Source organism: Chrysemys picta, chromosome 8 (genome assembly GCF_011386835.1).
Source record: "Chrysemys picta bellii isolate R12L10 chromosome 8, ASM1138683v2, whole genome shotgun sequence".
NCBI lineage: Eukaryota > Metazoa > Chordata > Testudines > Emydidae > Chrysemys > Chrysemys picta.
The window spans coordinates 6,566,884-6,711,062 of NC_088798.1; the positions used below are offsets into that span (position 1 = coordinate 6,566,884).

The 144,179-nt window shown below is 45.9% G+C and overlaps 1 long non-coding RNA gene across 1 annotated transcript; it reads left to right on the forward strand.

Annotated features, from left to right (window-relative positions):
• Positions 1 to 32,688: 32,688 nt before the first annotated feature.
• LOC103306077 (uncharacterized) lies at positions 32,689 to 94,398 on the forward strand. Its single transcript, XR_508751.4, has 3 exons — positions 32,689 to 32,786; positions 33,745 to 33,826; positions 92,841 to 94,398. It is a non-coding gene; the product is annotated as an uncharacterized LOC103306077 (long non-coding RNA).
• Positions 94,399 to 144,179: the final 49,781 nt, after the last annotated feature.

The following is a 144,179-nucleotide window of genomic DNA, read 5'->3' on the forward strand; positions in this document are numbered from 1 at the left end:
AACGTTGCAATCGATCATGCAGTTTTTGCTGTACCGTGTGCGTGGGCAGATGCGGTTCGTCCAGATTGATTTAATCCGATTTGAAAAGCTAGAGCGGCGTAGCGTGGAAACAGTTCCCTTCAGTTGCGGTGCACCATGAACCGCCCCCCTCCAGGCCCCCAAAATAACGGAAAGCACCGAAGTGTGTGTGTGTATGTGTGTGTGTGACATATAAACCAAGAGGAGGCTCCCTCTATTCCCCCCCTCCCTCCAAAAAGAAAAAAAAAAGTTCGAGGTCTTAAAATATGGTTCAGAGAATTACAAGTAATCAGATCTGCGGGGGGTCAATAGTGCAAACTTTTTAAGACTAATGTTTATTTAGAAAAGTGAGTGGTGTTTGTGTTGCTTTTCTTGTGCCCCGGTGCCAAAATCCTAATGGCTTTAACAGACTTCCCATCACAAACTCCTGCTCCCAGCATACGGACCACCGGAGGGAAAAAAAAAAAACCGAGACCTTACTCAGAAACGATCCGTTTTACGGGAGGGTCGGGTCTGAGAGAGGGGGGCTACATGTAGTTATCAAACCCTCCCCCTCATAAATCAGTCCCAAGGTTTGCCTGGTTTTGCGTTTGTTTAGGAGCAAGTATCATGTAACCCGACCCCATAAATAATAATAAAGAAATGACTCTCGTCTTGTGTAGGCGAAATAACCTGGGGGGAGGGGGAGAAGCGGGAATCGGGTGTTGGAATTAAAGGAGATTCCGGATCTTTCCATTTTCCAATGAAATCTTGAAGCAAAGCCGTCTCCTAAACTCTTCCTTGCACCGACACACGAGTGGGCAGCAGTCTGTGAGCCCCATTGACTTTACCCCATGAAAACAATCGCAGGGCAGCAAAGCTGGCTTTCCCCAAGCTCGCTTTTCTCGTTTTAATTTTTGCTATAACAGTCTTCTGTACAAAATATATATATATATAGCAATTAGACTGCTGGTAACTAAGCACCCGTTTGACTGTGTGTATCCTCAATGAGGACTTTTCTGTGTGTTTTTCTAACTGGAAACCTCATCAGAACTGGGGCGGGGCGGGGAGAGGGGGCTTAAAGGGGTTTTTGGTCAGTATCTTCCAAGGAAGATCCAACTGGCAAATCAATTTCCAATCCTTGCTTCTGAAGGGATCTCTCCCTCCCCTCTTGCTTCATTGAGCCGTGAATGAGAGGTGACACACATTGCAGGGGTGACTTCGCGATCCCGGCGTGAGATGCAGCGGTGGGACTAGAGGAAGGGGAGGAAAAAGCCCGGAGTTGTGTTTGAAACACACGCTTCAAGGGGAAGTGTCACAGACCTGCGTGTCACTAGCAGCGGGTTGGGCTGGGCGAGCACGTGGAAGCTGCCCCAGGCGCGGCGTGTTTTCCAACACGCCGAGCTGCTCCCACGTGTCAGTCCACGGCGGGCGATGGCTTTGAAGAACTCCCACCGATTTGCCTTACGGGGAGATGGTTGCTGTCCCCTGTTTCTTTGATCACCCGCCTCCCACAAACGCGGCGCGGGCCAGTAACCAATGCCCGGTTTGGTTGCCCAAAGCCAGACCTGCGGGGTGGCCGCTGCTCTGTCCTCTCTTTCCTGCGGAGACTTTCCTGCTAGGAGGGCTCATTCTTCGCAACAACCCGCGTTCCTGATGTGCCAGACACATGCATCCTTCCCAAGGATGTGGGACGTCGTTTTATCAGGGGCGCGCGGAGCTATGGTCTCCACCAGCAATTGCTTGCTGCATTAAAGACAGTGACACTCCTTTAACAAACGGGGCCGAAGAGAGCTTTATTTACCTGTCTCTCCTTTGTAACCTCGGTGCACTCCCCGAGTACGGGGGAATGAATCGCTCCTCTACAGAGCCGGTAGGACCCCAGTCCTATCCCCTGCTCCTATTGACGCTCATGCGATTTTGCAATTGATTCCAATGAGAGCCAGATGGTGACATGGCTTCACTCCCAGGACAGTGAAACTGAGTTCTCAGCTCCCACTAAGGGGCCTGATCCTGCCAGCGCTCACCCGGATGAGTCATTCTTGCCAGTCAAGGCTTTCAGGATGGGGCCCAGTTTGTGAAGTCAGTGGGGAGAGGAGGTACTGTACTTTTGGCCTGGTCTCTTCATACGTCTTCTTGCACGGCCTCATGGACAACCAGCTAATGTCTGGGGACCTGTGTTTATGGGACATCTTCTTCCAAGACACCCCGATCACCTGACAGGCACTTCAGGGAACAAATTTGTGTGTTAAAAAACGAGGAGTCCTTGTGGCACCTTAGAGACTAACACATTTATTTGGGCATACGTTTTCGTGGGCTAGAACCCACTTCATCCACATAAATGTGTTAGTCTCTAAGGTGCCACAAGGGCTCCTCGTTTTTGTGTGTAACAGGGCTACCACTGAAACCTGAAATGTGTGAGTGTGTTTGTGTGTGTGTGTGTGTGTGTGTGGGGGGGAACCTAACTGTTAAATAATTGCCTGATGCTTTCTCCCCACTATAAGGCAGATATTTGGAGTATGGATAACACTGACATCAACCGCTATAAAACTATCCCAAACAAATCACTCCAGTCCAACGGTGGCACAATGACTGTCGCGGGGAGATGGAGTCAGAGAGCAGTTCGACTAAAATCATCCTTTCTGTGCCTGTCTCTGCCATCAGCCTGTCTCCAGTGCAAAGGTAGTTTGCTCGCTGCATAGACAGGCTCGTGTTTTGCTCCAGCCCAAGGCGTGTACCAGTATATATATATACACATCTTATAATATACAACGTGTGCGTTGGAGGGGGTGAGGAGCCTGGGGTGGGGGAGGGCAGGAAAGGGGAGAAAAGGAAAGATCTGACCTCTGGAACAGGAGCAGTGTGGGACCTGGATTAACACCGTGCTTGGCTGAAGTACTGGCAGAAGAAGAGTTCTTAGTTCCGTTTTATCCAGGGCAGGTTTGAAGAGGGTGCAGTGAGAGATCCCATGCTCTTTCAATAAGGGTTTTTTGCTTCGCTGATGACCCAGACTCTTGAAGTTCACTACATGTGCGCCTTCCATCACTCTCTTGAAATTCAAGTGCCTTTTTTTTTTTGGTAACGAGGGTGAGCTAACTGAAAACAAAGGAAGGGATAGGCCGTGATAGGCATTTTGTAGGTTTGCTTCAGGCCCTGCAGAGTCGCAATAAAGACGCACAAAACTACACATCACACACATTTTTTAAAGTGCATGAAACTGACTCAGGAAAAGCTTGCGTTAAATCTTTGCCCTGCAGATTCGCCGTGTGATGTTTCAAAGTAGGGTCTAAAAAGGCGTGAGAAGTCTGACTCATTTTCACGTGAGGGGAAATATTTACACGGAGCTATGTTAGGGGAAATGTCTAAACTCCCGCCTTAGAAATAGTTAAAAACAAACAAACAAACAAACAAACAAACAAACAAAAAACAACCTTCAGTGCTGTGACAGTGAGACTTTCAGCTAATATGGACCTGATTGGACACAAAATGCAAGTGCCCAGTAATGGAAGGTACATATCAAATCAAATGCATCCGAAGAAGTGAGGTTTTTACTCACGAAAGCTTATGCCCAAATAAATCTGTTAGTCTTTAAGGTGCCACCAGACTCCTTGTTGTTTTTGATCAAATTCTTTGTTTATTACAATGTAGTTTTACCTTTTTGGGGGTGGGAGGTGGGGGGGTTATTCAGCGATTTTTACCCTGCTCACGTTTAACGTGTCAACTATAACCTCCCCACATATATTCAGGTATTATCAATTTTTCCAGTATTATAGCATAAAACCCCCTTAAACGCCTATTTATATAAATCCTATTTATTGTTTTAAATAACATTTTAATTTTATCTGTTCCAAATTTAAACAATCGAAATGTTATTACTATAAAACGTTGATGATTATGCATATATATAGGATATAGCAAAATACACATATGCACAATCATCAGTGTTTTATAGGGTGTGTATATCTATCTATCTATCTATCTATCTATCTATCTATCTATCTATCTATCTATCTATCTATCTATCCCCATACACCCCCTCTATCTATCTATCTATCTATCTATCTATCTATCTATCTATCTATCTATCTATCTATCCCCATACACCCCCTCTATCTATCTATCTATCTATCTATCTATCTATCTATCTATCTATCTATCTATCTACAGACACATATTCCCCAAACCAAATACAATTTAAAAAATGCAATTTAAAAAAAATACAGAATGCTAATTGATTGTAACTGCATTTTGATCCGTATGTCAAACTATTTAGAGGTTTAATTTCTTTCCCAAGCCAAAAAACCCCAAACCAAACCAAAAGACATATTGACAGTGAATATTTGTGGCTGTAGAAATGCCTAAAAGACACTTTCTGAACAGGAAAATTTGATGCTAATATATTCGCTCTTTCAAGGTAAATGAGAGCAATGCATAATTAAGATTGATTTAAACTAGCAGTACCCATTATTGTTAGAGGCATACAAGATACATTTGGAAATGTAAAGCCCTGGCGTATTGAAAACAACCTCACATTTCAGTTGTAAATCTTTCATTACAAAAATTCTGCTAAATTCGGACAGCTCTTCATAGTGTTTCGTTTGGAAACACTAAACTCCAGACTTAGTCCCAGGGAAGTGTAACCCAGCCAAGGCGGCTTGATATTCCCTGGCTTATTCCCTCGGTTGGAATTGTCCATCATTTTGCAACTGGCCTTTAGCCACTGGGGGATGTGGTCGCAAGCCCAGTTCACCTGCACCTCGCCCCACTAGCTCATTTATGAAGCTGCATCTTTTGGTTTTTTTTTTTTAAACGGTACTTTTAAAGCGTGGTGCCTCCTGCCCCAAGAAACATGTGTGCAAATAACCCTGAAGAGGTTTATATTTACTCCGTCTATAAACACATGCCATTTTACTAGACTCCCACACAGCAGGGGCAAGGTGGTGTCATGGCAAATCCTGCTGTTTCCTTATAATAATTATAACTACTCCGGCCTCCCCTTTCACCCAGTATATTATCTTCCACCCGCTCGTAACCCTTTTATGACTGTTGGACACGTTACCTATTTATATACACATCCAACGGCCCTCTTTGTCTCTCTGCCCCATACACTCACATACATCCAGGGCCTCTTAACGATTTACAAATGCATGCTATCTGATCACCCCCCACAACCCCCGAAGTGAAAATGTCCAGGGTCAAAAGAATCTCTGGCCCCCCTGTGCTTTATTATATAAAGTCTTCTGTCCTTAGCTGTGTAGCATGCATGACTCTACTGTCATGCGTTGCATCTGCTGGGATCCAAACAGTGGTGGGCTAAATCCTAGAGCACCTCCGTTAGACCTGAAAATAAATAGATAGTTGCTGAATTAAATGCACATTTTCCTCTGTGTTCGCCTGTGTTCTTTGGAGACCGACTTCTGGTCTCTTCTGGCCACCTCCCTCTGTAGACCTGCACCCTTCTTTCCCCACCAGAGCATAGCTGAGGTTAGGGGAAGTATGTACAGTGGATATAGGCTCTGGAAAACCCTGGATACAGAGATCTTGGCATTAATATATTCGTGGTGTGAAGAGGTCACAATCTTTTCTGTGATTCAGGGGTTCTAGGAGGGTAAAGTCTCAGGACTTTCAATCAAAATGCTGTATAGTGAACGAAATAAAAATACCATTGATTTGGAAGGTGTCACAAACAAAAGCTACAAACCTTAACCCAGCCCTTCAGGGAGTTCATTTTCCTGATAACATTTGCCCTGATATTTATATGCAGATAGCCAATCTTCAACCCCCAGCCTCCAAAGATTAGTCAATATGAAGCATTCTGCACTAAGCGGTGATGAATTTTATGTACACAGTAATACAGCTCTTGGATAAAAAAAAAATTCTGTAATTAGGGCTTGCAATTAGACCAATGCAACTCATCAGTCAACAAATCTTGAATGCAGCATCTGAAGTATGTACTCCTGTTAGGAGCCTTTAAAATATCCAGAATTATAGAGGTGAGATGCTGGGTTAAGGAGGTTATTGAAACACAAATACTCCAAAATCAAATGAAAATCACCATTACACGTTGCCCACAAGTGAGCCAGAATAATTAGTCCTTGTTTTGCATTTGTGTATGTTAAGGATTTTTTGGGGGGCGGGGGGAGGTGGGCATAAGGCTTTGGAAATCCTCATAACTTTTTACAAACCGCACAGCAATTTAGAACTGAATTCTGCCAGACAATGGGAGAGTTGTTTGGGTCAGAGCAGCGGACTGGGGCCCAGAGTAAGAACGGCAAGTTATAAGTCTTAATGAAGGAGATTCAATATTTTCCTTTCCCTAGAATTTCCGCCGACAACCCTCAAATAAGTGATATGAATAAGGAGGGGAGGGGAATTGGATTCTGCTCCTGTTGAAGTCAAATGGGCCTTTTCCTATCGATGCCAATGGGAAAGCAGGATAAACCCACCCCAGGGTGTGTAAATCAGGGCAAAACTTGACCTCAGCTATATCCAGATCTAAAGGGAGAGGACAGAATCAACTATAAAAAGCCACAATACAAAGCAGGCTTTGAAAGCAAGCACACTCTGTTTAAAGGCCTGATTGTGTGACTTCCAAGGGCAAGTCAATTGGAAGTGCTCGGCATTGGGCAGGTTTGGCCACTCCCTCCCCCCTGGTTTGGCAATAAATGGGATTGATGTTTCAAAAGGCAAGATACCGTTAAGGAAATTCACTTCTATTATTTAGGCCGGGCTGTGAATGTGCATGGGACTTCCCGGAGAGTAAAGATGCTCTCCTTGGGATGGGAAGGCACCCGGCAAAGACATGGTATCACCTCTCGGGATTTGGCCTTGTGTTTAACAGGTGATAGACCATAACCACCATGTGGGGTGGTGGCTGGGTAAATGGAGAATTGGAAGGGAAATGTTTACAAAAATGATGACCCAAGAGTGATTATATGGAAGATTCTGTAAAATATAGGTAGGAGATGTATAGACACAACTCAGGCAGCACAAAGGGGCCAGATTCTGACCCAAAATAGCCAGTGGTAAATTCCACTTGTGAAGGGGAACTGTCCATGTTGTGACTCTATCAGAAGTGGTTCCTGCAGGAGCCAGCCCCAACCCCAGTGCAAGGGGTCTGTTGGAGGGGCGAGGAGGCGAGGGGAAGGTGGGCTAGAAACAGGGATGTGGTGGAATAAAACTCCTAATAAATTGCCCAGGGAGGTTGTGGAATCTGTCACCGGAGCTTTTTAAGAGCAGGTTGGACAGACACCTGTCAGGAGTGGTCTAGCGATAATGCTTGGCCCTGCCTGGGGTGCAGGAGACTGGACTTAGAAGACCCATTAAGGTCCCTTCCAGTCCTATGATTCTATCCTCTGAGCCGGCCAGCCTAATGTTGGAGCAGGGATCTGTAACCAGGATGCCAGCAGAGCTCAGATGCAGGGAGGAGTGGTCCATTACGTTCCTAAACATGTTATGCATGACCAAGATTTTTTTGTTGGTGTGCTGAGGAGGAGGCCGGTGGGTGGAGATATGGTTTTTGGGTGACGGATTTGGCATAGGCCTTTCTTTTGATAATTGTCTTCTCCAGCTCTTCTTCTAAGTGTTTTGTCTGTCTATTCTATTGTCCTTGTAAGGAGCAAAACTTAGCTCCTCTGATTGTGAGGTGCTTTTTTTGTATTACATCATGTAAACATTAATAAAGAAGTAACATTAAAGGAAAAACGAACCCCTCGAGATCCCCCCGCTTTGGGTCTGATTGTTACACTTGGACCGGCTGTTCACATTCTGATCTCAGATTGGCCGGTTTGTAGCAACAGTTTTCTAGATTCCACAGCTCTCTCCAGCTGAGGGAAAACATTACATTTATTGAAACATTCAGATTACTGGGGAAATACATATTTCTGCCTCCTTTCAAAACCCCAGCAACATACTCTCTAAACTATCCACATATGGCAGCATCAGGTTATGCATGTGGGCATGAGCCTGCATTCCTTCCATACCCAATAGCCGCACTCCGCTCTGTGCGAATGTTGAGTGTGCAAGCTAGGGGTGTTCCGTAAACCAGGGGTTCTCAAACTGGGGATCGGGACCCCTCAGGGGGTCACAAGGTTATTACATGGGGGGTCGCGAGCTGTCAGCCCCCACCCCAAACCTTGCTTTGCCTCCAGCATTTATAATGGTGTTAGAAATGAAAAACACTTTTTAATATATTTAAGGGGGGGGGTTGCACTCAGAGGTTTCCTGTATGAAAGGGGTCACCAGTACAAAAGTTTGAGAACCACTGCCGTAAACAAAGATGTACCTCACAGATAACCAGCTACCATAAATATATTTATAGACGTGATTAAGGCATGTTTACATTAGTCTTTCAAATAAACATGTAATATAGTAGGGTTGTGGATCTCTGTATAGTGTATTGACTTTGCAGTGAATCCAGACTTGCCAGATGCGGCACATTCTTAATTTCCAATTGATTTAGCTGGGAGTTGAGGGTACTCAGCATCTCACAGGATCGGGCCCAGTGCACAGACGGGTACTGACGGACACCGTGTGCTGATTTTTAAAGGACAGGAGTTTGATTATTTTAACTGTTTATGCTAACGGGCCTGAGTCTCTGCTGTGTAGTCACTTACACCTGTTCAATGGAAGAACAAAGGGGGTATAAAATGCTACCCTTTTGATTGCATAAGGCCCCTCAAAGTCTAGCACACCCATCAAAGGCCTACATCACTTCCCCTGGTAAGTCAGAGTCATAAGGGTGGGAAAGGGCATCAATGCTTTTTTGATGCTTTTTCTTTGGTCGGAAAATGTTGATTTGTCACAGCAACTGAAGCTGTTTGCCGAAACGTGTTGGTTCTGGCAACCCTCTCTTGGACCTAACACTTTTAGTATCAACCTGGCCTAAGGCTCAGATTCGCAAAGGCCCTGAAGCGTCTAACCCACCCTGATTTCAGTGGGAGCTAGGTGCCTAAATACCTTTGAGGACGTGATCTTAACTGATTTGCCCAAGGCCATATAGCAAGTTAGTGGCAGAGCAGGGAATTGAACACAGTTCTTCCACATCCCCAGCTAGCACCCTAACCACTGGGCAATCTTTCCCCCGGGAACAAAAGGGAGCAGCATATCCCCAGCAAGACTGACACAGAGCCATGAGACCAGTGGGCCAGATCCTCATCTTGAGTAACTGAGCATAGTTCTGCTGACTTCAATGGAGATATGCTAATTTACACAGCTGAAACTCTGGCCCCTCACATATCTAAACAGAGATATTATTCTCCAGGACTTGCTCTCTGAAACCGCAGCTAACTTTCAGTGGTGGATGTGGTTCAGTGGCCTAGCGCGATTATTAAGCACTGCCAAGAAGAAGACCCGGATTTAAGCCTCTATCCCATTCTTTCTCCTGGAGAAATAGCTATTAGTAATGTGGAGGCAGGTGGGATTTCCAAACACCAGCCAGGAGCAGTGTTCTGCAAGGACCTGCTAGCTGGATGATACATGCAGTGACAGAAGGCTTAGAAACATATGATCTTGCTATACCAGATTAGGTCCATCAGATCCAGCCCCCTGTCTCTGGCCATGCAGTTCCTTATAGATCTGGCCACTCACTGCTCTGTAATAATGAGAGAAACTACGGATTCATTAAACTGCTGCAGATTCATCTCAGATTCATGGTTCTCTGGGACCCAGATCTCAGAATCAAACAGTTTCCTTCAGCGTTGGGGGGAATTTGCTACATTTGGGAAGGGTCAGGTGGCTTCCGTGTAGGGCTTTGGTGGACAAATATTGAGTTCTAAGGGGCCTGGGAAACTTACAGCCATAAGGGGAATGAGGGAAAAGAGAGGAGTGGGGCACATATAACGAATTACAGCATTAATGCACTCTTAAAGTTGTGTGCCTGATTCTGGTCCTGTACCAGGCACCTCTCAAATTGCAATTGTCCTTGCAGGCAAGGAGCTGTCATGTGGCTTCACTGAGAAGAGGAATATTCCCTAAGGACACGTGTGTTGCATTTCTGTGGCACTTTCCATCTCAGGATCACACGGTGCGTTACCAACAGGGATCAACTGCATCCAGATGGGGAAACTGAGGCACAGGAAAAGCGAGGACTTGGCCAAGGTCACACACAGTCAGTCATCAATCCAGGACGGCTCCATTTCACCTCGGTCTCACCAGCATGCAGCACTGCCTCCCTAACCAGTGAAAGCAGCAAAGATGGGGGGATGAAAGTGGGTGCGTAGCTCCAGCCGTTTTCTTTTTGTGACAGGACAGCCCATGTATTCCAGTGCAGTTCAGCCGCCGTGAATTGTCTAAGATGGAGCTGTGAGCTGATTAGCTGGTCTTAAAAAAAAAATCAAAGTGGTTATTGCGGTGCATCCTCTCATGCCGTTAGAAAACGACGCTCTGGATAGGTTTGAGTAACTGCAGCAATAACTGGGAAAGCAGAAGTAATAAAACCAGGCTCTGTTCGGACCAAAATTCGACGTGCATGCTTAAAACTCGTTGATGCTCCACTAGGCTTTCTTTGCTTGGGTGGTGTGGAGCTTAAGCCTGATTCAACAGCCAAGATGTTTTTTCAGACCGCTCGGCAGAAATCAGGCCCCCCGACTGGTATGGCGCAAGAAGTCACACCTGCTCTCCTGCTTGGGGGAGTGGGAAAACCCTGTCCTCTGACATAGACTATGTGTGTATCCAAACGGCTTTGCCTCATAGCTTCGCTTTCCAAGAATGTTATAAGCAATGAGCTCCAAGATGGGACGCCTGGAGGAGCAGAGAGACAAGAATGGGTTTCCATTGCCATGGTACAACTCCTGTGATTGCTGGGGATTTATAGAGGGCAACACCGTGGGCCAGAGCCAGAGTGGTGCAAATCAGTGCAGCTCCATCGGTTTCAAGGTACTGATTTACATCAAGTGAGGATCTGGCACAATCCTCTAAACTACAGTTCCAATATCTAGCTGTAACCAGGGGGAGGTACTATTAACGGACTCCCTTTGAACTCTCAAGGCTGGATTCTGTCCTCAGTTACCTTTGACTCCAGTGGAGTTACTGTGTCATGGGGCAGGCCTGGAGCGCCCTCTGGCAGCAGACCACACCATGACAGGCACTCCTGCCTGAGTTCTCCCTTTCAGGTAACCCAATAATGCCAGGCGAGGTTTATCCTCTAGCCCAGCAATATGGGTTAGTACCGGAACGGAGTTCAAGACAATCCGGAATAAAAGTCCCAACTATATAACCCATTCCTCACTCCAGTCCTGAAAATTCAAAGCATCTTGCCTCTCTGTGCCCTACAACCCACACACCGGTACCTTCAGCCACATCCCGACACTCGGTCAGCCCTCTCCCGTCTCTGTACCAGGACAGCCACCCCAGTCCTTCCAGCTGGAGTGCAATACCTCTCTTCCCAGCAGGAACACCCATCACATCTCTGCTGGGGAGCTGCTCGCTCTCCAGCCCGCCCCTCTCACAGTTCCTCTGGGTCTGGGGAGCTCAGCAGGTAAACCCCTTCGCTGGTCCCCTGCCTTTGGCCTTCTCTGGCTCTTCACTCCAGCTCTCTGGGTTAGATCTAGCAGGCAACTCCTTTTACTGCTCTTCCGGCCTTCAGCCCTCTGCAGGTGCTGCCCCACCCTCTTACCTGGCCCAAATGGGAACACTTGCTCTAGACTTGCGTCATTGACAGGGGCCAGCCAGAATCTGGTTGCTTTAGGCCACTGCTTCCCAAGCAATACACGTATTTTAGCCGTTTATAACTGGTACTCTGCATTTCTCTTGAGGATAAGCCTCTGGGCTGAGTTCTGGGTGAGAGCTCTTCCCAATTCAGTTATAGGGGCCCTACACCTCAGCTTGTGCTTCTCTAAACTCCAGCCTCGCTACAGGGCTAGAGCACTGAATGTTAGAGTATCAGCCCTTTGCCCGTCGGAACTGAGATCTGGCTAACTGGGCTCTGGTGTCCCCTAAAAGTTGGGCGCCGTTGCTTAGAATATGGACAGCAGCAGTATCCAAAGGGTTAAAACCAGGCTGGAGACATTCCCTCGCATTTTACTAAGATCTATATAGTGCATTAAAGTTATGAGTCTTATTATTGGCCATATAAAAAGTAAAAAGGAAATTAGAACCTTATGAGAGGTTCTTTTGTGTACACATGGCAAGGGCATCTGAGTCCAAGAAGGCCTGCCAAATGTGCCTATATTTTTTCCAGACAAAGCCTCCTGCTTTCTCCGAGGTTCGGTTTGTTTCTTTTCTGTTTGTAAAAATATAGATTTATCTTTTCCCCACTACATTGCTGCTTTTCAGCACAAATGCAGCTTTCTCGGGTCAGCGAGAGCACACTCTGGCTTGTCTGTCCCTACAGGATGACTTGTTGGTGACTGGTTAATGATGGGCTGATCTGGGCAGTGTTCGATGCACAAAGGCAGTGCTGTGGTCTCAGAGCTAAGGCACTGGGCTGGGAGTCAGGGGGCTTCGGTTCAATGCCTAATTCTGTCACTTAGCTGCTTGGGCAAGTCACTTCTTAATTTTGCCACCCATAAAATGGTGCTAGGAGTGTTTTCACCAAGTGCTCCGAGGTCCATAGATGAAAACATTGTATGGGAGCTACACGTAATGAGACACCCATTGGATAGCTCATGGAGCGCGAGAAGGAAATGAATGCAGGACCTCTGGATTTAAGATTGTGAGCTTCACACTGCCAGAGCGAAACGATTCAGGTGTGGTAGCTCAAAGACTATAGGGACTCAGGAGCCTCTATGTAGTCCAGCCACTAGAGGGAGACAGAGTGCCACACTGAGGAAGCGTGGGTTATATGAGCACTAACATGAGCTTTGAAGCCTCATTCTGCAAGGTGTGGAATGCGTGCAACTCCCATTGACGTCAGTGGGATGAGGCCCAGGACAGGTACAGCCAGGGCAGCAGAAAAATTGCTGGTAGCAGAGTTGGATAGAGCACTGGACTGTGAGTCAGGAGACCTGGGTTGGCTACCGCCTTGTTGAGAGACCTTTCATGTCGCTTCCCTCCCCGTGCCTCAGTTTCCACATATATAAAATGGGAAAAATGATACTGATCTCCTTTGTAAAGTGCTTTGAGATCTACGGCTAAAGCCCCTCTATGCCAGCTAGGGTTGTTTTTATTGTATACACTGTTCCTGCCTTTGAACAGTAACACTCCACCCACCAAAATCAGTAATATAATCAAATATTCATAGATTTCGAGGCCAGAAGGGGCCATTCTGATCATCTAGTCTGACCTCCTGCATAGCACAAGCCATAAAACTACCCTAAAATATTCCTAGAGCAGATCTTTTAGAAAAACATCGGGTCTTGATTTAAAAATGGTCAGGAATGGAGAATCCGCCCCAATCCCTGGCAATTTGTTTCATGACTCTCACTCTTCTGTTATACACTTTCATCACATCTCTCATTCTCAGAGCTGTTTCAGAACCATTGATTAAGACTCAGCAACATCAGCACGAGACAGATATCATTATTCTGTATTCTACCAATAGGTAAACTGCTACTCGCATGGTTGAAATGACTTGCCCCGCAAGTTAGTGGCAGCTTTAGACACAGATCTTGGGAATACTGAGCTTATGATTTATATTACAGTAGTTTTTGAAGGCTCTACCTGAGCTCTAGGCCGCATTGTGCTAGGCCCTGTACACATAGTAAGAGACAGTCCCTGCCCCAAAGAGTTTGCAATCGAAATAGGACAAGACAAGCAAAGGGCTGGAGGGGAAGCAGGCACCGGATGGGGAAGTGAGTTGCCCCAGGTCACCCAGCAGGGCTGAGAACAGAACCCAGCTGTCCTGACTCCCGGTCCAGTGCTCTGTCCACTAGTCTACACTCTCCCCAAACCCAAAGGCGCTGCTGTGAACAGTGAAGTAACCCGAAGCTGCTCTGATACTACTCGGGCATAAAAAGGCATGATTCGATTTTCAGGGGCATATGCCATCACTCATACTTTTACAATGGAAGGCTTTCTGCAGATTCGATGGCACAGGGAGCTTTGAAGCGTATGTTTGTCTAGTGGTTAGGCCCTAAGGAAGGCTTCCAGCAATCTGCAAGTGAGTGCCTTGCCATCCGAACACAAACAGTTGAGAGTAAACATGATTTCTCTGCACACCCAATTCAAAGTCCATGCCCACACATCTTCATGTTCAGTCATGCATTTATTGCAAGCGTGAGACGGCCACTATTTTCCTTTGCTCCATGGCACCTTTATCACGTGATCCAAAATGCTTTATAATTAATTAATTAGGCTTTATACCACTCCTGGGAGGTAGGTAAATAATTTTAGCCCCATTTTACAGAGGAAACGCAGGTCTAGAAAGGCTCCCGGGAATTGCCTGAAGCAGGCACTGAATCGTTAGCAGAGCCAGGCAGAAAACCCTCGATTCCTGCACCCCACTAGCTTGCCCTAACCACTAGGCAACTCTTCCTCTAGTGGGGATTTCCCAAATTATTACCAGACAGCGTTACTGACACTGAAATTGTATAAGAGCCTCCTCGTTAGAGGCACCAGTTGTGACACCCAGCTGCTCTGACATTTAATTTTTTATCTTCCTGAAGGATACAAACCAATAATAGTGAGACCCAGAGAACAGCAGAACCGTAAAATGCAGGAATCCAGTTGGAATCATCTAAGGAAGGGGTTCTCAAACTGGGGGTCGGGACCCCTCAGGGGGTCACAAGGTTATTACATGGGGGGTCACAAGCTGTCAGCTTCCACCGCAAACCCCGCTTTGCAGCCAGCATTTATAATGGTGTTAAATATATAAAAGTGTTTTTAATTTATAAGGGGGGTTGCACTCAGAGGCTTGCTATATGAAAGGAGTCACCAGTACAAAAGTTTGAGAACCACTGATCTAGGGCCAGATCTTACTTCCCGGAGGGCTGGGCCGAGCTGTGTTGAGCTAAGTACAGCTCAAAGGATTGGGCCAAGGGCAGGGCTGGCTCTAGGTTTTTGCTGCCCCAAGCAAAAATATTTTTGGCTGCCCCCCACCCCAGCCCTGGGCTCTCAACTCCCTCCCCCCACCAGTGCCCTCCTCCACCCGCACCCCCTGCTGCCCCAGCCCTGGGCTCTCTCTCTGCCCCCCACCTGACCCCCTGCCGCCCCAATGCTGGGCTCTCCCTCCTCCACCCGCACCCCCTGCTGCCCCAGCCCTGGGCTCCCCCCCACCAGTGCTGACTCCGCCCTCTCCCCCCCTCGCCTCCAGCCTGTCCGGCACTGGCAGGCTCAGGTAAGCCCCAGGGAGCCCCCCGCGCACGACACGCTGCTGCTGCCAGGGTCGGCTCCAGACTTTTGCCGCTGGAAGCAAAAAAAAAAAAGATGGCCGGAATGCCGCCCCTGAAAATGTGCCGCCCCAAGCACATGCTTGGTTTGCTGGTGCCTAAAGCCAGCCCTGGCCAAGGGGTTGCATTCTAAACCCGTGAGAACAGGGGATTTGCAGGCTGTGTCATAGTAGGGCTTGTCCTCTTCTTTCCCCCACCCCCTTGGGCTGATTTGTACCTTGCTGGGTGTACAGAGGAAGGCAAGAGACTGTAATTGTTTCTGGCCCTCACAGGGGGTGGAAGCACAGGTGCTGGAACGAGGGGTGCTGGGGGTGCTGCCGCACCCCCTGGCTTGAAGTGGTTTCCATTATATGCAGGGTTTACAGTTTGATTCAATGACTCTCAACACCCCCACTATAAAAATTGTTCCAGCACCGCTGGGTGGAAGGCACATTGCACCAGTCAAGGGTCTACATCCTCAGCTGGTGCATTGTGGTGTAGCATCATCTGTGGTACCTATATGGCCATCATTGAAGTAGCTGAACACTTCACAGTGTCTATCCTTACACACCCCTGGGCAGTAGAGAAGTACAATGATCCCCATTTTACAGATTTACAGAAGTTATTTAACTGTGACACAAAGAAGTTAAATAACTTGACTGAGGTTGCCTAGGAAGTCTGTGGCGGAGAAGTGAGTTGAACCTGGGGTCTGCTGAGTTCCACATGTGTGCCGTCAGCTGTCCTTCCTTATCAGAGCTATACTGCTACATGCTCGCTAATGATCCGGCCCAGGCTCTCTCTGAGACTTGCTTATACAGCCTGTTCCCTTACTTTATTTTTCAGCCTCTTTAAAGAAAACTTGTAAAGCTTCTAGCTAATAATCTCAGGCTTAATTTTCACTAATAAATCCCCATTTTCACATTCAGCTGCAGTGCCTTTTAAACCGTTAGCTCGGGCTCAGATTACACTCCTGATAAAAGCATACACAGCAATATTAGTTTTCATGGAAAAAGTAATGCCTTGCAGCCTGTATTATCCATTTAGAAGTTGATGCAAAGGAAGTTTAAAAGGAAGAAAAAAAACAAACAAACCCCAAGCCAACCCCAAACCCTAGGTGAAGTGGGGCTTTGTATTTCCACTTACTTAAAACTGTGTATTGTACAATCTGCACATCTACAAAAACATTTTTGAATGTATTAACTTTTGCTGGTTAATGATATTAGGGAATTTAACTCCTGCTTTGGAAGCCCAGTATTGCTATCAAAATGACGTAAGACCCAGTTTAGTGTGTCTGGTAACAAATAAGGAAGGCCACGTCTACACTACCCGCCGGCTTGGCGGGTAGTAAATCGGGGATCGATTTATCGCGTCTCGTCTAGATGCGATAAATCGATCCCCGAATCGACGCCCGTACTCCACCTCGGCAGGAGGAGTAAGCGGAGTTGACGGGGGAGCCGCTGTGAGGACTGCCAGGTAAGTCGAACTAAGATACTTCGACTTCAGCTACGCGAATAGGTGCGTATCTTACATTGATCCCCCCAAGTGTACCAAGGACAGCTTGGTCATTCCAGTGAAGCTGGGCTAGTGAATAGTCAATAAACTCCCTTCTAAAGACACTACAGTATTCCGTATTCAGAACAGAAGTAAAAAAACCTTTGAAGCAAATTCCATGAGGATTTCAAACTGCACAAGCACTGATCTTTGCAAGACCTACCTCTCTGCAGCAGAGCAAATAGCATGGATTAAATTCAGAGCTGGTGAAAGCTGAGGAAACATTTGACTAAATGTCCCTGTCCCTATTGTACAGATGGTTAAACTGAGGCATGGATGGGTTAATGTGATTTGCCCAAGGTTCCACAGTGTGTCTGTGGGGCCCTTTTCAAAACCCATTTATGTCCATGGTAGACTTTCCATTGACGTTTTTTGGAAGAGGACAGTATAGAACTCAGGAGTTCTAACCTCTAGACAATGCTCCAACGGCTCCCAGAAGTAGAGTTGGGTGACATTTTCTGTGCAAATTACTATTATTATGATTTGTTTTGGCTGAAAAATTCAGATTTGGGGTAACTGAAAAAAACGCCAAGTTGGGCCAATTTTGGTGAATTGTTTTTGTTGAATAAAACCCAACTTTTGGAAGTGCTGATGTGATTCATTTTGGCGTTCTTGAAACAATATTTTGACTTTTCACTTTGGAGAGAATTTTATTTAAAAAAAGGGGGGGGGGTTAAAAACCCCCATGTCAATGAAAGGAAATGTTTAGTTTGGGGTTGAACAAAACATTTCATTCAACCCCCCAATTTCTTTTTCATATTGCTGGAAACACTGACAAATGTTTGTTTTCAGGTTGACCCAAAGGGATTTTTTGTTCTTGGTTCAGCCACTGAATTAAACAATTGGGGATTTGCACAGTTCTATAACTTAGCTTCTTGGAGACGCAGAGAGACCAGAGCATAAGCATGTATTAGAATTCTAAGCTTGGGGAATATTAGGGGTACGGTGAGCACGCTGAAAAGTCCCATGTAAAATGGTCTATATATTAAAAAAATCCAATGCTACAAAATGACCATTGTTTTCAGGCTGTGGGACAAAGAAAGCAACATGGCCATTCTGTTGCTCTTCAGTTCTACTACACAGTGTTGGTATTAATACCAGCATGTGTGTCAAAATAAATTTCCTCCCCTGAAAAAATGCTGACTACTCTGTCACTCCCAATAAAAACACAAACAGCTGTTGGAGAGATTCATGACTAGCCAACGCAGGCGAGCTGCTCCATAACTCTATGAAACAACACGGGAGGCTATTGCCGCTGACTGCAACGCAGCAGTGGAAGAGTGGCAGGTGATAGAAACACAGTCATTAGTGCAACAGATGGGCTAGGCATGACATTACATGTTAGAGCTATTATTTACTAAGCTCTCATGTTTGTCATGCCTGAAGATGATATCTTATTAAAAAGTCGTGACACTGCTGGATTTTGTTTAAGTCCGAGGGCCAAGAAGGCTAATGAATAATGATAGCTCTGGGAATAGAAGGAGGGGTTCTTTTTCCGTTCACAAATAGAGCTGACTAACGTTTCAGAAACTGAATTAAATAATAACTTACAAGAAAGAAACTGCTAAAGCCAAAAGAGTTCAGAGTGACGGCGAGAACTCATACCATACCTCATTCTCTCTCTCATGCCTACTAGCGGTGGGGTGCTGTAGCATGTATTATCTGATAATCACCTGTCCCTCTGATAGTACAGTAGAACCTCAGAGTTACGAGCACCTCGGGAATAGACAGTCTTCACAACTCTTAAATATTTGTAACTCTGAACAAACCGTTATGGTTGTTCTTTCAAAAGTTTATAACTGAACAACGACTTTGCAACTCGATTATGCAAAAGAAAAATGCTGTGTTTAACCATCTTACTTTAAAGGAAACAAGCACAGAAACAGTTCCCTGACCTTGTCAAATCTTTTTTTAAACTTTCCCTTTATGTTTTTAGTAGTTTGATGTTTAATACAGTACTGTGCTTTTTTTTTTTTTTTTGGTCTCTGCTGCTGTCTGATTGTGTATTTCCAGTTCCAAATGAGGCGTGCGGTTGACCGGTCAGTTTGTAACTCTGCGGTTCTACTGTACTATTGCTGTGATATTTGGATGTAATTTTTCCCACTTCTTTTTCTTTAGGATTGGGGGGAAAACAACAACTAAATGCTAAAAAACACAGGAAGGAACAGCCACCCGCCACGCGTGTTGCAACACATGAACGTACACATGACCGTGCATGCACAGACATGATGGAACCAGGTTCTCTGGGTGGATTTTTTGGGGGCCCAAAGGACTGAATTGGCTCTGGAATGCTCTCCTACAAGAATCCCATCTGAACCCCGCACCTTACAGCTGTTAGAGGCTAATCCTGCCCCTATCTCTCTGGAGGGCCCTTGAGCAGTGGCACCGATGTACATAAGGGGAAACGTGGCAGATCCTGCAATGAATGTGTACTCCTTGCATGGCATGGAGGGCCAGGGGGTTGCAGTAGAGATAGGTCAGAGGAGGAAGAGGGGAGGACAAGAAGTTCTACCACTCTATGGCACCTTCAGTCCTCCCAGGCACACCACAGAAGGGATCGAGGAAGCACATGGAGCAGCTCCCCTACTACTCCGAAGGGCAGGTTGGGGGCTTCCTTTTTCCCTTTCCCCCATGGTGTTCCTCAGTACCTACTTGATCTCCTCAGGATGGGCAGGAGGGGGTGTATTCCCAGATTCTTCTCTTAATATGAACCTCCTCTTAACAGAGCTGTGGATTTACCTCCCCCTGAATGTTGTGGAAGCAGAGATCCCTGGGAAGCTTCGGGTCACCAGGTTGCCTAAGGAGGGGTGAACCGGCCCAGGTTGGAAACGGAGCAGGTCAAAATTCCTGTGCCGATCAGTAGTGGGATCGCGCCTGTGAATAGACACTGCAGCGTAGCCTGGGCAAGACAGTGAGAACTCTGTTATTCTCTGACAATGTAAACAAGCCCTTTTCAGGCCTGAGGGCGAGAGGCGCTGAGCCCTCGCAGAGGCCGTTGGGCTGATTTCTGGCCTCCTCCCTTTGTTTTCAGCCAGCAGGGCCGGCTCCAGGCACCAGCTTACCAAGCAGGTGCTTGGGGCGGCCACTTCGGAGAGGGGCGGCACGTCCAGCTGTTCGGAGGCAATTTGGCGGACGTCCCTCACTCCTGCTCGGAGCGAAGGACCTCCCGTCGAATTGCCGCCGCAGATCGCGGCTTTTTGTTTGTTTGTTTGGTTGTTTTTTTTGTTTTGTTTGGCTGCTTGGGGCAGCCAAAACCCTGGAGCCGGCCCTGTCAGCCAGGGCTCCAGCAAAGCCAACTCTCCCCCCCCAGGACTATTCCTTAGGCTTCTCCGGAGCAGGCCCAGCGCCCGTGACCTGCGATCGGCGCAAGTTCTTGAATAACATCTCCCCTGTTAAAGAAAAGCACGAGGCACATTCCAGCCACTGACCTCTGACTCGCTTCAATATTGGGACGAGGTTGGCTTGAAACCTGCATCTGACAAAGCACCAAGCCAGCCTTGATGCCACAGTCATCCCCTGTGATGCCACAGTCATCCCCTGCCCCACCGCCCGACCCGTGTCTGTTTAGGACTGAGCTCCCAACCCTGCCCTGCCCTGTGCATCTGCCCCGGTTCTCTCCCCATGCCATCCGCAATATGTGTGGCCCATGGACAGAGGACGGGGCAATCTAGTATCTTGGAATAGCTGGCAGATGAAATAATTATTATCCCAGCACTGTGCCTGCCTCCCTCACATTCCTCCGTGCTAGCGGCTCGGCTTATTTGGTTTTCATGCACAAATATTGACTCACTTGATTCTTTTCCTCTCGTGCCTGTTAAAAAGACATCACTCCCATTGTTATTATTGTCTTTGTTCTGCAGCTTCAAGAAGCGTGGAACAGGGGGCCTGCTTCAATGCACTCCAGTGCCCTGATGAGCCAGCCAAATAGGTTTGCTCTGAGTGAGGAGGTTTGCCTAGATCAGCACATTGTTCCTCGAATGCGCTCTCCTCTGATTCGCCCATTGGCTTGTCTGTCTTCTGCTTGATGTACTCGTAGGGTATGTCCGGCTCAGCGGCAAGTATGTTGTCGAGGCTTAATAACAATGACAAGGCAGTATGGCCCAGTAGGTAGGGCGTTGGCCTGGCGTGATGGGTTCTATTCATCTCTCTGCTACTGATGTGGCCGGTGACCTTGGGCAACTCACCTCACCTCTCCGTGCCTCAGTTTCCACACATGTAGCATGACACCAACCTTCTTTCGTAAAGTGTTCTGCATTCTAAGGATGAAATGCGCTATTTAAACATTCCATATTATTTATGAATGCCCCACAATATGAGCAGTTATTCCACTGGTACAGTCCAGTCCAGTTTCAAAATCAGGAAAAAGTAGGATTTTTAAGGATAATATGAGTCGCATCCTGCAGGCCAGGTTGCCTGATTCCTGACCAGGACTTTAGGACAGCAAAAGCAAATCCATCCCTGCTTTGTAATGAGCTCAGTTTGTGCGGAGGCAGAATAGTGAGAGGGTATCAAGCGCTGTGTGAATACTCATAAAGGACCCAATCCTGAGCACCTTGGACTCTCATCGCAGTCAGTGAGAGATGCAGTGCACAGGGGACTGGGTCACCCTCCCTTCTATAGCAAAATCCGGGGCCAGGAGGAGGAAATCTCTCTGGGATCTCCCTGCAGAGATTTCTCCATGTAATTCCACTGGAGGGGCTGGGTAACTCCCCACCTCCACCCAGGGAACAGGCCAGGAGACTCTATGACCAAACGCCACTGCTCCATTCACATGGAGGCCCAGTGCCCCCAACAAATCCAATGGAATCTCTTTATCGGGGTCTCTACCCGGGGGACACCCTCAAAGGCAGATCCCCGCTCTGGACTGGCTCCCTGTGACATCTCAGACAGCCCCCTTGTAAACTATACTGGGCCAGAGGGATGGGGAACAATGGGCATCCCCCCAAGACCTACCCTCCACCAATGTGCTGCAGCTCCCTAGCCTGACCACTTCCCACATCCTCTCCCTTTGTAGGTCCTGGGAGGCCTCCAGCAGGTCCTGGTGATGGTGCCATGCAGGTAACTGAACCCCACTTCTGTGGTGGAGATGGGACCTCCACACGGAGAGGGCTCCAGTGCACAGGTGTCAGGGGAGAGGCACAATCCCTCACCCAGGAGCTGAGACGTTCCCTTTTCTTCTCTTCCTATGGGACTCCAAGGTTTGACCACTTCCCAATTCCTGGAAACTGAACACCCCTGCTCCATCACCTCCCCGGGAGGCCCCGCCCCCTGCTCCACCACTCCCCCAAGGTTTTGCCTTCCCTAAGGTTCCTCTCCTCCTCCCCTCCCTGTGCCCAGCCTGGGGACCGCCACACTCTCCCCACCCCACCAGTTACCTGCAGTGTGTGGGGGGGTGTCTCCTCCTGCTGGACCTGCCCTCTGGCACATTCGGCCCCCCGTCTCCAGCAGCCAGGCCTGGGCGGGGGGGCGGCCTGCTACCACCGCATACCACAGCCAGGCTCTCTCTCCGGCAGCCCAGCTGCCATGCTCGGGGGCTGGTCTCTGACGCCAACCCAAGGCGGAGTGGACGGTGGGAGAAGTGGATGGTCCCACCCCTTCCACTCCCTGGCACGTTTCCGGTTCACTCAGCCTCTGATCCTGGCAGCCAGGCCCAGGTGGGGAGTGGACAGGGCAGGACCACCTACTTCTCCTGCAAGCTGCTCTGCTCTGGGTTGGCGTGAGAGAGCCTGGCTCCTCTCCCCACCCCGGCAGACCAATCTGGGGGTTACTTGCCCCCGCATGTCCCCTCTACGCGTCACCCTGCTCCTGCAGGCGGCCACTGGATTTTTGGCATTCAGTCAGTTTCTGACCAGACACTGTCAGGTGCCGTTTTCGACCGCACTTTCTGGTCAAAAACCGGACACCTGGCAACCCCAGAGACTCCCTGTTTGTCAGCGGTTTGGGGCAGGGACCGGCTTTTTGATCTGTGTTAGTGCAGCGCCTAGCATGGCAGGGTCCTGGCCCATGACTAGGGCTCCTCAGTGCTACCGCAGTGGGAATAATACATCATCATAGTAACGGGTATCTGGACTCCCATGGACGTTAGTGCCTGAGTAAAGTCTGAGTGAAAACGTAGCAGCAGACTTCAGGATTTGGCCCCCAGTACAGACATATCCTCGGTACTCAGGGGTAGTGTGTTCCCTGCCACCTGGGACGATACAATAAAGCCGAGAGCTGCATTGTACAAATGGCTGGCTCCTTGCTATAGAAATCCTACACAATTGGTTGCCCCAGTCTCGCGCTGAGAGTGGGAGGTCTGTAAACACAACCTGTCAGTGACTCGCTGTCGGTTTGGATCCGCATGCGCCGGGGGAGGAGGGGAGAGACTAGGGTGACCAGATGTCCCGATTTTATAGGGATAGTCCTGATATTTGGGGCTTTGTCTTATATAGGTGCTTATTACCCCCCACCCCCTGTCCCGATTTTTCACACTTGCTGTCTGGTCACTCTAGGAGACCCTCAGCTGCTGTATGTTGGCATCGCTCTGTTGAAGCCACCGGAGCTGCACCCCTTTAGGCCAGCTGAGGATCTGGGCCCTGGATATGCTCGTGACGACTTTCAGTGAGACAAAAAGGAAAGCGCCGCTGACGTGATGAGCGCACTTCTGTACAGGGAAGCCCTCTGAGCAGCTCAAGTGGCAAAAATGACATTACAGAGGGAAGTTTATGGAATTTTGTACGGTATCGAACGTGACCAGCGCACATGCCACACGGGGCTTTGTTTAAGCAGGTGGGCCTAGAGCATTCCACCAAGGAAGCTGGGATCCTTTTGACTTCCAGGCCACTACCAGCAAGAAAGAAGTGGGGCAAAATCCCATGCGGATTTCTGCCTTGTGCAAACCTCTGGAAGCCCTTGGGCCAAATTCTGTTCCCTTTCACCGGTGCAACCTCAGCGTTGCCTGATGTTAATGAGAGCGGAATTAGGCCCAGTGGGTTTGCATGAGAGGTAAGTAAAGGCAAAACCTGGCCCTCTGCAGTCATGACTGAAGTGAGAATATATGAGTCAGGACAGACTGCAGCTCCCTCTCCCATAGCTGTAGGGCCTGGGCAGGGTTAACAGAAGCAAACACTTGCTTTGGTCAGTAAAGGGAGCATGTATATGACTGGAAAATACACTGGCTAAAGATGGAGCCTTGGTGGGTGGTGAGCAGATGCCCCCGGAAGAAGAATCCTTCACAAGAACATAAGAGCGGCCATAGTGGGTCAGGCCAAAGGTCCATCTTCTGACAGTGACCAATGCTGGGTGTCCCAGAGGGAATGAACAGAACAGGTCATCATCAAGTGATCCATCCCCTGTCACCCATTCCCAGCTTTTGGCAAACAGAGCCTAGGGACACCATCCCTGCCCATCCTGGCTAATAGCCATTGATGGACAACTGCATAGCTGCTCTGGGGCTGGATTTTAGCCTCAGGGAACAGGTATTTTGAGTAAGTAGGGGCCATTTTTACACTACTATTTCTGTGATGGTATCTGCCCATTACGCAGGAATGTTTCAACAAGCCCCAGCTCTCTGTATGAGACTGGGACGAGCCCGTGAGCAGCAAGGACTCTGAGTAACAACAGCAGACCCCCATCATGGCTTCTTGGAAGGTCACAGAAGCAGCGGGGAGTAGAACCCAGAGCCTCCGGCTTCGAAACAGCACCAGCCCGGCTCGTTCCCCCGCGTTGTCATCGCTTTGGGAATAAGGATGCAAATGACTTTTTCTGCAGCGGACATCTGTGGATAGCAAATGTCAAAGTCACAGGCATGAGCATCGACTTTGGCAACCGTTACAAGCCTAGCCAATCAGAGAACAGAAACAACACTAGGTGAATTATCTGACCAATCAAACTCTGTCAGGCAGCTCACACTGGGTCTGATTCAGAGTCCACTGATGTCAGTGGGAATCGTTGATTTCCGTGGCTTTTGGGTCAGGCCCAGAATAAATATTAAATATCTGAAGAAAACTCCATAGTGCTAAACTGGGGGAAACCTTAATTGACTAACTCTGAGGAAAGTGTGATCACCCTCAGTTATCATGTGAACAGAGGCTAAATTTGCTGGATAAACTTAGTTGCTGTTAATTATTCATGTAGGCCAAGATGCCAAAATTTATTCCACACGTGGCGGCGAATCATTTCTGCAAGAGAGGTGAGGGTGATGCAGCCTGAGAGCAGAGGCCTGTACTCCTGACCTCTGCTCTCAAGGTATTTAGGATCACACAGCGTGCGGTAATAGACCTTGGCCAGTTTCACTGGGATGCCATTTGCCTCTCATCTCAGCTGTCACTAGTAATTCATCTCCGGCTTACCGAGTCTCAGACTGAGAGCATGCTCCCACGCCATGGCGCAGATCCAGAAAGCAGACAGTCGTGAGATCCTGTCATGTCCCATCTGTTAAGATTTCTTATTGATTTGCATCCTGGTTTTCATTTCATTTATGTGTCGCTTCAATGAATGTAACACATAAGATGCTTTAAGTTAGGATAAGTGCTCATCGACAGGGCTTTATGTGCAAAGAAAGAGGTACTGCGGCTCAAAATGGCATCCTCCGCATCGTGTGTCCTGGCATGCATGGTACATGTGCGGTCATGCTGCACAGAGGGCTCTATTTTGTAGAACACAATGGGGTCTTCTGCACGGCATGACCTGCGTGCACCATACATCCCAGGTCACACCTTGAGGCGCTGACAGACGAGGAGTCAGGGCTGTGCCCTGGCATGAAAAGAGGGGCTGCGGCTTAGCCCCGGCACAAATGAAGCTCTGTTCATCGCTAAAAAGTTGAAAGGTGAATGTGTAAGGAAGGAGAGTCCCTGGCTGGCAAGCACTTGTGTCCACATCAGAAGGGCTTTATTTAACCTGGGAGCGGGGCTCCCAACCTAACAGCACCTTAAAAAATACAGTCGCGCTGCTCGTCCGAGCGCGTTCGTTGGGGCAGATTCTATGAGGCAGTTTGTACCTGTGCCTAGCTGGGAGAGGCCACTGGGTTGAGCAGGAGGAGAAAAGTGGGGTGGAATCCCAATTTTGATTCCATTGCAAACCAGGCATAGTGACAACACTCTGGAGGCTTCCCCTAACCAGGGCCGGCTCTAGGCACCAGCGTTCCAAGCATGTGCTTGGGGCGGCCCTTCTCAAGGGGCGGCATTCCGGCTCTTTGGAGGCGGCACTTCTCAAAGGGCGACACTCCAATGTTTTTTTTTTTTTGCTTTGGTGGTGGGACTTGCTTTTTTTCCCCTGCTTGGGGCAGCAAAAAACCTGGAGCCGGCCCTGCCCCTAACTGAAGCTGTAGCCTGCTGTTCCATGGTTGGTGTCCATGTGACTCTGTGTTTGATCCAAGCCATTCATATGACACAATCCCCAGCCCATGAAACTAGCCCCTGCTTCTGGTGACACTAATCTCTGTGGACCTCAGCTCAGTTACACTGGTAGAAATGAGGTGTAACACCAGGATCTACAATGAATTAGCTACAGGTATAACATTCATCTCCAAGACACATGGGCACCATGATGCCTATAAGAGATCAGCCAACCAACAATGGCTAAGCTGAGGCACTTACTTGACTTGTTTATGGTAAGAAAAAAATAGCAAATATAAACACACCTGCAAAACTAATATCTACTTGATTGTTTTTATCACTCGCTACCTTTCAAATGACACTTGTCTTCTTAGATTGTAAACTGTCAGGAACTATGTCTGCTTATGTGTTCGTATAACCCTTGGCACAATGAGGCCCTGATCCTGACGGGGACCTCCGGGCACTACTTTATTACAATTATTAAATAAAATAATAATGACTCATCAGAATCAGGACCTGAACCTGGGAGCTGTGATCACTAGGCGACAAGTGTCTATTGTTGCTGGAGCTGCACCGTTCTTCTCTAGGAGATATTCAATATAGGGCCAGAATTTGGCCAAGTGTCAGCAAGAGCAAAATGGTGGCCCATCATCCTCAACTCAGGACCAGCTAAAAGACGGGTAAATGAACTGGACCATTTAGAGCTAGGCTCCCCTCAGTTTTCCCTGTATAGCACATCACACCTTGGAATACATCAGGTACAAACAGCTGCCCACACGTACCATCCCAACCAGGGAGGTAACAGCTGGATTGGAATTTCCCACTTCTCTCTGCTCCAACAATTTAAGGCCACTAATGACTTTGCAAGGCTGCATAGGGGGTGACGGGGTACTGGATACCTCTGACACCTGCTCCGTGGATACCGAGGGTGATAGCATGCTGGGAACCTTTTGAGGAGACCACACAAGTAGCGTGGGCAATGAGGATTCTGGTCTGGGTAAGATCATGCCTCTCATTCAAGGAAAGAAACTGTCCAGGAGGGAGCTTTTTGAAGTGAGCGGCACTTGCAGCTGTAGTTCACTTAGCAGAGAGAATGTGCAGTGGACGAGAGTCTTGTGCAAAGTATATTAAGAAGGTGGAGTGACATTTTGCAAGAGCCATTGTCAAAACTCCTGGGCTGATTATCCTCTCACTCTGGCTTTACTCTGGTGTACGCCCAGGGACTTCAACCTCGTCACTCCTGATTTACGTTTGAGTAAGTGAAAAGAGAATCAGACTCTTGTTTATTATAAAATTTGCTCCAGCCTGTGTTACTGATCATTCTAAGTGGGTTGGATTCAGAGTTTGCAATTCACAGGGGATTGGGCCAAAATGTGTCAATAGAGCTGGTTGATAGGTTTTACATGTAAAGTTAATTCCTCCTTTCTTCCCCCAAAATGAAACATTAAAAAAACCCCTAGATTTTTCAATTTTTCCCCAAATTTTCCATGATTTTTTCCTGTCATTTTTGAAATCCTTCTACAAAGCTTTCATCAAGGAAAAAACACATTTTCTTACCAAAACCACGTAGCCAGTAAATGATAAGTTTAAAAAAAAAATCCAGAAAATAATTTTGATGAAAACGTTGGTAACAAAAAAAACCACAGAACATTTTTCAGAAAATGGGGCCATGTGACAGCCTGTGAAATGGAAACAACCTTGACATTTCAATCTATTCATTTATTTATTGCCAAATCATTTTTACCATTTTCCAATCAGCTCGACTTGTAAAAGAATGAATCCTTTTTTGGGGGGAAAAACAACAGTACGGTGCAATGGGGGCTAGCTCCTCAGCTGATGTAAACCAGCACAGCTCCATTGACTTCACTGGAGTGACACCAATTCAGGTGCAGCAGAAGCTCCATAAAAGTGTGTGTGTGGGGCCACCAGAGCCAGAACCGGAGCCGCCCCCACACTGCTCCTTCCCTCTGAGTGCCTGCCCTCGGAATGCCTCTTTGTCCGAGGCCCCGCCCCCTGCTGGCTTCTCTCCGCCCCCTTACCCCCCAATGCTCGCCTAGACTAGCAAAACTTTAAAGTGTAGACCAGACCTTAAGTTGTATTAAAGGAGGGACAAACACAGGTCCTAAACCACTAAAACGTATAGGAATTAGATAATATCCCTTTAAGCAGTTTGGCTGTCTCCCTGTCTTCTATTGCAGAAGCTACCAGACTCTTAGCGAGCGGCAGTATACATGGAGCTAGGCCTTGCATGTTTGTAAATAGTTGGTAAACATGGCTCTTTGGAACCCAACTATATCTGTGAGGCTTCCCCATATTTTTAATATTGTGCAGAGAGTAAAGATACCACAATCACCTTTGTTCTCTCTGGATTCCTGAGGCTGCAAGTAGTCTGTTTGGTCCCCATCGCTAATTAGAACAGCCTCGGGGCTGCTCTAAATTGCATTGGTGGGAAACATTATATCTTCCAGGGATTACTCATGGCCCCTACTATACCAGGGGTCATGAGAGTAACAGGATTACAAAGAGCTGGCTGTGATGGTTCGGCTAGCCTACACCACATGGCTATTCCTCCAGGCAAATTATAGTTATATAATCTATATATACTCTTTTGTGGCACCTCTACTGTGAGGCAGGATCCAGCCTTAGTTGTGTAATAGCAACTCAGCCATAGAACCGGATGGTATCTTTTCCTTGAAATTAAGTGTAGTTGTTTTGTCGCCACATTTCTGAGGCTCAAACACATCCTTTGTCTTTTTGTTTAAAAATAATAATCGATGCCATTAATAGCCCATTATTGACAGACTATTTCGGGACCTATGGCAGGATGGATTTTCTAGGATGTACGCTAAGGCTTCAGCAGTTACTGTGATACCCTCTAGCTGCCTAGACACAACTGGTTGGGGTACCTATGAGAAGAGCAAGTTTGCTCAGGCTGGAAAGTTAAACATGGGGGAATTTATAGACATTAGAGACCTTGGTCACCTCCAAGTCTGAGATTGTACTTGTAGCATCTCTCAGGACAGAGATGGGACACGGGTGTAATGAACACTAAGGGGATTCATCATTTGGGATATTGGGTATGCCCTGACACTAAGTCCTTGTCACTCGAGAGTCTGACGTACACTTAAAAATGAGATCGACCTTGCTAATTTGCCCAGGGCTGTGAAAAATGTCATGCCCTGAGAGCCATAGTTAAGTTGACTCTAACCCCAAGTGTAGACACAGCTACAGAGGTGCTGACTTCCTAATGAGTTGGGGGCCTGCAGGCCCCACCCCCACTCCATCCCTTCCCCCAAGGCCCCACCCCTGCCCTGCCTCTTCCTTCCTCCGTCCTGCTCCCAGCCCCGCTCCACCCCTGCCCCGCCTCTTCCTGTCCTCTGCTGCCCCCTCCCCTGAGCGCGCTCTGCCCTCATTCCTCCCGGTCCAGTGCCTCCTGCACACCGCAGAACAGCTGATCTGCAATGGGCGGGAGGCACTGGGGGGAGGGGAAGGAGCTGATGGGGGGCTGCCGGTGGGTGCTCAGCAACCACCATTTCCCACCCGTGGGTGCTCCAGCCCCAGAGCACCCATGGAGTTGGCGCCTCTGTACAGCTAGATCAATGGAAGACCTCTTCTGTTGACTTAGCTACAGCCTCTCAAAGAGGTGAAGTAACTACATCAGTGGCACAACCCCTTCACTTCCCTGATACAGGGGAGAGAGAAAGAGAAAGAGAGAGAGAGGAGAAAAGAAAACAAAAAAATAAAACACAAAGGTTGGGTTGGTTGGCGGAGCTCAAATAAAGAAAAACACACGTACTATGGAAACGTTAGGTGAGGGTTTGTCTTCACTGCAGTGTTAACTCAAGGTGTAATTTGAGCCTTGCCTCTAACCAGACTCCCATCCATACACACAAAAATGACTACCAGAAGGAGGCTGCCAGACAACTCTCCAATACCCAATTCTACAGGCCGCTTTCCTCAGATCCCACTGAGGAATACACTAAGAAACTACACCATCTACTCAGGACACTCCCTACACTAACACAGGAACAAATCAACATACCCTTAGAGCCCCGACCGGGGTTATTCTATCTACTACCTAAGATCCACAAACCTGGAAATCCTGGACGCCCCATCATCTCGGGCATTGGCACTCTCACTGAAGGACTGTCTGGATATGTGGACTCCCTACTCAGACCCTACGCCACCAGCACTCCCAGCTATCTCCGTGACACCACAGATTTCCTGAGGAAACTACAATGCATTGGTGACCTCCCAGAAAACACCATCCTAGCCACCATGGATGTAGAGGCTCTCTACACTAACATCCCACATACAGATGGAATACAAGCTGTCAGGAACAGTATCCCTGATGATGACACAGCACAACTTATTGCTGAGCTCTGTGACTTTATCCTCACGCACAATTATTTCAAATTTGGTGACAATATATACCTCCAGACCAGTGGCACCGCTATGGGCACCCGCATGGCCCCACAATATGCCAACATTTTTATGGCTGACCTGGAACAACGCTTCCTCAGCTCCCGTCCACTCATACCCCTTCTCTACCTACGCTATATTGATGACATCTTCATCATCTGGACCCATGGGAAGGAGGCCCTGGAAGAATTCCACCATGCTTTCAACAGCTTCCACCCCACCATCAACCTCAGCCTGGACCAATCTACACGGGAGGTCCACTTCCTGGACACCACCGTACAAATAAGCGATGGCCACATTAACACCACCCTATACCGAAAACCCACTGACCGCTACGCCTACCTTCATGCCTCCAGCTTCCACCCCGGTCACACCACACGATCCATCGTCTACAGCCAAGCACTGAGGTACAATCGCATCTGCTCCAACCCCTCAGACAGAGACCAACACCTACAAGATCTTCACCAAGCATTCTCAAAACTACGATACCCACACAAGGAAATAAAGAAACAAATCAACAGAGCCAGACGTGTACCCAGAAGCCTCCTGCTACAAGACAGGCCCAGAAGAAAAACCAACAGAACTCCACTGGCCATCACCTACAGTCCTCAGCTTAAACCTCTCCAACGCATCATCAGTGATCTACAACCCATCCTGGACAATGATCCCTCACTTTCACAGACCTTGGGAGGCAGGCCAGTCCTCGCCCACAGACAACCTGCCAACCTTAAGCATATTCTCACCAGCAACCACGCACCGCACCATAACAACTCTAACTCAGGAACCAACCCATGCAACAAACCTCGATGCCAACTCTGCCCACATATCTACACCAGCAACACCATCACTGGACCTAACCAGATCAGCTACAACATCACCGGCTCATTCACCTGCACGTCCACTAATGTTATATATGCCATCATATGCCAGCAATGCCCCTCTGCTATGTACATTGGCCAAACTGGACAGTCACTACGCAAGAGGATAAATGGACACAAGTCAGATATCAGGAATGGCAATATACAAAAACCTGTAGGAGAACACTTCAACCTCCCTGGCCACACAATAGCAGATGTAAAGGTTGCCATCTTACAGCAAAAAAACTTCAGGACCAGACTCCAAAGAGAAACTGCTGAGCTCCAGTTCATTTGCAAATTTGACACCATCAGATCAGGATTAAACAAAGACTGTGAATGGCTATCCAACTACAGAAACAGTTTCTCCTCTCTTGGTGTTCACACCTCAACTGCTAGCAGAGCATCTCACCCTCCCTGATTGAACTAACCTCGTTATCTCCACACTGATATATACCTGCCTCTAGAGATTTCCATTACTTGCATCTGAAGAAGTGAGGTTCTTACCCACGAAAGCTTATGCTCCCAATACTTCTGTTAGTCTCAAAGGTGCCACAGGACCCTCTGTTGCTTTTTACAAAAATTTCTAGCGCTGGTGGGGACGGGGCAATAGGGGATGGATCACTCAATAATTGCCTGCTCTGTTCATTCCTTCTGAAGCATCTGGCACCAGCCACTGTTGGAAGACAGAATAGTGGGCTAAATAGACCATTGGATTGACCCAGTATGGCTATTCTCATGTTCTTAAGTTAACCAGTGCTTCAAATTCAAGCTAGCTGGCATGGGTGGGTTGAAGTTTGAGTGTTGCTGAAGTTCGAGCCATCAATACAAGGGGGGAATGTCGCTACAGGCTACTGCTCAAGTTAGCACAACTCATCAGTTGCTAATCCAATCATTCTGCGTAGCCTAAGTGGCGTTTTATAGTGTGGCCGTTCTCACTTGAGCTAGGCTAACTCAAGTGATGTAACTTGAGTGTACCCACTTGAGCTAACGGTTGCAGTGAAGACAAGTGCTAAGCTGCTGAATGAACATGCCAGCGTGCATTTTTTGTTTTTAATAGAGCAGAGAGCACAGGTGATTAATGTATACAACATGCTTACAGAGCACATGGAAAAATGATACAGAGCAGGTGGAAGACAGTAATATACAAAAAAAATGTGTAATAATATTTCCCTAAAGAAAACTTAGCAGCTTAGAGCTATCTTGTTGCTCCTTCTTCTCTAGAATTCACCTAAACTAGGTGCTATTATGCCCAGGGCTCTACTTATATAGCGACAAGCTCCACCCACTAACTGACATAATTCTCCTGTGGGAGGGGCTTATTCTATAAATGGATTGTTCTCCATTTTGATTCTCTCTTCTCCTCCTCCTCACATAGTTCGTGGTAGGGCATGCAGAAGCAGGTAAGTTTTTTAAAAAAGTGAAGTAAAAGTGCACAAGACAGGATTAACAAGAGGGGATTGGGAGGTGGCAAATGCTGGGAGAGTATCTGACCTGCTCTCTCTCAAGTGAGACAGAAGGAGAAGCAAGATACAACCTTTACTTCTTGGAGCTCTCTGAGGGAGGGACCATTCCACCCCATGCCCTATTACAAAGCAGGTCATGTGTTGTTAAAAGAAATCAGAAGCTGGATGGATTCATAGCTTTTAAGGCCAGAAAGAAGCACTAGATCATGTATTCTAATTTCAGGTAAGCTGTGTATTGATTGGGAATCAAACCCAGCTCTCTCACATGGGAAGCAAGAATTCTGCTTCTTACCCTTCAGTGTTCTTAATGTTGGTTTGGGCTGCACTTCTGGAGAAGTTCTGAATCTGGATCGCAATGTTAGGGAAATCCAGATAACAAAGAGGTACCTAGCTCTGGTCGACGTTTCCAAATGCTACATTTTTTCATTGAAAAATGGCCTTTTTTTCAAAACTGGAAATTTTTGCAAAAAAAGGGTGGGTTTTATTTCAATTTGTTGTTTTTTAATAGAACGATAAAAGAAAAAAAATGCTTTTTTCATTCATGTTTTTCCCATTTTTGTCTTCCCCCCATTTTTCAGTGGCAAAATGGCAAAGAAAAAAAGAAAAGGGTTGGGAGGGTAAAGAAAAAAAGGAGGAAAAGGGCACAATGGGAAAGCAAAAAAGCCCCCCAATTCAATACTGAACCAAAGTCGTCATTTCTCTAAACCTGCAGAACAAAAACAACTGACATTTTTTGGGGGTGGGGAGGGGGCGAGTGGGGGGGGGGATGCTTTCCATTTTCCAACCAGCTTTAGTTGGAATGTTTAGTAAAACATCTAGAGTTGGAGGAAAGCTTCTGAAATCTCAGAAGTATCTTAACATCTTTCTAAAACTATGCCATCTATTTTGTATGCAGAGTGGCAAATAATCACGTTTAAACTTTGATGGAGAGACGAAACCAGTTACACTTCAGATGAGTTCTCAAGCTCTGCTGGACTGTAAGTAATATATAGAAATAACTATAGTTTGGGTAAAGGCTTTAGTACTGAACCCGTAAGAATGACGTGATGGAAATGGGGCTGTAATCAGGGGCACCACATGGAGTCTCAAGACGGGAGTGGGTGAAGTCTAAAAAATGTATGGAACATTGTCTGAATTTTTACCAAACAATATTAGCGGCGAAGGGAGGAGATTGTAGTAGACACTCTGGGGTGCTGTGGGGGATTAGGGGCTGGAGTCTGAGGATGGAGACTAGGGTGACCAGACAACAAGTGTGAAAAATCAGGACAGAGGGTGGGAGGTAATACGAACCTATATAAGAGAAAGACCCAAAAATCAGGACTGTCCCTATAAAGTCGGGACATCTGGTCACCCTAATGGAGACTCAGATTTGATCCTGAGTCCACAAAGTTGAATTGCTAGGCGGGCTTGATGCTTTTCTGTGCCCACGAGCGGCCCCGGGTGTGCGGGCTGGGCCCTTTGCTCCAGCCAGTTGCCTGGGACTTGGAATGCCACTTCAGGTGTTAGGAGATTATGATGGAGTTCGGGCACCTGGGTGGGGCCAGCCCAGCTGTGAAGGAAAAAGTAGGGCTGGTGGCAGCAATCCCATTCCCCAGGCCTCTATCGCCCCCTCCCTGGAAGCAGCACTCCCAAAAACAGCTTGGTTCCTCTCCGCCCCCCTCTTGTGGTGCCCCTGGCTGCAAGTCCTTCCTTGGCTCAGAGAAGAAGATAATTTCATGGCATAGTTGTCATATACGGTGAGTCAGACTGGTCCCCAAATGAATGGCTTCTTATTTCAGCCTACATGTATTGGCTAAGACTTGAGTTCATCCAGTAATTTTCTCTCTTAGAGTTTGTCTGTTTTATTGCTCAGGGCCCTGGTTAGGTGCAAGCGATATCTGACAGCACAGGGCGAGCAGCGCCAGCAAATCCATTTTGGGCTTAAGTTATGGTATCCCAGGTGAAAAGCGTTAGCTAACAAAGTCTGCCCCAGCTGTTAACCCAGATCTGCGGTAGGCGTCTCCATCTGGCAAGTCACTTGAGATAAGGAGGAAAACCTGGCCTGCGTTCCTTTGCCCATTGGAAATGGGGGTTTGGCTGCACCTTTAAAGCCTCGACCACAAGGGAAATGTGTCGTGCATGCCCCCACCGGGCCGTGGTTTTGAAATGGGAAAGGTGGCTACCATGAGGGTCACATGACCAAAGAAGGGTGCCGCACAGGGATTTTATAAGCCAATGTGCTACCCTCTCCTGTTCCCCAGACCCGGCTGTGGGGGATCAGCAGCAAGGATGGCTGCGGTGCAGCAGTCCGATTGCAAGACAGTGTGAAGAGTGAGTAAGTGCAATGGGGGGGATAGCTCAGTGGTTTGAACATTGGCTTGCTAAACCCAGGGTTGTGAGTTCAATCCTTGAGGGGACCACTTAGGGAGCTGGGGCAAAAATCAGTACTTGGTCCTGCTAGTGAAGGCAGGGGGCTGGACTCAATGACCTTTCAGGGTCCCTTCCAGTTCTAGGAGATGGGTATATCTCCATATATTATTATTTATAATGCCAAGGCCATTATTTTTAATAGGAAAAGGGAAAAACATCCCCAATTTGAAGGGGGACAGATCACCCTCATTTCCTCCAGTGACTGCGTCGGTGATGGACGGCACCACCGGTAGCGCTCATGAATTCTGGGCAGCCAGTTGCAGAGTAAAACGGAGCCAGTCCTGACAACGCTGATGCATTGCAGCTGCGGAGGACCTGGGGGTCATGTAGCCCCTTAGCACCAGGGCTAGGATGAAATGCTAGCGTGATGTTCACGGCTCACACGCCCCATGTGTGGGGGATTATGAGCAACTTTGTACTAAGCGAGAGCTCTAGGGGTGACGATAATGTGAACTCAGTGTGGAATTAGGGAAGGTTCCCCCTAGATCAGAACCCTGTTGGGTCTCCTCATCACCTCTCCTGTTTTTAGCAGGAAAGCACCATCCCCAGTTCCCCAACTTCCTTCCACAAATGCGCATACTCATTCCTCTCCCATGATGACCTTGTCTGGCACTGAATTCCCTCCCAGCTGGTCTGGGGCCCCGGGGGTGGAGAAGATCACTCATTGTATCTTGGGCCTTCTAGTCGACATCTCCAACTGAACATCTGTCTGGGAAGCCGAGCTTTGCTTGAACCAACCCTGGGTGGGAGTAAGGGAGAAGCGTGATTTAGACTGTTTATGAGACAGAGGCTGTTTTGTCTCCTCTCTTGTGTTTTATCCAGTACCGCTTTCATAATACTGAGGTGGGACTTATTGGGAGTGAACCTCAAAAGCCTGGAGCTGAGGAGGGGATCTGGTGCGCTCTGGGGTAGTTTGCATAAGCAACCAAAATTACCGAAACTTTGGTAAACTATCCCAAGCCTTTTGGGTCTCCAAAACTGGGATCAAAGTGCCCACCTTCCTCCTAGAAAAGATTGTATTCAGAGGATCAGTAGCTTGCTTCCTCATGAGATTTCTGGTAATTACATTTGCTGGTTGGGTTAGATTAACAGATTTTAAATCCAAGATGAGTCCTTTTGATCATCTAATCTGCCTCCTGCACAATACAGGCCATAGATTTCACCCAGCGATCCAGAATTTGTGGCTAAATAAGATCGTATTGTTTAGAAAGGGGCCTAGTCTTGATTTAAAGACTTCAAGTCATGGAGAACATGTGGCACTTTAGAGACTAACAAATTTATTTGAGCATAAGCTTTCGTGGGCTACAGCCCACTTCTTCAGACGCATAGAATGGAACATATATTGGGGAGATATATATACACATACAGAGAGCATGTTGTCTTACCAACTCTGAGAGGCCAATTAAGTAAGAGGAAAAAAACTTTGGAAGTGATAATCAAGATAGCCCAGTACAGACAGTTTGATAAAAAGTGTGAGAGTACTTACATGGGGAGATAGATTCAATGTTTGTAATGGCTCAGCCATTCCCAGTCTCTATTCAAGCCTAAATTGATTGTATCTAATTTGCATATCAATTCCAGCTCAGCAGTTTCTCGTTGGAGTCTGTTTTTGAAGCTTTTCTGTTGCAAAATTGCCACCCGCAGGTCTGTCATTGAATGACCAGACAGGTTGAAGTGTTCTCCTACTGGTTTTTGAGTATTATGATTCCTGATGTCAGATTTGTGTCCATTAATTCTTTTGCGTAGAGACTGTCCGGTTTGGCCAATGTACATGGCAGAGGGGCATTGCTGGCACATGATGGCATATATCACATTGGTAGATGTGCAGGTGAACGAGCCCCTGATGGCGTGGCTGATGTGATTAGGTCCTATGATGATGTCACTTGAATAGATTTGTGGACAGAATTGGCATCGGGCTTTGTTGCAAGGATAGGTTCCTGGGTCAGTGTTTTTGTTCAGTGGTGTGTGGTTGCTGGTGAGTATTTGCTTCAGGTTGGGGGGTTGTCTGTAAGCGAGGACAGGTCTGTCTCCCAAGATCAGATTCTACCATATCCTCTGGTAATTTGGTTACCCTCACCGTTAAAAACTGCCCAGTATTGCTGTATTCTGGTATGTTCTTTGTCCAGCTGAGGCCCAGAAATATAAAGGATATCTGGGTGATGGGTGCAGGATACTTACTTAATTTGGAAAGGAATGGAAAAATGATCACTCACCTAGCGCAGACTTGACAGATATTTTGGGTTTGAGTTTTGGATGAAAGGTTTTCATCCTCTACAGATTGGTTTGTCTGTTCTTAGAATTATGCTTGAGCCCCAAAAATCTGGATCCAAATCCAGATCTGAGTTTTCCCACAATTTAAAGGAATTTGAATTCAGGGTTTTGGTTTGGTCCATTATAGGATGGAGGGGACAGCTCTCCCCTGCATCCCACCTCCACTTGGTACGGGGTGAGGGGGGAATCAAGGAGCTGGTTGTAACTTCCTAGTTTTGTATCGACCATGCCCTACCATCAGATAAAGCAGCCTTGGGGCTATTCTAACTTTTGCCACTGGCATAAGGTCCCACATCACTGGACGATTGGCGTAGTAAAGATCTGCTCTGACCCTTCCCCTCCCTCTCCCCAACATGCCCCCTGTGCCGGGTGGGGGAGGAGGGTGGGCAGCTGGGATTGAGTCACCAGAGCATTCTTCTCTGCCGGGGAAATTCTCTCCCACCCATTTATGCCCAGAATCTGACCCACTTCTACTGCCTGAGTGTCCCAAAGGGGCCAGAACATCCCAGAGAGTCTGGCCCAAAGTTCAGCTCTAGATCCAAACTTCCCCAAGTTCTAAATTGCCTGGATTAGGGCAATTTAATTTGGGCCCATCTCTAATTTTTTGTCCTCTTTTTGCATGCAAGCTTGTATAGTAACACTGGGAAAAAACAACAGAGCCCCTCCAATCCTTGCAGGTTATCCCTGTTGAAATGTGGATGAAAAATCCAAGCAGACGTACATGAAAGATTTTCCACAGATTTCCCTTGACTGTGCTCCTTGCCCGGGTATCTGTTACATGTCTCTGGCACGCGTCGAAGTGAGGTAGACCAGCATTGGAACGAGATGCTTTATAAAATGTACGATTGGTATGTGTGACCTGGTGTTAATTATACATGTCAGTGATATTGAAGTGGCATACAGTAGATTGCTGTGTCAGAGTTTTAATGAGCCAGGGTTTTCTAGCAAAACTGGACACAGGTGTCACAAAAATAGAACAGTTCTTTGGCAATTTTGGCTTTGCCGCCTAATACCAGAGTCCACAAAAATGGGCAGACACTACTGAAAATCCATGTATGTGTCATCAAGAGAAAGAATCTGCTCATTATTGTTGTGTAGCACTTAAGAGCAATTAAAGTGATGGTAGATGGCGGAGACTGGAGAGGTAGCAGCTAATCTCCGAGACATCAATTTCAGAATGGGTGTGTGAAATGCTTCATGTCATAGGGTCAGAATTTCGCTTCAGAAGAAAACCAGAAAAAGAAGCACCGACAACACTGAAAAACCCCTTTAGGGCATGTTCAGAATGAAAAATGTTGATTTTTTGTTCTGAAAGTTTTATACTATATTATAAGTTAAAGTCAAAAGAGAAATGAAGCCTTTTAATTGACCCCAAACAAAACTGTATTCAGATTTTTCCTTCATGGAGAACTTTGTAATTTTCATTGTTCTGATTCGGAATGAGGCCAAATTTTGAAATCTTAAAATCCTTCACCATATGCAGTGTCTGTTTTCTGCACAGCTCTAATCGGGGATCTGTTGTGCTGGGTGTTGTACAAATGCAGATTCATTCATAGCTCCCTAGATTCTAAGGCCAGAAGGGACTGTTGGGATCACCTTGCTTTACACCACAGGCCAGAGAACTTCTCTACAATGCGTCCTAGAGCAAGTACCTTGTCCTGAGGAGTTTACAGTCTAAACAGACGAGACCGAAGGTGGGAGAAGGACAGTTTTATTAACCTCCTTCTACCCCTAAGATTAAGTAACTGACCCAAGATCACTCAGGGACACCGGTAGCAGAGAATTGAACCCAGATTTCATGAGTTAAGGTCCACTGCCATAATCTTAAAACCATCCTTCCTCTTTTGGCTAGGCTTATATCTGCTGCATCTTTCCTCTCGCTCATGAAAGAGGTTTTAGGCTCTGTGATTTGCCTGGCTAGTCCTAGCCTGTGTGGACGGTCTCGCAAAATTTTAAAAACAGTTTGTTTGAGAACTGTTCTCAAGTCATTTTAGAGAAGCTGAACCCACGCTGGATAAAGGTATTAGCCAGTTGTTAAATGCTGATGATTTGGCTTAAAGATCAAAGCTGCAGTCAACCAAAAATGGAGGGGGAAGAGAAGTTTGCACTTTTCTCGGGGCTTTTGTTTGGACCTGATTGTTTGCAGAATCAATGAACATAGTGCCTTGCTTTGAAGATAACCAGAAGAGTTAGACACTTGATTGGACTTTTCAAATCAAAGCACTGATGTTGGAGAATACTCAAGTCTTTGGAATGTATTCAGGAAGTCTCCAAATTCTGGATTTCTGGTATCCTAGGCTATAGCACGTGGGACGTTATTACCTGCTATTCACATCAATGAGGCACAAGGCTTTGAGTGGGGAACTTGGGCGGTAGTATCAGGAGCAGAAACAATTTGCTGCACCAATGCAATGTAACGTAGTAGAGAATTAACCTCCTGACAGTGAGATGATCAAGGAGGCAACGGAATTTGTCTCCGTACTAAAACAAGCCCGGACAAAACACTGCCATATTAATACCCTGGAGAAGTCATTGGAGCTGAATTTGGCTGTGCGTGCATGTATAGGTGTAATACGTTGTATGCACATTATATATGACTCCTGCTTAATTGATACAAAAATACACACATTTCTGCCTTGAGCTTGCAAAGTAATTAATTGGAGATATTCCATCCCATCTCCTAGAACTGGAAGGGACCCTGAAAGGTCATTGAGTCCAGCCCCCTACCTTCACTAGGCAGGACCAAGTACTGATTTTGCCCCAGCTCCCTAAGTGGCCCCCTCAAGGATTGAACTCACAACCCTGAGTTTAGTAGGCCAATGCTCAAACCACTGAGCTATCCCTCCCCCCCTAATGATTCCTTTGTGCTAGCACTTGCCCATATAGAGTCATAGGGCCTGATTCGCCTTTGGCTTTACCCCGAGCACTGCGCTTCAGTCAAGCAGTTCCTGGTTATGCTGAGAAGAAAATCGGGCCCATATAGTTTTAGGCCTGGGTCCTGCAGCAGCCCGGGCAGATCCCCTTGGAAGTGACTGGGGCTCCGCATAGAGGCAGGTGTCCGTCTGCATGGCTACGATTCCGGGATCGGAGCCTTCGAGTGCCCTCCGTCAGCAGTGATGTATTTGGAAGGGGCCAGGTCGAACCTTAAACCTACTGTCTCACCAGGTCTTTTGCTATCACAGTGCTGTGCTGAGTCCACATTGTGGTTTATTTTTTCGCGTCAGTGCTGGCAAACTCACCTGGATCCCAGTTCTTCTAGGTCATTTTTTTGTCTCTCTGGAAGCCTCTATAGCAGAGGTGGGCAAAGCTTTTGGCCTGAGGGCTGCATCTGGGTATGGAAATTGTATGGCGGGCCATGAATGCTCGGTGGGGGCCGGGGGACTCTATGGGGTGTAGCATGGGGGGGCTCTATAAGGGATGTTACCAAGGTGGGGGGAGGGGGGACTTATGGGGCTGTGTGTATGTGGGGGCTCTACGGGGGCGGTACCGGGGACTCCTAGGGGCCCTGCCGGCAGTGATACCAGGGCGGCCATACCAGGCACTGCCACAGGCAGAGGTACCCTAGCTGGGACGGGTGCAACCCCTGGGCGGTTTCGAGGCTCTCGAAGGTGAGGTCAGAGGAGACCGGGAGGGGATTGGGCGCTCTGCTGTGTGTGGGGCTGCCGTGTAGGGGCAGGGTTTGGATCCCGGACAGAGTATGGTGAAGTCACGCCTGCACAGCGTGGCTCTGCGTGCTGGAAGATGGTGCTCATCAAGGAAATTGTGAGTCGGGGGCTGGGGAGCGCCGGGCGGGTGAAGTGGGGCAAGCCCCCGACCCCACTCTCCAGTGGGATCTTGAGGGCCGGATAAAAATGTCTGATGGGCCGGAAGCAACCCGCGGGCTGTAGTTTGCCCACCCCTGCTCTATAGCATTGAGAAGCAGAGGGCTTACTACTAACTAGAAAGAAATAAAAGAAGATTCTTTGATTTAGCTGAGATCATTACAGTAGCTGATGAGAGAGGATGATTGATTATCTGGCAGTATTTTAAACACAAAAGCAACCCCCTTACTCTCAGGGACAAAGAAGAGACCAATCACTAATGGACCCACTAATTCAAAAAGCAAGCTAAGAGCAAGATAAAGTTGCATTGAAATCATAAATAACCACCTACTGGTCTAGTGGACAGATCACTGGAGTAGGACTCAAGACAGCTGGGGACTATTGCTGGCTCTGCCACTGACCTGCTGTATGGCCTTGAGCAAGTCACTTCACCTCTCTCCTTTCCTGCCATTTGTCTGCTTAGATTGCCATCTTTTCAGGGACTGTGTCTGTACAGTGCTTAGCACACCAGGGCCTCCATCTCCCTATGTGCTGCATCAATACAAATACTTAATAATAATACTGTGGATACATTGGTTCTTCCTATTTACCCTCCACAAACTCAAGAGGAAAACAAGCATATCCAGCCACCCACCAGCACAAGTATCCAGCGTTTGCAGCTGGAACTAATCATCACATTAGACAAACAACAAGGGTTCATTAAGACCAAAGGTGACTTTAATTTAATTGAAATATATTTGGCAACAAGAGAGGAGATCCAGTTTACAACACCTAATGGGAGGTCTGGGGTGTGTGTGTGTGTATATACATATATATATATGGAAAAGTTAATGGCTGTAAAAATATCCAAACAACATATTTGTGCACGTGTCACAGTAAGAAACGGTGCCAACTAGTTTTAATTTTAATTTAACACTTTGGTTGTCAGCTATATATGTATATATTAATGTTCTTAAAACAAGAATATATATGAACTCATAAACCTATAGATGACATTGCCCTCCTCCCTGGGAGGTGGCTGAGGGCATGGGGTGAGGGGAATGTCATCTAGTGGTTAGAGCACCAAGCAGTTGTCGGGATGTGAGTCATGTTCCTGCTTTAAGCCACTGATTCACTTTGTGATTTCAGGCAAGTCATGTACGCTCCGTGCCTCAGTTTACCCATCTGGCTAATGGATTTTTACAATAAATATTTACCTCTCCTCGTGAGAGTGGGAGGATTAATTTCTGTTTGTTTCTGAAATATATTGATGCTTGTATGAGGTGCAAGGTGCTATATACATGCAGAGCGGGGGCGTTTATTTTATATGTTTAGATTTAATTAGCAATGAAAAATGCCCATGAAATAAGCTCTAATCAGAGCACCCACCATTAATTTGATGTACAATCACAAATGAGGACCAGCCACCACCAAAAAGTACTCCTCTTTAAATAGTGAATTAACTCAGTCAGCTAATAAATCAAGGCAACAAAACAGCACCTTTAACCTCTCCTCTCCCCTGCAAAACATACCCTCAAACTTCCCTCAAAATGCCATCCAGTAAATGGCTTCTATATAAACTAGTATTTATATTTAAGTAGTATGTAAACACATGACAGTATGCCCTAATGAGTGGGCAGTGACATCATGGTACCAGTGAAGTATGAAGTGTGTGTATATTTATACCCATTTTTCTCTGGGTTGTGTTTCATACAGAGAAGGACCCAAGCTACATTTGGGGAGGAGAGGGGTGGATCTGTTCTTTGGAAATTAATCTAAAAACTTATCCCACTCCGTGATTCTTCCCAAAGGGTTTTTGAAGCATGCTAAGGCTGGGTCTATAACTTTATTATTGAATTCCATAGGATGGCCCATAAAACCTTATTTTCGGATGAATTGTTGAGGAAGGGCCAGCGGGGATGTTGACAGCTGAATGTCAGGAGAGTTCAGAGGTGTCTGGATGTGGGGGACTAAATCTGAGGGGAGAGGATGAGGAGGAAAAAAACAAACTGCATGTGACAGACGTTAGTCACTTCACTTAATGCATCACTGGCAAACACTCTGATACAGATGGATGAGCGTGGCACAAGAACTGGACTGGAATGGGGGAGGGAGGATGGGACTCAGAAGACCATGGCTTGATTCCTCGCTTTGCTCCAGGTTTCCTGTGTGACCTTAGACGCGTCATTTGAAATCAATGGGAGGTAGGCACCTAAATACCTTTGAGAATCTGGGTCTTAAGGCTTGCTACAAAGGGAAGTCAGTGGACATGCTATTCCTTGACTTTAGCAAAGCTTTTGATGCGATCTCTCACAGTATTCTTGCCAGCAAGTTTAAGAAGTATAGCTGGATGAATGGACTATAAGGTGGATAGAAAGCTGGCTAGATCGTCGGGCTTACGGGTAGTGATCAATGGCTCCATGTCTAGTTGGCAGCCGGTATCAAGCGGAGTGCCCCAAGAGTCGGTCCTGGGGCCAGTTTTGTTCAATATTTTCATTAATGATCTGGAGGATGGCGTGGACTGCACCCTCAGCAAGTTTGCAGATGACACTAAACTGGGAGGAGTGGTAGATACGCTGGAGGGTAGGGATAGGATACAGAGGACTGAGACAAGTTAGAGGATTTGGCCAAAAGAAATCTGATGAGGTTCAACAAGGACAAGGGCAGAGTCCTGCACTTAGGACGGAAGAATCCTGCACTGCTACAGACTAGGGACCGAATGTCTAGGCAGCAGTTTCTGCAGAAAAGGACCTAGGGGTTACAGTGGACGAGAAGCTGGATATGAGTTGACAGTGTGTCCTTGTTGCCAAGAAGGCTAACAGCATTTTGGGCTGTATAAGTAGGGGCATTGCCAGCAGATTGGGGACGTGATCATTCCCCTCTATTCAACACTGGTGAGGCCTCATCTGGAGTACTGTGTCCAGTTTTGGGCCCCACACTACAAGAAGGATGTGGAAAAATTGGAAAGAGTCCAGGGAGGGCAACAAAAATGATTAGGGGGCTGGAGCACATGACTTATGAGGAGAGGCTGAGGGAACTGGGATTGTTTAGTCTGCAGAAGAGAAGAATGAGGGGGGATTTAGACTGAAAGGGGGGATTTACCTGAAAGGGGGTTCCAAAGAGGGTGGATCTAGACTGTTCTCAGTGGTAGCAGATGACAGAACAAGGAGTAATGGTCTCAAGTTGCAGTTGGGGAGGTTTAGGTTGGATATTAGGAAAAACTTTTTCATTAGGAGGGTGGTGAAGCACTGGAATGGGTTACCTAGGGAGCTGGTGGAATCTCCTTCCTTAGAGGTTTTTAAGGTCAGGCTTGACAAAGCCCTGGCTGGGATGATTTAGTTGGGGATTGGTCCTGCTTTGAGCAGGGGATTGGACTAAATGACCTCCTGAGGTCCAGGGGTGAAAGTAACTTACAGGACTTACCGGTACTGCTGGAGTCCTGAGGGGGCGGGGCCTCAACCGGAAGAGGCAGGGTCTCTCAAGATTTAAAGGCCCTGGGGCACTGGCTGTGGCTGGGAGCCCCAGGGCCTTTAAATCAACCTGGGGATCCCAGCTGCAGAGGTGGCTGGGAGCCCCCGGGGCTCAGGGGCAAATTAAAGGGCCCGGGGCTCCGGCTGCTGCAGAGCTCCGGGCCCCGGGCAGGATTCCAAGGGCTCTGGGCTCCCCGCAGCGGCAGGGAGCTCTGAGCCTTTTAAATCCCAGCCCCAGCCCGGCCGCCGGAGCTGTGGGCAGGATGGGCTCCCCGCTGCGGCAGGGAGCCCAGAGCCCTTTAAATCCCCACCGCGGAAGCTGGTGCAGTCCGGCATGGCGTACTGGTTCTTGCTGGTACGCCGTACCGTACCGTACCGGCTTACTTTCACCTCTGCTGAGGTCCCTTCCAACCCTGAGATTCTATGATTCTATGATGATTCTATAAGCGAGGGGGTGGATTTAAAGTGCACTAGGGACTCTGTCATGTGGACACCCCGACTGCACGCGAAGGCAATGTCTGCACTTATGGCAGTGTGTAGAACACAGACGCTACACGCTGCAGTGAAAGGCTCCGGCAGTGAGAGGCAGGGGGACACTACAGAAAAAGAGCAGTGTGGACGCGTGAGGCACCGCTTGAGCGTGTAGGGCAGGGGTAGGGTGACCAGACGTCCCGATTTTGTCGGGACTGTCCCGATATTTGCTCGTTTGTCCCGCGTCCCGACCAATGTTTGGTCGGGACGCGGGACAAACAAGCAATTTTTGCCCTCCGCTCTGGCTCGCGCCCCCTCCCTCGCCCCAACTCCGCCCCCTCCTTCCCCCATTGGATAGCTCCCCAAATCCTCGGCCTGGCCCCACCCCCTCAACTGCCCCATTGGATCCCTCCCCAAATCCCCGCCCCCTACCGAAGCACGCCGCATTCCTCCTCCCTCCCAGGCAAGCGCTGGAGGGAGGAGGCCCGGGGACAGCGGGATGAGTCCGGCCTGGCCCAATCGCAGGCAGGAGGGTGGGGGGTACCTGCAGGGGGGCAGCCCCGGGTCCAGCCTGGGGAACCGGCTCCCTACGCGCCCATGGGTGGGGGGGCAGCAGCTGTCCGCGTGGGGACTCTGGTTCCTCGGGGCTTCACCTCCGCCACGTGCGCTCCGGCCCCGGAGGGGTGTAGTTGGCGCTGGGTGCCAGGCAGATGCCTCTGCCTGACACGCGGCGAGGGAGAGGCGGAGTAGCAGCTGGAAGGGCCGGTCGGGCTGCACTCCCGGGCCCGCGGGGAGCTGAAGCCTGCCAGGGAAGGGGCTGCCACACGCTGGCGCGCCCGCGGCCAGCCCAGGACGGTCTCCGCGCAGGGACTTGGCGGGGGTGCTCCCCCTGTCCGTGCCCATCTCCGCGGCATCGGGCTCCGGGCAGGGGTTGTTGCATCCCGGGACCCGGGGGCCGCTGTTTACCGGCACCAGCCTAGGCGCTTTCCGCTTGTTCGTGCTTTTTTTTTTTTTTTTTTCTCCCTACCGGCTTTTTATTTTTTGGCTCCGCCCCCTTCCCCCCCCGCCCCCCCCCCCCGCGCGTCCCGATATTTCGCCTCTCTGATCTGGTCACCCTAGGCAGGGGTGGCCAACCTGAGCCTGAGAAGGAGCCAGAATTGACCAATGTACATTGCCAAAGAGCCACAGTAATACATCAGCTCCGCCCCCTCCCTCCCCACGCCTCCTGATCAGCTGTTTCATGGCATGCAGGAGGTTGGGGGGGGGGGAGGAGGAGGAGTGAGGGCACAGCAGGCTCAGGGGAGGGGGCGGGAAGGGGTGGAGTGGGGGCAGGGCCTGTGGCAGAGCCAGGGGTTGAGCAGTGAGCACCCCCTGGCACATTGGAAAGTTGGCGCCTGTAGCTCCAGTCCCGGAGTCGGTGCCTAGACAAGGAGCCAAATATTAACTTCTGAAGAGCCGCATGCTGGCCACCCCTGGTGTAGGGGATAGCACAGTAATGGGGCCAAATAGAACAGACTCTCATCTCTTGATGGATCACCCAAGATTTTACGGAGCCCCTCTGTTTCAGTGCCCTCCTCCTATTCAGTTTTTCTTCTTTCCTGTTCCAGCAGCTACTCTGAGGGCTCCAGCTTCCCCTGCCCCTTCCCAAAAACCAGCCCCCCAGGGACACTAACTTTCCACCAGCTGACGGCTGCCTTCCGCAGCGCTTACCTGGTGGCCATGCGGGCTTGAATCAGTCCCTCTTTGGGAAAGAAGCCAAGTCAGGACCTTTTCACAACCCACAATTTACCTGTTGAAAAGAAATAAAATCCAATAACTGTATGCTGGTGCGCCGGGCAGAAGGCAGTGAACTTTGGAGCCCCAGGGGAAAGTGAGAGTGGGTAGTGTGATTGCCTGCTAATAGTGAAAGCCTTTCATTAGCTCCACAGCCCAGATGGGAGATAAGGGCAGAAATGACTGCTAATCTCTGTTTCAACATGGAAATGTGCCTTCCTGCCCGAGATTTCTCCAGTCTGAGCACCACACTGGCGCTGTCTCCAGTGGACCCCCCCCAAAAGGGGGAGCCTTTTGACCACTGCACCACTAAGTACAGGCCCTGGTGAAACAGAGACCATGCTGGGCAGAAAATACATTCCACCTTTGGTCTGCAGACATCAAGCTGGTGATCACGTGTCCTGGCTTGGTTGGGCCAGTCATGGTTTTTCATAGTGTAATTATTATTGGCTCTTATTTAGGCAAGAGCTCTTTTCACCCATATAGGGTGAGCAGATAGCATGTATGAAAAATCGGGATGGGGGATGCGGGGGGGTGGGGGGTAATAGGAGCCTATATAAGAAAAAGCCCCAAATATTGGGACTGTCCCTATAAAATTGGGACATCTGGTCACCCTACACTCATAGATCTCAAAGCACTTTACAAAGGAGGTCACTGTTACGAATGGGGAAACTGAGGCACGGGGCAGAGACGTGACTTCCCAAGGTCACCCAGCAGCAGAGCTGGGACTAGATCCCAGGTCTGCTGGCTCCTAGGGTTGTGCACTATCCACTAGACCAGCAGTTCTCAACCAGGGGCCTCCTGGGGGGCCACAAGCAGGTTTCGGGGGGGCCGCCAAGCAGGGCCGGCGTTAGAATCGCTGGGACTCAGGGCAGAAAGCCAAAGCCCCACTGTGCAGACTGAAGCCCAGGGCTCCAACCCAGCACCTGAAGCTGATTCCACAACTTAGCTTCACAGGGCCCCCTGTGGTGTGGGGCCCCAGGCAATTGCTCTCCTTTCTACCCCCCTAATGCTGGCCCTGGCTGTTATATGCAGAAAGACAGTTGTGGCACAGGTGGGCCAGGAAGTTTTTATAGCATGTTGTGGGGGCCTCAGAAAGAAAAAGGTTGAGAACCCCTGCACTGCCCGTGTTTTACTCTCCCTGTTCTCTCCAGCAATGGAGTGCCCCCCTTATTCTTCTAAACAGGACCGAAGGTAAAAATGTTTTTTAATCACTAATGATGCCATGCACTCACCTAGCTCGGCCCAGCCACGAGTCTGAATGCAGGGTTAGAACACGGTATAGACATTCAAGCCCAGGGTTCCCTAACACGTCTTGAGTCCCACTAACCCTGGGCTCGCACTGCAGTGTAAACATCCCCACACAAAGCCACAGGTCTTCTGATTCCCAGACCTGTGCCTGAAACCCCTGTCCTCCCAGGCAATGGGATCACCCCTGGACAAGATCGTCACAATCGCTTTGCCTCACAAGGGAGGTGAGGAGAAACCAACCCCTTTCTGCTCCGGATTTTGTGTCCAGCTACAGACAATGAGGGGTGGGCAATAGGAGGAGTGGGACTAGACAGGGGTGAAGTAATTTACTCCAGCTATGCCCAGAGCAGGGGCAAAATCTAGGCTGTCTCAATCCCAGTTTATTCTCTGCTCTGCTCCTGGGGCAGCGTGGATTGGAAAGTTACAACCAAGCCCCAATGAATGATCTCGAATTGGGATTTATTGTCTCTTCGTTACTTGCACACACGCAGTCTTGGTAATAACAAGCCACACTTCCCTTTCACTTACTAAAAGGCCATAAAAGCCATTTGTTATACAGTATTTTACTGGATCTGATTGGGGTGGGGGAGGTGGGGAGAACAAATCCAGGCAGAAACGTTCATGGAAAATTGATAGCTTTATGCCAGAAAGAGACAGTTCCATCAGAGTCACTTCTTGGGCTGTCTGAAAATATTTGAAACCTTGCGATATTTAATGTTTTTCAGATGGCGATAAATCTGCAATAGCTCGGGCTCGCTCGGGCTTAGTGAGAGATGAAGTGAGATAGGAGAAAACACATGGGTCTATATGGGAGACGTTTGTAGGTCACACGTCCACGAGTATCAGGACAGGCCGTCTGAGCGCTGCTTCTCTCCTCCACTTCGCTGGGCCAGAAGGAAATATGCAATTTCTGAATTGGGGAGGTGGTTTTTTTTTTTATTTTTTTTTGCTACTTGACATCATACAAAATATGAATGTGCAGCTAGGGAAGGGGAAATGTCCCTGGCTGAGAGCTTGGTGCATCTGGCAAGCCCAATGCATCACTTGGGATTTGTTTATTTAACCTTTTGTTTGCTGGGAGGTTGCGGTACGGGCTCCAGCTACAGGTAAACTGGAAAACATATGCTTCTCTCATGGCCTGATTGTGACTCACTCTGTTAAGCCGCTGCACATCTTGTCCCTGATATCCTGCTGCACCTGATCTGCCCTGGAGCTAACCCTGAAAGCAGGTGTATGGACCAGGAAGGAAGTCTCACTTAGAACATATGTATTACCCAGATGGAGACGAGTGCTGACTGCCGAGCAAGCACAAACACCGTGCAAGGGGCGGGAGGGGTTTCGGGATGGATTTCAAAACACAAGGGCCGTGGAGGATTGTGCAAGTCTAGTGAACAGACAGAGCAAGAAAGAAGCAACCTGGAAAAACAAGGCAAAGTTAGGGTGAAGTAGGAATCTGTGGCCAGATCCTTAGCTGGTGTCTGTCGGCATAGCCCTCTGGAAGCCTGGCTAGCTCGGAACACAGGGGTGTACGGGCTGGCGGCTAGCAGGGAAGTTGCATACATGGGCTGGCTCACCTATTTCTGAGTTAGAGAGGGCCTGGCTGCATCAGAGGATCTCTCCTCGAAACAGTCTTTGGCACGACAGCCTCGTAAAGTAAAAGCTGCATGAGCCTCCCGCCGGCCTGCGCCTTGTGTAAAGATTTTCGCTGGTGCAAAGTGGCTGTAAAACGTGCCTACTCTGATTCGGCAGTGTTTGGTACTGGTGTGAATGGCTGGGGAAGGAGTGCCGGGGGCAGTGGGGAAAGAGAGTCGGGGCCTTAGTCCGTATCTAAGCTGGGGTTTTCCGCTTGCAGCCTGCCAGAGCTAACATGAATCCCCCAGATGCAGCTGTGATTAGCTGATGGGTTGTTTTTTCCCCCCCCGTCCAACTGTCTGTTTATGGAATTTGAAAGAGAGACAGAAACACCTCAGCAATTTGATTTTGGCAAACAGCTGTGAGCCAAGTGTGGAACTAAACAATCCCTGTAAAAATCAGGGAAAATGCCTGCAAATTTCCACACATTTCACAGAGGCAGTGTGGTCTCTGAGCTAGCCGGGTGGTCTGGATGACAGCAGGAACTCCTGAGTTCTATCCCACCTCCGCCACTGATTTGCTATGTGGCCGTGGGTAAGTCACTTGACCTTTCTCTGTCTCAGTTCCCACCCCGCCTCCCAACCCCCCTGGTCTAAAATGAGACTAGAGGCCTCAGTTCTGGGCTTCTAGCCAAACTGAGTTTCGCAGAACCCGGGAAGGTGGGGCAAAGGTTGGCTGTGCTCCCAGATTCTGGAAGCTGCCAGGGACTGGAGAAATTCCAGGAGTAAAGAGACTCTTTTAACTGTCTGACCCCAGTCCTACATCAGGATCAGCTGGTGCTGCCCCCCTTAAAGTCAATGGACTTTAGCAGGTGCAGTATAGTGTTGGCCAAACATACTCAGTGGCAACCCCTTACTTTCACATGGACATGCGTTTTCAAAACACCGCTCTTCTGGGTGGGACTTTCTTTTGCTTGGTTTCTGATCCGGGGTAAATACTTGAGCAAAATCCCCTTTCTGAGACGGTGAATTGAAGACGAGATTGAAAGTATTCTAACTGCATGTTGGACAGGGCTGCAGCGGTGATGTGGCTGAAACTGACATTGGGTGAAAGGGGAAATAATCACAGAGAAGTGAAGTGAATTGCCTAAGGTCATGCAACAGCTCAGGGGCAGAAGTCTCCTAACTCAATGCTGTATCCACTAGGCAATATGACCTCCTGCTTAAGGATAGCGAAACTGAATATACCTGATTCAACCCTTATTGGAATGAATAGACAGACTCCAATGGGAGTTGGTTCTGGCCCTACATTTAAGTCTTCCAAGTACATCCAAGTTCTGCGGGCAAGGACAGTAGAGCTTCTAAACTGTGCAGATCAATCACCTTCAGATTTTATTTTCGTTTGTTTCCTTTGATCTTCTTTTCTGGTCTTAGGAAAAAGAGGAGGCGGCACGTAAGTGAAACAATCCATGAACCCTCCCCCTCCTAGAGTAATAGATTCTAGGACTGGAAGGGACCTCGAGAGATCATAGAGTCCAGTCCCCTGCCCTCATGGCAGGACCAAATACTGTCTAGACCATCCTGGATAGACACTTATCTAACCTACTCTTAAATATCTCCAGAGATGGAGATTCCACAACCTCCCTAGGCAGTTTATTCCAGTGTTTAACCACCCTGACAGTTAGGAACTTTTTCCTAATGTCCAACCTAAACCTCCCTTGCTGCAGTTTAAGCCCATTGCTTCTTGTTCTATCCTTAGAGGCTAAGGTGAACAAGTTTTCTCCCTCCTCCTTATGACACCCTTTTAGATACCTGAAAACTGCTATCATGTCCCCTCTCAGTCGTCTCTTTTCCAAACTAAACAAACCCAATTCTTTCCGCCTTCCTTCATAGGTCATGTTCTCTAGACCGTTAATCATTCTTGTTGCTCTTCTCTGGACCCTCTCCAATTTCTTCAGTTATTGCAAGCTCAAGTGCCCAAAAGTCAGAAAATTCCCAAATTTTAATGTGCTCCAGTGACTTTATTTGCTCTTCCTCTTTCCCTTCTTCACTGAGAACCTTAACACAATGCTTTTTGTGGCCTTCCACATAGGGGCCATGCAGGATCCACCAGGTACTAGGGGAGAGCTCCCTTGATATAGGCGCTGCCTAGCACCAACCCTGGTCCCGAGGCCCGCCGGGGATATCAGTTGGCGGCTCCTTCATGGAGCAGTGAGCACGGGTGTGGTACTTGGCGCGGTTCACTCCCGTCCTGGACACCTGCCCCTTCTGCGGCGTGAGGGAGACCCTGGCGCACGTTTACCTGGAGTGCGCCAGGTTGCAGCCCTTCTTCTGGCTCCTCTTAGACATCGTTATGTTTTTGGTTGCACTTTTTCCCCTCACCTTCTTATTTATGCACTCCCTGTCTGTGGCCCCACAAAGTCACGGGACCTCCTAGTCAATGTCCTCCGGGCCCTGGCTAAAATGGAAATCTATAAAACCAGGGAGAGGAGGTTGGCCGATGGGGTCTCCTGGGACTGTGGGGCCTACTTCCGCTCCTCTGTCCGTTCACGCATCCGGGCAGAGTTCCTCTGGGCGGCGTCCACTGGCTCCCTTGACGCCTTCGAGGAGCAGTGGGCGCTGTCCGGGGTTCTCTGCTCAATGTCCCCGTCAGGTTCCCTTCATTTGATCCTTTGACCGCACTCCTGTCCCTGTTATTTCATTAGTTGTCTCCCGGAATCATTTGGCTTCCAGGCCCTGTGGATCCTTCCCTTCGGCTGGGGGGAGGGTCCCTTTAGCAGTGGGCGGCTCCGACGCCCACTTCCTGGATCCCAATAGGACCAACTTCAGTGACCACAGGTTGCTCCTTCCCCTTGGCACGTTTCAGTGGAGGAGGGGGACAATGGCGCTGAGCACTGCGAGGGATTCTGGCCCGCTGTGATCCAGAGGCAGCCCTGCCTGCTGAGATGGCTGGAACGGAAGTTAGAGCAGCCCCAGGGCCATTTCAGCTCCTGCGGCAGCCCAGAGGGCACGAAGGAGGCCTAAAGTCACCTTTGCCCCTCCTCCTCGTGCGCTTGCCCCTATTAATGATGATCCTAAAATACTCAGGATTCATGCTGTGTTTGGGTTTTATTCTAATGCAGTTAAGCCTATTTCTGAGCCAAATTTCCCCCCTCCCTCCACTAAAGTTGGGGTAAGGGGGGACAACTCACACATCAACCAGTGCTTGCCTCAGTGCAGACTCATGCCAACTTTGTATCATAAACTAAATAACATGATCTTCGCCTAACAGGATGCCCCGTTATTATTGTGTATAGCTCTTTTGAAAGCAAACCCTCTGTACCTATTGACTCCATACAAACGGCTGTGCTGCGTAATTGATTTAAAATTAATTACTCAAAGCGTTTTCCTAAATATCGTGGACAGTTTCTCACCCTCACCATAGACATCTCATGCCTTTTTTATGCATTCATATCAGGACCCGCATTTCCTGAGTCTAAGTAATCATCCTCGCAATGTGAAAAAGGCACGTTCCTTTCTGACTTTTGACTAGCCTATAACTGTTTGTATCCAATTTAATGCACTTAAAATGTGACGAGTAATTCACAGCTTCTTGTAACTAGCTACGATAATACAGTCGAGCCTGGCCCTGTAGTTTTCGCACAGCAATGGCTGCGTCTTGCAGTTTGTTAGTAAAGATTTAAGGTCAGAGAGCTGGAGTGAAGTCTCATTAGTAAGACTATATTATTCTTACAAAATAGACTCCGGCGCATTTACTGGTTTGGTATGAAATATGATCGTAAACCATTAGAACTACAATACCTTTGCCAAATAACCAAATTGAACAGTGCGTTGCCCTTGCTTTTCCCTTTGCGTTAATTCATTTACATCTGGATCCAGCAGCACACTTAAGTAAATGCTTACCTGAAGGACACGAATAGTTGCATTGAAGTAAGGCTCGATCCAGCGAAGCACTTAAGCACATGCTTAACTTTAAGCAGTCAGTAGGACTGCTCATGTGGTTAAAACTGAGCATCTTCTTCAGTCCAGATCAGGGCCAGACTCCCTAATCGGCAAAATTCCCAAGATCTGTTGTAGCCGGGTCCAGCGACATGATAGCTGTTGATAATATAGATCTGGACGTGGGGCCAGATTTGTAAAGGCATTTAGGCACTTAACTCCCATTGGTTTCAATGGGTGCTAGGCAGCTACATTCCTTTAAACATCTGTCCCTCAGGACTTGTCCTCAGTGCTGTTGAAAGTGTGCTGGCAGTGACTGTGTTTATGCTGTTCATATATCCTGTATCTACGTGACCCGCTGGTACCACCTAAGAGAGGTTCTGCTGTTCCTAGCCTTTCCGTTAGCCAGAAAACCTTCATGAAGCAACCTCGGGGAAACAAGGCCTGGATTTAATTTCATGAACTCAGACTGGTTTTGTGATTATGATGAGGCATATGGTAGCGCCGTGGAGCCCCAATTAAGAATCCAGACCCTGTTCTGCTAGGTGCTGAGGACGCAAAAATAGAAAGAAGACAGTCTCTGCCCCAGGTTCCTCATATCTCTATGATGCTCCCTCCCTCTCTGCAGATATTCCCAGGGGTTGCAAAACTTCAGCGAGCTTCCCCTTCCCCTTGTTCTAAATTAATCTGCTAAGGTGGCTCAATTGAAAAGGCCAAACATATGTTTTGACAGTTTGTAATGATTATACTGTAATTTCTTAGTGCTATGACAAGGTACTGAAGTCATTCATTTTGGAGGAGCTGTTTCTTCCCCTCTTAATGCTTACTCTGATCCCTGGTCTAAATCCCATATAGGCCAGCCGGAGTCACCCCAAAGATGGATTTGACCCAACACGTTCAGAGCTGCGATAGGCTGTTCATAAGAGAGTCTGACAACCGGGTTCGTCCAGGCTGGCTTGTGAAATGAGCTCACAGTCTCGGCCTGTTCGGCCTGGGATAAAAGACGAGCCTCAAAGGTGTCAGGGGTTCAGATTGGATATGTGGAGATCCACTTGTAGTATTTAAGATGGAGGTGAGTTGGGGAGAGAGAGGGGGACGACGTTTGTGAGTCAGAACAAAAATAGCTCTTCCCTCTAGCTCAGGCAGGACGATTTGTTGGTGTTGGCTTTAATGATGATCTTGCAAGGGTAGAATTGTAAAATGTACCATTAATGGGTGTATTCAACTGACCTCTTAGTAATTCTTTTGACAGCGCTAATTTTTTAGCAGATTTTTGGGTTATATTCCCCCCGCTCTATATTTATTACCCTGATCCTTCTGCTTGGGAGACACCCCCCATTTTTGCCCCAAGAACACATTTATTGCATGTGGTAGCCCACATACGTGTCACACACACATCAGATTACTGCCAGGTGCGCTACATGGGGCTTCAAACCACTCAGAAGTTGTATCTTGTGCTGAAGGAGGCCGCTCACCTTTAATGTAGGTTATCACAGAGCTGTGCTCCACCAGCTACGCTGACTACTGGCAGGAGCTGAGAGGAGATAACCTTCCCTTTCATGGTGGTTGGAAGTGGGTTGAGATCAGGTAGGCATCCGGGGCAGAGACCTGAGGCAGGAGCTAGCACCATGGCAGTGGCAAGAAGGAGCAGTGCTGGCAACCCCACTACTCACTCAGGTTTGGCCCTCTGGCCCCTCCGTCATGGGCAAACCTGAGTGGTGCTGAGCTACCCATGCTCCCTGTGGCCCCTCCATCATGAAGGAGCTGTGGTGAGTGCCCGCATAAGGGAGCTGGCTGGGGGAGGTGTGGCCAGGTGCCCTGAGGGGAGAAGGAGGCAGATATGAGGGGTTTAGTTGTGTGTGTACCATGTGAAAAATTTCTGGGGCGGCCAGGATTTCGTCCAAAGCCCATTGAGGTCAATAGGAGTCTTTCTATTGACTTAAATGGATTTTAGATCAGACCATATTTGAGAAGTTACCTCCTGATATAAACAGAAGCAGGCTGGCTGTAACATGTTTCCTTTTGATAGGAGAGCACTTCCTTTCTCCGTCTGCATGAGCCTGAAGGTAGTGGTCTCCAGGACAAGCTAGCCACCCCACCTCTTTTCCTGGGAAGATGCAGAGATTAGGGCTTTGGTCTGGCATGGGAAGATGGGGTTGAGGTCGATGGCCAAGATCTTTAATAGCGACTGGTGATTGTGGCTGCCCAACATGGGAGACCTAAAAGGGGGCTGATGTTCTGAAACTGCTGGGCATCTGACCTCTGGAAATCAGACCTCTCTAAGGTGTATCCTGTTGGCAGTGAGTTTGAATGCCCAGTTTTGATGTTTTATTGGGTCTCCATTGCCTTAGCATTGCAGTGGAATTTACGCTTGTGCAAAGTAGATGTAAAATTATTATTTATTTGTTATTTGTACTGTCGTAGCACCTAGGAGCCCTAGTCATGGACCATGACCCCATTGTGCTAGGTGCTGTACAACCAACTAAAAGATAGTCCCTGTCCCAAAGAGTTTTGTATAAGCCTAACTAACTACACAGGTAGTCAAGGCAATAGTGAATCAGGCCTATGGATTACGTAGATTTGTACAATGTGCCTAGAGTTTGTTACAGATGCATATAACAAATTTAAAATCCCCCATTAAAAATCTTATTCTATTTCTGATGTATTGTTTCTGCAATTTTTCTGTCTTTGTTGTTTTTTTCAATAAAAGAAACGTATATAGTGAAGATACTAGTGAACAATACCCACATTCACTCACAAAGACTCTTAGCATAACAGGAAAACCCTCTGCCAGGCCTGGTTTACAACATGACTGCATTTTAGGGCTGGTTAAAATATTTCTGTTAAAGAAAGTTTCAGCAGCAAATGAAGTTTTCCACAAAATCAATGTTTTCATGGAAAGGGTCACATTTTGGTTGAAAATTTGAAAACCGAAAATTTTGAATTCAGAAATGCCACCGTAGTATCTCCTGGGAGTTGGAGTTGTAATCTGGAGTGTCTCATGCCCCAGTTCTCCTCTATGGGCAGGGCTCCCCAGCTGGACTACTTCTCCAACCAGCAGCCCTGTGACCCCCATCAGGCACAGCGGTGTCTCAACAAAAGGGGAACTGGTGGTGCTGCCTCCGCCTTTGGTTAAGATATTATGATCTCATGCTATGTCTACACTGTGATAAAAAGTCTGCAGCACCGAGTCCCAGAGCCTGGTTCAGCTGACTTGGGCTCCAGGGCGGTGTAGCGGGGTGGTCACCCGCTCCTGTCATAAAGCTCAGGAGAGGGCTGTGGATGGAGGCAAGCAGCCCAGGCTGTGGCCACACCCCAATCAGGGCCCAGCTGGCCCTTATAAAGAGGGCAGTGGGCTAGGAGCAGACAGACACCAGTGCTTCTATCTGGGAATTTTGGAGTAAAATGTTTTGAACGAAAATTCCCAATTTCCCAAGTTGAAACATTTTACTGACAAATTCCCAGGTTTGGGGGAATTTCCCAGGATATAGAAGCACGGTAAAAAAACTTTATCTGGGAATTTTTCACCAGATTTGGGAAATTTTTAGCGCTAGGTTGGGAAAAGTTGGCATCACAATATAGAAGCACTGACAGACACTCTCTCTCTAGTCTTTCAGAGGGAGGGGCCTTGCTGCTGGGGAGCGTACCTGAGTAGGAACAGGGCTGGGGGAAGGCCAAGGGAGCTGGGGAGCTCCGGCCTGGAAAGCCTCCAGGCTGCGGCCTAGCATAAGGCCAAATAGGTACTGGGGTTGCAGGGGACAGCCCAAGGGTAGGCAGAGGCAGCAGGTCCAACCCCCCTGCCGGTGATGAGTGTCTTTTACACTGCAGTCTGCCCCAGGGAGCGGGGGCTTGATGGGGACAGGGCAGTAGCCATATACTGAGGCGAGGTGGGGATAAGGGGTGGGGGTTCCCCTGGAAGGGGGAGACCCAGAGACTGTGGGGTTACTGCCAGGGGGCAGCACCCCAGTGGACAGGGGCACCGGGGTCCAGGAGGGACACGGGGGCCCAATGGTAGCAAGATACCGGCCGACAGAGGAATTAGCTTCCGGTCTCCTGCTCTGTCTCTCTGACCATCTATGGGTTTTATAATGCATCCACGCACCATAGCATCTGAGCTCCTGGGGTCAGATATGATGTCCCGCCCCGGCACAGGCTCATTTCTATGCTAAGTACCCATTATTGTTCGGAAGTGGTGAGTAATAATATTTATTCTACGCTATGGGCTCACAAAAGAGGCAACATCAGGGGGTTGGGGTGAAGAACCAGCCAGATTACTAGACATGTCCAACAATCCTAATCTTGCAGCTATGCCCATAAATCTTGTCTCCTGCTTTTTTCATTGTTCCAATGTGACTTTCAAACTGCCCCAGTTTAAGGCTAAAGTGAGGGAGATAAAATGTTATTAATTTTAATTAGAACAAACTTTACGGTGTTATTTCATTAGCTCGTTTGTTATTTCAGGGCTTAACAGTAAAGTTATATGGTACCCTGTGGGTACCTCTACTTGTGTTGTGGGGTTTCTTACTCACAGTTTGTCATGGACACTTGCACTTGACTGGACGTCGCAGTTTGGTAGCCCGGAACCAGAATAGTAAATGAAAAATGCTATAATTGGGAAAAGGTACTAGTAGTGTTACTGCTAGGCAAATATATTGCAGCTTTAAGAGCCTAGTACCAAAGGTACTGATAGGCAGAGACTAATAATTGGGCAGGTAAGTTAAGAAGATAAAACATAACTGGAAATACTCTCCATCAGAAAATGTAAGTGTATAGGAATCGCCAGAGTGGATCAGACCCACTGTCTCTAGCCTAGGATCCTGTCTCTGACAGTGGGCAGCACCAGATGCTTCAGAGGGAGGTGTAAGATCCCCAAAGTAGGCAGTTATGGGATAAGCTGCTCCCCATGCCACATCTCATCCTGACCTCTAAGAGTTAGGTATTGACTTAAACCCTGGTGCATGTGCTGTCCTGGGCAAAGTGAGTACAGAGGGCATGTAAACTGCTATCCCTGGGGTAAGTGAATAGAGAATGATTCTGATTTAGAAGGATTTTATACAGGTTACTGTCTTTATACCAGCGTCACCATATTCAGCCTGGGTGTAACTCCACTGATTTCAGTCAGATTACCTCTGGGAAAGCTGTGGTACAAGGAGCCGATCTGCCAGTGGGGCACTCTCCCAATTCTTTAGCCTCAAATCCATGTTGTCACTGAACGTTCAGAACCAAAAGTTTCAAACTTGGGGGCCTAACTCCGTATTAAAGAATGTAAAGACTAGAAAGATGATCTGGTGGTTAGGGTGGTAGTCGGGGCTCTGTAAAGCTCTGCTCTGCCAGAGACTTCCTGTGTGACTATAGGCGAATCGCATTGATTTCAATGCAAGTGAGGTGCCTAAATACCTTTGAGCATCTGTGCCTCAGTTCTATCTCTGTAAAACAGGGATAAGAACGCTTCCCTGTCTCAAGTGTAGCTAAATGCATTAAAGATTATGAGATGATCTGGTGAGAGGGACTGTGTAGTACTCGTGATATCTAGACCGAGTGAAATATCAGGCCATTTATTTGGAGGTGCTGATCACTCGTTGCCCCCTTGGAAGATGCAAGTGCTCATTTGGTGATTAAATTTAGGCACCCGAGTCTGAAAATTTTGGCCTAGGATTCTTACCTGACTTTTGAGAATAAGGATCTTAGAAATGGCAAGATTGGATCTCTATACCGCAGGACAAAAAAAGTAACCTTTTCATCTTGGCCTTTTTTTAATGTAGTCTAGCTAATGTTCTTCTCAGATTCTGTTGCTAGGTTAAATTATTGTTCACATCACTTCATAGGTATGTACAAATCTGAACTTCTTTTATGTTATTTTATCCAGTGCTTGGATTTCCACCAGGACTGCACTGTACTTAACCTTCAATATGTTATTGTTTGAGTTTTGTCCGGTTTGAATAACACCTTACAACATAACATTCCTAGTCTGTATACAAAGATCTTCCAGAATGAATTTAAAAGGGCTCCAGGAAAGTCTAGCTATATGGCTTGTTTCATTTTCTGCTTAACCTATCAAAGTAGCAAAAGGGAAGGAGCGGAATAAAAACATTACAAATGATATATTGCTGGATAAAAGATATTCCATTACAAAACCTGTCCATGTTCATAACTCATATCTATTATACAACTCACTGAGTTGTCAATAAGAAACAGGAATGAACCAAGATAAAAACAATCTGTCAGAAAGCAGATTGTACTAGGAAGATAAGAGTCAAATTAATTTATGGTGCGGAGCTTTCAGAACAGACAACAAAGCAGCACTGAAAACCACAGTCCGATGTAATCCCTTTCAAAAAACGTTGTACTTATTACAGCTGTGGTGGTTACAAATGTTTGGTTTAAAAGGCTGTTTTGCAGCTTGGAAAATAATAGTCTATGGTCTCCAGATTTTGAAGGTGGGAGTTTAAAAAAAAGTCTGTAGACATATAACGCAAGACTTCATATTTCCATTGTCCACTGAAGTAGAGCTGCTTACAAAATGGAATTTTCATCCTGCAGGAAATGCCGATGTGTCATCATTTGGTTTTGTCCCAGATCAGGATGAAAAATTCAAACAATTGTACATTTTTGTGAAAAGTTCCCAAGAAGTTTGATTTGGAAATGTCGTATTTTAGTTTTGATGTCTTCTAAATGTTCTGACTGGTTCTAAAGGAAAATTTTCATTTTTGAAGTTGACTTAAAATGACATGCAGATGAGTCATTTTAAATCAAAATGTCAGTCTGAGACGAAACCTTTCATTTCAATTTGACGTTTGAAACAAAAAAAAGGACTTGTTTCATATTGAGATGTTTTGAAGTTCCCAGTAGAAAATCAAAATATTTAATCAAAATTGACATTTTCCCCTTGAAAATGTTGATTGTGATTAAACCTCATTTTTTGTGAGAAAAGGTTTGTGCAAAAACTATTTGCCAGCTCTACAATAAAGTTTGTATGAACTGACTACACTGACCTAGTAGCTCATGCACTGTGGATGGGTGAAATATCTGAGATATGATACACGATCTGAACTCCTGTGCCATACTTGAAATGAACCTGAACTCAACCTCTTGCAGGTTGGAAATATTTGGACAACTCTTTCATTCCTCAATGTCTCTCCTCTTTTGTGCGTGTTTGGTGCTGCTTTGTTCTGGCAAAGACCAGGAGTGAAAGTGCAACACACTGTTCTGTGCCTGATCCACAGAGGATAGTAGTCTTCTATAGCTACCAGCTAGAAGACTTAAGTGCCAGATTTTTAAAGGCAGATAGGTGCCTAATGAGATTTCCAAAAGGGCTAGGTGTCTACTCGCAATAGGAGAGGAGTTAGGTCTGTTTGAAAATCTCACAAAGCATCTATCTGCATCGGTAGGGAATTAATGTAGGCTTTTGTGGCTCGTGGTGGATAATTAGCTGAACATAAGCTCCCAGTGTGATGCTGTGGCCAAAAGAGCTAATTCAATCCTGGGATGCATAAACAAGGGCATCTTGAATAGGAGTAGAGAAATTATTTTACCTTTCTATTATTTGGCAATGGTGCGACTGCGGCTGGAATACTGTGTCCAGTTCTAGTGCCCACTATTCAAGAAGGATGGTGAGAGGGTTCAGAGAAGAGCCAAGAGAATGAATAAGGATTAGAAAACCTGCCTCATAGTGATAGACTCAGAGTGCTCAATCTATTTATCTTAAGAGGTTAATGATTGACTTGTTTACAGTCTATAACTGTCTAGATGGGGAACAAATATTTAATAATGGGCTCTTCGCTCTAGCAGCGAAAGATATAACAGGATATAATGGCTGGAACTGAAGCAAGACAAATTCAGACTGGAAATAATGTGTACATTTTTAACGGGGAGTGGAAATCAAGATTGGGTGTTTTTCTCAAAGATCTGCTCTAGGAATTACTTTGGGGATGTTCTCTGGCCTGGATTCAGGAGCTCAGACTAGATGATCACGATGGCCATCATCATAGTCATTGTGAAAATACTGGGCGTTTGGCGTAGAAGATTGTTCCTACAAGATTTCTAGCCCAGCTTTATGGACACACGGAGATTTACCTAATCATCAGAAATGCTTCTCCCCCTTTTTGTGTAGAAACCTGAGATGCTCCCAGCTTTGAGCGTGAGCTCTCATTTCCCCATTATGTAAAGAGCTGGCCGCACTGAATGGAGTCATCCATTTTGTCAGCCATGATTCTGCCGTCTGTGCCACCACTCTGTTCTGTTTTAAATGATCAGTCCTCTGAGCTTTGTCAGCTGTTGCTTTCACTTGTAGCCTTCTCCATTAGGGAGGGATAGCTCAGTGGTTTGAGCATTGGCCTGCTAAACCCAGGGTTGTGAGTTCAATCCTTAAGGGGGCCATTTGGGGATCTGGGGCAAAATAAGTACTTGGTCCTGCTAGTGAAGGCAGGGGGCTGGACTCGATGACCTTTCAAGGTCCCTTCCAGTTCTAGGAGATGGGATATCTCCATTTATTATTATTATTGCAATGATAAGATTATTACAGGGGTGCAATATGCACTTGTCAGAGCCAACAGGTTGTTTTGCAGGAGGCTACTTAGAGTCAATTAAGAAGATAAACATGGAACACAGAAATGTATGGGCTTTAGTTAATACAGACAAATATAATTGAAATCTGAGAAAAATTCATATGCATAAGTATAAGAATTAGATAGGTAAAGTGGTTTCCGGCATTTTTTATACTTACAGTCTTACATTGCGCAGACCACTAGAAACATAGATGGACGGAAAAGTAAGTGGAGCAAATCAGAGAGCTGGTCCTGATTCACTTTACACTATCTTGGGAACTCGAGGAACCCAAAACGTAGGGAACTACACTGGCTCTGTTATACCTCTTCTCTAAGTAACTATTTAAATATACAACCATATCTGATCTTCTTCCATGACCATAATAAGATTAGTACCTACCCATTATCCATATCTGGCATTCCTGATATCCCTGATTAAGCTTCTAATCATTTATATTAATAACTTGGGTCAATTATTTCTTGACTCCCATACATCACTGTGGTCTGACTGCCTAGTTACAATATTGCAAAAAGTCTCCAAGCCCTCTCTAGTTGGTGTCGCTTTTAGTCGCTTGCTTGCTTGCAGTCACTTGCTTACTTGCACGGGCATAGGATCAGTTCTGGGTCAAGTTCTGTTCAATATCTTCATTAATGATTTAGATAATGGCATACAGAGTACACTTACAAAGTTTGTGGACGATACCAAGCTGGGAGGGGTTGCAAGTGCTTTGGAGAATAGGATTAGAATTCAAAATGATCTGGACGAACTGGAGAAATGGTCTGAAGTAAATAGGATGAAATTCAATAAGGAGAAATGCAAAGTACTCCATTTAGGAAGGACCAATCAGTTGCACAGATACAAAATGGGAAATGACTGCCTAGGAAGGAGTACTGGGGAAAGGGGTCTGGGGGTCATAGTGGATCACAAGCTAAATATGAGTCAACAGTGTAACGCTGTTGCAAAAAAAGTGAACATCATTCTAGGATGTATTAGCAGGAGTATTATAAGCAAGACACGAGAAGTAATTCTTCTGCTTTACTCTGCTCTGATTAGTATTGTGTCCTGTTCTGGGTGCCACATTTCAGGAAAGATGGGGACAACTGGAGAAAGTCCAGAGAAGAGCAACAAAAATGATTAAAGGTCTAGAAAACATGACTCATGAAGGAAGATTGAAAAAACTGGGTTTTTTTAGTCTGGAAAAGAGAAGACTGAGAGGGGACATAATGGTTTTCAGGTACATAAAAGGTTGTTACAAGCAGGAGAACTGTGAACTGTGGCCTGTGGGAGCTGCGGGGGGCCGTGCCTGCAGATGGTGAACGTCAGCAAAATGTCTTGTGGCCCACAACCAGATTACCCTGATGAGCCGCAGGCAGCCCACCACAGCTCTAATCTTAACTGACCAAGATTGCAATGCACAATGCAGGGTGGTGTATAGTCACATTGCCCATCTGAGAACTCTGGCTTTGAGCTTCAGGGAAAGACAATGCCTCTGAGAGCTTCCCAATGCAAACAGTCCCTGCCTTCTCCCTACCCCCTTCAGAATGGCCACCATCATTAGTGCCACTTGCCTCATGAATCTTGGGTAAGCGTACAGCCTGTGACTGGCACCAGTCCTGAGTGGATGAGACAAGTGGGTGGAGTCTGGAGAAGTATCTTGATGGGCATTTTCCCATCTTTGTGCTCCTGAGAAATGTTCCGATGCAATCTGGCTCCAAGTATTGCTTAGGGCTGTGTTTCCCAGGCTTTTGAAAGCTGGGCCCCATAGCCTTCCCCTTGGATGATAGTGTTAAATCAAAATTAACCTGAAGCCTGTCGCTGGACCAGAATGGTACAACCCCATTGAATCCAGTTCTGACTCATGGTTTTTGCTACACCTAAAAAGGTCATTTCCATTGGAGAAAATCCACTCCTTAAGCAGTAAAGGTGAACCCCCCCTTCAATTTGGACATCTGTTCAGGCTACAATATATAATAGCCCTGATTCCCATTTGCACTTTGCTCTAGCAATGTAAAGAGGCCTTAAAATGAGGGTAAATTGTGAGAATCAGTCCCTATAGTTTATCATCACTTTCACTGCTATGGCACTCATCCCTGTAGTATCTGACCCTTTAAGTGGACTGGAAATCTATCCGGGTCCCACCAAGAGAACAACCTCTTCTCCTTGCTAGGTCACAGACACAGGGCAAAGCCCTGCCCAGGTTTGCATAGATGCTGGTGGAGCTTCGCCCATGCTGGAAAAGCCTTTGGGGGAATAAGTTGCGTTGGCAGAAAGTACGTTAGAGCTCCCCACTACCTCATTTGAGGATGAGGTTGGAGGGGACCCGCACCAACCAAAAAGTGGGTAGTGCTGACCGGGTAGACAACATGACCCAGGTGGTCAGGCTTTGTGTGTGCCATCTGTCTTAGATACTTCTATGACCTCCACTACCAAAGTCACTGAGCGCCGCAGAATCTTGAACGTATTTATCCTCACAACTCTTCTATGAGTTAGGGAAGACCGATTGTCCCCATTTTACAGATGGAGACTGAGGTATAAGAGAAACTGATTGACTTGTCCAAGGTCACAGCAGGAAGTTAGCCGCACCCCTGGACCACGTTGCCACTTCTAACTGTTGCTTGCCACAATGTTACCGCAAAATATTGTATCTAACTTCTGCTTATGCACAGGGCATCATGGAAAGTGCCACTACAAGCAAAATCCACAGCAGTATCTCCGTTAATCACAAGTTTCCACTTCATTTTTGTGTTGTTTTCTTCTGGCCTAACTGATATTTAATTCTGCCTCGTCCAGTTAAATATAATCCCTGAACCTGAGGGAGAGAAAATGCAGCTCTGTGTCAGTTGGCTTTATTGTGTGCCATTCAAGTAAGGTGTTGACTGTCATTCTGTGGAGATAACAGGCCAGAAAATCATCCCATGATTTAATAAAAAGAAGGAAAAAACCCCCTGTGGAGGTTTTCAATTCCTGTAAGGTTTGCCAGTGGCTGTAGTTAATTTGCTTCATGCAACAGGGGGTTGCCTAACCCAGTAATCACCGCCGCTGAGAAATGGGGGTCAGGGTCCTTCCCAGCCATTTCTGCCTGCCTCTCCCCTGTACTTCAGGGACTCTGCTTTTATCCACCCTAAAATTCTTTGGTCCAGTTTCCAGCCTGGATTTCCCCCTTCCACATGTGCCAGGCCAGGGTGTTGAACTCAGCAGGGTCAGAGGTAAACTTCAAGAGCAAATGACACCCACCCTGCTGTCCATTAAGTATCTGTGAATGGGGTCACCTGAGATTATTGCCTGCCTTCCAGCCTATGTGCCGTGAGCTCCTGTGGGAATTACAACAACAATCAAGCAAACGGATGATATTATAGGCAACTCCCAATTCCTTCCCAGTTGGAATTTTGGATTATCCATATGCCAGTCTCTCAGATTAAGGATGGTGAATTCTATAACTTCTTGTGATCTGCCATTTATTATTTATTTGTGTTACCGTAGTGTCTAGGAGGCCCTGTCATGGACCAGGACCCTGTTACGCCAGGTACTGTACAAACAGTGCATGGGACCACATATTCCTTTATAACACCTGCTATCTTCATGTATTCCCTTTAATCTCTTGTGCTCATCACAGTGGTGCAACATACAAGGAAGTCAATCGATAGATACCGGTGGAGACAATGCTGTGGGGGGCCCTAAGAATTACAGAAAGGCATGCTGTGTGGTGCCCACAGGTGAATAGGGGTATGGGTAGTAAAAAACTGCTTTCATACGGTATGTCTACACTGCAGTAAAACAGCTGTGGCTGGCCTGTGTCAGCTGACTAGGGCGTGGGCTGCGGGGCTACAAAATTGCTCATCATAGATCTCTGCCCTCCTGCCCGAGCCCAGGTGTCTACACTACAATTTTATAGCCCCGCAGACCAAGCCCGAGTCAGCTGCCATGGGCCAGCCACAGGTGTTTTATTGCAGTGTGGCCATACCCTTAGGGCAGTGGTTCTCAAAGTCGGGCCGCCGCTTGTTCAGGGAAAGCCCCTGGCGGGCCGGGCTGGTTTGTTTACCTGCCACGTCTGCAGGTTTGCCCGATCGCGGCTCCCACTGGCCTCGGTTCGCTGCTCCAGGCCAATGGGGGCTGCAGAAAGGGCGGTCAGCACATCCCGCGAACCGCGGCCAGTGGGAGCCACGATCGGCCGAACCTGCAGACGCAGCAGGTAAACAAACCGGCCCGGCCCACTGAACAAGCGGCGGACTGGCTTTGAGAACCACTGCCCTAAAGGCTGTGCATCAGGCCAGATCCTGTCCTCATTTTTATCCATGCAACCCTTTAATGGCACACAGCTTTGAGCTCATTGATTTAAGACCCAACAAATTCTGCCTCTTGGCAGGGAGTTAGACTAGATGACCCTTTGGGTCCCTTAATTCTGTGATTAAATACACAATGAGACGTCAGGAGAGGTGGTTTCTAACTAGATCGGGTCAGAATGTTTCCCCATCAGCCAATGCTGATTTGGACACACACAAAGGCGTGGCGGAAATGTTTTCTGTTTCGCAATGGAAGAAAAATGTCAACGTCGACGCCTTGCCTGCAAAAATGGAAAACGCGGTACCTGCCTGGCTCCAGTTCCAACTCTGATGCTTTTGTTAACTTGCTGCTTGGCTTTGGGCAAGTCATCTAATCTCTTTGGACCTGATTTTCGACGGGTGTAGACATTTACCTCAGTCCAAAGGACAGGCCAAGTGCCATCACTTATGTGAGTGGAGGATCCGGATTGGGTAGCATTTTACAGCCACCTTGCATGGGTGGGAGTGGTGACACCAGGTGCACGGCCACAGAGAATGACAGCTGCTGTCTGTGCCTGCAGGGGGATGTTCTTGCTTGCTAAGCTTGGTAAAGCACTGGAATTCACATGCTCTCCTACTGCAAAGTATTATTATGTTAGTGAGGTTGCCAGATTACAGCTGAGAACTGAAATTGGCCCATCGTGTGTCCCCTGTAGCGTTCTCATGCTCGTATATATTTGATATCTGGACATTTCATGCTCTTTTCAAAATATTTCTAACCATGATTTACATACAAAAAGTTCCCCAAACTCTTTTCCCTATTAGTATTGAGAGATGCTCCTTTCCCGGTGCCCCATGGATTGTAGCTGCTCCTAAAGCACTGCACATTTCCCCCATGTGTGTCAGGCTGGATGATGTCCATATCACATCGATACTGAATTTCATTATATACAAACATCAACCTGGCTCCGTGCTGCCTTTTCAAACAGTCATTCAGTCGCGGCGGTGTTCAGTTTCTGTTTAGCTCTGACCGTGAAAAAGCATCGGTTCAAAGCTTGTTCCCCATAAAATTCAGATCAAAACAGTTCCTCTCTGTGTTTATAATAAAAATATATTTTCATCAGCTCTTGGGAGCATTCATGTTTACATCAAGGCAATTTTCTATGGCCCCAATCAATCTCAACATCTAAACACGTGAGTAGTCCCATTGACTCCAGAGTTAAGCATGTGTTAAAGTCCTGTGCTGTATTGGGGCCTGGAAATGGGTGTGGGATTGCTGATGAAAAGGTACATTAGTTCCTGCTTTGGGGTTTGATGGTGAAGCAGGGACGTTAGGAGGCTTCAAAGATTAAAATATGTACATTTGGAGAAAATATGTTTGTACTTTTTTTTTCTTATAAAGAGGCCCTACCGTAAACAAAGTCCATGCAAACATGTGCCATGGGGTCACTTAAGACCAAATTCTGCCCATTAATGGGGGTTGCACTGAGTGTAAACTGGAGGTAGACTGTCTCCAAGTGATCTAAATAGCTATTTTCATGCTTATGAACTTAACATGCTTTCAACTCTATCTTAATGAAAGACACGCTCAGTTCGCAGTTAAAAGAGGGACTTAAAAGGTATTAGAGGCATAAGTCCAGCTGTTACAAACTCCAATAAATTTGGATTAGGTCTCCACTGTTTGAATTGTGTGTGTGGGTACCTGACCTCAAAGAAAGTTGTTGGTTTTTTTAACTTATTGATATATTACATTACATCAGGTTAATTACACGTTGCTGTATTTCATGTCGTCTAGGCATAAGCCTGCATGCATCACTGAACAGGATTCGATATAACAAGAACGTTGAAAGTTTCAGAAGTTTTGAGTTTGGCTGACCTCCCACCACCAGGCCCTCCCCAGAGATAAATGTTACAAGTAATTATGGGTTATTGCTTAGTTTTGTATCGTATACTGAATAGGCTCCTCTCCACCCACCTTCCATATTTCCCAGTCTAACTTCCTGTCTCTCACCCCCATCCCCACCCCGGTAGCTTTCCAATAATAGTTGGGTTTTTTTGTGCTTTTTTGTGGACTGGAGAAAACCTACAAACCCATTTTACCGGGGGCAGAATCAAAACCCAACCAGAGCTGAGTTCAGTGCAAACTTTGTCCCACAAACTCAGGTGGTGTTCGGATGTGAATTCCTGACCATCTGAGAGACAAACACATAAAGGTTGGGCAAATTTTAATCTCTCAAGGCCTGAGTGCGTGTATGTGTGGATCAGATAGTGAAAAAATCTTTGCTCCAAAAAGGCCCGTTAAGATATTTCAGCTGCAACCCACAGAAATCACCGAAAATCACGTTTCCATTTGAAGCAACACCAAATGTTTCTTAACCTCCGGCCATGTGAAGTATAGATAAGCCTCTCAGAGAGCAAAGGAGGGCAGGGGAAAAAAAAGTCTGGGTAGCAAGTAACTTAAAATAGATGAAGTGGAACAGTTTGGAATATCAGCTTGAGTGACAAGGGAGAAAGGAGAGATCCAAAGTCCAGGAGCAGATGACTTCAGTCTCACATCCCATCTTCTCCCTGGCTCCATTTCCAAACCGCTCCCTCCCCCAGGCTGCTTTCCCAGCTAAAGGAAAGAAAAAAACAGAACGTCTTTTCCAGATTGGGGGCTGGTGGCCTCACATGTTGACACAGCAATAATTTTTAATGAGAAATTTTTAGTATTTGTGGGGGAGGCGTGAGCATTGTGTACACAGATGCTTCACCGGCCACCATGCTGAGGGCTGGGGGCCCACCCTCACCTCCCTCCAGCTTGGTGCACTGGGTCCCAAGACAGATTCCTTTCAGGCTAAGGGAAACATTTAGGCTCGCTCACCTTTGAACTGAATGCGATGATGTTTACCTTGGCAAGGCAAAGTGGCAGTTTTACAGATATTAAATACAGTCCTAAGGGGAATCTGGAGGCCTTCCTATATTTTAATCACCCAATTTAGCCAGCCTGAGGAGTCAGCTAAAGGGAAAACCTGTGGCGGGGTGGGAGGGAGGAGAAATTATCAGAAAATAAACCAGAGCTGAAACAAGGGCTGAGGAAAAAATGGAAAAAGCTATTTTTGATTTTCTATGTTAAAAAAAAAAAAAACCCTAAGAAGTGAAATTTCACAAATTAATCTCTAGCACCTCCATGCCACGTATGGTTTCTTGTCAGGTATTTCCTGCTTCTCTATATTCCACCTCAGCTCCCCTTCTCTCTCTCTCTGCAGGCTCCAGTCATCTTCTAATTTGGTTTTACCTGTCAAGGAATATTGTTGCAAACAAGTTTTGCACATCTTGCATCAAGATTCCACCTCCCCCCAGTGCGTGTGTATGTATATTTAAAAAGAAAAGAGAGAGATACAAAGAGGTTGTGAATGATGCCTGAAGTTATGCCAGGGTCAAGGCCTTGTTTATTGATTTTCTAACATAGCAGAACAGCGTACAAAAGGAAAAGAGACCAAAAAAAAATACTTCTGCAGCCTGGTAAATCTGGTTGTAAGCAGTTAGGCTTCAAGTAGGCTGTCAGAAGATTCCCTGCAGGAACACAATCCATGTTGATTTTACAGAGAAGGTTGTTATCCACGTTTCACTGCTGATTTATTGTTTTTTAACCAGCTCCTTATGCTAGACTTAAAAAAAGAGTCATCTTGCGCTTTGCAAGGAGGAGACTTGCTGACTGCTGGTAAAATGACAATGCTGATTACCACCGCAGGAAAGAAAGGGACCCACAATGGAGTTCCAAGAGCCGTGCAGGGTTATGAGCTGCCATCTGCCGGGGCCCAGTTGTTGACCACCTGCAATGTTAGTTTAGGATTTGTCAGAATGTATGAAGGCCGCAGCTAATGTGGAAGAACATCATTGGGTATGTGTCCCTCATGAGGGCTGAGTAAATCTGAGCAGCTACACGTTCACTGACGATCTGGGGGAAACCAGACTCAAAGAGTAAGATGGGTACACTGAAGACAAGTTTGAGAAAGCCCAGCAGAATTGAAAGAGCCGAATGAGGCCCGTAGCCTACATCTGCAGAATTCATTAGCCTGGCTTGATTGGCCTCTGTTAAACAAATATGGGATAAGGTTTCATACTTTTTCTGGGGGAGTGGAGCTAAAGTTTCAGGCTGATGATTTAGTCAGGTGTAAGCATGAAGTTTCCAATTTAGAGAAATAAATCTAAAGTGATTTTATTATCCTCTGTTTTACCCTGACACCCTGCTTCACCCCAACTCCTTGTCAGAATTCACATGATGTGTTTATATAGGCCGCACTGTAATTGATTGGCATGCAATATAACATGACACATAAAATGCATCTTCCCCAGACTACAGAGTTCAGTAGCTTCCATATTTCATCATGCGCTCCTTCCATTCCTCAGCAGTCAACTTTTCCTCTCTCTAAATTCTTTGAATTCTGTGTTGTAAAGACCATGTGTTCTAAATACAGCTGGTGAGGCAGGCAGACTGCAGAGGACGCCTCTACGATGAAATGGAACATTTTGATTTGCTATTTAATGTGTGACTTAATTTTGTTTTAATCCAGTCATTTACCAAGAAGATCCTTGCCAGCGGTTAGAGAAAGACACTTTGTCACCTTCATATTAGATCTGGTTGAATTTTTTGGAAGAAAAACTGTTTTAATTGACACATCCTTTTTTCCCCATTGATTTTTTTTCATAAAAAATATTGTTTTTTAAAAAAAGTGGATAAAGTTTTTATCAATATTTTTAAACAGAAAAAAAATCAGTGTCTTTATTGTTTAGTCTTTCTGTCTTCGGGATAAAAATTCTTTGAGAAATGTATGTTTTAAATTTTAAAATAAATTATTTTTTGGGGGAAAAAATCCCTTTATTTGACTAAACTGACCAAAAAATAATTTTAAAGGGTTTTATTTTTGCATACAGAAAACAATAACAAAGTAATTAAAAAATAATTACAAAAAATATTAAAAAGAATTTCAACATTTTTTGGATTTTTTTTGCTCACCGGCTCTGAAGACTAAATGTTGTTTGTTTTTAATTAAAGCAGCTATCAATAAGAACACAGAGACACACAATCCATTAAGCCAAATTCATCTCTTTCTTCCCTAGCATAACCCCATTCATCCATTAGTGACACATGTGTCCTGCTGACTCAAAGATAAAAAAGAGAAATTATTTTTGTTTAATATTTCAACAAGGCAAAGAAGTTAGCAAGGGGATTAAGGTTGCACAAGTTGTGTTCTTCCCTGACGTTTACCAAGCGTAGCCACCACATTCCCAGCTACATTGTATGTTTGTCGTTTCTAAGGCTGAGTGCTTTCTGTACAGACTCTCCCAAACTGTTGCAAGCCACTTTTAGATGGATGCAACCCAGAAAGTGGAGTTGATGTGATGATTGTTCATGCACTTGAGAGCAGCAATTGAAGGAGCGATTCAGTTCCTACATCTGTCAGTTCCTAATAGTAGAAGTCCAGGGAAGAGATGGGCAACAAAATGGCAAATGAAATTTAATGTGGATAAATGTAAAGTAATGCACATTGGAAAAAATAACCCCAACTATACATACAATATGATGGGGGCTAATTTAGCTACAACAAGTCAGGAACAAGATCTTGGAGTCATCGTGGATAGTTCTCTGAAAATGTCCATGCAGTGTGCAGAGGCGGTCAAAAAAGCAAACAGGATGTTAGGAATCATTAAAAAGGGGATAGAGAATAAGACTGAGAATATATTATTGCCCTTATATAAACCGATGGTATGCCCTCTTCTCGAATATAGCGTACAGATGTGGTCTCCTCATCTCAAAAAAGATATACTGGCACTAGAAAAGGTTCAGAAAAGGGCAACTAAAATGATTAAGGGTTTGGAACGGGTCCCATATGAGGAGAGATTAAATAGGCTAGGACTCTTCAGCTTGGAAAAGAGGAGACTAAGGGGGGATGTGATAGAGGTCTATAAAATCATGAGTGATGTGGAGAAAGTGGATAAGGAAAAGTTATTTACTTATTCCCATAATACAAGAACTAGGGGTCATCAAATGAAATTAATAGGCAACAGGTTTAAAACAAATAAAAGGAAGTTCTTCTTCACGCAGCGCACAGTCAACTTGTGGAACTCCTTACCTGAGGAGGTTGTGAAGGCTAGGACTATAACAGAGTTTAAAAGAGAACTGGATAAATTCATGGTGGTTAAGTCGATTAATGGCTATTAGCCAGGACGGGTAAGGAATGGTGTCCCTAGCCTCTGTCTGTCAGAGGATGGAGATGGATGGCAGGAGAGAGATCACTTGATCATTGCCTGTTAGGTTCACTCCCTCTGGGGCACCTGGCATTGGCCACTGTCGGTAGACAGGATACTGGGCTAGATGGACCTTTGGTCTGACCCGGTACGGCCGTTCTTATGTTCTTATCCTTTTCTAGTCTATGTAGGCTCTTATACTGACGTGGTGAGGGGCGATAGCTGAGTGCTCTCCAATAATGAATTAAGTAGGGTTGCCGACGATGCATTTAAAAAATAAGGGACTTTTTTCTTAGCGCCCCTGCCTCACCCCTCCTCCCATAATAATAATAATTAATAATAAATTAACAATACATAATTAAGAAGCAGCACTCACCTACATTCACCAGGGGTATTTCTTGCTCCTTTTTGCAGCACTCAGAAATTCCTGATCTTGTTGTACAGAGATGAAAAAATAAGGGATGTCCCTTGTAATAAGGGATTGTTGGCAACCCTAAAAATGACATAAATAATATCTGACAGATGTTGTTTATCTTCTTCCATTGGGGGTGGGGGAGATTTGTTCACAGGGTGGTGTTTTGGTAGGGTTTATATATATATATATATACACACACACTGCTCTGTATCCGTTTGAGAAGGTAGGTCAGAGAAGTGCTTCATGCAGTTAGAGCACAAGTTGCGGAGGTCTGGGATGGTCCTTAGCTCCTGGTGGAATTCATTCCACAGTTTCAAACCTGCTCCTGAGAAAGCTCCCTCTCCTGGTTCGACTAAGATGTAGGGTGCTCCATTGTGTCGGGGGAGCAGAGTTGTTGACTAGGTCTTCGTCCCGGCGCTGCAGGCAGTCTTAGACATGTAAATCTTTCACAGACTGTTACTATTGCTTCTTAAGCTCAAAAACCAGAATATCTATTTCAAGAGTGAGGAAAAATAACCCCTTTCTACTCCTTCTGTTATTATCTAATATGACAATGTCTTAAAGTGTGCTGTGTATGATTCTTCAGTTACTCAGAGGAGTAGTAATAGCTAGCCCTTATCATCCGTTTATCTCAGAGTGCTTTACAGAGAAAATTCGCAGTTTTACAGATGGGGAAACTGAGGCACAGATGGGGAAACTGAGGCACAGATAAATGTAGTGACAAACTCGGGAATAAAATCCAGTTCTCTCAAAGGAAGCAGATGCTTAAAAGCCAATACAGTTTCAGTATGGATTTCTCCCCTTAATTAAAGGATACCCTTGAGAAAATATTTTATTCACTATTACAGCTGTTTTCATTCCCCTTTTTCACTACCTTATATGCCAGGCTGTGAAAAGGGTCACTGAATCCAGGTCAAGGTGTCAACATGGGCGGCGAGTGTGTGATCACTGTACAACACCAGTGCTGTTAGTGTGCAAACTGGTGCTTACGGGGCTATACGAGGGAACGCAAGGGAGGCAGCGTGAGAGGAAATTGAAATTGGAAATCAGATGGAACAATACAGTTCATAGATTCAAAGGCAGAAAGGACCACTGTGGTTGTCTAGCATCAGATCTCCTGCATAACGCAGGCCACAGAACTTCTCTGAATTAATTCCTGTTTGAACCAGAGCATGACTCTCAGGAAATCATCCAATCTTGATTGAAAAATTGCCAGTGCTGGAGACTCCAGCCCAGCCCTTGCTAAACTGTTCTAATGGTTAATGATCTTTCACTGTTAAAAATGTGCGCCTTATTTCCAGTCTGAGTTTTTCTAGTTTCAACTTCCGGCCATAATTCAGCGCAGTGGGCAAACAAGCCAGTGATACATACAGTAGAAGCTCTGTCTGGTGTCCATTTTGCTTCGTGTCTCCGTTACGTTTTTCTAAGGACCCACCAAGCGTGTGGGCTCTTTTGCAAAGACATGCATATACACAAAGGCGTTGGGGCCCAGATTCAGCAAGACACGTCGGCACATGCCTAACTTTAAGCATGTGAGTAGTCCCATTGAAATCAATGGCACTATTCATATGCTTGAAGTTAGCCACGTGCTTTGGAACGTTGCTGAATTTGGACCTGGGTGAGGTTGTGATGGGCAGACTGCAGAAAAGCGTGGCTGTTTAGTTCAGATGAGCACCCACAATTTGCATGCACACCCAGATGTCTTAGTCAGCAAAACTGAGACATCAGTCTTACTAAAACATGCTTTCTCACCTGCAACTTCTAGGGTAACCAGACAGCAAATGTGAAAAATCGGGACAGGGGGTGGGGGGGTAATAGGAGCCTATATAAGAAAAAGACCCCAAAATTGGGACTGTCCCTATAAAATTGGGACATCTGGTCACCCTAGCAACTTCCAGCTAGGCCGGGAATCTCCCCACAACAGCCTTTCGTGCTATGTTGTTGACGCGTCTCCTTCTGACGCATCCAGAAGCAGGAAGTGCGAGGGACCCCAAGATGGAAAAGAAGAAAATAATTAACCCCACTTTTTTTCAACTTTCAAAAGATTCCATTTGTATGGGGGATGAAGGTTCATGTTATTATACTGACCTCCTTTGCTTTGTAATCTATTGGCAGAAAGTGCCATATGAGAGCTACGGGTTATGATTATTAGGAGGAGTGATATTCATGTTTTATTTATTTGTTTATTATAATGCAGTAGCACCAAGAAGTCCAGGCATGGTAGCAGAGGCAACATCGGAGGTGGGGGGAGGGGGTGGGACCATGTGCCCCCCACATTTTTGCCAGTTTGCTGGCCCTGCTCGGTCACATGGTGCAGCCAGGCACTCTCCCTGGATGGCAGCTGCTGGAGCCAGCAAGCTGGGAGCTGCAGGCGTGGGGAGAGGCAGTAGCAAACAGCTGGGAGCTGCAGGGAGGTGCCACTGAGGTAAGGGGGGGGTGACTCAAGCAATTTGGAGGGGAGGTGACCCTATAAATTGTACCCCCCCCCCCCACACACACTATCAGCAGGCACCCGTTGTCTCTGCATGGTAGAGGTCCCATTGGTCAAGGTGCTGTACAAACATAAAGGTGGACATGATCCTTAGAGTTTGCAATATTCGTCTATAGTCCTGCATCCCTGTGCTTCCCTTTGATTTCAGTGGGACTGCGTATGTGTGCAGCATTCTCAACAACTTGCAACGGGAGAACATCCAAACAATATGAGGGCAGAAGTGGGCAATAAAAAATACGTCCATGTATCTATTTACAGCCAAGCAATAATGTTTCCTTCTAAAGCAGAAATCTAACCACTTTTTGTTATCGATTAATGTACTTCTGTGACCTCTAAAACGTGTGGTGCATTTTTAATATACATTGGGAACCTTTTCTGCTTCTTCTATCTTGTCCTTTTCCTTTTTCCCAAGACCATGTAGATCAAACAAGCGCCTTTGTGCTTCCTATCAAGCTGCATCTGACGCTGGGGAGGAGCTCCCTGTGAACATCCACAAAAGGAATGCCTTATCCTTCCTCAAATCCCTCCTCAAAACTCTCCTTTGCCCTGATGCCCAAAAAAAAAAAAAAAAAAGATCTGGAGAAAGGGGTAAACAGTGAGGTGACAAAGTTTGCAGATGATACTAAACTGTTCAAGATAGTTAGGACCAAAGTAGACTGTGAAGAACTTCAAAAAGATCTCACAAAACTAAGTGATTGGGCAACAAAATGGCAAATGAAATTGAATGTGGATAAATGTAAAGTAATGCACATTGGGAAAAATAGCCCCAACTATACATACAATATGATGGGGGCTAATTTAGCTACAACAAGTCAGGAAAAAGATCTTGGAGTCATCGTGGATAATTCTCTGAAGACGTCCACGCAGTGTGCATCGGCGGTCAAAAAAGAAAACCGGATGTTAGGAATCATTAAAAAGGGGATAGAGAATAAGACTGAGAATATATTATTGCCCTTATATAAATCGATGGTACGCCCACATCTTGAATACTGCGTACAGATTGGTCTCCTCATCTCAAAAAAGATATACTGGCACTAGAAAAGGTTCAGAGAAGGGCAACTAAAATGATTAGGGGTTTGGAACGGGTCCCATATGAGGAGAGATTAAATAGGCTAGGACTCTTCAGCTTGGAAAAGAGGAGACTAAGTGGGGATATGATAAAGGTCTATAAAATCATGAGTGATGTGGAGAAAGTAGATAAGGAAAAGTTATTTACTTATTCCCATAATACAAGAACTAGGGGCCACCAAATGAAATTAATAGGCAGCAGGTTTAAAACAAATACAAGGAAGTTCTTCTTCACACAGCGCACAGTCAACTTGTGGAGCTCCTTACCTGAGGAGGTTGTGAAGGCTAGGACTATAACAGAGTTTAAAAGAGAACTGGATAAATTCATGGTGGTTAAGTCCATTAATGGCTATTAGCCAGGATGGGTAAGGAATGGTGTCCCTAGCCGCTGTTTGTCAGAGGATGGAGATGGATGGCAGGAGAGAGATCACTTGATCATTGCCTGTTGGTCCACTCCCTCTGGGGCACCTGGCATTGGCCACTGTCGGTAGACAGGATACTGGGCTGGATGGACCTTTAGTCTGACCCAGTACGGCCGTTCTTATGTTCTTATAAACCTGACAACGGTTAGGCTGCTGGTGTGATGAGACCACAACCTATCATGCTGACCAAGTGTCTTGGTGGATATAATGGGATTTGTATTAGACCCGTTAGGTTTATATGCCAATCCTTTTTCTCCATGATGTCCCCGTTCTCTTAGGGATTATAAACAAAGCAGCCGGGTGCATCGCAAGAAACAGAAAATCATCTTTAGCCGCATGAAAAGAAAATGAAGGCATTTGGGATATTGCAAAAGGATCTTTCCAAGCATCCTTTTGTTGTGGGTTCTCCCCGTTTTTATAAAATACACTGACTAGGACAGCTGATGATGCTATCCTACAAAATGCAATTATTAAAAGTTAAATGTTTGAAGGGCAATTATGTGGTTAGGTCATTTCCTGGACATCTGAAACTGTTTTAATTATTATAAACTATACATAGCCATGTAGAAGACCCACTAAAACAATAATCTCCCATACTTTTGTTGCTCAAGGTAAGTATGACATGCCATTTTCACAAATGCTTGGCTTCATTTAAAAATGTTATAATTTGATGGAATGCCTCACTCATTCTTAACATCTAGGAGCACAGGGTGGGGTTTTGAAAGCCCTCTATGCCACATGGATGGCAGCATCCAAATCTTTTAGGTAGCTTTGAAAATCTCTGTGCCAGTATAAAAGGTTTACATGCAAAAGTGTGCACGCTCTTTTGCATGGGCATGAATTGCACACACAAAACATTGACTTCAGTAAGGCCAGGATTTCACCCTCAATGTGCGTGTGCAAGAAATCAGTTCGCTGGCAAAGGTGCCTTTGCATCCATGCAGCCCCCATTTGTACCCGTGATTCTTGTGTTTTTTGTATGCCACTTGTGTACATGCAAAAGTACATATGCTTTTTTTGTACATGGACTTTTAAAAATATGGGCTTTGCTTCTTAAGGCCATCACTCGGTAGCAAAAGAATTTTAAAAATCTATAAAAAGCAACAGAGAGTCCTGTGGCACCTTATAGACTAACAGACGTATTGGAGCGTAAGCTTTCGTGGGTGAATACCCACTTCGTCAGGCGTCAGTTTAGGTTCTGACCCTGAATGCTTTGCAGATGGAAGAAGATCAAAATAAGTTGGACAAGACAATTGAGGCCAGAATCACTGCTGGTATAACTACATTGAATTTAGTGGAATTATGGTAGCAGATACATTTAAGAATAGTGCTTACGTAGAGTTTAAACTCATTTGTGGTCAAATGACTCTCTAGTATGGTTTGGTCAACTAGGACGCATGGGGTTAACCTCTCTTAGAACACTAGTGTAATGTAGGAACCGAAGATACAGTACTGGGTTTGAATACCATCCTAACACGCTGTGGGCCATCCGTGCCGATTGGCCAACCCATGTTAGACCCCTGTTTAATCACAACCGACTTTCAACTGTTCTCAAGCAAAGTTCTTAAATGTAGTTGTTCCAGCGCTTGGGGACAGAGCATCAAGCCAAATCTAGCATGCCAGGGGATAATGTTATAACATAGCAGTGTCCCAAGCATCTTATACACCCTGATCCAGTGGTTCCCAAACTTGTTCCACCGCTTGTGCAGGGAAAGCCCCTGGCGGGCCGGGCCGGTTTGTTTACCTGCCGCGTCCGCAGGTTCGGCCGATCGCGACTCCCAGTGGCCGCGGTTCGCTGCTCCAGGCCAATGGGAGCTGCTGGAAGTGGTGTGGGCCAAGGGACGTACTGGCCGCCGCTTCCAGCAGCTCTCATTGGCCAGGAGCAGTGAACCGCAGCCACTGGGAACCGCGATCGGCCAAACCTGCGGACGCGGCAGGTACACAAACCGGCCCGGCCCGCCAGGGGCTTTCCCTGCACAAGCGGCGGAACAAGTTTGGGAACCACTGCCCTGGTCAGAACTGAACTGTGATCCTGTCAACACTATAAATGTCATGTCGCAGAATCTGGTTACAACACGATTGTTCACTAACCTGGTTACAGACCTGAAGAAGAGCTCTGTGTGATTCTAAAGCTTGTCTCTCTCACCAACAGAAGTTGGTCCAACAGAAGATATTGTCTCCCCCACCTTGTCTCTTTAAATGGCATTGTAATTTCGGATGATTACTTACAAAACATGGCCAAGGTCTAGTCTACCCTACAGTTGGAACTCTGCTTGTAACCAGAGTCGGGGAAAGCCAAGTTACAGCCAGTCTCCGGTGATATGTTTGTATCTATAGGGACAGACCTCATCTTTTGTAAACGGTTGTTTGACTCCAATTGAAGACCTAGCCATAGTGTAGACATGCCCTGTGTTTCAATATAGTCCTTGGCCATCATCAGTCTACCTGTGCAGATGGGTCCCTGGGGGGAAATTAAAAATAAAAGGGAAAATGTACTTGTAAGGGACTCTAAATCTTTATGCAACCTTCGTTAGCTTATACATAAGCTATATACATAAGCTTTGCTCTTACCTTTAATAATCCAGCTAACTGCAACAGCAAAAGCTTTCAACTTTCAACCCTTTTCAGGGGGAAAGTCTTTACAATATTTATTATTACAGTAAATTGCACCATTTAAGGTCAAAACAGAAGCATATTTTTGGACTCAAGGTTGTTTTGTTACCTGCCGAGGCTGAGTCCTGTTGGAAAGGTCTGTGTTTCTAATTTCCCCATGCTATTTTGTTACTATGAGATGATGGGAACACCACTATGCTGTTATAGTTTCTATTTTTTTCTTAGTTGGTTGTTCATACACATGCCTGGCTGGAATTGAAAATCTCAGCAAAAAGCCACTAACACCTGCATGTTTGACCTGCAGTTTATAAATCAGAACATATGTTTTCATATTTCAAATTAAACAAATGAACGTTACCAGCACTTGACGGCAAAGTATTGTCTTTTCACAATCAAGGGGCCAGATTCTCCACTGGGGTAAATCTGCATTGCTACATACACTTCCCCTGACTTCTAATCCCGAACGTGTCATCCTTTATTTTCTGAAGCAATTTTTATACAAGGAATTATTGGGGTGAAGATAGCACGTATACAAGTTTCCATCTGTTCGCTTGAGAGTGGAAGCTGCCTTCTTTCTGTAAAGTGGAATCAGAGTTCCACAATGGATTTCTCCCTATCATGTATGTATAATTAGATTTATGCATATAAGCTTTGATTCAGCAAAGCACTTACGCTTGACATCAATTGGACTTTAGCACATGCTTGCAATTAAATACAATTTAACTGAATAGAGCCATTAAGAAAGTGTGTGGGAGGCAGCTCATATTGGTACATCTGTGCATAAATAGAGAGGGAAATGGTGCCAAATCTTTCACCGACCCCAAACCCAAAACTATCTATCTATCCAATGATCCATCCATCCACTGATCCTCCCACTAGTTATTTATGCTGTATTTATCACCCTAGCATCTGGGCATCAAACCTCTGACTGGCAGAAGTTGGGACTGGATGTCAGAGGATGGATCACTCGATAAATTGCCCTGTTCTATTCATTCCTTCTGAACCAACTGATACTGGCCACTGTCGGAAGACAGGATACTGGGCTAGATTGACCATTGATCTGACCCAGTATAGCTGTTCTGATGTTTTTATATTTCTTCCAATTTTTTTTCAGATACAAAGATTCTATTATTTTTATTCATATTGCAGTAGTGCCGAAAATGTGCAAGGTGCTGTACAGATGGGGTGACCAGATGTCCCATTTCTTCTTATATAGGCGTCTATTGTCCCCCTGTCCCATTTTTTCACAGTTGCTATCTGGTAACCCTATGTGCAGACGTATTCATTAAGAAGACTCCTTCCTCATTCTATATCCCCTGATCCTTCAAACATTCTGACATTTACATGCTTTTAACTCTATGCACTTGCCAAAAGTTAAGAACATGAGTAAGTGTCTGCAGTTATCAGTGGCCTAAAACGCCAGTGGAGTTATTCTAGATTTGTACCATTGCAACTGAAGTCAGAATCTGGTCAAATGCGTTGAATCAGACCTGTACTAAAATCAGTGCCAAAGCTCTCATTGACTTTGACCAGCGCAGGACTGAGCCCAAGTGTCCACTCCTCTCTCGCAAACTTTTGGTTGAAAGAAAACAATAATCAGTATTGTGCAAAACTGTGCAGACTTTTATTTGTATTTAAGCCACATATCTAAAAAACAGCTGGATTAACTCAGCTGTGTAAAGCTGATGAGCATGGAAAAATGTATACGAAGGAAAAAACAATCAGCGTCTCCCATTTGGAGTGTTCATGATTTAAAAATCTCCTCTCCCCAAATGTGTATCTCCTTTAGGTGAGGAAGATGTATTTGCTTTTTGGGTCACAACAGAGAAGAAAAGAAAAAGGAGACCTTTTTTTTCTTTCTTTCGTAGAGTAACACAATTTAATTAGAAACCGTTTTAATGGTTACCTTACCCTCTAAGGCTGAAAGATCTAACTCGCCTCAATGTACTTAGCTCAAAATCCCTGTAGAGGTTCAGATTTCTAGCTGCAGTTGCCAGGAGCGGTGAATTCAGGCCTTTATAGCGTCCGTGTGATTGTCAGCTAGGAGAGCATTAACAGCGTATTACAAAAATGAAGAGTTCCCTCACCTCCTTTTGGCCGGTTGTTTCTACATGGTGGGAAGGAAAACATTTTCCCAGTCAGCCCTTTACTGTGCAACTGGGAGAAACTGTCACTTCGTTATGAGCAAGCCCTGCAAGATAAGTCAAAATGATTTACCCTGTAAATAAAGCGGGCTGTTTTCTTTAACTGGAAGAATTGCCCATGTGGTGAGACTTCCTATGGGAGGGGATGTGGCTGGCCCTCTACATTTATCGGCTGTGTTTGTCTTTTTTTGAAAAAGCAACATTGGAAAGATTAACAAGTCTGTCACTGAAGGAACTGATCTATCAAAGCTGCGGATACAAAGCAGACCATTCATTCCTTGCGTTTCTGAAATCTCACTTCCAGTGCAACCTGGGTCTTCCCATTTAGGTTCTGATTAAAGGAGGGTTTTCCCGCCCTCCCCTCTGGGCATATAATCCCTTTTCAGATGCAGGATTTCTATATATATTCTGACCATTGTAATTTGACCCCATCCAACACAGGCTGGCTGGTTTGCCTATAGCAGGGGTGTCAAACTCAATTGCACAGGGGGCCAAAACTCAAAACTCGCGGGCCGAACAGTATAACCATTTATTTAACAGACTAAATATTTATGTTTTTTAACCATTAATATGAACCAAAATACAGGATATCATTCCAAAATAAATACATTTCAACTTAAAATATTTTGCTCTTCATAAAAAAATATCCTGTCAATACAATACATTCAAAATCTGTACATGCTGGAATATTAAAAAATCTGAAAATATAAATAAAAAATTGAATTTAAAGCAAAAGTATAATCATAACAAATCATAACATTCCATTTTCTTGTCCTATTTAGTCAGAGCCTGATACTTGGAGTCTTTTCTTTGCAACAAGTTCGTTTATGTTTGGGGTTAGGTTCTGTGTTGTGAAGATTCTCAGGATCGATTGCAGGTGTTCATCAGTGAGGCGACTCCTGTGTGACGTTTTGTTAATTTTCATCACAGAGAACAGCTGCTCGCACAGATATGTGCTGCCAAACATGGACAGGATTCGAACCGCATGTTGGCGGAGCTGCGGCATCGCTTCAGGAATGAAGCGAGTGAACTGTGCTGGCCCCGCAGTGTCGTACTTTGCCTTCAGTGTCCTGTTACATTGCAGTTCTATCAGCTCCATCTGCATTTCTACAGGTGCGGTTTCCACATCGACTGCAAATGGGTTGCGAAGCAGCTTGAAGTTACTTTTCTGTGCCTCAAAGTCACTGAAGCGCCGTGCGAACTCAGTGCGCAGCGCGCTGAGTTTTTCAGCAAAGGTGGCATTTGGGAAAACTGTGGCACTTTCTTGGTTCCGTATTACTTGGCAACAGGGAAAGTGAGACAAGTTGCATTGGTGCATTTGTGTCTCCCATAAGCGCAGCTTCACTTGAAATGCCTTCACTGCATCATGCATATCGGTTATTATGTGCTCCCGTCCCTGGAGTTGAAGGTTTAAAGCGCTAAGATGCGACGTTATGTCAGCCAGGAACGCCAACTCACATTTCCACTTTTCATCCCGCAGAACTGTGCAGTCTTTCCCCTTACTGTCCATGAACTGGCAGATTTCCTCTCGCAGCTCAAAGTGTCTTTTGAGAACTTTTCCCCGACTTAGCCACCGGACCTCCGTATGATATGGCATATCGCCAAACTCGCTATCTATTTCCCGCAGAAAAGACTGGAATTGGCGGTGATTTAAACCGTGGGCTCTGATAAAGTTGACGGTTTGTGTTACAGTGTTCATCACATGATCCATTTTTAGGACTTTAGCACTCAGCGATTCCTGGTGTATGATGCAGTGATACACTGTCAACTCACCGGCACAGTTCTCCTCCCGCATCTTTGAGCGCATCCTTCCCACCAGTCCATTTTTTTCACCACACATAGCAGGTGCGCCATCTGTTGTAAGTCCAACGAGTTTTTCCCACGGCAGTTTCATGTCGGTTACACTTTGAAATACATTTCCAAAGATGTCTTCTCCTTTCGTTGTCCCGTGCATCGATTTAATGTCCAGTATTTCCTCTGTTACGCACAAATTGGAATCCACACCACGGATAAATATCGCCAGCTGTGCAGTGTCAGTCGCGTCAGTAGTTTCATCCACGGCAAGGGAGTATGCAACAAAATCTTTTGCTCTTTCAGTCAACTGTGTTTTCAAATCAGTCGCCATCTCACAAACCCGATTAGCAACAGTGTTTCTGCTGAGGCTTACATTTGCAAACGCTCGCGTTTTATCTGGACAAAGGACGTCGCACACTTTCATCATACAATTCTTTACGAATTCCCCCTCGGTAAACGGCCGTCCTGATTTGGCGATCTCTTCGGCCACAATGAAACTTGCTTTCACAGCAGCTTCACTTTGTGATTTTGCTTTGGTGAAAAACGTCTGCTGGGATGTCAAATTCTTCTTCAACTCCTCTACCTTTTGTAGCTTCTGTCCTGCGCTCAGGTTTTTGAATTTGTTCTCATGTTTCGTCTCGTAGTGCCGTCTTAGGTTATACTCCTTCATTACAGCGATATTACTCCCGCAAAGGAGACACACTGGTTTACCTGCAATTTCAGTAAACATATACTCATTCTCCCACCGGCTTTGAAAGCCTCGGTTTTCAGAATCAATTTTTCTCTTGGCCATTGTTGGGGTCTAGCTTTGATTTGATATTAGCGTTGTATACATCAACAGACCGCGAACTTGAACCGCGGCTTGCCGTTGGCAGCAATTGCACTGCATCATGGGATTTGTAGTGTGTGTTATTGGGGCGTCATATCACAGGGCCATTAAAAACAGATATATAAAACGATTTCGCGGGCCGGATATAATTGTATGGCGGGCCGGATGTGGCCCGCGGGCCTTGAGTTTGACACATGTGGCCTATAGGAATGTGGAGAGGAGTTTTGTTTGTGTGTATAATAGGGAAGGGATGCTGCAGATAAGACAAGTGTGAGCTAATGACCCGAGCACAGAACTGGGCGCCAGGAATTCCTGAGCTCTAATACCTACTCTGACATTGGTTCCTTCTGAGGTTTTGGACAAATCACTTACTCTCCCCCTGTTGCAGATGGAAAAACGGAGGCAGAGAGGGTAATACTGTTCTACCTCACAGTGGTATTAGGAAGATTATTTCATGGTTCTAAACTGTTTTGCAAATAATGTAATTAAATAACATTATTTTTAAAAGTCTCTCTCTCGCGCTAGCTACTTGGATGGCTCCCATCCCCATAGTATCCCATCCACCTGTATACTCGTAGGATTTTTTTCTGTGGTAAAGAAAGACCTAGCAGTTTGCTGCTCGCAGTCCACCATGCTTTGCTTTAAATTCTCCTGGACAGACACAGCCAGTTCCCAATTAAGGATCCTGGGTAATGTAGCCCAATGGCAACAGAGGGTCCTGTGGCACCTTTAAGACTAACAGAAGTATTGGAGCATAAGCTTTCGTGGGTGAATGCCCACTTCATCAGATGCAAGTAGCCCAATGGATATTTCTAAGGAAGGACTCTTATCAGAGCCACCACTAGAGGGCATTCCAGCGGACATCCCTCCTCTGAAGTAAGGAGAATGGCACCCAAGGATGTATTTGGACCTATAGGCATATATTGCGACGATGGTATGCAAATTTTGCAGCCCTCCTTTCCCTCAAGGCTCCTCCCACCCTAACTAGTAAATGACAGGCATCACCATGCACTGCTCCCAGAGCCGTCTGCTTTACTGAATGTTAAGCAATGGCCATTTTGGGGGGTTCTGAAGGCTGCTCAGTCAGTTACCACCTCTCTGTGGAGACTGTTAGTGGTGCAGTGGCTTTTCCTCGACCCAGTCAGGTTGTATCCTTGTGTTTCTCGTGGAAGGAGGTCAGCGGCAGCATATGCCAAAGTGAACCAGCTGCCTTGGGACCTGGTGCAATTTAAGAACAACCTGCCTCCTGCAAAGCTTGTGCTTTGATCTCGCCTGCCCAAAAGCAATCTCTCACCTTGGTGTCTCAGGCAGGGGCTTTGCACAAGCTCCTAGCTGGAGCTTGCCTCTGTCAAAAGAGAGCCTGGCTCCTAGAAGCCTGAGAGCTAGGATAAAGCCAATCTGTCCCCTCAGACCCAAACAAACCAAAGGGAAATCTGTCCCTTTGCCTAGGAAACCCATTTGATTCCCAGGTGGAGGCAAAATGTTCCTCTGAGTTGAAACATATAAGGATGGCGGTCACTTGTGCCACTATCATCTTGCTATATTTAAGACCCCTACCTCTTCAATCCATAAAATATTTCCTCTTAATCTACTTCTCAGTGAGTTGCAGTAGAAAATGAAATAGCTATGGAATGTGGTCTGCAAGTATTGGGGTGGGTCTAACCTGCTGGCCATCCCGGGGGTATCTACACTGCAGCTAATGGAGTTCTCCCCAGGAGTAATGAATTTGGCTCTTATGTTCACTGATTTCTGGGATGCCACACACTTTAAAATGATGCTTGTTAAGGGCCTGATCCCTGAAGATGCTAAAAACCCTCCACTCCCATGAACTGGCCCAGTGGCGAAAGGAGATCAATGCCTCCAAGCCCCATGGGCTTCACCCAGAGTTGAAAGTGTTTAACAGCTCCCAGGATCAGGACCTATTTTACTCCATTTTCAAATTGGTCTGCAGAGATTTAGCAGCTCAACTCCCATTAATCTCAATGGAAGAGGGCCAGCTCATTCATCACTATTCATCATACATAATGATTCAAATAGCCTAAGGCCATGAGATTTGTGCTGCTTTATTGTAGACGCCCCACATCTGAGAGTAAATAAAGGCACCTGTAAACCTTATTAGCAGCTAAGAAATTAATTATGACATTGACATATGACACATTTGGAAATAATTGACCCATGTGTAAATCATCCTTGTAATTTAAAAGCATCAGACAAAAGCTTTCAAAATACTTTCCCAACACTCTTCTGGCACGGCTGGCTGGTATGTACTCCTGGGGAAACTGAGGCAGGAAGCCAACTTGACCAAGGCTTCATGGTGAGTCAATGTCAGAGCTCAGATTAGAACTCAAGAGTTTCTGGCTCTCCTGTTTTAGGCTCAGATCAATTTTAATCCCTATATCTTTGGGCTGGTCCACACTAACCCCCCACTTCAAACTAAGATATGCAACTTCAGCTACGTTATTCACGTAGCTGAAGTCGAACTATCTTAGTTCGAACTTACCGCGGGTCCACACGCGGCAGGCAGGCTCCCCCGTTGACTCCGCGTATTCCTCTCGCCGAGCAGGAGTACCGACGTTGAGCACTTCCAGGATTGATCCCAGAAGATCGATTGCTTACTGCCGGACCGGGAGGTAAGTATAGACGTACCCTTTGTCTTGCTTTAAAGGGATGGTGAGATTATTTGGCACTAATAGCTTTTTCCTCTTGCATCTTCTCACCCCCCCCCCAAACTTTTTAATCTTTAAAAGAAAATGAGGGTTGACTCAGCGATTAACCAGGATTAATCTCTGCAGGATATTTCCATTTTGCTAACCACTGATTCTATTGAGAAGAGAAGGCTGCGGCCATGGATTGCCTTCACTTCAGGTCTCTGCCAACCTGGGATGCTATTCCAAGCCAGAACTGATGTGATTTATGCCAATTATTTACTTCCAGCCCTGGTAGGAATCTATCTAATGTACTTACCTGGCTCCATCACCACAGTATCTAAGCCTGACAGTCTTAAATGTATCCAACACCCCCGTGAATAGGGAAGTGCAATTTATTCCCATTTTACAGGAGGGGACCATGTCTACATTGCAGTCACAGGGTGTGAGTACAGACTGGATAGACATACCCGAGCGAGCTTTAATTTAGTCAGCTTGGGTACTGCTAGCAGTGAAGCCATGGCAGAGAGCCTTGGTTCCCAGCCTGCCAGGAACCCTGGTTAATTACTTGCAAAGGCCGCGCTGCTGCAGCTTCATTCGTCCTGCACCTGAGCTGGCTAAATTGACTTGGGTATGTCCACACCAGCTGCAGTTCCACCCTGTTACCTACCCTAAGGCCTGGTCTACACTGGGAGAGGGGGGGATCGATCTAAGATATGCAACTTCAGCTATGAGAATAGTGTAGCTGAAGTTGATGTATCTTAGATCGACTTAGAATCACTTACTTCGCGTCCTCGCGGCGCGGGATCGACGGTCGCCGCTCCCCCGTCGACTTTGCTTCCACCTCTCGCTGAGCTGGAGTTCATCACTCGATGGGAGAGCGAGCGGGGATTGATTTATCACGTCTACACTACACGCGATAAATCGATCCCCGATAGATCAATCGCTACCCGCCGATCCGGCGGGTAGTGTAGATGTACCCTAAGTGACTCCCCGCCGAGGTTGCCCTGGGAGTTTGTGGCAGAACAGGGGACTGAGTCCAGGTCTTTCAAGTCCAAAGTAAGTGCTCTAACCACTAGACCAGCCATCTTTGAGGATGACATTTCCAAACACACTAGTTCTAGTCAACAGCCTATCGCTGCTCAGATTCCTGAACTGGGGCCAAGCATTTCTGTCCCAGCGACACTCCCGCCGATCAGATAACCTCTCCAGTGGGAGTTGAGACAGTTCAGCACCTTGCGAGAAAAAGTCCATTTTCAGAATCAGGGCCCAAATGACGCCACTAAAGCCAAATTCACCCCCTGCTGCAGGTGGGAGTCAAAGGCACTCAGTCGCTCATCAGCCTGGCCTTTGGAGTTTATTGAGCCGCTGTGCAAACTTCAAAGATATTATTTTATATGACCTTGGATCTATTCAACGCTGAATAAAGTGTTTTTCTTCTGAAGACCCAGGCTGCATTTTGTGTAAGATATGTACGTTCCGGAGGAAACAGCAAACATGGCCGTGACCTGCTGAGCTCAGATTTCTTCATCAAATATCCACCATTCCCCAAGGTAAAATTCCCCGAAAGTGTTGTAGCTTCATTGCACCAATGACAATAAAATACGTTTGCTAGCCACCATTCTGTCAGGTTTTACAACAATTGCTTTTGAGCTGTTAAGTATGCGGTTCTTTAGTCAAGGATCACTGCTTTTGTGCACACACTTCCTGTTGGGTGACATTGAACCATTACATGCAGATACTGATTATTCAGAAAACACACAAAACCATATAGATAGGTCCGCCCCATAAAGCCATTTTACATTTATACGGTGGAATGTTCCCTTTTAATCTGTTGTCAAAACTAAGTCTCTCTCTGCTTTTGCTGCAACCCTCCTCTGGGGAGGGAGGGGGGTTAGTAGCAAAGGCCTGATGATAAGGCCTTTTGGAGTAATGTTGGCCACTGGGTAGCAAAAATGGGAGCTGTTTGAGGTGCTGGCAAAGAAATGGAAGACTCCAGCAGGGGAAAGAATGAGGAGTACTTGTGGCACCTTAGAGACTAATAAGAGCTGGTCTACACTTGGGGGAGGGGTGATCAATCTAAGATATGCAACTTCAGCTACGTGAATAGCGTAGCTGAAGTCGAAGTATCTTAGATCGACTTACCTGGGGTCCACATGGCGCGGGATCGACGGCCGCAGCTCTCCCGTCGACTCCGCTACCGCCGTTCGCTCCGGTGGAGTTCCGGAGTCGACGGGGAGCGCGTTCGGGGATCGATATATTGCGTCTTAACGAGACGCGATATATCGATCCCCGATAAATCGATCACTACCCGCCGATACGGCGGGTAGTGAAGACATACCCTAACAAATGTATTTGGGCAGCCGGGGGAGAGATTGGTCCTTCTATTGGAGAGCGATAAGAAGCATTGCTAGCTGAATGGCGTTACAATCCCGTTAGCTCAAGTGCAATCACTTCAGCTCAATAGACTCACTGAGGCCCCGATCCTGCATGGTTGTAAGGTTACCCAGATGAGTAGTTCCACTAAAGTTAAAGTCCCTAGTTTAATCAATTTCATTTTCCAGCAGTAACAAAACACTGGGAACTATATTGATACATGCCAATGTCTCACATTCTCCGTAGCAATCTCGAAATGCCACAGCTTTTGCTTGCAAGCATCTTTTTTTTTTTTAATCTTGGATTTCTTCCCTTAGGATCTTTTCTCTTCTGTCTGGATTTGGCATTTTGGCCTCCCATACTTGACAGCCGCTTTCTAAGTCCAGGAATAGAGTTGTCCAGTTGTGACAGCCGCTGTCTTCACCAACATACCTTCCTACACAGTCTCATCAATCAAAAGGGAGGAAATGTGTGTTATTTTTGATAAATGGGCTCCAAGATTTGCTGATCGTGTTACAGGGAGGACCAGATTAACTTGGGTCTGAATGAAGTGACAAGGCATTGCAGTCCATTGTTTTTAAAGGGCAGAGCTGTGCCGGAGAGCAAGGGGGTGTGTGAGGCTGCTTTTTACACCCAGACGCAGATTAGCCACGTCCCAGGGTGAAGTGTAGGAAGGAGGGCAGTCTCTCCCATGCAAGGGGATGGAGAGCGGGCAGAGTCTTGACTCCAGCCTCCAACACACTGGTCAGTGCAGCTGAGCGGGTGTGGGTGGGCAAGTCATCGGTACCAGATATAGGGCTGGCCAAGATCACGTCCCCTCTAGAGCAAATGGGGTGCAAATTACTGCCCTGCAGTACGGCCAACGCCGTGTATTCAACCCCTGCAAAAACACACCACCACAAACACCATGTCAGCTCCCCCCCTCTGCAAAAAAACCATGAGATTGGCTCAAAGATCATGACATTTAAATGAAAAGAACCCCCCAATTTTTTGTCCTGGTTTCCAAGCCTTCAAGGTGCACTCGGGTCCCATTTTCAAGTTTTTCTTTGCAACCCGAAGGGCTAGAAACTTACTTTAAAAAAGTGGGGGGCGGGGAGGGAGGGGAGTTGAGATACTCATGCAATCAGCTGGCCCCAGGAGCCAGGGCTGTGGTCCCCAACCTTTTTCATCTGGCGGGCGCCAGACGATGAGCCACGGAGGACCGTGGCGGCGGACGAGCATCCGCCGAAATGCTGCCGACAAGCGGCAATGTCGATAGGCGGCGCCGCCGAAATGCCGCCGAAAATCCGCGGCGACGCCTCTGGATGACGCTGCTTGTCGGCGGCATTTCGGCGGATGCTCGTCTGCCGGCCAGTACCCGGGCACACTTAGATGCCACGGTGCCTGCGGGCACCGCATTGGGGACCCCTGAGCTAGGACTTTAAAGGAAACCCTCCGCTTTCACCAGGCTTGTGATAAAATGGTGAGAGCGTGCCCCACTGATACTGTGGCTCGCTGAGACCCGGTTCTGTCCTTGATCCCCTCTGGGCAGCACGCCTGCTTGCTGCTCCATGTTCAGGCTTTGTGGCAAAGCTGCAAGCTAGCCCAAAACGTTCCAAAAAAGAGCATTTTAATGAGCATGATTAAATGAACTACTTAGCAAAGAATTAGCAGACATGAGAAACTGATTTTTTAAAAAAAATTTCTTTGTCCTTAAGCTTTTAAAGGTCACTTTTTCTCTGATGTGGGCTTCATAGCTTATATTTGCCATTATTTAAATTCCACGGTGCACTAGTCTAAATTACACAAAAGCGGCTGGCTGCTTCAAATAACTCAGTCCCCCATCGCTTCCCAGTGAAGAGGGTTGCGTGATACAATGGAGGCTGTCAGTGATTACAAAGAGAATAGCAATTTGATGTAGAAAAAAAAATAGACAACCAAGGTTTGATATGTTCTTCTTTCTCTCAAATTTTAAGGAAGAATTAAAATATCAACATCAGCTTATAGGATAAACTCATGAGAAGGTTCCAGGGAGTAATGAAGCTTTGGAAACAGATGAATTATTGCAGAATAAAAATTCACTTTTATTCTTGTAATAGTGTTTTCATGCTGGGGATTTATACTGGAATAGCTAAATTATACCAGGATAATAGTAAATGGAGATATACCTCTCTCCTAGAGCTGGAAGGGACCTTGAAAGGTCATTGAGTTGAGTCCAGCCCCCTGCCTTCACTAGCAGGACCAAGTACTGATTTTACCCTAGATCCCTAAGTGGCCCCCTCAAGGATTGAACTCACAACCCTGGGTTTAGCAGGCCAATGCTCAAAATCACTGAGCTATCCCTCCCCCCACTGTAGTTGAGTAGTTATTCTTCTCTGACATGTCTCCCCATATAGAAAAGGTGGAACTCATGACCTATGCCCAAGTCCTGCAAAGACATGCTCATCTTTGGAGAAGTCCTTTAGATGTCAGTGGGACTATTCATCGAATGTAAAGTTAACCACATGCTTATGCCTTTGGAGGATCAAGGCCTGGCTGAAAGATTTCCTGGTGGAATTTCTGTCCTTCCTGCTCAGAAAGGACACTTTGTAAGAACAGTCTCATGGCATTGAGGGATTTCCACTTCTGATCCCAGCTAGTACCCAGACGCATGACAGAAGGGGAAAAAGAGCAATTAAAGGCAATGTTAAGCTAATGTTCCCAAATCTAGAAATGATTGGGTTTGGTTCTGGTTCTGGGCACATGTTTGGATCAGTTCTTCTTGTATCTGGATACATTTGTTTACCCCTAAAAGATGTGCTTAAAACCTAATTAAAAAAGCATTTCCAATCTTCCTCTTCCATAACCCCTATAATTAATATACACACATGTATACACACACACACACACACACACACACACACACACACACACACACATCAGGGCAAATTTTTAGCTGATCCAGCGTGGCTCATTGAAATCAATCGAGCTACGCCAATTTACAGCAGTTAAGAATCTGGCCCATTTTATCTAATATTGATGAATTCTATTCTGAAGTATGTCTTTGCTGTTACCTTGTCATCCACTCCTGTTTATCAGTTTTTGCCATTTATCCTTTCATTCTCTGGGGCAGGGACTGTCTTTGCATGATTTGTCTATACAACAACTAGCATATTGGGACCTGGATTCCTGGCTGGGGCCTTAGGAGCTACTCAAAGGTAAATAAAATATTTCTATCTATTAACAGATAGGCCTGAGCATGAAGTTTGAATCCAGGCGAATTGGTTTGGCCCACTGCAAAGCTAGGAAGAAGCTGCAACGTTCAAATCCAGCTCTCCATGTCGTTGACGAACGGTGCAGCTCTCCTCGTTTATGCAGAGTGGTGTACTGCAAGAAAGGGTTAAAATAATCTTGGCAAAAATCAGCTGTCTTTTAACCTTGTTGCAAAATCTAGACAACCCAAGGATGTTTGCTTTTCTCCCTGAAGGTTAAGTTGTCCTAACAGGTGCTAATTTTGTGTTTTCTTATGGAGATCTGTCCATATTAGAAGCAACTGTGTGCAAACAAAAAAGCCAATTAGAGTGCAAGGGTATTTTTCATCCTTCCTATTTCCATGTAGTCCCCAGCTATCTCTATCAGTCATGTTAAGCCATAGACTTATCCTTTCTTGAGAATTGGTAGACTTGTGCCCTCTTTGGGGAAAATTGCTATTCTAATGTCATGGGAAAAATATTGTCCTGGGGAAGTGGATGATCCATGCTAACTGGGATTTGTCATCAGCTTTGGCAACCTACGTAGCAAGGGTTGAGATTAATGGAGCCAAAGACTTTAAGCAAATATTGTTGGCGTGCTGTTAAACTGTCAAGAGAGCAAGAAGAAAAGCTCACTCTGCAACCCCCAAATAAAGATTTGTATTCACTGAGCACTGCCAACCTTATATTAGGAATTATTTGCAGCGAACTACTTTCCAAAAAGGAAACAACCAGGTGTCACTTATCGTCCAAGGTTTATCTGCTGTGTTTTTGTTAGATTTACATTTAGATGCTTGAATCTGAGCAGAGAATAGATCTGCCAAATCCACTTTTAAATACACTATGCCGAAACCCCAATTGATGTAAATCAGCATTGATCATGGACTACGATGGCTCTACACGGCTTGACACCTGTTGAGAATCTGGCCCAGGATTTCTACATTTTTGTATAGACCATAAATAAAAAAATAGTGAAATTCCTGAAATCCAAATAGTTGGTATTAGTTATTGCAACAATGTTGACATAAGACCCAACATTTTCTCTATCCATGTATTCAGCTATCTAGCTTGCAAGCTGTAATAAACCAAAGTCGTACATCAATTACAATATTTTATGATTATTTTATACTCTTGGCAAAATACTCAGTGTTATCTTGAACCCTATTAAGGCTCAGCTGATTAAAGGTTGAAGTTTTTCATAAGTTATTGATGTTATTTCTTTTATTCAAACATTTTCATAACAAACTAGCTATGATAATATTTTTCTTGGCCAGAGACTTAAGACCAAAGACTTATGTTGTAGGTAACAATATACAACTGTTTATTTGGTTTAAGGACACTGAATAAATATGTTGATCCTGTATGTGCATTTTTGAAATAATTCTACAATGAGTCACATTTTGATTTGCCACTGTTTAACGTTAAAGTGGAACTGATTTTCATTTGCAATATGGTTATGCTTAGAAAATGGGCTATGTAAAAATAACCCATATCTATGCCCTGTGACTGATTTTGTCATCTGATATTAACAAAAATAAATCATGTCTGGTCATTTATCTGTCTATCCATCCGTCCGTCCCTATGAGCTTCTGATATATTCACCACCATAGTATCCAGGGATCCTATTCTTTCCCTAAAGGATTAGGATAACGCTCATTAATCTCACTGGAAATTATTCATACACAGATGGGATGGGATGGGGTGAAGAATGCTAATGTGTTAGCCCAAGGCCCTGATTCAACAAAGCACTTATGCATGTGTTTAAGCCCCATTGAACAATGGGATTTGAATATATCCTTAAAGCCTATACTGAATTGGGCTTAAAGGGTATGCCTTCACCTCAGAGTCAACTCTAGTGATCTGCATGTGAATAATTTATCTGATGTTAGCCTAGTTTGAGTGAAAGGAGTCACACTGCAAAATAATACTCGACTTGTTGCATCTTCACTGGTGCTGTACTTGAGTGTGGCGCAAAGACTTCTGGGGGCGTATCCCATGGTTCTTAGCACTGCAGTGTGCTGATTATCTCTATGCATTCTTTCAGTGTGTTGTGAGAGCACTTGTCTGTCCCCAGAGGAATTGAGAGTCTTTGGACGACTAGCAGTTTTCGTGTGGCACTAGCCAACGTCCACCTTGTAGAGTGACTAGCAGCTGAGGGATGAGCTCATTCAAACTTTAGCCATCTCAAGTTCGTAGCACCACCACATTCAAATGAGGGGTTTTTCTGTGTGGATGAGACTTGGGTTAAGGGCAACTCTCAAGCTATAACACTAGTTAGCTTTGTAGTGAACCCAAGTCCATAGGGAGTATGCAAAGTTTTGCATTATAGAGTTTGTGGACCAGCTTGCATCTGGACGGAAACCTCCCCAAAGCTTGTAAGGGATGTTTTGATTCTGGTCCATCACAAGTTGAAGCCATCAAGCTTCATGCGGCTTTGAAGTGAAACCCTTTGTTAGGTCACGTTTGTTTGAAACAGGGTCCAGATTCACAAAGCATTTGGCAAACTTGGATGGAGTTTCAAATTGGTAATGATCCCCTCCCTGGTTTCAGGTGTTATGGCTAACCATGTGCACATTTAGCTCCATTAGAAATATCCAGGGACAATAAAACATTAATTTGTCAAGTTTTGAAGAAGATGTTTAATCAAAGTAAAGAATACGAATGGAAAGAAGTGGTGACTGATGGAATCCTTATTTTTTACCTTTGTGCTTGAGAAAGATACCAAATTGTATCATAAGAATAAAGGTCACTAATAGTACTTTGCACTTATATGGCATCAAGGATCTCAGAAGGTTTTACAGACATTAATGGATAAAGTCTCACCACACTGTATGGTAGCATTAGGGCATGGATCTCCCCATCCAAGGTTTGCCAGGGACGAGTTAAGCAAGCAACTAACTTGTGCACCTGTTGCAGAGACCAGCATGGGTCATTATTGGGATGAAGACTTGCTAGGGCAGTGTTTCTCAACCGTTTTGATACCGGCTTGCTGCCTTCCTAAACTGTGTCAGGGAGATCTCAAGGACCAGCACCGGTCCATGGACCGGTCATTGAGAAACACTGATTTAGGGTGTAAGAATTCCCTGGCCACACCGTCTCCCACCCGCAATCTACATCCTCCTTCTGTACCCCCCAGCATGCCCTGGAGTGCCCCCTATACTGGGTGGATAAATGTTTTACATTGGCATGTGAACTTTTTGAGTGAAACAGGCTAATTTTTTAGCAGAACTGGTTGAAAAAGCAGTAAAACATTCACAAAACTATTTGTCACTGCTATTTTTTTTTTTTACTATTTCATTTTTCAAAATGATGATGAAATTTTCCAAAAACATTGATAAATTTTGACCAGCTCTACAGCTGGTCAGACTCTCCCCCACGCACCCCAAATTATGTGAAAACATTCTTTTACTTTTTATTTTTTTGGTCAACATTTGATTTTTTTGGCCAAAAGAAAACCAAACATTGAAAACGTTCATCATCTCCATTCATTAGTAAAAACGGGCGCATTTTTCAACACAAGAGTGGATTTCTTTCTGGACACACCTGAGGCTAGTTTTGCATAAAGATGGCTGTGCATCACAAACATCAGAATGCATGTGTTGGTCACCGTTCTGAGGCTGCTGATGGGTGTCTGCTACTGGAAAGGCACTGAAAAGTCCCACCTGCCTGAGTAGGAGTCCCTATCACAGATTGTGTTAGATGGTCTTTTTAGGTTGATGCAGGGGGCGGGGAGGTAGCTTTTGGCTCCCACTGCCATAGTCCCTTTGATCTTCTCAGGTCCTCGAACCCCCAAATGAGTAGAGGATGGCAGCACCGATCACCTTGGCTTGCCTTGGGGATTACAAAACCTATCTTACTGGCCAGAATACTAGGTTCCGTTGTCTCTTTGTAGCCCCTGAGGACAGTTCCTCTGAAGGCTTTCAGAAGTCTTCTTTGGGAGCTGGAGAGCCACTCTCTGCTCTCTCCCAGAACTACCCAGCAACTGCTGGGAACTTCCTGTTTTTAAGCCCTTATTCCATCCTTCATGTGACTGACAAGGCCAAAGGGGAGGAGCCAGCCTTGCCCACAGCAGCTCACACTCCTGAATGTACTTATCCTCACAACGCCCCTGGGAGGCAGGGGAGTGCTAGTATCCCGGTTTTACAGATGGGCAACCAAGGCACAGAGGCCTGTGTCAGCTGACTCAGGCTTCGGCTACAGGCCTGTTTAATTGTTGTGTACACGTTTGGGCTTGGGCTGGAGCCCAGGCACTGGGACTCCGGGTGGGGGGTGGGTCCCGGGAACCCAATACAAGCTGAAATGTCTACCCTGCAATTCTATAGCCCCATAGCTCGAAACCCACAAACTCGACACTGGCCAGCCACGGATGCCTAATTGCAGCGTAGACATTTCCAGAGAGGCTCAGGACCAGATTTTTAAAGGCATTTACACAGCAAAAGATATAGATCAGGGTCTAACTCGTATTAGGTGCTGTTGAAAATCCCACCAGGCAATTAAATACCTGGCCCTCAGTGACTTGTGCATGGTCCTGTAGGCAGTTTGGTGCAGAGTAGGGAATTGACCCTTGGTCTTCGCAATACCCAGCTAGCACCTTCACTACAGGACCTTTCACTAATGCTTACCTGGGCTCTGCACCTAGAATTGATAATGCAAAGATCTACTGCTACACCCCTGGAGTGCCCCATTACCTTCAATGCACCCATACTATCCATCGCAAGATCAGGGAGCAGGGCTTCACAAAGCCAGAAGGTACTTCCCCTGGATCAAATCTTGAAGTCCTCAACCAGAAGAAACACCCATCGGAGGATTTGGGTCCATGCGTGTGTGTTCTTTTGTATTACATACTCCTGGCACCCTCCAGGGAGGAAATCTGCCGACAGTTTATAACAAAAATGCCACTTATTTCCTTCAGCTCTTTTGCCACGGGAAATGCACATCGGATGGGGGCTATTTGTTTTCATATGCCATGTGCTACGAAAGTTTATGCCTTGCACGTATTACCAATCTAAACAACACGGGCTAATTGGAGGCCTTGTAAAAATAAAACAACATGGTTGTTTGAAGGATTGTCATGTGCTCTAGTTATAAAAATGTGTTTAAATGTCAAAAATACTCAGCATCCGGAATCTAACTTTTTAATCCACATTAAAGCTTTAAAAGGACCCACAGATGCTTTGGCCTCAAGATTGGCCCTGATGCAAGAGCTTGTTCTGTCCTGAATCACGGATCCTGCAGATTTAAACCACGTAATTAAACACACAAAGGCCCCTTGTGTAATGGCTGGGCCAGGTTAATGGCCCCACTTGCAGAAATATTGATGTGTACAAGGGAATGAGCTCGTGATAAATGGGAGGATATTTGAGGAGCGTTTCTCGTCTTTCCAAGGGGAACTACAGCAACACAAGCTAGAGAGAAGGTTCTGGAAATTCAAAGGGTGACGGCTGTGTATAACTGGTTTGATGGTGTGTACTGCACTGGTACATGTCCTCATAATCTTGCCAGGTGTTGAACAACACCTAAGAGGTGCTGAATATTCAAGGGCTAAGTTCTCAGGGGTGTCTTTTGCTCTTGGCATCATAGCAAGACACTGAGGCCTGGTCTAAACTGTGGGGGAGGGAGGTGTTGATCTAAGATACACAACTTCAGCTACGAGAATAGTGTAGCTGAAGTCGACGTATCTTAGATCGAATTAAAATCACTTACTTTGCGTCCTCGTGGTGCTGGATCGATGGCCGTGGCTGCCCCCGTCCAGTTCAGCCGTCGACAGGAGAGGGATTGATTTATCGCGTCTACACTACACGCGATAAATCGATCCCCGATAGATCGATCGCTACCTGCCGATCCAGCGGGTAGTGTAGACGTACCCTGATTGATTGCACTGGAGCCTACAGTATTTAAAGCAGTACAACCTCCTTTTACCAAGATAACTACGGGTAGACAAAATCATACTGGAATGAAAGTGCTTATATCACTATAGAATACTCCTGTACAGGTAGGGGAATAAATATACTGGTATAAGGCACCTTTATACTGGTATAACTGCATCCACTCTAGAGTTTTAACCAGTATAGCTATTCTGGTTTAAAAAAAAAAAAGTCCCATCCCCCCAAATGAAATGCTTAACTTGTAAACATTTAAGTGTAGACCAGGCCTTCCCCTAGAGATGATCCTACAGGTGATTGCAACATATATGAGATGACCAGCAAAGAGGGGATGGGTGAGGGAAACACCTACTCGGGGCTTGTCTTCACTACTAAGCAAAATCGGTGCCACTGCGGTCGATGCAGCGGGTCTGGTGAAGACACGATGAGTCGACAGGAGAGCATCTCCTGCCGGCATAACATGAGGTAGACACCGCTTTAAGTTGATGTAACTTATGTCACTCAGGGGGGTGGTTTTTTGACACCTCTGAGCAACGTAAGTTACATTGACTTAAGCGGTAGTGTAGACCAGCCCAGAGTGTGAATGAGAACTACTACCCATGGAAAAAAGTGCTAGCCTCATTCTCTTCTTCTCCCTTCTCTCTATGCTGCCCTACAAACAGCTCATTGTTGTGTTGCCATACCAGATGAGACTGGGGTCCTGCCAGATCCATTTTCTGCCCCAAACAGTGGCCAGTACCAGCTGTTTCAGGGGAAAGTTCAGAAAACACTGAAGTGAGCAATTATGGAACAATCTGCCCAGAGTGCAGGTTACTTCCTGACCCCTTTGAAGAAGTGAGGTTTTTACCCACGAAAGCTTACGCCCAAATAAATCTGTTAGTCTTTAAGGTGCCACCAGACTCCTTGTTGTTTTTGACCCCCTTCTGTCAGCCATGGTTTATGCCTTGAAGCATGAGAGTTTATATTTATTTATAATCATGTTGAATGTAATGGTGGCTGCTCTTGTTAGCCATATAAATGTCTAATCCTTCTTTGAATCCAGCTAAACTCTTGGCCTCAACAGTACACCTTTACCTCGATATAACACTGTCCTCGGGAGCCAAAAAAATCTTACTGCATTATAGGTGGGGGGAGGGATAGCTCAGTAGTTTGAGCATTGGCCTGTGAAACCCATGGTTGTGAGTTCAATCCTTGAGGGGGCCACTTAGGGATCTGGGGCAAAATCAGTACTTGGTCCTGCTAGTGAAGGCAGGGGGCTGGACTCAATGACTTTTCAAGGTCCCTTCCAGTTCTAGGAGATAGGATATCTCCCTTTATGTGAAACCATGTTATATCGAACTTGCTTTGATCCACCGGAGTGTGCAGCCTCCCCTCTCCCTCCCCCCGGAGCACTGCTTTACCGCATTATATCCGAATTCGTGTTATATCAGGTCGCATTATATCGGGGTAGAGGTGTATCTTGTGGCAACGAGCTCTACAGGGTAATCATGCAGTGTGTAAAACAGTTGTGCCATCAGAGGTTCATCAACCATTAGTGCGGCGGCCTTTTGAGTGGTGGATTGACTTCAGAGATAAGAAGGTGGCACAATAGGTGAGGCTTGGAGCAGACAAACAAGGCTGTGATAGTTACATCCAACATAGACAGACGGATAGAGGGATGGAGTAGTTCACCTTGACCTGGCCTTGGAGAAATCTCCACCCATTTATTGTCATTAAATAGGCTCTGAGATGAAGAGGGAGGAGCTCTAGTCGCATAACCTGTTTCAGTCCCACCCCGAGGGTCTCCTTGTTTAGATACGTCTTTCCATTTACCTTGCAGTGTGTTTGCCAGAGGGCAACTAACCCTTCTTTTTATGCCTTCTCTGTTTACTTCCTTTTAACTCCCCTCCCTGCTTTATCTGTCTTTCCTTTCCTCCTCCTCTCTTTGTAGTACCTTTAAGCCAAGCCCACTTCTCTTCACCCTTTTTGTTTGTTTCCTTCTTTACAGCTTTCTCTTCCCTCTTGGTTTCTGTCATCCTTATCTCCTCTCTTTCTCAGCTGTCTTTTCCCCTTCCTTTCTTCCTCACTTCCCCTCATCCTCTTTTCCTGCTCTTTTCTCCTGCCCTCCTCCTCAGGAGCCACCCTTAGGCATACTCAGAACAAGCAGCTACCTAGATGTAAGGAGTTCCCTCCTCTCTGGTCCTGTAACTCTGGCCCCTGTCTAATCTAATCTCACTAGGGGCATCTCTTCCTCCTGTCCCCTCTTCCGTAGTGCCTTGAAGCTAGCACGAATCCACTGCTTCCTTCTCCCAGCTGATTAAGGGACTTCACGAAACCTCAATGATAGGCGAGAGTTGACTTCAATGGAATTATTCCACTTTACGCCAGCTGAGGATCTGGCCCTAGGACTGAATTTCTTCTGCTGTTTGAGGAAACTGCAACATTTTTGAAGATTGTGTGTGCACTTTTAACTGGACCTTCAGTGTCTTCTAGAGAGCTTGATTCCTGATCTCACATAATAATGCCTTCTCTCTACATCTCAGCATTTTAAGCCAGTGTCTATGTTAGAAACTTTTGCCAGTATCCGAATGTCAGTTAGGAGGGATGGTTCTTGTGTGACATTTTTCTACTGGCAAAAGCCCCTAGTGTAGACACAGTTTATATTGGGAAAAAGTGCTTTTTCCAGTACAGTTTATTTCATTTGGGAAACTGACACAGCCTATACAGTACTGATAAAAGCACGCTTTTGCTGATATAAGCTGTATCCAGGCTAGGGAGGGTTTGCAAGTACAGCTAAACTGGCAAACCTTTTCTACTGCAGACTATGCCTTAAAGTCAAATCTATAATGTCCAAAATATTCCAATAATATAGCTTAGGTCAAAGATGCATTGTGTAGGTTGGTGGGCCTTTCTCATACTCATGTGAAAAGTCCATGCATTTCTTTTTGTGAGTGTCTTTTTCAAACAAATGCTTTTCTTTTCTTTTCTTTTCTTTTCTTTTCTTTTCTTTTCTTTTCTTTTCTTTTCTTTTCTAGAAAACAATTTTAGCCCTCATGAGCAACCCTACAATACCAAACTGTTCATTTAGGGCCAAATGACAGAAGCCTTTTTGAGAAGGGAAAAGATTTCAGTTCCAAACTTCTAATGAATAATTACAAATAACTATAACAAAAAACTACCACCCCCCCTCTCAAGCCCCTCCCCCATAATTTTAAGTGCTTCAACTTCTTGTCATTTTGGGGAAAAATAAATGAATTTGGTGATGATTCTGAGCATAGATTTGGTCAAGATTTTCAGAAGTGGCTGGTGATTTGGGGTGAGCAATTAGAGTTAATTAACAGATGCTTGTGGAGAAGCTCCTCATCTGGTGAATATTGTCGCAGCTCCACTGAAGTAATACATTTTGGGTGCTTATTATTTGTCTTACAGTTTTTGAACCTTTAGGGTCATGTTTTCAAACTTGACTTTACAACCGTGAGGGCTACAGACGTAGTTTATTTAAAAAAAAATGAAAGCTGAGATTCTCCTCACTTCACATGACTCCTGGAGTTGGGACTTGAAGCAAAACACCAGCTACCACAAGCCCCACGACAGTTGGCAACACTGTGGCAACATAACTGTAGCTGTCATTGTTATGGATTGTTATGTGTGGGTGGTGGCTACGGAGACTAAAGGTCATCCTTCACCTTGGAAGATGGAATTTTGGAGTCAGGGAGCTGCAGCTTGCACCATGGTCCTGTTGCTGTTGTGTTAGTTACATAAACATTAAATAAAAATAATTTTTAGTTGCTCAGGACAAGCTCTTGTGCCTTAATAAGGAGAACAACACATCATCCACTCGTCATTCTTTGAAATTAAAGTTATAAAGTCATAAAAGGGAATTTTTATGGTATTCCAGGTAGACAATAGCTCCCAGAGCAAAGTCAGAAGTGTATTTTGGAGCATTTGGTCAAAGTCTGATGTACATAAAGTAAGCATTACTCAGCATTCCAGGTTATACTAAATGTCAGCTAGTTAACTTGGTCCCCGATTCAGCAAACACCTTCACATGTGCTTAACTTTATTCTAATTCTTATTCTAAACATAAGGGTATAAGCACTGCAATGCTGGGTCAGACCAATAGCTCCGTCTAGCCCAGTATGCTGTCTCCAACAGTGGCCAGTGCCAGATCTTCAGGACAGGGAAATTTTGGGAGATCCACCCCATCTTTGCTTCTCAGTTTCTGGCAGTCAGAGGTTTAGGGTTTCCCTGAGCATGGGGTCACATCCCTGACCATCTTGGCTAATAGTCATTGATGTATCTATCCCCTATGAACTTATCAAGTACTTTTTTGAACCCAGTAAAACTTTTGGCCTTCACAACATCCCCTGGCAATGAGTTCCACTGATTAATTGTGCATAAATGCTTCCAAGATCAGAGCCTGTGCAACATGAGATCTTTTCCACCTTCTTCAGTAACGCTGGACAGGAACTGGAATTTCTGTTTCACAGAACAAAAAGCTGAAATTCTGAAATTGCTTCTGAAACATCATTTTTGGAAAAAACCTCATTTTTCATCAATCAAAATGTATTTTTTAATACATCAAAGCATTTTATTTTGTAATTTTTATAATATAAAATAAAATAACAAAAGGGCATTTTCCAACAGAAAAATGATCCATTGGAAAATTTGGAACCAGCTCTAATATCCAGCAGAGCCCGTCAAAACATGAGAACCCATTTTCATGAAAAATCATTGACATTTCAAAGTTGTTTTCACTTCAGTGTATGAAATGGAGTCACTACAGGTATTTTAATTTTTTTTAAAAAAAGTTGTTTGTTGAAATTGTTATCGACGTGTTTATCGAGATTGGGGCAGTTGGGTAAATGAAAAAAAATCTGTAACCATTTTGATAACTTTTTTTGTTACCATTTTCAATAAAAATACAGAAGGAAAGATGTTTCTGAAACAATCCATTTTTGGCTTGAAAATAAAAAGGTTTGTTGCAAAAATTCCGGACCAGGGATCAGCAACCTTTGGCACGCGGCTCACCAGGGTAAGCCCCCTGGCGGTCCGGGCTGGTTTGTTTACCTGCCGCGTCCGCAGGTTCGGCCGATCACGGCTCCCACTGGACGCGGTTTGCCGTCCCAGGCCAATGGGGGCTGCGGGAAGTGGCGCGGGCTGAGGGATGTGCTGGCTGCCGCTTCCCGCTTACCCTGGCGAGCCGCGTGCCAAAGGTTGCCAATCCCTGCTCCCAGACAGCATGACTGGGCGAGGAATAACAGTGACATGGAGCACTGATCCCCCAGTCTGCATGATGCATATCATTCCTTCCGCTCGCTGAAATGGAAGGTAGGAGCTAGGCCCAGGGTAATACAGGGTTCTGCTTGCAGAATACTGATCGCCTATCGTAAGAGAGAGCGGAAGAATCATTGCACATGTGAATCCGAGCGCTCCCCTCTTCCATGGTGTGCTGAGCTGAGTTGCACAAAGCCAGTGGTTTCTATCTCTAGTGTTATGTGACAGCGAGGGCACCTTCATTCATATCAGCAATGATCGAAATTTAACCTGCTCACGGCTTTTTCCTGGTGCCGAATGAGGAGCAAAGCAGAACATAAGGATGCTCCTGGGGAGAGGCCGAGGTTGAAACCTCTCGTCTTGTTATTTTATTTCTCTCTGTCTAGCGCTTTTCTAGCCTCGACAGCTGTTTGTTTTAACAATTTGAATAATAGGTTGTAGGGGAAAGAAGGAAAGGGAAGGCTATTGATCCAAATGGTCCTGCTGGGCATTGAAAATGTACCTTGGCTTGTGGGTTCAGATAGGTGGCATCGCCCACTGCTTGGAAAAAAAATATACACTTTATTTTAAGCATGTTCCACGGCTGTTTCCATGAGCTTAAACAAATATAGTGATTGTTGGATGGAAAGCACTGGGAGGGCTGTGTCATTCAGGGGAAGGGATAGCTCAGTGGTTTGAGCGTTGGACTGCTAAATCCAGGGTTGTGAGTTCAGCCCTTGAAGGGGCCATTTAGGCAACTGGGGTAAAAATGTGTCTGAGGATTGGTCCTGTCTTGAGCAGGGGGTTGGACTAGATGACCTTCTGAGGTCCCTTTCAACCCTGCGGTATTCTATGATTCCTCCCGACGTGGGTGCTTGTATTTGCTTGTGGGTTGGCTTAGAAACACCCGTGTGTTAATTGTGAGATATGACATGTCTCTGAGGTGGAAATGAAAGCAGTATGGCAATCAGGGAAATAAACAGAGCACTCCTGCAGGGTGGAATCCAAGGGTTCAAAGTGCATCTTCCACTTGTGCATTAGAACAGGGGTTTTCTGCCATTTTTCATTTGTGGGCCCCAACAACATTTTGAAGGAGATGTGGACCCCTTTGGAAATCTTAGACATAGTCCGCAGACCCCAGGTTGAAAACCACTGTTCTATGGTAATGACAATCTTCCGTGGACCCCTTAGACATATTCTGTGGACCCCTACGGGTCCGTGGATATCAGGTTGAAAACCACCACATAAGAATAACCATGGGTGGTGGGTGAACCAGCAGTTGGGAGAGGCTAGCCCCCTCCTCTTCTGCCCGAGGCCCCTTCCCATGAGGTTGACCAGATAGCAAGTGTGAAAAATCGGGACGGGGGTGGGAGGTAATAGGTGCCTATGTAAGAAAAAGCTCCAAAAATCGGGACTGTCCCTATAAAATCAGGACAGCAGGTCACCCTACTTCCCCCTCTGGAGCCCGGAGCCCCACCACAGCTGCTGGCCTCCCCACCCCAGGCAAGCGACTCCCTACCAACCCCAACCCCAGAGCGAGGTGCCCCCAACCTCAGCTCCAGAGCGCCCAGCCCCAGAGCACCAGGCGCCATCAACCCCAACCCCGGAGTGTGGGGCCTGCAGCCACCCCAACTCCAGCCCCAGAGTGCAGGGCTGGCAGCGCGGCCGCAGCGCCCCCGACCAGAGTGCCAGGCAGGCACCAGCCCCCAAATCCCTGCGACAGGCCACCCAGCCCCAGCCTGGGCCCCAAGAGAGCGGGAACTCACAGGCACGCCACTGGGGGCGGAGCATGGGTGGGGTCACGCCAGGCTGCTTGGAGAGGCTCAGCCTCCCCCAGCCTATGATACCCGCCACTCACGACAGAAGCCAAGAACCAGCCCATAAACACAACCAAGCTTTGTTCCTTGCTCATTATTTCTAGAAGCAACGTGACAGCGACAAAGGCCAGTATAATAACAGACAAGGGCCAAACACACCTCTTTCTTGTTTTGCTTTTGCTGAATGGTTTTATAGGATGTGGACTTAGTAATGTTGTGGCAAAGTGTCATTTCCTTTTTTATTGGGATTACTCAAGTATATAAATAGATGGTGGAGGTCAATCCTTTTATAAAGTTTGCACTGTGGTTAATCAGTAGGAGCTGAGATCTTCTTAGAAGTGTTAAAGAGTTTGCTGCGGTTTTCTTTATGGCTGTTGAAAAACCTTCAGATAACAAAGTACTTGTCTGGAGCAGGTTGCTGGGGAAGACCCCAGTCCTGCAATGAGGTCCACGTAGTCAGACTCCTGAGCGTCCATCCAGCCCCATTAAAGTCAATGGGGCTCTGCATGGATGGGGAGTCAGTTTGCGTGGCACTTATTGAAGGTTTGGGGCCTTGGCTGGCAATGCGCTGCAGCTGGAGGCAGTGTGGTTCAATGGATATCAACATGGACAGCGGGCGTAAGAGGCCAGGGGAGGCTAAGCCTCCCCAAACAGCCAGCCCGCCACCTTTGGAGCACGCCACGGCCAAAAGGGTACCCTGCCCCGAGGTCCCACTCCAGTTTGTCCTCTTCCCTCTGAAGCCCCGCCCTCCCTCCGCCTCTTCCCATCCTTGCTCTGCCCACCTGGGGACTGGGAGAGGAGGCGAAGAGGCACAAGTGGTGGGTGAGGAGTGGGTGGGTGGGACCTCAGGGAAGGTGGCCGAACAGGGCCGGGGGTGGAGCATAGGCGGAGAAGTCCAAGTGGGGGTGAGGCCATGGTCTGGGCGTGCCCAGTCTCCCTAAATGGAAGAGTCACATGCTGCCCCTGGATAGTGCATTGCACTGTCAGTTAGGAAACCTGGGTTCTGTTCCCGCTCTCTGCCAATGACGTTCTGTGACTAGGCAAGTAATTGCCTCTGTTTGTCCTCCCCCCCTTTCTCTGCCATGTCTATTTATAATGTGAGCTCTGCAGAGCAGGGACTGTCTTCCCCACTGTTTGTGCAGTGCCTGATCTCCGAGGGGACTGTTAGAAGACGGAGAATTTAGGAAAATACAGACACTTAAAGGAACAGAGCGAGTGGGAAGGGAAAACAGATTTTTTAACTGACAATAGTGCAGTAAAATAAATACAACTTATAAAACACAAGCTGCTTCTCAATTTAGGGCATCGTTTCAATGAAACCTTTATATTTGGATACTAATTTAATTGAAGGCCAGTCTTGGGACCAGCATTTGACCTATATTTTATGGCCTTCATCCTGCCATCAGACCTGTGCAGGTGGATTCCTGGGCCGTGCAGAGCCCGGTTGAGTTCAGTAGGGCTCCAGGCGGGGGTAAGAGTTTGCTTGTGCAGATACGATGGCAGGATCAAGTCTATGTTTGCAAGCTGCTTGTCATTTTTTTTAATGCATCAGTTATATTTTGCTAGAACGACCCTGATGTCATCAACCTAGCGCTGATCACAAGCAGCCCTAGTGTAGGGAACAGCAATCGTGTGGGATTCAATAGTAGAAAATCAGCCCAGCAGCCAGGAGCGGTCTGATGATACCAAACCAATTAATATATGTGCAGGATGAAAAAAGCTTGGCCGTGAAACAGGTTTGAGTGTCAAGCACCTGGAAAGTTAGTAGACATGCCTAGATACTATGGGGACGGGCAGTATGCAATATCCCAAGACACAGCGAAACCCAGAATTATTGAAAACCTATTATGATGATGCCTTTTAAATTAATAAGAACATAAGAATGGCTGTACCGGGTCAGACCACAGGTCCCTCTAGCCCAGTATCCTGTCTTCCGACAGTGGCCAATGGCAGGTGCCCCAGAGGGAATGAACAGACAGGTTATCATCAAGTGATCCATCCCCTGTCATTCATTCCCAGCTTCTGGCAAACAGAGGCTAAGGACACCATTCCTGCCCATCCTGGCTAATAGCCATTAATGGACCTGTCTTCCATGAATCTATCTAGCTCCCTTTTAAACCCCGTTATAGTATTGTCCTTCACAACACCCTCTGGCAAGGAGTTCCAGAGGTTGACAGTGCATTGCTTGAAAAAATACTTTCTTGTTTGTTTTAAACCTACTACCTATTAATTTCATTTGGTGGCCACTTGTTGTATTATGAGAAGGAGTAAAATAACTCTTCCTTATTTATTTTCTCTATACCACTCATGATTTTATAGACCTCTATCATATCCCCCTTTGGTTGCCTTTTTTCCAAGCTGAAAAGTCCCAGTCTTATTAATCTCTCCTCATTCGGAAGCCATTCCATACCCCTAATCATTTTCTGAACCTTTTCCAATTCCAATACATCTTTTTTGAGATGGGGCGTCCACATCTGCACGCAGTATTCAAGGTGTGGGCGTACCATGGATTTATATAGAGGCAATATGATATTTTCTCTCTTATTATCTATTAATATCTATCTTAGCATCTATAATGCTATTCGTGTTACAGAACAATGGCATTCAAGGCATCCTGTGTGCAGACAGAGCAATTCAGAGACAGGGGTACCTACAGCGGAGAATGCACACCATGGATTTGTGCACTGTAGTGCTCCTCCGAACCTAGCACGCAGAGGTTTGAGGAGAAAGAGTCCATCAGAAGGCAAGATATTCTGATCCCATCTGACCCAGTTTAGAATCCTATGAAATTCTGACAGAATTTGAATGATGCAAAACTAATATTTGCACAAGCACTGCCTGTCTCATTCAAAGACTTCTGCAGCCTTGCTGGCCAAATTCAGCTCTTGGTTATGCTAGTGGAAAATCTAGAATGTGGCCCTAAATCTGGTTAATCTCCATCAAAACAAAAGTAGTTAAAATATTTACTCTTTCTAATGAAACATGCAAGGTAGTAACTTTTATAGTCAAGAAATAGTCAGCGTTCAAGCTGGCTAAATATATGGTGAAAGAATTTATAGGCCTGGCATAAGGTAGTAAAATGTGTCCTCTAAGGACTCTGGTTAATCTTTAATTTCAGGCCACTGTTATTATGACTGCAGTGTCAGACAAAAAAGGGGCATAGGCCCTGTTTTAAGGTAGTATTCTTGCCTTATTCACAGGACAACACCACACATTTTGAGGGACAGCTGAAAAGACGGACTGAATGTGCGGCATGGCCCACAAACTGAGATGTTTTAGGCTTTCAACTCAGACTAAGCTAGCAGAGGATGGGCCTATCAGTATGTGGATCCAATCCGCTAGGTTGATCAGAGAACAGGGTATCATGTGACAGTAATCAAGAATTATGGGAAGATTTTTTTCTTGACATGTGAAATCCCCGCCTGCTTGGTGTGGCACTCTGTCCCCATCTAGTGGTGGCTAGACCAGCTAGAGCAGAGATCGGCAACCTTTGGCATGCGGCCCTCCAGGGTAAGCATCCTGGTGGGCCGGGCTGGTTTGTTTACCTGCCGTGTCCGCAGGTTTGGCCGATTGCAGCTCCCACTGGCCGTGGTTTGCCACTCCGGGCCAATGGGGGCTGTGGGAAGCGGCGCAGGCCGAGGGATGTGCCGGCTGCCGCTTCCCGCCACCCCCATTGGCCTGGAATGGCGAAACTGATCAAAGGACCTAACCAGATCAGCTATAACATCACCGGCTCATTCACCTGCACGTCCACCAATGTTGTATATGCCATCATATGCCAGCAATGCCCCTCTGCTACGTACATTGGCCAAACTGGACAGTCACTACGCAAGAGGATAAATGGACACAAGTCAGATATCAGGAATGGCAATATACAAAAACCTGTAGGAGAACACTTCAACCTCCCTGGCCACACAATAGCAGATGTAGAGGTAGCCATCTTACAGCAAAAAAACTTCAGGACCAGACTCCAAAGAGAAACTGCTGAGCTCCAGTTCATTTGCAAATTTGACACCATCAGATCAGGATTAAACAAAGACTGTGAATGGCTATCCAACTACAGAAGCAGTTTTTCTCCCTTGGTGTTCACACCTCAACTGCTAGCAGAGCACCTCACCCTCCCTGATTGAACTAACCTCGTTATCTCCATACTGATTTATACCTGCCTCTGGAGATTTCCATTACTTGCATCTGAAGAAGTGAGGTTTTTACCCACGAAAGCTTATGCTCCCAATACTTCTGTTAGTCTCTAAGGTGCCACAGGACCCTCTGTTGCTCTTTAAACTGATCAAAGAACTTTATTAGGTTAAGGAAATTGGTATTAATCTGGAGCTGGTTGAAAAACGAAAATTTTCATGGAAAAATGTTAGTGTTGTTTCCGTTTCACAGGGTTCGAGCCAGACCCATTATTTGTTTTCCACAAAGTTTTTTAACCAATTTTTTACATTGAAAATCTTGTTGAAATTAAGTCCAGAAAAATGTTCATTTTCTGAAAACCATAAACCAAAAATAGCCATGCTCATTTCAATAAAGTTGGGCACTAAAATGTCAGTTAAAACGTCGATTGAAGATGTTGCAAAAAATGTGATGAAATTTTACAAAACCCTGAAGTTTTTCACAAAACTTTTTCAAGAAAAGGCCATTTTTGTTGACGTACCCCATTGGGTTCTAAAAATTGCAAGCAGCTCTGGTGTTATCCGATGAACTCTCTGTCCGTTTCTTTCTGTTTTCCTATAGAGTTTCTTCCTAGAAGCTTGCCCACCCCTTCTTCATAGCAGGAGCACCCGTCTGGTTGGCAGAGATGTCACGCCTTTAGAATCATCACAGCAGTGGTGGATCTTCATGGGGGACTTGAATAAGTAGAGGGGAGTAGCCTTTTGGAAGGGCGATTCTTACATGGGAGGTAGCCTGGGAAAAAGCACAGACATGTTTGCATGAGAAACAAATCAACAGAACTGACATTGGCTCGACTATATTAAGGCTCCCTCTTCATGATAAACTGTTGGTAGAGCAGAGATGTCAGCATTTGGCTGCGGTCACCCTGAAGTTTTTCTCATCCTTTAATGCCATTTTTGATTTATAGAGGCACTTAGTGGCCAGATGTGAGGGAACAGCCCACAGTCAAGAAGGATGTTAACAGAGTGTCGTCTTGATCTGTTTCCAATGAACGCCTGGCTATTTAGTCTCACTTTCTTGGCCATATATTTTGAGCCTGGGTTAAATAAATCACTGATTGGTCAATGATGATGCAGAACACATGAAACCCCCCCATGTTCCAGTCATGTTAAGATTGTGATGCAACCATCAAAAGGAAGGAAATTAAAAGTGAAAGCAAACACCTTCCCGACTTAATGCATTCAGTTAGAGAAGGGGAATACCTGGAAACACAAAAGACCTTGGCATGATTGTGAACAGGAAATTGGATTTTAGCTTTTAATATAGTGCCAAAGGGGAAACAAATTAGCCATTGTAATGCAGACTTAGAAGCATCACATCCCGAAGCGGGCAGGCGATCGTACTCTGTATGTCACTGCTGTCATTAGAAGTATGTCTACACTGGAGGTGTAATTTCCAACACAGGCAGACATACCTGGGTTAGCTCTGATTGGGCTAGTGCGCAAAAAATAGCGGTGTAGATGTAGTGTGTGTGGGGAGTGGCGGGATGGGCTAGGGTCCCGTGAGCATGGTCCTGTCTGAAACCCTAGTATCCCTGCAGCCCCCTGGATATTACACCTCCAGCTCCAGTGTAGACAGACCCTACAGCTACCCATGTTCAGTTCTGCGCACCTTAGTACCACCATTGGCGAGAATGTCACGAAAAACAACAAAGGTGTTTAAGTAGCTGGAAAGAGTGAAATACAAGAAAAGATTAAAGTCACTAAATATAGAGAGAGCTTGTTTAAAGGGTGACTAATACGGTGGGGATAATGATAGGCGTTTGAAGTGTGTAGATACAAAGGAGGGAGAAGAATTATTTAGGGTGATCCTAGGAGCAGGGGATGACATTTTGCAGAAGTAAAGTTAAGCTGCATAGCGGTACAGAGAGAAAGCTGTGGGTGTATGGAATAGTCCAAGTGGAGATGAACCTGAATTGGGAAATGGGGTTAAAACCATCGCCAGCCACCTGAACTTTGGAAAAGTCGGGCTCAAGATTCCGATCTGAGCATTACGCTTTGGGGCTTTCTGCATAATGGAAACAAGATGCCATGGGGGAAGTTCAGAACTTTGGGGAAGTTCAGAATTGTTTCTGAACCTGGCTATGAGGTCTGCAGCTCTGGCCCATCTCTGTTAAAAACAACAACTGGACAAAAGCATTTGAAGATGGGAATATACAGCAGGGGAAAACAGGAGCAGAGAGAAATTCTATAAACTGTACATAGGACACTCACATGTGCCAGCCAGTGGTTCCTTTCTTCTCTCCCTCAGACATACCATAGGCTTTCTTTTTTGCTAGAAAAATGCTTGTCCCTTTAATAACGGAATCACCCTTGGTGGTCACTGGGGGAGAACATGCCTTTTGAATTACAGGGAAAAGTACTTCACAAAAATTGTCCCAGTTTTGCAAACCCAACAAAGAGTCTGAGAGCCTTGAAGAGCCTCCAACACCAGGAGGTTTGCCTATCCCAACTTCTTTTCATTATTGTCATTTTCTTGCACCTCTCTGCGTCTGGACCCCAGCTGAGAATAGAACGAGCAGTGCCAAAGTACTGTGAGAAAAACTGTTTGTGTGGTCAGCCCAGCCCAGTCAGAAGCAGAAAGTACCAGATTTATTATGGGAAAGCCTGTTGTTGTTACTGATTTCTAGCCTATGTTAGCTCTGCAGGCTTAAGGTATCTACATAGGCTTCCTCTATACATCTAGACACTGACTCGGCAAGGTACCTAACTTTAAGCACGTGAAGTTAATTAGCACCTTACTGAGAATCTTGGCTGCCAATCCAAATTAGCAACATTTTTGAGGTTTGCCCATGTCTCCTGTGCCAGCCTAACATAGTTTTGGAGAAAGTGTTATAATAAGCAAGGAGGTGCTATTTTCTTCACTCTCTCTCTGGTCCTCGTCACAATAGTATCTGAGTGCCTCACAATCTTTAATATACTCATCCTCACAATGCCCATGTGAAGTAGGGAATTACTATTATGCAATCCTAGGATGCATCAGGTGAGGTATTTCCAGTACAGATAGGGAAGTGTTATTACTGTTATACAAGGCACTGGTGAGACCTCATCTGGAATACTGTGTGCAATTCTTGTCTCCCGTGTTTAAGAAAGATGAATTCAAACTGGAACAGGTACAGAGAAGGGCTACTAGGATGATCAAAGGAATGGAGAACCTACCTTATGACAGGAGACCTAAGGAGTTTGGCTTATTTAGCTTAACCAAACAAAAGCTGAGAGGAGATATGATTGCTCTCTATTAATACGTCAGAGCAATAAACACCAGGGAGGGGGAGGAGTTATTTAAATTAAGGATCAATATTGGCACAAGAACAAATGGATATCAACTGCCCATCAATAAGTTTAGGCTAGAAACTAGATGAAAGTTTCTCACCATCAGAGGAGTAAAGTTCTGGAACAGCCTTCCAAGGAGAATAGGGAGTGCAAAAAAACTAACCTGTTTCAAGATTGAGCTTGATAAGTTTATGGAGGGGATGATATGATGAGGTTGCCTACAATGGCATATGGCCCACCCATGACTGCTCTTAGCAAATATCTCAAGCAGTCGGAAATGGGACAATAGATGGGGAGGGCTCTGAGTTACTACAGAGAATTCTTTTCCAGATGTCTGGCTGCTGGGTCTTGCCCATATGCGCAGGGTCTAACCGATCTCCATATTTGGGATTTGGAAGGGATTTCCCCCCAGGTGACATTGGCAGAGACCCTGGGTTTTTTTCACCTTCCTCTGCAGTGTGGGGCATGGGTCATTTGCTGGTTTGAACTAGAGTAAACGGTGGATTCTCTGTAACTTGAAGCCTTTAAATCAAGATATGAGGCCTTCAGTAACTCAACTAGAGTTTCTGGGTGTATTACAGGAGTGCATGGGTGAGGTGCTGTGATCTGCAATGGTCCCTTCTGGCCTTAAAGTCTATGAGTATTAGTCCCATTTTACAGATGGGGAATTTAGGCACAGAGAGGCTAAGTGACTTGCCCAAGTCACACAGAAAGTTTGCGGCAGGGCAGGGAATTAAATCCTGATCTTCCAAGGCCTAGGCTTGTGCTCTAACCACTGGACAGTCCTTCCCCTCAGAAGCTCCTGCCCCTTTCCCACTTCTTGTGAGGTTCCCGCCACGTTCACTTCTTCCATCCTCTTTCTATTTCAGAGCAAAACAAAATATCCTAACCCATAGGGAGTGCCATGAAAACAGGAGCACCGTACAAAACAGCACAAATCACACCTACATTTTTCCCATCCCCTTTATTTCAAAAAGATGCCAAATTAAAAGAAAAAAAACAACCCTCCCACTAAGTTGCACAGAGCCTCCTCCAGCACCCTTTCAGTAAGCCTACCATGGTGCATCTGCCAAGATCTGATAGCCAACCCTCTTGATGGTTGAGCTCAACCATGAATGCTGCGTGCGTGTCACCTTTACCAAGCTGCAGATGAGACACTCTTCCAACCTCTTCAACTCTGGCTGTGGCAGAATTAGCGGTCTTCCCCAGATCCTCTGTGGGGCCTGGAACACTGTTTGCCCATGGCTAACTGTGAGGCGTGCAGGTCTACAGAAATCCGCACGATGAGTCCGAGCACAGATATGACATAAAGTTGCTACATGAATTATTTATAATTATTTCCTTCCGCAGCCACTTGACATTTGACATTGCTGGAAGGCTGTGTTTGCTGTGCATGAATCAGGCATGAACCCTCCTCCGGTTTAAAGTAACAGAGCAAGCAAAATTGTATGTGCTACCCATCAATGGCTGTACTAAAATTTCATTGATTGAAAGTGTTTTAAGTAAATACTGGATTTCAAGCCTGGACACACAGGTGTCTCTGTGGAGTCATTGCACAGTAATCTCATTCGATGGCCAAAAGAACTCTGTAATGTCTCCTAATTTACGGACAATGTCTACGTCAAGTAATTAGGGGCTTGTGATGATGGGATGGTGTGATGGAGGGTATGAATGAGTGGGAGGATATAACAGGGTCCCAGGCAGAAAAACTTCACAGTGCAGTCATCATTGCTTTGTGCTTGGCAAATATTTCACTTGTGTGTCCGAATCAAGGATAGTGGCTAGAGGCCAAAGGGGAAGTGTTGGTCCTGAGCCATCTAGCTTGGATGTGGGTTTGTAGGTAAGTTTCTCCAAAGTTGGCGAGTGTTTGGATATAATGCTTCTTGGTCAAGCTTATCTCCAGTAGTTTCCAAACTGTGGTCTGTGGAGCATTTGCTGGTAGTTTGCAAAGAACTGGTTGGTCCCATGGTGCTGACTACTCCTTCTTGTTTCCTTTTACATCACATTCAAAGAAGCCTAAAATCCATTCCGTCCTTTCCTGATATTACACTTGCACATAAGCAATTGCTGGAGTTTTCACTGGGATGTAATGGGATTGTGAATGGAATGGGAGGCAGTCAAAGTGGCCCTGAACAGGAAAGGAAGTGTCCACAAGATACTCTCGATATTAAGACATGGTCCACACTATGAAAAAATTTGGGAACTCACAACCTGGGAAAGGTTGGAGAGAATAATAATAATAATACTATCATGCATTTACATACTGTCATCTTGTGTTTAAATATTATGTTGATGGGTGCTATAGAAAATCCCGAAGTAGATAGTACAGAATGTATATAAATCAACATGGGCTGAGATCATCCTTGATATAATTCCATCGACTTCAGTGGAGTTCCACTGGAAATAAATTTGAATCCCATAAATCCAGGAAAGAATATTAATTTGTCATCACAATTTTAGGCCTAATCTACACTATAAAGTTAGGTCAATATAAGTCGCCTTGCGTCGACTTATCTGTGCATGTATCTACACTCAAATTATTGTCTGGCTGAAGCTCCCTGTTACAGTGATGCAGTAAACCAAATCCTCGAACAGTGTAGAACCACGGTCAACCTACTTAAGTCAACGCGATGCGAGTGAAGGCACTGCATGACCTGGGGCTGACCTTTAAAGTACTCGTTCAAAATTGGGACATCTGGTTACCCTATGTATGAATGATACTGTGTTCCTACTGGATATGTGTTTTGTACAGTTCTGTGCTGATACGAGTCACCTGTGCTAAGAAACTGTTTATAAAAACCAATGTGAACATTACAGTGAGTAAAGGAAATGGACCAGAATAGCTATTTGGAATAACTAGTTTACTTAAAGCTGGATGACATTTTTTTAAGACAAATAGTTTTTTCATTAAAAATGCAGTTTGGGGATTGACTGAAATCATTTGCAAACCTGGCAAATAGTTTCGGCCCAAAAATGGTTTTTAAAAGTCAAAACATTTTGTTGTGACATTTTCTAAATGAAACATTTCAACTTTTCATTTTGAAGCAACGATTGCTGTTGAAATGTAGTTAGGTTTATTCCAAAAACCCAACCAAACAAAGATACAAGTGTAATAAACACCCCAAAATAAAACAAAATATTTCACAAAATGTTTTGTTTGACCCAAAATGAAGCTGGGCAGGAAGGATTGTTTCAGCAACAACAAACAGACATTTTCTATTTCAGATTGACCCAAAATGAATAAATAAATATTTTTTTAGATTAGTCAGGCAATTCTTTGCTCAACTCTAATTTTACTATAGCTGTTCTGGTATAACTCCCCAGGTGGACACTGTTATTCCGGAATGACTTCCCCATGTAGACAAGTCCTTAATCTCAAATGGATTTTGTAAACTATTATAAAGAAGTCTGTCCTATCCACAGGGGCAAAACCATGCTAATTATTGTTAGTAGTATCAAACATTTCTGTTATAATATTGCCCAAAGGCCTTGGTTGAGATTTGGGTTCCATTGTATTGGGAGTTGTACAAACATTAATAAGAGACAATCACTTAAGGTCTTAAAAACAAAAAGAAAGTGTGTTAACAACAATTTCCTAACATAGCCTTTTAGAGTAGATAGGACTTAATTTTTTTTTTAAAAAGCAATTGCTTTGAATAATTTTGGAATAAATATCTAAAAATCAGTGATTTAAAAAAAAAATCCCTAGATAATGTTTTGTTAAAGCAATGAATGTTTTTCTTTCCCATGGCTAATTTGTATGTGTGGGAGACATGCTTGGATTGTATAAGCTAAAGACTCAAAATAGCAACAAAATAGTAGAATAGAAGTGGAAGAAATATTTGGAATGAAGAGGTCTTTTTCAAAAATTTACTATTTCTTGAAAAAAAAACTGACTTTTTTTGAGGTTTCATATTTCCTGAAATATTTTTTAATCAAAATATTACAAAAATTGTTACATTTTTTCCATTTTTTATTTTTTTTTGAAAATGGGTTTACTGAAAGCATTATCAAAATAGTTATAGACATTTTAATCAAACTTTTTTTTTTTTTTTTTTTTTTACTGAAAATATGGTTAAAATCATTATTGAAATTTTAAAATTTAGTGAAAACTGGGTTTTGGTAAATGAAAAAAATCCAGAACTATTTTGTTACCTTAAAATTTCTAATTTTTCATGCAACATTTTTTTTAAAAAGTGGCCGATTTCAAACCCTGTGAAATGAAAACATTCACAAAATTGTGTTTATTTTTCATCCAGCTATGTATTAAGCACATATTAGCTAATCCAGTCTGTCTCACACAGGGTTGACTACTCTCATGGTTTTATCATGAGTCTGGCAATATTTGGTGGTTTCCATTAAGTCCATAAAACTTGTGGAGTCATAAGAGTGCATGAAAATCTCAGTTTTCATTTTTTAAAGCAAGCACGTTTCTCACACCTGTGGTTTCAGAGAAGTTTGAAAACATGACCAGATTGTGACCAAGAGGCTCAGAAACCAGTAGGCAAATAAAAAGCACCAAATGTATTTTTTTAAAACTCATTATTAAGCCAATCTCATGATTTTTGTGCCCTAACTCATGATTTTTTTGGACACCTAGGGTTGGTGATACTATGTGCGTGCATACACGTCCATGCACACATTCTTGAGAGATCCTTTGGATTTCTGAGTAGGGAAGGTTCTCAAAATGATCTGCAATCCAAGCCCTGAGCTCTGAGACTTACCTGTGCTACTAACCCAGGCCCCAGGAGGAGCAGGGGTGGCTCCAGTCACCAGCGCACCAAGTGTGTGCCTGGGGTGGCAAGCCGCGGGGGTGGCAGTCAGTCTGCCTTTGGCGGCATGCCTGCGGGAGGTCCGCCGGTCTCGCAGCTTCGGCGGCAATTCGGCGACGGGTACGCCGAAGGTGCGGGACTGGCAGATCTCCCTCAGGCATGCCGCCGAATCTGCATTACCAGCGGACCTCCCGCAGGCATGCTGCCGAAGACAGCCTGACTGCCGTGCTTGGGGAGGCAAAATACATAGAGCCGCCCCTGCCCAGGAGTTTGCGGTGGGGAGATGTGAGATGCTCTGTCTGATTGGGGTTGCCGATGCACATAGGATGGTATTTGCATACATATAGACCAGCTTTTTAGTACATTCAGGCTGGCACTGATGTGAGGCTAAGAAGCCCGGATCATCTGCAGGGGAATTTCTCTCCACAGCACCCACCCTCTTTTAAAGAGGAGGAGGAAATACATTGGTGGAATTTATCTCAGCCTGTGATCAGGGGCCCACATTATTCATCATTCCAGGCCAACAGGGGTCTTAATCCATTCCTGATAACCATACGTTTGTTAGGACTGATAAGAACAGATATAACTTAGAGAATTTTTCACTTAACCAGAGCTCAAAGAGCCGACTCCATCGCTTTCCCCTTTGCATTTCCCATTCATTTTGCTGGGACAGTGGAAAGCTGGTCAAATCAGACCTGCGTAGGACTTCTGTTTCATACAGTTGCTTGTGTTTTTGGAAAGTTTTCTGTCTGCCTGCTCAGAAATTTGAGGAGGCATTTTAAGCTCGGAATGCTGGGATCTGAAAGTGTCCATCAACTCCCCTCGTCTGTGGTCTGTGCCCTGAGGGCAAAGCGCAGTATGGTAACGCGTGATCGATTACGAGCGCTTAATCGCTGTTGTAAGTTATCATGGTATTTTCGCCACGATTGTGGAATGTGTTTCTGATTCCATTTGTAGCTAGAGCTTGAACTGGGGGAGGGCAGAGAGAGAGAGAGAGTTGATTCCTGACACCCCGGGAAATGAATTGGGGGAAAGAAAAGACAAAAGAGAAAGAAAGTTTGTGCTTATCGCTAGTGTCTTGGGGGTGGGGGACACCCCACAGTATCGAGGGTGTAGCATCACTTCGGGAGGTCACGCTGTTGCATTTGAGGTTGCGTGCTGTCACTTTTTTGGGTGTGCAGGCGTCCCTTCCCTTTTCTTTTTCTTTTTGAGCTGTGTCTGTGATGTCGGAGCGATGCTGGTCGATGTATTTGTGCTGTTAATTTTAAGATCTTCCAAAAGGATCGACCTCTTTCTGAGCTTAGCCCCGTGCCACACCATCTGTATTAGGGGCTGCTTCAAAGAGAGAGGTCCTACCAGCCCTGAACCATGGGGGGCTTGAAATCTGCCTCCAGATCTGAATTGTGCAGCCTGGGCTCGCTTTGACTTATCCTAATCATTGTACGGATTTCATGTTCCTTATTCTCTGCTGTTATATCTCAGACTGGGCCAGATTCTCTGCTGGTATAAACTGGTATGATTCTACTGTGAATAGAGTTATGTCAATATACATCAGCTGAGAACCTGGCTCATTATTTTCAGAGGCTGCCATCCACCAGTTAAGTGGTGGACATAGTGCCTTGTGGAGGCCTCCTGTAACTCTGGTGAATTTCATCTTTTTCACAATCTAGGCCCGCGTTCTCCACTCTCTTACTGTGTAACTGCATTGACTACAGTGGCTTTACTCCTGCCTTAGAGGAGTAAATGAGTGGAGAACCAGGGCCCCATTGCAGAAGCCACACTAGTGAAGTCTCTCTGTTCTCATCCGTTTGTTTGTTCGTACTAGAGCGACACCGTTCTTACAGCACAGAGAACAAATAAAAAAATTAGCAAATCTTGCATGCCAGCCTTAGTGCTTAGCTCTTCATTTCCAAACGTCGTTTACAAAGAAACCATATATACTTCCTTAAACAGGACCCAAAATAGATTTTTCTGAAGGCTGTTTGAGGGGAAACACATATGCACTCCAAAGATGGAACTTTATATAATAATGGCCAGTCCAGAGGTGACGAATAGGGAGTGGGATGCAGGGTCATGTGCCCCTCCAGAGTTCCTGTTCGGCTTGTACTGAGCATGCTCATATGGACTGAACATGCTCAGTAATGTCTGCTGTAGCCGCTGCCCTTCCCCACTACTGGCAGGTACGGGTCGTTTCCGGGCCAGACCCTCAGCTGGTGGAAAAAGTTTTGCTCATTTGTTAAAGTGACACCCATTTCTACCAGCTGAGAATCTGTCCCCAAGTTTCAGCCTTAATTGAAGCTTTGCAGTAGTTTTATACTCGGCTGCGGGGGAAGGAAGGAGAGTGGATGTGGATTGCAATGGAAGTATTCACAGCCTTGTATTGTTTCCATAGTTTCCCTGTAACTATAATTCTAAGCCTAATGATAAAAGCTATAGTGTTACTAGGATATTTTTTTTTTGTCTTGGGTGGTCCAGAATGTACAGTAATTCATGTTCTCAGCTGGGTTTCCACCACATTTCTGATTGACCTGATTACTTTCCCAGTGACAGAATCCAAAATTAAAACCACATCAGAACTCCCTGTAGCTGGTTCTGGTTTTGATGTTCCTGCAGCTCCTCTGGCAGCTCAGCAGGATGTGTGTCTTCATGGGGTTTCTTTTCCATGGTGGGCCTTCCTTGTGGGGCATAAGTGACAGGCCCTGGACCTTCACCTCTGCAGCATGAGCTGGTTAATGATGCTACTGGGGAAGTTCTGGAGGAGGGGAGTAGAGAATTTAAATATGGATGAGAGAAGAATTTAGGACCAAATCGTGGACATCAGAAGACAGTTTGGGCAGGTCAGAATGGGGGCTGGGTTTGTCTGCAGGGGAGTGCAGTTCAGAGGTCACAATAGCTCCAGCTTCCCACCTTCTTGGATGCCAGCGGCCTGGAGGTCTGCATGGTGGTAGATCTGCTGCCTCCACTTCTCTCCTACTCTGCCTCTCCCCCAGGTGACAGTGCCCAGGGATCTCCAGTGAAGCCATGCTACGTGTCGTGCATGAACTCTATGTCCCCAGTGCAGCCTCCTCAAATCCCACCCCACATTCACAGCAGCAACAAACCCCTCCTGCTGGCTCTGAGGAGCTCCACACTTGCACTTCCATAAAAAAAAATGCAATACTATAGAGTGCTATATTCTCGTGGGGGACCCTGCAGGGCCCGGGGCAAATTGCCCCACTCCCCCCCCTCCCCCAGCCAGCCCTGGAGCAGCTGAGCACACACAACATAGCAACGTTCCCCCTGACCCTCCCTCCCCGGGCTGACCAAGCAAAAAATCCTCCAACCAACCAAACGAAAAGGCCAACTGCAGGGCCCCCTGAAAGTTGGCCCCCTGGGTGACTGCCGTGCGTGCCTAGCTCTAGAAATGGCACTGGGTTACAATAGTATCACTGTATGTATCCTCAGAAACCCGGGGACGTAAAACACAACCATAGCCTCAGCTGGTGTAAATCAGTCTGACTTCATGGGAGACCGACTAATTTACAGCAGCTAAGAATCCCATAATTTCCAGTGGTTTTTCTCATTGTTGAAAAACTTGACATAACTACCTATATTTGCATGGTACAAGGTCTTGGATTTGTTGGAGGTCAGGAGAGCAAAGTCAAAACCACTATATTTATGTTTATTGGCTCTTCCTAGCGGGGGGGAGGGATAGCTCAGTGGTTTGAGCATTGTCAGGGATGGTAGTTGGTCTGGCTGTGAAGGCAGGGGACTGGACTCGATGACCTTTCAAGGTCCCTTCCAGTTCTATGAGATAGGTATATCTCCATATATAACCTTATCTTTCATGGGGTGGTATATCGAGGACTGTGTTGGAATTGAAAGCTATAACCTTAACAGTGTGTGGGTGGGGCCGGGGAGAAGTGGAGGGGATCCTGATCCTGCTTGCAGGAAGCGTATGATCAGAATCAATCTAGAAAGAACCTGCTTAGAATAAGGTGGGGGCAAATTATGCTTCTGTCCCTTAAGAAGCAGCCTGCTTTGTCTCTTCTGTTTTTGGTTATGGTGTGCTATCGTTCTGGATTATAAGAATAAAAGTAATGTTATGTTGCAACCTTCCAGCAAGAGTATTTGATGTTTTTAATTTAACATTATATTTGTGTGCCAGAAACATGACACGTGTTAAAAAAGCTGAAAAAGCATTTTGCAAAAGAATGCAAAGTGTAGAGTGCTAGGAAAACATACCCCAGTGGAGCTTTTGCCGCAGCAATAGAAACTCTAAACAATCTTGTCCAACTCTACATGCCTTTTCAAATGCACATCATGATTATTGTTGTAGGTCTAATAACACTGTACAATCCTTTTCATAATGTTTGTAATTCCACTAGGGACCTCATTACAGTAATCGGCTGCCCTGAGAGCCAGGATGGCATAAGGATCCTCTGATGAAAACTTTGTTTCTGAATAGAACAATTAAAGCTTCATATTCAATTGTAAAATAGCTACATCTTCTCTCAGCATGTGTATATGAGTAGCCACAGCAAACCGTTCTTCAAATTAAACACACAATTACATACCGTGTAAAAATGATTAATTAGGCAATGAGCCCTCTGGAAGGATTACAACAAAATCATGAATAATGTTTAAGTGACATTTTTATGGGGATGTTATGGGCAATGTAGGTTGTGCTAAAGCATTGTTGATGAGTTACAAATGCGTTAGGTTGCCTTTTTCCCCCTAGAAAAACCTTAGGCTGAAAAAAGTAGGTTTGTTGTTTACATTTACATGGGGAAGTGAAGAAATCTTAATTTGGATTTTACTAAAGTGGTTGAATTTTTTTCTAAATACTTTTTGAAGTAAAATTTGTTTTTTCAGCCAAAACAAAAATGTAATGGAAAATCTTCATTTTGCTCAAAATTTCCTGTTTTTCTACAAAAAAAAAATTTTTTTTGTATTTTTGAATTTTCCCCATTTTTACTCCTTTTCCAGTGGAGGGCAGGGTGGGAAGAAAAAATGGGGCGGAGAATAGGGGGAAAAAGAATAAACTAAAAAAAATCAATTTTCATTTTGTTAAAAAATTACACAACAAAGTTTCAAATGAAATTTTTATTTTAAATTTTGTTCCAAAATTTTCTTGGAATTTTTTGACCAGTTCTAGTTTTTACATCATCGTCTCTGTTCCTGAACTCCCACTGAAGTCAGTGGACATGTTTTCCTCTACCTCTGCTAGCTGTACACATTAGATTTCAATGAAGTCCTGATATACACTGATGTAAGAGGCAAATCAGGCCCACTAATTTAGTCAGAATTTTAACTGAGTAAAATCCTACAGAGAAAAAAATCATGCTCTATTAATGTCTATAGCAGGGGTCGGTAACCTTTCAGAAGTGGGGCGCCGAGTCTTCATTTATTCACTCTAATTTAAGGTTTCGCGTGCCAGTAATACATGTTAACGTTTTTAGAAGGTCTCTTTCTATAAGTCTATAATATATAACTAAACTATTGTTGTATATAAAGTAAATACGTTTTTTTAAATGTTTAAGAAGCTTCATTTAAAATTAAATTAAAATGCAGAGCCCCCAGGACTGACGGCCAGGACCTGGGCAGCGTGAGTGCCACTGAAAATCAGCTCGCGTGCCGCCGTCGGCACATGTGCCATAGTTTGCCTACCCCTGGTCTATAGGATTATTTTTTATTAATCTGTGTGGAAATTTGTTGGTTTCCTCTTTGCTAAATTCTATGAAATTTTTCCATGCTGGCAGTCTGTGTTTTTGTCCCTCTCTATGGCTGTTTCACATAAGAGGATAAGACTCTACTATTGCTACTACCAGAAGGAGTTACTCCTTTGACTCTAAGGTAGGGATTTTTATGCAGTTGGCAACAAGGGTCTTGAGCATATACCCTGCTCATAGCTCAATCATGGGATCATTATTCAGGCAAAACATACTTAAAACCGATTACGTAATGTGTTACCAAGATCACACTAGCTCCTTGCTAAAGGGCTTAGAATTCACCTGAATTTTCTCTGTATAAACACGGATAAGCTTGTGCTGTATCCATTTTTAACACAAATTTTCCCCAAATGTTACATTCTTTGGTTAAAAAAAAAAAATTGTTGCACTTTCATCATTTACTGATTGTTGATAAAAAATAGCAGTCAGATGGAAAAGATTTTTCCAGAAGTCTTCTGCTGCATAATCTGTTTCAAATAAAGATAATAAAATAAACAATTGTTTATAAAGAGAATGCAAAATGAGCAGTGATCTGCTGTCTCTCGTAAGCGCAGTTTGAACAATTGCTGTCAATGAGAATTCCTGATCTCTTGACTGAGTTGCTGTTCTTAAGCTTGAAAACCCACACACTGTGGTCCGCTGGGACCAAACTTTAGAAACCATATGCAAGCTAGAGCACCCCAGGAAAATCTGCTCAAAAACTCGAGCTGGAGGAGAGAGGGCTAAAAGCCAGAACTCCTGGGTTCTAATCCTGGCTCCATCAGTAACTCTCTGTGTGGCCTGGGGCGAGATACTCAACCTCTCTGTGCCTGGTTCTCCAGCTCTTAAGTGGGAATAATAATGCCTGTGTTGCCCAGGTGGGGGCGGGGGGGGGGGGGGGACTGATTGGTTAGCATGTGTGCCCTGCTTAGCAAAGGCTAAGTGTTGTTTTAATAAAGACAGCTTCAGCAATCAAAATGCTGCCTCAGCTAAATTTACTGGCTCAAGTTGGTGGTTGTCCACCCTGCTTTGTTTGGAAGCGTGGATGCTTCTCCCCAGCTGTTTGAACCTTGTAACTCTGCAGAGGTGGGATGGAAAGCTCACGAGAATCAGCAACCTTATGAGTTCCGGGTCTTCCTGCATTCAGCCAGGCCAGGAATATGTGAAAGGGTGTTTTTCACACTGCAGTATATTTCAGCAAATCTGCCCCTGGTCCTGGCTGGATGCCTGTAAAGCAGAAGACCTGCATGTGAAAAGAAGAACAAGGTAGTGGGAGGTGGAAAGAAGTGTGACCCAAAGATTTGGTGTCCAGCATGAACATGCCAAACATTCAGGGTTGCTACGACCTGGGATTTTGGTCTAGCCTATTAAAAGGAATAGGGACCATTGGTGAAGTTTGGATCCCAATCTAGTCTTATAATTAGAAAGGTGATTATGTATTATTTGTGTTGCTGTAGTGCAGGAGTCGGCAACGTTCGGCACGCGGCTCACCAGGGTAAGCACCCTAGCGGGCCGGGCCAGTTTCTTTACCTGCTGACGCGGCAGGTTCGGCCAATCGCGGCCCCCACTCGCCGCAGTTCGCCGTACCGGGCCAATGGGGGCGGCAGGAAGCCGCGGCCAGCACATCCCTCGGCCCGCGCCGCTTCCCACCGCCCCCATTGGCCTGGGACGGCGAACCGCGGTGAGTGGGGGCCGCGATTGGCCGAACCTGCCTCATCAGCAGGTAAATAAACTGGCCCGGCCCGCTAGGGTGCTTACCCTGGCGAGCCGCGTGCCGAACGTTGCCGACCCCTGCTGTAGTGCCTAGAAGTGCCAACTGAGATTAGCTCCCTATTGCGCTGTGGTATTAGCTCCCACAGAATGAGACATTCTCTGCCTCAAACCGTTTACCATCTAAATAGCCAAGACTGGGAGGGTAAAGAGACACAGAGAGAGGGTCACACACTGAAGTCTGGGCGTGTTTGGGTTGGAATGTTTGATTCAGGCCTATCCCAGGAAAGAATATGTCTGGATCTAACTTTAGACCTTTCCTGACCTCTGACTAAATGCACTTTACCCCCTCTCATTGGATTTGCTCTATCCAAAACAATTCCAACTCCTGCCCTGAGCAAAACCCTCTTTTCTTCCTTCATGCTGGTGGTTCTTGCAATAACAGCTTGCTGTGATCAGGAGCGGTATTGTTCTTAACCACGCTTGCCAGAGGGGGGCTTGGAGCAGCAATGGAGTCAACTCTCTTTCCCCCTGGAAACTGAGAGCATGGGCCCCTGTCTGGATCAAGGCCCAAAAATCTGAGTCTCTTCATAAACTCGGGTTATCCAGTTTATAGTACAATTCCCTGGCAATGTGTCCTTCAGCTGGGCTTTATTTTTTTTTTCCTGTTTATCACAGTCTTTTCATTACTCACTGTATAGCTTTCTGTTTTACTAGTGTAAGTTTACATGTTATGGGCAGTGTAGGGTTGGATGAAGCATATAAAAAGAGTTCATGTTAGTTTAGAGTAATTCAAAAATTACTGCCTGAACACACTGATCTGGTTAGATCCACATTTGCAGCTCTGGTTTATTACTGGAGTCCTTTAAATTGTTAATTTCAGAATTACGGTCGGATTTGTCCTTTCGTGGCTTTCCGTGTGCCTTCAAAAAACAGAAACATTGTATTTATTTGTGCAGCAGATCGGCAAATGATTTCCCGGGTCATCTGTCCGCTCTAATTGCAGACAGGATATTTTGGGGGGTGGGAGGGATGGGAGTGAGGCAGCCTCATCTTTTCCTTTTTCTGATCCAGCCATCTCTGGGCTTTATTTAATTTTCAGCTGTTTTATTTAAACATTCATAAACTTGAGACCTAAGCTAGGCTTAAAAACGCATCGGGAAAGCATTAAAAATCCATGTCTCGAATGATGCCGAGAAGAAAAGGCCCATGTCAGGGCTACGTGTGTTCGATAAACATATGGATTTAAAGAAAGATAGGACGAAGGAGTCACTTCTGGGGCCTACGACTTTATTATTTATGGATGTCTATTCTGTGCAGTAAGAACCGGGTTCTGTTTAATTCGCTCTCTGGGTGGTCCGGGAGAGATTCTGAGTAGCCTTCAGTAGCCTGCAGGCATAATTGGCATGCATGCTGTTGTATCTAAGATAGCTTAATAAAGCATTACATATCTCACTGCTTCTATATTTTATTACCTAACCCAGCACATGTGGTCAGTGGGTAATTAAATTCAGCTGTGTTTTTACTTTCCGTTTTAAGGTCGAAGTATGAATTTCTCTGTGAATTCTTTGAAATGCGCTAATACGATGCATGCAGTGATAAAGGGGGCGATGGGCACAGCTAATGAGAGCCAGACTGTTAGTGCAATGTAAGATTGCCCCAGGTGTAATTTATTTTCATAGTACTGGTGGTTTTACTGTATAACATATTAGAAGAAGAAGAAATAATAATTCTTTTCCACGTATGGCAAGAAAGCTGCAGATTAATATTAGGCTCTGGGTTTTCTTTTCATTTATATTTTATGCCACTTTGGGCACTGCATCTCCTTCCTGGCATTGAAGTCTATTTGAATTAGCCCCTTCCTTCATTAACTTACTCTGTACGTGCACGAGAGTATTGCTAGATTGGTCTCTGCCTTTATTAAAAGGATTGTGCTGCAGCCTTTATTAAAAGAAACTTCTGCAATAAAATTCACATTGGCAAAGACTTAAACGAATCTGTTGCTCTTGGATTTGACCACCTGGGTTTTGAGCATCGGTGTGGGTTGAAGGAAGGAGCATTGTCTAGTGTCAGAGCAGGGGGCAGGGGGTCAGAGAACTCCTGCGTTCTTTGGTCACTGACTTATGTGACCTTGGGGAATTCACTCCGTTTTAAAGAACATCTCATAGCACAAGAACAAGAGGACATTCAATGAAACTGAAAGGTGGCAAATTTGAAATTGATAAAAGGAAATAGTTTCCCCCACAGTAATTAGTCTGTGGAACTCATTGCCACAGGAGGTTGACACTCAGGACATAGCACAAGATTCAAAGAAGGATTGGGCAGTTATATAGCTATCAAGAACATCCAGAGTTGTTATAGTTGAGGCTAAAAAAGAGGTTTGGAAGGGGTATGAACGCTCTCATTTTTAGGTTTTAGGGGGGAGGGATAGCTCAGTGGTTTGAGCATTGGCTTGCTAATTCCCGGGTTGTGAGTTCAGTCCTTTTGAGGAAGCCATTTAGGGATCTGGGGCAAAAATCTGTCTGGGGATTGGTCCTGCTTTGAGCAGCAGGTTGGACTAGATGACCTCCTGAGGCCCCTTCCAACCCTGATATTCTATGATCTTTATTACAGATGAGGATGAGACCTTCACGGTGGGCACCTGATCCCATATCTGCATATTGTGGGGTTTTGTGAACCTCCCCCTGAAACACGGGTCACTATTGGAGACGGGATACTGGGCAAGCTGGACCACTTGTCTGATCCAGTTCTGGCAGTTCCAATGTCCTTAACATGCATGTGCAATTACACACAAAAGTGTACTCAACTGTATGTCTAATTTGGACATAGTTATCAGGACTGCACACTTTGGGCCAGATTCTCAGCTGGGGTAAATCAGCATAGCTCAGTTGAAGTCAATGCTAGGAGTCTGGGTAACAAACAAGAGGGATTGGAATTGCTCATTTATTAGAGTAAGTTTTCTCTAGTTGGCATTAGTGAAACCTGGTAGGATGAATTCCCATGACTGGAATGTTAAAATCAATGGTGATAACCTATTTAAGGAAGGATCGAGTGGGCAGAAGTGATGGGGAGCGGCATTCTATGTCAAAAATAGCATCACCAGTTTCCGAGTCTCTGACCACTCAGAAGAAAATGATTTTGAATGAGTATGGTTCAGCATCTTAAAAGATAAAGCACAAGATCAGGTATTAGTTGATGTCTGTTACAGACATTCCAGATCACACTCCTGACCAGTTCCTTACACACCTATGTGCAATGTGTAGGAAAAAGAACTGCTTGATCATGGTGGACTTCAATCTGAGTGACATACGTTGGAGGTTTCATGCTACCAGTACTAAAAACATCCTTAGAATTTCTAAATATTATAGATGACAATTTCCTAACTCAAAGTGTTGCATCCAATACTGACAACTTCTATATTAGACCTCGTCTTGACAGATAAAGAGGAGCTGATCACAGAACTAAAAATGAATGGTAACTTAGGGACAAAGTGATCATGACCTGATCATATTTTTAATGTGCAAATAGAATAAAGTCTAGACCAGATACTTGGTGCTTTGAAAGGGCCAATTTCACAAAGCCAAAAACAATTATGAACCAAATCAGCTGTCAGGAAGAATGTAATCAGAAAAATGTGAATGATAATTGGGAATGCACCAAAACTCACAATCAAGGAAGAAATCCATATTGGTTAAAAAACTGACCTGGTTTAGAGGGGAAGTGAATGCAGCTATAAATAATCTTTCTCTCTCTCTCTCTCACTCTCTCTAACAAATGAAAGAAAGGGTAAGTTGATAATAATGAATATTAATCAAAGCCTAAGAACTGTAGAATATCGATAAGGGAAGCAAAGGGGACACAAATTGAAATTTATGGTCAGCAGAGTTAAAGACAACACAAAGGAGTTTTTAAAATATATTAGGAACAAAAAGAATCCCAAAAATGGTATTAGTCCATTACTAGATGAAAATGGTTGAATTATCAATAATAATGTAGAAAAAGCAGATGTGATCAACAAATATTGCTCTTCTGCATTTGGGGAAAAACCCAGATGATGTAGTCATATCAGATAACATTCTTTCCATTCCACTAATATCTCAGGAGTATGTTAAACAGAAGTTGTTAAAGTTAGAAATTTTTAAATCAGCAGGTCAGATAACTTTCATCCAAGAGTTTTAAAAGAGTTGGCTGCAGAGCTTCCTGAATCATTGATGTTAGTTTTCAATAAGTCTTGGAACACCAGGGAAGTTCTAGAAGATTGGAAGAAAGTTAATTTTAGGCCAATATTTAAAAAGGGTAATTGAAATGACCAGGGTAATTATACATCTATCAGTCTGACATCAATCCCGGAGAAGATAATTAAGCAGCTGATGTGGGACTTGATTAATAAAGCATTAAAGGAAGATAATATATTTAATGCAAATCAATGTGGGTTTATGGAAACTAGATTCTGTCAAACTAACTTGATATCTTTTTGTGACGAGATTACAGGTTTGGTTGATGGTGTTAATTTAATATATTTAGTGGTGTTGATTTAATATACTTAGACTTCTCTATGGCATTTGGCTTGGTAACGCATGACATTTTGATTAAAAAACTAGACTGATATAAAATTTACATGGCAAACATTCAATGGATTAAAAACTGGATAACTGATAGGTCTCAAAATGCAATTGTAAATAGGGAACCTTCATTGCGAGAACAACAAGGAGTCTGGTGGCACCTTAAAGACTAACAGATTTTTTTGGGCATAAGCTTTCGTGGGTAAAAACCTCACTTCTTCAGATGCATCTGAAGAAGTGAGGTTTTTACCCACGAAAGCTTATGCCCAAAAAAATCTGTTAGTCTTTAAGGTGCCACCAGACTTCTTGTTGTTTTTGTAGATACAGACTAACACGGCTACCCCCTGATACTTCATTGCGAGAGTTTCTTTCCCTTGGGATGAGTTCTTGGCCCTACGCTATTCAATGTTTTTATCAATGACCTGGAAGAAAACATGAAAGCATTACTAATAAAATTTGCAGATGATGCAAAAATTGGGGGACTGATAAATAACGAAGAGGACAGGTCATCGATAAAGAGCAATGTAGATTGTTTGGTGGGCACAAGCCAGCAATATACATTTTAATATGGCTAAATATAAATGCATACATCTGCAAAGAAATAATGTAGGCCATACTTACAGGATGGGGACTCTATCCTGGGAAGCAGTGACTCTAAAAAAGATTTGGGGGTCATGATGGATAATCAGCTGAACATAAATTCCCGCTGCTATGCTGTGGCCAAAAGCGCTAATGTGATCCCTGGATGTATAAACAGGGAAATCTTGAGTAGGAGTAGAGAGGTTATTTTACCTCTTTATTTGGAACTGGTGTGACTGCTACTAGAATACTCTGTCCATTTCTGGTGTCCACACTTCTAGAAGGATGTTGATAAATTGGAGAGGGTTCAGAGAAGAAACACGAGAATGATTAAAGGGTTAGAAAACCTGCCTTACAGTGATAGACTCAAGGAGCTATTTAGCTTAACAAAGAGAAGGCTGAGGGGTGACTTGATTGCAGTCTGTGGGTACCTACATGGAAACAAATATTTGGTAATGGGGTCTTCAGTATAGCAGAGGGAGGTGTAACGTGATCCAATGGCTGGAAGTTGAAACTAGACAGTCACATTGGAAATATGACATGCATTTTTAATAATGAGAGTAATTAGGGGGGGGGGAGGAAGGGATAGCTCAGTGGTTTGAGTATTGGCCTGCTAAACCCGGGGTTGTGAGTTCAATCCTTGAGGGGGCCATCTGGGGCAAAATCAGTACTTAGTCCTCCTAGTGAAGGCAGGGGGCTGGTACTCAATGACCTTTCAAGGTCCTTTCCAGTTCTAGGAGATAGGATATCTCCATTAATTTATTTTTTTTATAGCCACTGGAGCAATTCACCAAGGGTTGTGGTGGATTCGCCATCAGTGACGTTTTTAAACTGAAGGTTGGATGATTTTCTAGAAGATCTGCTCTAGGGATTATTTGGGGGAAGCTCTCTGCCCTGTGCTCTACTGGAGGTCGGACAAGGTGATCACAACGGTCCCTTCTAGCCTTGGAATCTATGATGCTATAGTGACTTACAGAAACAGGCCCATACTCGCTTTACTTATGTATAACAATGGTATATAAGTTCACCTCCTTCTCATGTGACTTCTGAGCCTTAATTAAGGTTTGCTCAGCACCCTGCGTTCCCCGGGTGAATGATACTAAGACACACTCCTTGTCTACATTGCTGCCAATGGAAGTTTGCCGTGTGAGGATCAGGATTTGGTGCGCCAGACGTAGCATTGCTTTAGGAAGCAGTATAGGGCGGCGCGTCAGCTGATTTGCAGCACTCATTGAGCCTCACAGGAAATCTTGCCTCTCCGCCACCACCTCTCCTGCACATCCACGATCAGAATTCAGCCCTCTCTGTTTTTATGTTTTCATACTGAACTAATGAACTTGGATCAAATGTCAAGGCAATGAGAACCCGACAATTAAGGTCTGCCAGTGAGAAAGTGCTTCCCAACAAAGAAGAGCTGTCTTTCTAGCAGACTCCCCTTCCTCTCCCCAACAGAAAAAAACTCCCCAGCTGGTAAACCTAGGAGAGAACTTGCCAAAGTGCTGTTTGAGATCCAGGAAAACTTGATAGCGTGCAGATGCTGCTCTGTCTCTCGGCAATATTTACTATTCTTACGGGTCTTAAGATGAGTGTGAAGAAGGGAGATGTTAAAACATTCCTAAAAACCATGTACAAAATATAACCCTATTCTAGCTCGAGATTGGACTCAGATTCAAATTCAGATCGTAACTTTCCCAAACTTTGAGCTAGATGGTGGTTTGGACTATGCACCCACACAGGTGACTAAGAATTCCCTTGATATCTTCCTTGGGGCACCCAGCCTTTAGGAAGAGCTAGAGGCCGGGAGTCAGAACTCCTACGTTCTTTGGTCACCGATGCTCCATGATCTTGGTAAGGCACACAATTTGCAGAGGAAGAAGAGGAGCTTGCGTATCCCTTCCCCTGAGCAAATGGGCAGAAGATGGGCTGAGCTTTAGCTCCACCCCTTCTACTCTGTGGCTAGAGTAGCCAAGCCAGCATTGGTGGCATGGTAGTCATTTGCTTCTGGTAGAGGCAAACAGTAAATTACTCCCTCCTGCCCCGGGAGCAAGAAGAATGCACGGGTGGGATTGAGACTCACAGGGATGTCTCTTGCCTCTCATGGTTACTCCTCGGGGGTGCATCTCAGGCACTAACTGTTGCTCAGAGCTGGGCCTAAAAATCTAGCCTTTGGGGATTTGGGATATGTGCTGGGCCCGTCTCTGAGGTTAACATTCAGGCTCTAACACATGCTGCAAGCTAATCGTGTGCATCTGTGTCTTTTCAAATGTGGTCGCCTGATGATTGTATTTAATCCTTTATCTTATTCCTGCTAATCCATTTTCCAATCTGTTTCCCATTTGGAGACAAATTCTCCAATCCTGACCACCTAACTAAAGCCCACAAAATGTACATGTGCCCTGCGGGGGTGTGGTGGTGGTGGGAACTTTCACGGGGGCAATTTTGGTGGCCACATTTGAAAATGTAGACGCTCTCTGATGCCTGGCCCGTGACTCATGCAGAGTGAGGAATCCAGCCCTGACTTACTCCACATTTATTTATTTAGTGTTTGCATGTTTGCTGAGCACGCAATAACATTCTTAGTGGCCAAATGGAGCACTCGGAGCCCACTGCTGAATTTGGTTAGCGGACGATCCTCGACAATATGTATCATGGTTTGATCTGCGCTGCCGCTGCAGCTTGGATTGTCCTGAAGACCCCAGTGGTGCTGGTTGGCTGCACAGAGGCCTGGTCCAGTCTGGAATCGGTTAAGAGGGGCCCATTGACGGCATGGCAGGTTGAAGCCGAGGGTCAGTGACGAGGAATTGATTGCTGGTTGATGTTAATCGCCAGTCTTCCCGCCCCAGGGACTCCGCTGTCATGGCCTGGCGTGGCAGCCTCGACCACAGTGGGTGTCGTGATGAAAGACATTTAACCCTCTCACTCCACAGAGAGAGAACACTTCCCATTTGGGATCCCACCTCCCACAGATTGCTCTTGCCATGAGAACATAATAACAGAAATGCACCAGGCAGCCAAAGAATATGGATCCAGACTTTTACTGCCTGGCACGATACAATGGCTAGCATTGAAAACTTCTCCGTTTCCCTGGGTGACCCTATGCGATATAACTCTCCTGAGGGTAACAGAGGCGGCAAGGGGGCAGATGCTGCAAGTGTCTGGGTACAGATCTGATCCCTATGCTGCAATGCTATGCACTGCAATGATGCCAGCAGAGTTAATACTGGAGTGGCGCGGGAAAGTGTCCTACCATGGTGGATGAAATAAGGCAGCCCTTCCCAGAAACCTTCTGCAAAGGATTGCAGAGTACCTCCATGAAAGCTTCCTAGAGATCTCCATGGAGGATTCCCGGGCCATCTCCATGCATATAAATTGTCTTTTTGTGAGAGCACCCTCTGCATAGCTGGAGTGGCCACCGATACCTACTACATCTACTTTTTTGTTCATATTAAACATAAAAAATAGTAGCATGTAACTCCTACAGTTTGATTGGAAATGTGTACTCACCAGAGGTGTCTTCCCCGGCATCCTGCTCCACCGCCAACAGATCCTGTGAAAGGATGAGCTCCAGGGTTAAAAACAATTCTGGGCTGTCGGGGAGAATGGATCCTTCGCTTGCCTGCCTTACATTCTCCTCCTCGTCAACGATGTCCTCCTCGTTGTTGCTTGAGGTAGCCTGGGAGGTATCTATGGAGCGTTTTGGGGTAGTGGGTCTCTGCTGAGAATCGCATGCAGCTCCTTATAAAAGCAGCATGTCTGTGGGGCAGAACCAGAGCGGCTGTTCGCCTCCCTTGTCTTCTGGCATGGTGGCTGAAGCTCCTTTATTTTCACGTGGCGCGGCTGCATGTCCCTGGTGTAGCTCTTTCCCCTCGTGCCTTGTGCAATCTTGGCATAGATGTCAGCATTTCTTCTGCTGGATCGGAGCACTACAAACACAACCCTGTGCTGCTCTGGTGGTAGCGAAATCGCATGGGTTTCTTTGCGCTTTGGAGCCAGCCTGAGCTGCCACAGTGCCGAGGGAGTGTGTTTTGCCGTGGGGTTGGTGAATTGGTGACTCGCTAGCAATCTGTCTGGCCCGCTCAGCTATGACAGATTCCAGAGGGAGCAGCATCCAGCCAGCACTTTGCAGCTAGAAGGAGACTTTTCCTGATTCATATCTGAAGCTGTTTTCTCTTCTTTGTTTCTCTCTTCTATGGCCCACGGGTTCTAGCTCCCGCTAATGTCTGGGGAATGGCTGCTTTTTGCATAAACCAGCCGTATTTTCAAAATCCATTAGGAGCTGTCTCTTTGTTCTGTGTTTGTAGCACCTAACAGAGTGGCCCCCAGGGCTACCGCAATACAAATAATAATTATTATTACAATAATTAATAACGAATCTTCACAATTCTTTATCTATGTCTTCACCACTTGTCATTAGTCAAGTCTCCTGTTTTATTTTTAAAAGTGTCAGCCATCCAATCAGGGAACAGAAATGATACCATGTGACTTTCTCCAGTCGATGACCAGTCCCGTGCCACGGACAATGAATAGTTGTACACACAAAGTGAACAGCTCATGAACAGTCCATTGGCTGAAATTTCATAGATTCATGGATTTCGAGGCCAGAAGGGCCCATTGTGACCATCTAATGTCTGACCTCCTGTAGAGCACAGGCCAGAGAACTTCCCCACAATAATTCCTAGAGCAGATCTCTTAGTTTGATTGTTCAAAGTATCTGGCAAATAGTTACAAATAATAAATACATTTGGAGGCCTCAGTAGGCTTGCCAGGTGTCTGGTTTTCCACCAGAACACCCGGTTGAAAAGGGACCCTGGCAGCTCCAGTCAGCACTCACCAATAGGGGCCATTAAAGGCCTGTTCGGTGGTGCTGCGGGGCTAAGGCAGGCTAGTCCTTACCTATCCTGACACCGTGCTGTGCCCCGGAAGTGGTCAGCAGGTCCAGCTCTTAGGTTGGGGGGCCACGGGGCTCCGCGCATGGCCCTCTCCCTGAGCACCGGCTCTGCACTCCCATTGACCGGGAACCAGGGCCAATGGGATCTGGGGGGGCGGTGCCTGTGGGTGAGAGAGGTGTGCGGCGCCTCCTGGCCCCGGTCTAGGAGCCAGACCTGCTGGCTGCTTCCAGGGCACAGCGTGGTGCCAGGACAGGCAGGGAGCCTGCCTTTGCCCCGCTGTGCCACTGACCAGGAGCCGGCTGAGGTAAACCCATCCCCCAACCCTGAGCCTCAATCCCCTGCCCCAGCCCTTAGCCCCCCTCCAAACCCAGAGCCCCCTCGTACGCCCCAAATCCCTCATCCCCTGCCCCAGCCCAGAGCTCCTCCCACACCCTGATCCCCTCATCTCTGCCCTCACCTCCACCCCAGAGCCCATACCCCCCCTGCATCCCAACCCCCTGCCTCAACATACAGCCCCCTCCTGCACTCCAAATTCCTCAGCCCCGACCCCCAGCCCAGAGCCCCTCCCACACCCTGATCCCCTCATCCCTGCCCGCACCTCCACCCCAGAGCCCATACCCCCCCTGCATCCCAACCCCCTGCCTCAACCTACAGCCCCCTCCTGCACTCCAAATTCCTCGGCCCTGACCCTCAGTCTGGAGCCCCCTCCCACACCCTGAACCCCTCATTTCTGGCCCCACCCCGGAGCCTACACCCTCAGCCAGAGCCCTCACCTCCCTAGACCCCAATCCCCTGCCTCAACCCACAGCCCCTCCTGCACTCCAAATTCCTCGGCCCTGACCCTCAGTCTGGAGTCCCCTCCCACACCCTGAACCCCTCATTTCTGGCCCCACCCCAGAGCCTGCACCCCCAGTTAGAGCCCTCATCCCCTCCTGCACCCCAACCCCCTGCTCCAGCCCAATGAAAGTGAGTGAGGGTGGGGGAGAGCAAGCCACCGAGGGAGGGGGAATGTAGTGAGTGGGGGCGGGGCCTCGGGGAAGGGACGGAGCAGGGGGCAGGGCCTCGGGGAGCCGGAGGGGCTAGGGTGTTCGGTTTTGTGCGATTAGAAAGTTGGCAACTCTAGGCGTCAGGAGTCCTTTGAGAAGAGTGAGAGGGTGAAATTGAGTGGTGCAGAGGCCTTAGGCTAACCCTCTGTACAAAGGGCAGTTTCCTGCACATAGATAAAAGGTTACTTGGATCACAAACTTTTTGAGGTACGAACCATTTGTTTTGTTCTGTTAGTACAGCACCTAACACAATGGCTTCCTAGTCCAGGACTAGGGCTACCAGGCACGACCGCAGTACAGTCCATAAATAATTATACTGCCTGAATGTGCTGGATAATTTATCAGCAGTGAGTAATTCAACTCTCTCTAGTCCTTTTTTACCATGTCTCTTTTTTATAGAGGTGCCAGGTTACTGCTGCTGTGATTGGGATGCGAATCTTTCCAATTTCTGCTTAGGTAACAGCCTTCGATCTATGGCCAAGTCTTGGGTAACCACATGCAGCAATCTAAGGCGAATGACAAGTCTTTTAGTGCGGCTGCTGGAGGTCTAGTCCAGGGATGGGCCGAGGGATGGTGACTCATGGGCGGAGCGGGAGGAAAACTGGCGGAAAGTGTGATTTTCCTAGCAGTGTGTGACCTTGTTGCCAGCTCTAAAAGCAATAAAAGGAAAGGGCAGGGCCATTGATTTACAATCTTGTCTCCTATCGAGGAAATGTGTGCATATTAAACCACTGCAAAACTAACCAATGTGTTTTAATTCAGCAATAACATTTATTACCTTATTCTGAAAGTCCCCTGCCTTTCCCATGCAGTCAAAGGCTGACCTGCAGTGTTTGTATCCCATGTGATGGGCTGGCCTGGGGTGAGACTCCCCCACCACCTGGCTGGTAACCGGGGAGCGGGCAGGTTACTATCCTTCTCCCCTTATGGCTCGCAAGCTCCACTGGCTGGTTCATAGGCGATGGGAAGACATGGTCCTGCCTCCCCACTACCCTCTTTGAGGTGGCTTGTGCATTGATCCCTTGGGAAAGAATCTGTCACTTCACGGGAGGCACTACGGGTCTGCCTGCCCCCTCCTCAGGCCATGTTATGGGAAGTGCCTCTTGGGCTTTCTCCTCCTTGGTGCGGTTTGTGGCCTGCAGTTTCAAACTCAAGAAATAAAATAAACCTCTGCTCACACTGCAGACTGAACGAGGGCTTTGCTGGGTCTTTTGTTCTTTTCCCATCAAAACAATAGGAAGCAACCACTCAGGCACAAACATGCCCGGCCTAGCAAGGCTCCTACTGAGATCTGGGGACTTCTAAAACACAGAACACAGTGAGCGCCATTAGAGGGCTCAACAACTGTTTAAAGGGATACTCCACTATTACTATATGCTACAGGCTGTTAGAAAGCAGAGCTGGTTGCGGGGGAAGAAGTGACACAATTTTTCACAACTTCACTTTGGTGTGGAAATTTTCCTCATGGCTCTGTTAAAAAGAGAGGGGTGGTCTGAGCACAAGTTCTGAGCCAGAGCTCCTGTGTGCTAATCTCACCAACTTCCTCCAGGGCTTTTGGGAAATCACTAACCTCCTGGCCTGAGTTTCCCCATCTACAAGGTCACATCCCCCTGGGAAATTGCAACATGTCTTAATTAACCTTATATTAAACACAATTTAGCACCTAATGCAGATATGGTCCTCCCCGCCCCATCCCCACGGGTTAGCCAGGACCAGCTACCATGTTTTTAAACATGACCGTTCTTGTCCACACACGATCATGTGGATTAAAATTAGGAGTGGTGAAAAAATTTCCAATGAAACACTTTCTCGTTGGAAAATGGGGTTCCGTCAAATTTGAAATGTTCTGAGGGAAAAAATTGATTTTGGCAGAATTTTTCATTTTGGTTGCGATTAATCTGTGGCCACCAGAGCTGTAGCAGAGCCTCATGGGAGTTGTAGTTCCAGGTCCCTCCTACCGCATTCTCCTCTACAGGCCATGTTCCCTGGCTGGACTACTACTCTTATGATTTACCATCATCTCTCCTTTTCTCTCTCTCTTTCCTTATTAACAGGGGACAATGATGATGATAATGATGAATCAATAATGCTAATCCAAACTCCATTAGAGATCGTACTTTGTTGTCATCTTGTACTCTTGACACCTGACAGCACATGAGGTAATAAAATATATCAGGCAGCAAGGCAATAAATTCAACCTTTACAGACAGTGTTAATTAAGTATGATGATTCTTGCCCTTCCAAAAGGAAGAGCTGGATTAAAAAAAATGGGCAAGACCTAATGTAAATGGTTGTACCTCAGCTGAAGTCAATGAAGCTATTACAGTTTACTCCAGATGCAGATCTGCCCCACGGTTCTTAAGTGATCAAAGGTTTTTAATTGCATTACTAGAGCGCTGCCATTATGTGTCATTTCCTTTATAACATGCCTGATCCTGGCAAAACGCCCATTGAAGTCACAGATTCATAGGTTCCCAGGCTGGAAGGGACCATTGTGATCATCTTGTCTGACCTGAAAACGTCCCCAAAATAATTCCTAGAGAAAAGGACCTGGCCCAACCTGTAGTCTTGTTTTAGTATTTAAAAGGCAATCTTCCAACCTGCAAAGGAACACACAAGTGCTCTTAGTTTTGCTTCTTCATGCTGGATAAAGGCAGCTTGAAAGGTTTCTTTGTTTTTCCCCATAAGAAAATAAAAATCAATTCTGCTCAGTCTACACAATGGAAATGCAGGTTCTGTCTAGGCTGGCAGACTCTATGGTGACTGGACAGCCTGTGCAGTGGCTAAGGACTGGCCTACCTGTGGTGTTGGAACGGATTTCACTATTTTGGTTAGGGGTGTGAGTTTCCCAGCAAAACAGGAAGATTGATACAACCCTGGCACATATGCGGTGTTATCGGCACAAAGGTGTCGTACAGCAGAAATAAGCTATAGTGGTATAAGCACTTTGTTCCAGTTTACCTGCATTCACACTGAAGGTCTGATAGAGTTGAAGATGCGCAATTACTGTGTGTAGACAAGCCCTAAAAGAGTGAAAGTTGAACAATTCGGAGGAGAAGGGATTTTTAGTCACACTGTTTAAAATGCTTTGGATTTTGTTACTCTTTCATGTCTGACTAACATTTTGAATAAATGATGTCTTTGCTAAAGATCCCCAAGTCCCCCTTGAAGCAGTGTGCATCCCGGAGGCCTCCCAGGTCTTGTCTTCACTAGGAAAAAATAAAGTGTGTTCTTAACTCAAGTTTACTAACCCAAGCCAGGGCCACTTGTTAGCAGGTCTAGGCTCCTCCATAGTCCTTGATCCATGCTGCCAACTCCTGTGAAAACTGCAAGCCACCTTGCCTTCCCTAGGATTTTACTCCTTGTTAACTGATGTTAAGAATACACCTTTTTCCCTAGGACAGACGCACAGACTTTAAGGCCATCACATTCATTTAATCTGACCTCCTGCACATCACAGGCCACAGAACCTCACCACATGCGCTTCTGCAATAGGCCCAGAACCATTGGCTGAGTTACTGATGTCGTCAAATGTTGATGTAAAGACTTGAAGTTACAGAGAACCCACCATTTACTCTAGTTCAAACCAGCCAGTGTCCCAGGCCCCATGCTGCAGAGGAAGGCAAAATCCTGCCAGGGTCTCTGCCAATGTGACTTGGAGAAAAATTCCTTCCTCACCCCAAATATGGCAATGAGTTAGACTCTGGGCATGTGGGCAAGAGCCACCAGCCAGACCCCTGGGAAAGAATTCTCTGTAGTAATTCAGAGCCTGCCCCATCTAGTGCCTGCAGAAGAGAAGAATGAGGGGGGATTTGATAGCTGCTTTCAACGACCTGAAAGGGGGTTCCAAAGAGGGTGGATCTAGACTGTTCTCAGTGGTGGAAGATGACAGAACAAGGAATAATGGTCTCAAGTTGCAGTGGGGGAGGTCTAGGTTGGATATTAGGAAACACTGTTTCACTAGGAGGGTGGTGAAGCACTGGAATGGGTTATCTAGGGAAGTGGTGGAATCTCCTCCCAGAGAGGTTTTTAAGGTCAGGCTTGACAAAGCCCTGGCTGGGATGATTTAGTTGGGGATTGGTCCTGCTTTGAGCAGGGGGTTGGACTAGATGACCTCCTGAGGTCCCTTTCAACCCTGATATTCTATGATTCTATGAGTGCTGTCTCGAGTTATTGGAGACAGCTGCTAATAGTCGCGGATGGGCCATATGCCATTGTAGGCAACCTCATCACACCATCCCCTCCATCAACTTATCAAGCTCAGTCTTGAAACAAGTTGGGGTTTTTTTTGCCCCATTGTGTGTGTGCAGATGTATAAATAATCTTTCAGGCTCTCTGTATACATTGTAAAGAAGCCAATGAGAGCTGGCAGTTTGGCTTAGTGGGTAGCGCACTGAGCTCAGAGACACAAATTCTAGGCTCCGTTCCCAACTGTGCCACTGCCGTGATCGTGGGTAAGTCATTTAGTTTGTCTCTGTTAGGGTGACCATATGTCCCGTTTTGGCCGGGATAGTCCCTTTGTAAAGCCCTGTCCTGGCTGTCCCAACTTTTTTGGCAAAAGTGTGCATTTGTCCTGTTTGCTCTTGTCAACTGATGGCAACTCTGTGAACTTGCCAAAAAAGGGGGGTGCGACCCCTAGTGGGGCACAGAGGAACGTGTGGGGTGGGCGAGCAGCAGTGCAAGCCCTACGCAGGAGGGAGGGCTTAGGAGAGTGGCTTGGGCCATGCTGGTGCAATGCAGGCAGGTGGCAGGGGGGCTTGGGCTGCCCCATGTGCCGAAGGAGGGACGGGGGGGCCTCAGGCTGGTCCTGCACGGGCGGCGGGGGGCTCAGGCCTGCCCCGAGCTTGCGGGAGGCAGGGAGGGTTCAGGCCAGTCCCATGCAGGGAGGGGAGGGGGGCCGTGGGCCAGCCTCTGGGGTGTCCCATTTTCCCTTTGGGAAAATGTGATCACTCTAGTTTCTGTTCCCACTCCCACCCTTTGTCGGTCTTGTTTATTTCATTTGCAAGCTCTTTGGGGCATGGATTGTCTCTTACCAGTTGTTTGAACAGCACCTGGCATACTGAGGCTCTGAACTCCACTGGGGCCTCTAAATGTGACCTTAATACAAATAATAAATAATGATGATAAAGGCAAAAGCATAACTTGTGAACCACCGAAGAACAAGTTTGCCAGTCTTTTTTAAATAATGAGAAAGTACACGATCATTTGTAAGATCTAAAAAAGGCAAAGAACTGGGGGGGGTGAGGGGGAAGCAAAAAAACAAACAAACAAAAGAATCCCACAGGCCTATATTTTGTTGGCCCTGGAAGAACTGTGTGTATTTTAATCCATATGAAAGATGTGTGTGGGGAAGTATGTCTATAAACCACACACACATGCGCGTTTAATATACAGATTAAAATACACACGAATGATTCCTCCAAATGATTCAGCAGCACAGAGAACCCATCACCCAACCCAGGAAAAATGATTACTGCGGCCTTAACCGTCTTTTATCGTTTCCATCTCTTTGTTGACTGACATGTATTTTCTTCCTTCTCTGACCCAGAACACCAGGACTTGAGACTACTGAAATGTTTGCACAATCTTGAAGCATTTATTTAAAAGTTGCTTTTCCCTGAAGGGTAGCGCTACAGCCAGATTCAAAGTCAGATCAAAAAAACAAACAAATGCTATCTTTACAAGCCCTTCAGATCGGTATGAACCAAAGGACCTATCAGCCTCCTTTTCTCTTGGCACTGTGACAGCAGGCCAGTGCCTGGAGCAGGGAGCTGGAATATGTGTTTACAACCCTTTCAAATTCACAGGCCAAACAGGAAAAGAAGGAAAATGTCAAAAATTGCAAATAAAACAGTTGATCCTCAAAGGCAACGAGGCCTGCAAATGAATAATTTTTAGGCACGCCGTATCGGATTTCTTAAATATTTGTCACAGCTGTGTAGCTGCACAGCATATTGTTTGTTAACCTTAGGACTTGTCTTAAGTGCTCTCATGAATACATTTATTTATACTGAAAACCCGAGCATCCTAATAGCTAAAGCGTTTTTGGTTGCGGGAAATTCCTCCCCGTGCGCTGGATGCATTGTAGCTTCCCTTTGGCACAGAGCAGTGATGGCTAAGGAAGATCAACCTGAAACCTAGGAAGCAGGGAAGTGCTGAGTCTGATTCTATCGATCGTGCTTATATGGTCCCTGTTGTTGTAGTATTGAAGCACTTCATACTCTTTCATGTATTTATCCTCACAATACCAATAGAGCCCTGCAGAGCTCCGTGGACTATGTTTACAGATCGTGGATGGATGCGGATCCACATTTTATATCTAGAGCCCTGCAAATCTGCAGGTATCCACGGACCACGTTTGTGGATCACGGATAGATGCGGATCCACATTTTATATCTAGAGCCCTGCAAATCTGCAGGTATCCGCAGACCACGTTTGTGGATCGCGGATAGATGCGGATCCACATTTTATATCTAGAGCCCTGCAAATCTGCAGGTATCCGCGGACCACGTTTGTGGATCGCGGATAGATGTGGATCCACATTTTATATCTAGAGCCCTGCAAATCCACAGGTATCCACGGACCACGTTTGTGGATCACGGATAGATGCGGATCCACATTTTATATCTAGAGCCCTGCAAATCTGCAGGTATCCGCGGACCACCTTTGTGGATCACGGATAGATGCGGATCCACATTTTATATCTAGAGCCCTGCAAATCTGCAGGTATCCGCGGACCACGTTTGTGGATCACGGATAGATGCGGATCCACATTTTATATCTAGAGCCCTGCAAATCTGCAGGTATCCGCGGACCACGTTTGTGGATCACGGATAGATGCGGAGCCACATTTTATATCTAGAGCCCTGCAAATCTGCAGGTATCCACGGACCACGTTTGTGGATCACGGATAGATGCGGATCCACATTTTATATCTAGAGCCCTGCAAATCTGCAGGTATCCGTGGACCAGATATGTGGCTTGTGGACCGGACATGGATACAAATTCTGGATCTGCACAGGGCTCTAAGTACCAAGCCCCTGGGAAGTCGGAAGCTGCTATTTATGCCTATTTTAGAGATGAGTAGGTGAGGCACAGAGGGGCTAAATAACGTGCCCAGGGTGATGTGTAAAAGCTCTTGCCAGAGCAGGGAATTGAACCAAGGTCTCCTAAATCCTAGCTTAGCACCCTAAGCACGCAACCATCCTGCCTCTAGATTGAGAAGGAGGGTGCTGAAGTCAGTGATGATGATTCTTGACATACATTGGTGTCCCTGAGCTCAGAATTTGACCCACCAAAGACTAGATTGTCTCTTGATGCTCTGTCCTCAGTGGTTTGAGCACTGGCCTGTTAAACCCAGAGTTGTGAGTTCAATCCTTGAGGGGGCCACTTAGGGATCTGGGACAAAATCAGTACTTGGTCCTGCTAGTGAAGGCAGGGGGCTGGACTCGATGACCTTTCAAGGTCCCTTCCAGTTCTATGAGATAGGATATCTCTCTTTATTTTACTTTATTTAGTGTTACACTGTCCCAAGGACAGCCTAAGAAGAAGATCACTCTCACAGTTACAGTCTGTCTCTGAGTCTGGCCCCCTAACGAAGAAGTAAACGATGCTAGCCCTTGATCTGGAGCAGCATTCGTCACTGGGGATACCTCCACAACTACAATGGCGAGTGCGTCAAGGTGGTGGAGCTAAGGCGCCACCC